This window comes from Poecilia mexicana, unplaced genomic scaffold (genome assembly GCF_051168715.1).
Source record: "Poecilia mexicana isolate PSO_F unplaced genomic scaffold, ASM5116871v1 scaffold_15, whole genome shotgun sequence".
Classification (NCBI taxonomy): domain Eukaryota; kingdom Metazoa; phylum Chordata; class Actinopteri; order Cyprinodontiformes; family Poeciliidae; genus Poecilia; species Poecilia mexicana.
This window is the reverse complement of record NW_028263384.1, coordinates 13991753-14135931: the sequence shown is the minus strand read 5'-3', so window position 1 is coordinate 14135931 and position 144179 is coordinate 13991753. Positions and strand designations below refer to the sequence as shown.

At 37.9% G+C, this 144179-nt stretch overlaps 2 protein-coding genes across 2 annotated transcripts; one reads left to right on the top strand and one right to left on the bottom strand.

Annotated features, from left to right (window-relative positions):
* The first annotated feature begins 50176 nt into the window (after window positions 1-50176).
* Window positions 50177-76405, top strand: sorcs3b (sortilin related VPS10 domain containing receptor 3b). The gene is made up of 21 exons (XM_088012891.1): window positions 50177-51080; window positions 54269-54358; window positions 54561-54740; window positions 55806-55952; window positions 56850-56952; window positions 58661-58737; window positions 58858-58949; window positions 59755-59862; window positions 61047-61164; window positions 61289-61422; window positions 61972-62085; window positions 62535-62706; window positions 66062-66248; window positions 66526-66659; window positions 67014-67137; window positions 67446-67558; window positions 67876-68010; window positions 69405-69504; window positions 70926-71031; window positions 71139-71299; window positions 76276-76405. Exons 2-21 carry the CDS (start codon window positions 54308-54310, stop codon window positions 76338-76340), a joined length of 2421 nt encoding a protein of 806 aa, XP_087869017.1. The 5' UTR covers window positions 50177-51080; window positions 54269-54307; the 3' UTR covers window positions 76341-76405.
* Window positions 76406-81849: 5444 nt separating this feature from the next.
* On the bottom strand, window positions 81850-143045 carry LOC106914131 (VPS10 domain-containing receptor SorCS1-like). The gene is made up of 27 exons (XM_014980731.2): window positions 142413-143045; window positions 120612-120679; window positions 119601-119700; window positions 119226-119384; window positions 116422-116495; window positions 113318-113382; window positions 112446-112564; window positions 112033-112122; window positions 111222-111401; window positions 109780-109926; window positions 107457-107559; window positions 107075-107151; window positions 105643-105734; window positions 105397-105504; window positions 105132-105249; window positions 103247-103380; window positions 102395-102508; window positions 101042-101213; window positions 98453-98639; window positions 96617-96750; window positions 96420-96543; window positions 94510-94622; window positions 93686-93820; window positions 89807-89906; window positions 87426-87534; window positions 86247-86401; window positions 81850-83838 (listed from the first exon to the last, which is right to left on the bottom strand). Exons 1-27 carry the CDS (start codon window positions 143043-143045, stop codon window positions 83780-83782), a joined length of 3669 nt encoding a protein of 1222 aa, XP_014836217.2. The 3' UTR covers window positions 81850-83779.
* Between the last annotated feature and the right edge of the window lie 1134 nt (window positions 143046-144179).

Below are 144179 nucleotides of genomic sequence, written 5' to 3'. Positions count from 1 at the left end.
TGCAGGACTCGCTGCCTGCTACATGTTTTCATGAACAAAATGGCCAAAATGAAGTCAAAAGACTGCTGATGCTGGCAAATGAGGAGATCAAGATAGACGGACAAAAGTATGGCATAGTCTCTTCATTTGTGGACCACCCTGGGATTTCCTTACTTTTCAATCTGCATGGAGATTTCCAATCACCCACTCATTGTCTCTCCCTCTTCTTACTCCTCCTCTCACCTGGAAGGTTCCTCCTTTGCCAGGCATCCATTCATCTACCAACCTCTCATGTCCCTTAAATTAATTCTGACTTGTGCTTATATACTCCTCAGAAAACCCGTCCTCCCTCTCCCCAGACTTCAAGAATGCTGTATCAGTTTCTCTAGAGAATTGGTCTTCTTCTTGTGGCTGTCTCCTGGAGAAATGAACAGGTAGACGACAATGCAAACTTGCCTCACTAGAAAAAGCACATGCATAAACATGCTATGCCACACGTCCAATAGGAGAGAGAGGAGTGAGAGGTCTCCCCCTTGATAAAGAAAACATGAAGCCAATTTAATTTCCGATCCTTCAAATTACACGTATATTTTCTCAATCACATTCGTTCCAGTCCTTTATATCTTTGCCACCAGACCAAGACGACTTTTGTGGCCTTCAGTATTTTTATTAACATGCATTCTGAAGGTAATTGAACCATGTCCCCTTTGACATTTTATGAAATGGAACAATATGGCTTGTGCTAATTTCAGGAGGGTTGTCATACCTAACACTAGTTTTGGTATGACAACCCAAAACTAGTTTTAGGTTGAAGGTAAAAGGAAAGATTATTTTGGGTTCCTGGAAAAGTTATTTTAAAATGCCAGGATTACAGCCCATGAAGAATATGTGGTTATAATGAGAATGAGTGGGATCAAAATGAGACAAAACGTAAAGAATGTACACAAAGTGGATATTTTCTTTAGGTACCTCACAACCAGAAGATGTGCCAGATATTAGTTGACCAATACACTCTGGAAGGTGTTGTTCTCCTGGCAACTGCAGAAACCGGACTGGTCCATCGGACTGCCAGACAGAGAGGTATGAATGATCACTCCAAAGAGCACATTTCTGTGACTGTAGAGTCCAGTGACAAAGTGCTTTACACCACTGGAGCCGATAATTTGTGTTGCACTTGGCAGGGGGAGGTTTACATGCAGTTTCTCTGCCATGGAAACCCATTTAATAAAGCTTTCTACACAATATTTCACTATCTGAATATCACATGAAGATTGGGGGTCTGCAGCTACTGATTCTCAGAAAGTCAGTAAACCAGCTTGTTCACAAAGCTGGAATACTAGACATGGGAATTCTTTTAACTGATTTTCATTGTGTGTGTATATCATATATCTCCAATCGCCATAGTATTTTTACACCTCAAGTACAACGTAGAACTGATAACACACATAGATGATGCACAAAATATTAATTTCACTGTTTCAGCTTATGCAAAATATATGATATTCCACTTTGGCCTGGTAGTAAAGAAGCTGGTGAACTTGAAAACTTTTTTTTTTGTCTTTGTTGTTCTTAATTAGAAAAGAGTCGCATCAACTGTTTTCTGAACTTAGCGACATCATTGTGCTCTTAAAGTAGACTTATCAAAGTTATCATTTTAATTTCACTTACATATAAAATGTTCATTCTTTATTCTTATAAATACTGTAAAACATTTTGAAAATAAAATAAAAAACACTTAAATATGTCAGATGAACCTTCTCCATGCCATTAACATGAGTGGCTCCTCTCAGCTACATTTCGTGGTGAAACATGAAAGAAAAGTAACTACACCATAGTGTTCCCTATGTTTCTCAGTGTCTGCTGACTCCACTCATAATGTTCTTTTCTACTTCATAGCTTGTTTGCTATTATACCTAATTGTTTCCACGTTGTTATAATACCACGAATAGATGACTGAAATTAAATATTCAGTAATAAATTCATGTCATGGCTAGGGCTTTGGGCAGATAGGACCACATGATGCTTGTATGCATCGTGCTCCTGAGAGTGACACATACTTTCACAAAAGTACACAGAACTGTGAACACAGTCAACATACAGCTTTGTGTCTTCAATAAACTTCAATTTGTAATGCAGAGAAGTTTGCTGAACTGTGTGCATTCTTTGTTTTGCTGTGGCTTTTTGTTATTTGAACAGCACCAAATGTGGCCCCTCGTCTTCTACTTCATAAACTTAATACTTTGCTTTGAACAACACAAGATGTATTCACTAATGTTTCTGCTGAACTCAAAGCTCTCCCTTAAACGTCTGAAAATTGTTTGGTAGCCGCTCACAGAGCAGGTTACATGACACAGACAGAGAGAGGAGAAGGAGGAGCAGCTAATGGAGTCTCTCTTTTTCAGTGTGAACAGTTGAAAGTGTTCACTATGAACACCTTTTACATTAGATTGTGACAAAATAATTTGTGTTGCCCACAGTTTTGAAAGCTGTAAACCCTGAACTAAGCTAAGAAATGGCCAAGAAAAACATACCTGGTTTGACTGATTTAAAATCTTAGACAGCACTCCAGCAACAGAGATCGGAAATTTAGTGTTGTTAGGAACCCATCGTTTAGGAAAATTTAAATGGGGAGATGCAAATGTGTAAAATTCAGATTTTTGAGCTTTATATCATGTTAAATTGTTATTCACTCATCCAAAACATACATGGAGTGCTGCTTTAGCAGCCATTCAGGGGTGCTTAAATGTTTGCTCCTACAGTGTGCCGCCTATTTGCACCAAGCTCCTCCCACACAGACTAGTGGCAGGAGCAATTAGAAAACACCAGATGGTAATGTGAGTCTGCTGAGTTTACCATACAAACTACTTCTCAGTCCAATGCTCCTAAGAATGGTTGTAAACGGCATAAGGGAAAGGAAAGGGACTGTTGTTATGACATGCAGATGACTGAGTTTAAGAACAAACTGGAGTTTCTTGAAAAGACAAGGATCAGTTTTAAGATGTCAAATTGTGCAGTCAAATTTCTCTCAAGTCATTTCTGATTTCCAACAACTGAAGATAACATAGTTACTTAATTATGCTACAAATATGATCACTTTGATCAAAGCCATAATAAGAACAACCCAGTCCCTCCCATAATAAGAGCAAAGTGACATACTCGAATTTTGTTTTGTTTAAGATTCAGGCGTTCTTTTGACTTGACACGACTTTCATTTTGGACATTAGGGGATTCTTGTCCTGACTTGCATTTTGGGTGTGAATAATATTTGACCACTGCATGAAATCATGTGTTTTGAGTTTGCAATATTAGCTGCCATGTCAAATGTCTCATACGAGGGGCTTTGGAGGATTAAAAACAAAATCCCTAGTTTCTTTATACGCTAGCTGCAAGCCTGCCAGACAACACACCCTGCAGTTAACTGTTTGGCTACTCCTTCACTCATCTGTGCTCATATGTATGCAATACCCCATTAATATTTCAGCCTTTAACCCAAAGCTAGACAATATCAGAGGAACATGAATGTCATCTGTTTCAGAAAGATTATTAAAAGAAATAAAAATTTGCCTGGCTCACCCAAAATGTCTCTCAGCAAACATTAAAAATGCCATTCTTTTGTTTTCTGGGCTTTTACTTGAGTTTTTTTTTATTATTACTTTATTTAAAATTTGTGACTGGGAGCAGAGTTTTATACACAGGCTGCTGTTCAGAAAGCATGTCTCCTCCTGGTCTCCTGTTGGTTATGCAAAGCAAAGCAAGGGTAAACAGGTGCCTGTTTTGAGATTATGCAGTGCAAATGCACAATTTAGGGCTGAGCTTCACACTCCTCTACCCTTCTGCCAAGTTCACTAAAGCTATGAACTATATGTAGTTTTTATCCCACACATCAGCTGTACCATGTGTTGTCTGTCTTGTCTTGATTCTCGTCTCTGATCCTAGATTTGTCCAGGGGCATTATCTGTGATAAAACTTTAAAACTCCCATGAAAGGATGGTTGGAGGCAATGCAAGATCAAAGGTTCTCCATCTAATATATGTTGTTAAGAAATGCAAGGATCCAGGTGAGTTACCGGTCTGTGTAATTATGCATGCCAAGTCTTAAGGGAAAAAAAAAAAAAAAGTGTTTTCTTTTTTTTTTTTTTTTTGCCTCCCCAAACCCAATCAAGGCAGCTTGAATGACAGCCTTGCAAAAACTGTGGAAAAACGGGAAAAAAATGAAAGTGACTGAACTGGAATAGAAGTGTCGTGGAGAGAAGATGGATTCCTGTGCTCTCAGTGGAAAGCTGTCATAACAGTCCTCAGCAGCTGTTCTGGGAGCAGCTAGGAGTTGCTGGAAATGTGTCACACACACCTCCGATCGGCTGTACAGGCCTAGGCAGGAGTCCCACCTAACTGTGTCACATTTCCATCTTATTGTGGTGAAAGCCGCCCAGCAGAGATGGAGAGTGCCTTCGAAGAGCCGTTGCGCAGGGGGAAGATCCTGTAATTTGGTCTCAGAAGAAAGCTTTAAGCCTTGATTCAAAGAGGAACGGGGAGCACAGCGGGAAGTGTTGCAGCTGTAGGTTACCCTCTCTCATTGCTCACTTCCATCACAGTGCTTCTATCAGATCTGCTGGCATGAGAAGTGATTGTGTAATGAGCATAAACCCACATTGCCAGTATCCTTGTCGTGTAGGCACTGCGTGGCGTGTGACCGGTACGGTTTCCTTTCAATATAAAGAAACCTGTCGCGTCAGAGTTAACAACAAGGAGCAGTCAGGGATCTGGAGAGTAAAAGTCATGTCACACCTGATGAGATTCAGCCTCTGGCCCCGACAGAAAGCAGTTTAAGCTTTGGAAATTATGAATGCCCACCACACTCATAAACTATGTTCACTTTCTCAGCCTCAGAGGTTTAGCAAAACCCTTTTTTTCTTTTCTTCAGTACTTTGCTATACCTGGTCAAATGAAAGCCTTCCCCGCTTTTTTTTTTATTGTTGTAGGTGTACATGCGGATCAAATCAGGAGGACTATTTGAGTATTTTAATTCTTTATTTACTATTTACTTCTCTCTGATCCTTCATCTCTTGGTAAAACCCCAACATGTAAATGTTAGGAAAGGCTGACCTTTAATGGAGATATACAAACCTGTACAATATCAAAAATAAGTTACATATTTTCAGACTTAAATGCAGCACTGCAAAGAAATAATGCTTGTGCAACTGACCTTCTCCCGAAACCCAGAATCCTCTTTTTTGTTTTCTGCAGTTTAAGATGAGGCGATCATTTCCTTATAGCGGCAGTAGTTCCCTGTTGCGTTGAAGCTTTTGTCCAATGATCAGTTTCTCATCTGACCATTATTGTAGATTAATGTTTACTGAGGGAAGATTAGCAGTACAAGCACAGTTCTTGCAATGCAATGCTGGTTATCAATTAAGAATCTTTACTTTACTTAAAACTTTGACTGTACATTTTTCTAATAGTTTTATTGTGACGGTACCTGCTTTGATGTTGTTCTACGAATTATGCAAATGAGATCCTGAGTTCATCTCACATTATTAACATTATTTTATTATACTGTCATATTATTCATTCTGGCAGTACAAAATACTGTCTTTGTCTTTTTTTTGTTGTATAAGCTACAAAGCTGCAGGACAAAGACAAAGTGTTCAGCTGCGTTCCAACTCCAGGGACTGCATCCAGTGAAACCTGCAGCCCGTGAAGCTGTGACCATCAGCAGACCCAAAAGCTGGCCTGAACCTCCAGAGCCTTCCCAAGCGTCTTAACAATGTCAGACAAAACAACTGGTACACTGAGGCTGCACTCTTCAAGTTGTAAAATTGTTAGACTTTGTGTCTTAGTTGGGGAATTCTGTCATTATGTTTAAATGGTAAACATATAATGAAGTTGTGAAATGGCAATGGTATAAATTATCCTGGACAAACAGGTCAGTACATGAAATCAGCAGAAACTTGGATCATTTCTCTTTTTTAAATTAAAAGAATAGAAAGTATAAACAATTCCTTGTCATATTTGGGTTTCTAGATTAATGGGGATGAAATGATTTTTTATTTATTTTTTTTTTTTAAAACACAACATATTTTTAAAATCCAGCCTTCCTTTGTGTAGGTTTTATCTCACAGCTATTTTTTTTTTCAATATTTTTTTATTGTTGTTTTTTTTTGTTGCAATACTTTGACACAGATTATTATTAGATAGTGGGCTAGTTGTGAGAAATAAAATCAGCAAAAAATATCACTCAAACATGGAGAAAAAAAAAGGTCTGCACTTTTACAGTTCTTTATCAAATCCAAAGGACCCCAAAGCGCTTCAAACTACATTCAGACATTCACGGTGAAAAGGTACATTGTAGCCACAGCTACCCTGGGGCGATCTGACAGAAGCATCAGCAGCCCTAGGCTCTCACAAGGTGGTTGAAATGTCTTACCCAAGAACATGATTAACACAGACAGTGTGGAGATTTGAACCTGCATTAAACAGTTTTTATTCAATGTAAATACTGCAAATATTTTCTACCCTTTTTGTCCCAAACACCTTGCTAAACATTTTGCATCAAATGATCAAATGATGGCTCATTAGAAAGCCTAAGAAGGACATTGACATGCCGAGGAGGTTGTTGCTGCCACCAGGGAGAGAACCAAAACATGCAGGATGCCGGCTCTCGAGGATCAACTTTGGACACCACTGGTATAGAGAAATTGTTTTTTTCTGAGGAAGCCTCATGTTTTGTTGTAATTCATTATAATTTTAATTGATAACTGAAGCATGCTGCTTTGACAAAGAGTCGTCACAGTGGTGACATTTCCAGGAAGCCTCAAAACTCTGTTTTTACCGGATAACATAGCCGTTAGCCAACTGCAGCTTAAAGGTGAGAAAAAAAAACACTGTTTTCTCTTTCATGTCAGTGTGTCTCCATGTCAACTTATTCCTTTGCCTCCCTACTAACTGCTCATTTTGAGGGTAACTGGGCTGGATTTCTTTCCTACTGCAGGTACGCTCACTACATGAACGTTTGTTTAACATGTGGCCCACATTAAGGAGCGCTGCTTTGGCATGAGGAGATGATTCCTGTAAAGTTACATCATTATTTACTGTTTCGACAGTAAATAATGCGAGAACAGTTATTTACATTTTGCATATGCTTTGGAATATTTTTGAAACAGCAAAACTAGCAAACAAAAAGAAAATTAAGTTTAGCTGGATGTTTATTAAAGATAAATCACAACCCTTTTCTACATCAAGCTGCTCTTCCAAAGCAGGTTTTGTCATTGTGCAACATACATTTTTATCCATGGTAGGGATGAGCATTTTCATCATCTTGCCCAAAATGCTCCTGATAAATGTAATATGCACATGCATTTGTCGAAACTCATCAAAATCTTAAATGTCTTTATATTTTTATGTTTGTGTTAATTTATACCTGTGTCTAAATAAAACTTGGGGAAAAAAAAAAAGTAAACTTTTTTTGCTTCACTTGTTCTGAAAGCGGTAGGCTCATTTTGCGTATTTACAATTTCATGTTTACAGATTCTATCATTTTATGCTCGACTTTTTGTGGATTCAAAGCCACCTACGTTTTTCTCTCTTTATGTCTGCTTTGACAACTAAAAATTGCAAAGTAATGTGAAGTAATTTTTTAATTGTGTCATAATAGCTTGCGGTATGGATATGTAGTCACATGACTCCAATAAATACTGTACATCAACAGCAGGTATAATTGACCTCAGATCTTAAAGATCCCCATTTCATAAGTCTGCTTGCACCACTGTTCGCCACTTGCCAGCATTTTCTGAGTTTCCATCTTGACTACTACTGCAGATGAAAACATTGTGTTGTATTTCAGTGAAAAGAAATGCTCAAAATTTAGTTTAGCGTAATGGCTCGCTGCTGCTAAATCATATACTTGTTATTTTTCCTAACGCCCTAATTTTTAAGTCAAGTAATAACCTTCAAACTCTTTGTGAAGGCTTATCATTAGATCTTCAACCTTGGCTGCAGTGCATTCTGCTTTTAATCAACCGCAGCGCGAGTGAAGTGGGGTTGTGGAGTTGGTTAATAAAATCTTAACCAGTCAGGAAGCCATTCACCCGAAAGGTGGTGGAAGAGGTTAAGATCAAGGCACAACATGAGCAAGTCTCCATAATGAATTGAAAGAAGGAAAAAAAAAAAGTGACTCACAAGCTGGTTGAAATAAAAAAGGATTGTCCTGAAGTGAAGCCATAATACATTGTTAAACAGGTTGGAGACTGTCTTTAATTGGAACAAAGAAGCCTTGAAAAGAAACCCATTTATAGATAACTACACTGACACAGTTGTGGCTGTAACACATATAATATGCACTTATGTTAAACGAATTCTAAAAATGTTGACACTCTTTGAAGTTACACATTTAAATAGGCAAATCTAACAATGTAAATACTGTGAATAATACATTTAAATGAAAATAAAAAATAATCTCCAATTAAAAACAAGGGGGAAGTTGATACAAACAGAATCCCGACATAATGCTTTAATGTATTTGTGTGAATCGAACATTTTTCAAAGCCCTCTTTGTAGTAACACATAAATAACCTTTCACTAAAGAGTCCCCATTGTTCAATCACTTTTGTTTTGTTTGTTTGTGCAGCAATGTCTGGAGCGCTCCCCAGCACAGAGCCGGGCTTCTTCGCTCAGCGTTTTTGAGTCACTTGTTCTGATGCAGCTGCCACAACAAATGACTGCTAAGAACAGTTCTCTCTGTTTCAGACCTAAAATTCAGCTATTATCTTTTAAAAAGGACAGAAGGATCAGTGTTCTTCAAGAAGTGAAAACTTCTGTCTCCTGTGTAAAAACATCCACCTATATGTAGTTCTGCACCGCCTTCCCCTAATTTCCTCAGGATAGAAATCATGTTGGGCAATTTAACTTCTGCGAAGAAAGATGTAGTTTCATTTGAACTTTTTTACTCTCCAAACAACGATGAATAGTGTTGAACGAAGACAAAAACAGTATGAAATGGAGAAGTCAATGCATCTATGGGTAAGAGATGAATTTACTTATAGTTTTAAAAACTCAGTTCATCAAGTTTGCTAAGTTTGAAACTTCTGCAAACTTAGACCTTGATGTCAATTAACTTTGAGGGATGTTAATGAACTGCTTTTATGGCAGAGTCTGTGCAGAGGCCTGTGTTTTCTAACATCCAAAATTTGTTAATGATGATTCTGTGCGTTTTTCGTTAAGTGAAATAAATGCATACTGATCACAGGTCAAATGTTGCAAGCTATGCATGTGCAGGAGAGTGTCACTTATCACCCTCCAGTGTGGATTAGCCGCTTATTAAACAATAATGTCTTTTCTATAGGGGTTGGAAGTGTTTGGAGGTGTTAAATGTACAATTACCAGTGCTGGTGTTTGAAGAAGTATATGTGATGATGCTAATACTTTTTCTCTATTATTCAAATAAGTATTGAATAATACTTATCTTTTAAAATAGATTGTTAAAAAAAACAGAATTAAAATCATAATCAAACACTAGAGTGATGCTTTGGAAAATATACAATACAACCACTTAAATTGGCGGTATCTATTTTTAAACTACATACGACCATTTTATGTACGCTTTTGATTGTACCAAGGCAAAATGTGAAAAAAAAGTAAGACATAAATACTTTTGCAAGCCACTGTGTGTACAGTGTTGTTCTTTTCTTTTTATTTTGTCTCCCTTTTTCATCATTAGGAAAGAGGACAGAAATGTTAGAACCTGTTTGTGTGCACTTGCCTTCTGTGAGATATAATGAAGAGTTGCTGCGACTTTTGGCAAAGAAAATATTACCTTTGCTCTGTTGTCCTCAGCTGCTGAGTGTGCTGCTGTTTTAACGCTCCTGAGGAGCGAGCCGTCTCTCACTTTTTATGCTTGTCATTTCTCTAAACTCCTAAGGAAACAGGCGTGCACAACTTCCTATAACCTGACAGAGGCAAGGATAAGACGCCAAATTCAGCAGGTGATTACATTGTAATGGAGGCGAAGATCGACGGATTCGCTTGTGAAAATGGTTTTAAAACAATGCAACTTATAAGAATTGCTACCTCTGTGGAGCAACTGTTTTAACATAAAAAAAATACTTGCTACTTTTGTTTCTCTGTCTGTGGTTGGTGACTTGACCACAAACTTTAAACATGAAACAGTTGCAAGGCACAACATGACTCAAAACCATCCAGTAAAATCCCTGGAGTCAGTCTCATCAGATTTTAACAGACAAAAATCGTCAAATAAAATAAAAATGTTTCCGATTTTAAGAGTTTAAAATCAGACACATTTTATATTATTCAAAACATTTCAGGAGGCAGAGCTGTCACCCACTGAATTTATGTGTCAAATTCAGTTGTTTGTGAATAACCGTGAAATTGACCGTCAGAAGCAGCACATGTGTCCAGTTTACAAAAGTATGTCTTTTTTTGCTAAAAATTTATCTCAACAAACTTGCATATATTCCGGATAAGTTTCATTTTTGATTAATGTGGCAGTAAACAAACATGTTAGTAGATAGAGATAAAGTAACAGATAATAAAGCTGTAATGCATTGAATATGAATAAATAGTAAGTAAATGCTGGCGACCTGTCCAGGGTGTACCTGGCTCTCTTGAGAAAAAAAAACAAAACAAAACATGAAAACGATCAATTTCTGAGAATAAAAAGCTATTACTGATATATTTTTCTCCAGCATAGAATCAAGTGTGGAGTAATTTAAATGTTGATATCCAGGTTGAAATTTGAGTATCATGACAATACCATACGAGAGATGCAATCATTACACGATAACTTAGTTTTCGCAGAGAGAGAATATATATTAATCCAAGCTGAGTGAATTATGATGGGGAAGGTTTGCTAAATTACATTTCACTGTCTTGCATATCTACATGGTTGTTTATTTTACGTTGTACACCACAGTTTTCTATTTCTGATGCCAAATGCATCTTCACATAGGTCAGTGCACGTAACAAATAGCAGCTTTGACAGATCGAAAGCAAAATCATTTCTCACATCACGCTATGCTGGGCAGTGTAGATTTTTGATTAACAGTTGTAATCAAACTTGAGCCTCTGTTTCTGAGCCATTTCCCCTTGGCTGTCCAAAAAAGAACCACATTGGATTTCAAGCTGTCTCCGACTTCAAAAGCGTTGAGATGGGGAAGAAAGCGAGTGAGGAAGTGCAAGTGGAGACACATAGACAGAGAAGAAAAAAGACCGGGGTGCGTTGGGAAGGAGGTGGTGGGAATGCGGTTGAAAGAGAGACAGAGACCAAGACAGACAGGGAGACAAAAAAGGAGTAATGTGTGTGCTCTCATTTGGTGGGAGAAAAAAGGGTTTCTAGTGGTAAGCAATTGTCCGTCAATAGATTCCCCAAAAAGTAAGGGAGCAGAGAAGGCGTCACCTTTAGCCGAGTTCTAAAGTGCTAATTTATAAATGTCGCAGAAATGTTGCAGAGGGTTTTTAGCAGTATTGACTTTTCCTTCAGTCTTTGTGGAAAGCCCAAAGAAAACCTGCTGAAAGTCCAAGTTTGTCCACAGAGCCCATGTGTAAATGTGGGACAAAATCTATAATAGCCAAGATGCTTTTTTTTTTTCTTTTTTTTTTTTCTCTCTCCTTTGGCTTCTATCTTGTCAGCATGAAATATAACAGGACAGTAAACTGATACAACCATTACTTGTTTACGACACTGGAGGCAGGAGAACGGGCAGGATGCCTTTTTTGTAATAAGCAATCCTCATTCCAAACACGTACTGATCCTTTTAATTTGCCATGTTATAGTGTTGTAAATCTGCCCCAACATCATACTAATGCTAAAAGGTGAGAGAGAAGATTTGGATTGAGCTCAAGATGGATCTTATCACCTTTTTAATCTAATCTACTCCTGTTTTTGTTTCACATCCTCTCACACTGAGACTAATTGCAACCAAAATCATTTTTTTTTACAGCTGTTAGTACTGTGTAGTTTGAGCATTTTAAGAATTGTTAGCCCCAGAACATATTTGCTCTACTGCACCACTTGTCCTTTTAATCCCAATATTTGGCAATTGGCAAATGATAGTCTGTCCACAATGACTCCGTCAAATTCTCATGTTTAAACATTCAGTAATGCTTCATTAGCTTCAGTGTCCATCATAAACTGGCAAAAATGTTCACTGCGTACAGTGCTGGCTATTTATTGGAATAACCTCAAGCTAAAACAATTTAGTAAAAAAAAGAAGAAGAAAAAAACAGAATAACTAGGTACAATTATTCAGTAGGCAAAAAAAATGATAGGAAGGAATTGTTTATTAAAATCATAAGTGGCAAAGTATTAGATCTTTAATTCCTTTACAAATAAATGCAACAAAAACATTTTTTTTTAAATAATTTTTTACTTTGCATTTTTACGTTTACATAGAAATTCTAAACTTTTAATAAGTAATCCATGTCTCTCTGTTTCTCTGGGGAATAAATGTAATGTAACACAGATTATTATTATTCCTTTTATCCTCAACACCCAGCTATATGAGGACCCATATTCATCTTGACTTTTTGTACGGTGACAAGGATGATAAGTTATGTAAAAAAATAAATAAATAAAAAAAGTCTGTAAAGCTTACTGTTCCAGAGCGACAGAAAAAGAGCGTCATCTTGTTGCCATGAAAAACATTATAATGGCAAAAAAAAAAAAAAAACCTTCAGTGTCTTACCATCACAAAAGTAAACTTGCTAATATCTGAAGAGCTTTTGGAGTTGTTTGCATTCATCAGATAAAACTAAAACTCCAGGTTCAGCAGCAAACTGTCGCAGTGGGTTTGACATGAAACCAAATATGAATACATGAATGAGAACCGTACACTCACTACTAAATATGATAGCAGATATGTGATGCTGCGGGCCTCTTTCTCTTCCAAAAGCCCTGGGATGCTTATTAAAGTACATGGAAACAGGATATGTTTAATAAAGAACTGGTGTCAATAAGCTGGAAATTAATCGTCTGTGAATCTTTCAACAGGATAGAAATATGACCAAATGAGCACATAAAATGCTTCATTAGGAACAACATTAACATTTTGGTGTGGCTATTTCAGTCCCCAGATTTAAATTGCATTGAAAAGAAGGCAGAGTTTTACTAAAGAGACAAGAAGATGAGAGAGGAGAGGGGTCAGGATGATCTAGAGAGATTTCGCCAGGGGGAATGGTCAAAAATATTTCTCCCTATGCGCCTAACCCTGGAGACATTTTACAGGAGAATACTGAGGAACTATCTTACTGGTGAAAAGAGGTTGTCAAAATACCAACAGCAGGAGTCATTTTGCAGCCAGTGATGTAAAAAATATATATTATTTGCTTAAGCTTTTCCGTTTGTGATGATGCTGCTCCAGCAAAGTGTTTTTACACATCTTTACCAGGGGCAGCCAGTAAACATGTCCGTCTACTCAAGCTGTTTTCATGCTTCTGTCTCTGTCTGACGATAACAACAGGTTCCTTTCAATAGGTGACATTTGATGTAAAATGTCTACGTGCATTTATATACTATCACATGCTGACTTTTGCCCACGAACTGTAAAAGGGATTCAGATTCTCAATCAAGCAGGGAGAATTTGTGTTCTGCATGAAATCGTTGGTATTTTCCCTTTCCAAGACGGATGAGGTATTTTTCGAAAGCGAATCAATCAGCTTCTGATGATAGCAGATGGTGTTTTGTTCACCAGTGGCCATAAACAAACATTTTGAATAAGAATGAACCGGCCAGATTTAGTGTTGTGTGATTACATGAGTTAGGGATAATTGCTGGGCTCTATGTGCTACATAATTGGTGACATATTCATACAGGAAAAAGAAATAAAATCGGACTATTTCGCAGAGGTTTTGGCGAATGCAGATGTAAAAAACAAATGCTTTATGTCAGTTCTAGGATTCTTAATAAAACTATATTTATCAGGGTCTGTCATGTTAGATCCTGATAAGAGCAGAGAACAACGGAGTACTTTACTAATGAAGAAAAGTAAAAGTTACAAGGGGAATTGCAGGAAGGGCAGGTCAGGGAACACAGCAGCAGTGAAGAAGGATTTTGGAGGCAGCTGAGGTAATTAGGTGACTGGGAACAGCTGTGGAAGAACGTAAACAGACTCAACCAAGACTCAAAGAAACTACAAACCAAAGAGAGAAAAAAATCAACATTGTTCAAGGAGAATTATGACCAAAGACACAAAGAAACAAATAAATAATAAAAAAAACACAAAGGAAGGAACTGATATGATACATCTATAGAACAATAATGACCACAGTGAACTCAATCTAATATGCCATGATCTGAATATAATTTTTTAAAAAGCACTGCAAGAAAATGTTTCCAAGTTAAATCTAAACATACAAGGATCATAGCTTGTTCTACAATTATCTAAATCAAACCTCAAGTGTATGAAACTACGTGCAACAGATTCCACTACGTTGTTATTATTTTTTAAAGAATGATAAAGACAATGTTAGGTCATCACAAAAAACAAAGCAAAAAAACCAAAAAAAAAACAGATATGATATATAAAAAAAAAAAAAATGTGTATCTCAAAAAGTTGAACCTTTCAGGAAATGTTGGGAAAAAAAGTACATACATACTGTAAACAATTATTGAGCCAAGTCTTACTATGAATTATTTGACATGCTACTTATACTCTTACTTATGGTGAAATTATGACGTAATCCTACTCTGCCTAAACCACTCGCAGCTCAATACCAAGCCTCTGTGTAAAAGCCTCTCTTTCTCTCGCGTCTGTACATTGAACATACTTCTACACACTTTCCTCCTCCTCCTCTGACCTCCCCTGAAACCTAAATATCATCCAGAGTTTCTCCCTCTTTTCCTTTACCATCTTTCTACTTAGGTGCAATTTGACTGATCACACATTAGCAAACTCTCACCTAAAGCATTTTTATTTCAATTTTTATTTCCATTCTCTGTCAAAACCTTAAAAAAAAAAAACAAACAAAAAAAAAACAATCTTGTTCCAGACAGACACAATGGCCAAACTATAACAGGTGCTGTCATCAAGTGATATCCTTACACTAGTGAATACTGATGAAGTAGCACAAACGGGCATTGTTCTGTGTGCATTTAAAACGTTTTATCCACAGAAACACCGCAGCTGTGAATAAACTATACGTTTTGGGGCTTAGGTAAATTGCGTTGATATGCTGGCGGTCTGTTCATCACAAACAAAGACATCAGTGTGGTAGTAACTCATAAAGGGAGAAAATTATGTTTTCAGTGACAGGGCCGGTTTATTGCAGTGGCAAACTGTCCTAAACTACTCCTCCCACTGTGATTTTAAAATGCCTTCCTTTCATCTGGATGATAAAGGAAGTACAAAATAAGTGTTTTGCCATCTGCAATAAAAGAAAATCTCTCTTTTTAATGGCTCGGTATAGGCGAGGGGCGAGTGCACCTTGCTGTTCATCTCCTGCGTATGAGTGCGAGCTGTCTGGTTGATGGCCATTATGGCTCCTGCTGCTGCATGTGCGTCCGCTCCACCGGGATCACTGAAGTGTTGGAGCTAACAAGCCAGGGATGCAGACAGAGAATGCACAAATGGGATTTTGTCCTGAAAGCTTTAAAGTTTGCTTCCTGTCTCCGGCTGGAAACGAAAAGCGCGGACGTTCGCCTTTTGCTGAGGCTGTCCTAGCTGTGTGCCCAAAGAAATGAGATGAGTGAATCTGATAATCTCGCTAATGATTAATATTGAGGAGAAGAGCACATAAAGCTGATTAAGCCCTGAGATTTTTGGGCTTGTTTTTCATCTCGCTTTTTTTTTTTCTCCCCCATGTTCCCTTTCTTACCGTGGCCGGTGTCTTATGCAGCTTCAGAGAGATGCTCCTCTCCAGAAGATATACAATATTCCTTTGCATTAGTTTAGGAGCATACAAGATGTAGGACACAGATTCATACATACAGGCACATTAAAGCTGCCTCTTCCTCAGACTTTCCCTCTGTGCTAGCCCCGTATACGCGCACATAAGTAAGAAGTAAACAATGAAGCCGCGCAGTGCAGCCGGCCCGAGGTTAGCACAGATTAAAAGATGTGTCACTGATGGAGGAGACTCCTCCTTCATCCCTGGACTGTCACACTGTGTTTGGGAGCAACCCACTTCATTTTCACAGCATAATGGGTAAACAGAGTGTGATCAGTCCAATTACCCCCTCATTGCAGAGGCGTTCTGGCGGGAATGAGAGCTAGCCGCCTGGCAATGCTGCGGATAGCAACAGTAGCACCTGCTGCCCAGAGCCCTCACTTGTATGAATCTCAATTTGTTTGCACAGCCGTGCCGAAATGCGGCGACCAAAAAGTGAGGCCTCTAAGGAGGATGGCACTGCTGCCTGCCCGCCTTCCTTGGCACTCTGATTGCTGTTTTCTCTGCGCTGTCTCTGAAACCATTCAACATCATAAGGTTTTTTTTTTGTTGTTTTTTTTTTTCTCTTCTCCAGCAATAAACTCATGTTGCTGCCAGTCCTGCTGGTGTATTGTTGTTCTTTCTTTTTTTTTTTGTTTCAAAGACTGTGAATTTTCTTTATCTACCCACTACGCTGAAATTGCTTCACGGATGATTATCGTGCTGAGAAATGACTCCACTCAACAGAATCAAAGCGCAGGTCTAAACATGAATTTTGAAAATATTTGTCAAGCATATACAGAAAGGATCAATGCCTTTACATCTCTTCCGAGCTAGCACTAATTACCATGCATATACATTTTAAGGAAATTAATGAGAATCTTTAAGTCCTCGATTGTTTTCCTTCTCCCCATGTTGGAACATGGTTCTATGCCCCTCTTCAGTGATGTTTCTGTTGTCCTTGAGGAAGGTGGAAATACTTCTTTTATGAGTTTTCCTTAGGGAGCTGTCTGGTAGCTGATGCAAACTTATCTTGCATACATTCCAGCTCCTCATTAACAGGCATTGTAATAACTTTTACAAGAAGACAGTTTTTTTGGTCCCTGGCTTACCAGTTTTGCAACAGCTGAAAGAGGGGATGGGGGGGGGGACAAGAGAGACAGAAAGAGAGAGAGAGAGAGAGAGAGAGAGAGAGAGAGAGAGAGAGAGAGAAAAGAAGGTTTTGTCAGCAGGAAGTACAGAAAATGCCTTGCAGGATTCATTTGGCTCTACTAATTGAAACTAATACCTTTCAAATAGCTTATTGATTTGAAAGGATGCTTAATTTTTCAAATGTGGACAGTAAAAGTGAATGAACAATAGAAAATGTGATGGTGCAGAGATTAACAGAGCATTGGAAGCCTGGTCCCTCACTGCTTAAAACTCACAATTTTAAAGTCAAGCATACACTGCATAGCATGTTGGCATAATTGTAAGGTTAAATCCACAAAACAAACAAATAATATGTTCTGAGATGAATATTTCTCTTATCTAACTTCAGAGGCTGTTTATTTTTAAGTAATCTGAAGTTTGGTATTAAAGAGCCAAAACATGTGGACAAGTCAAACTGAAACTAGATATTTTATACTACAATAAACTTAATGAAATCCATATACTTTTAAAAAGATTTTTTTGTTTGTTTTTTTAAATAACAAAAAAAAAATTTTTTTCTAGACATAATGAACAACCGTAAATTGAGACAAACGTAAAAAGTGAAAATATATTAAATCTAGACTAAATCTCTAACAGTCTTCATTAGGAAAAAAATATTTGTGAAATGTTGGTATCTTGAACTTTATTTCAGTAATATGTCATCTAATGTAATTTTTTAATCAGACATGGTGTATATTTTGGATTTAGCTGCTTTTGTATGTTTTCAACCACATGAGCTGCAGCCCAGTCCTTTGTCTGTTTAGCTCAGCAATGCACTGTTTGCACCTCTGGTTCCACGAAGAATGCAAGAGACCTGGTTAATAATGCATGTTCCTAAAACTGCTGTAGATGTTCTTGAAGCAATGACTCCATCTGCAGCTCGTGCCTTGTGAATCTACCCTAAATTTTTAAAGGAGCCAAGGATCTTTCTTCCACTAAACCTTTTATTAATAGTTTTGTGTACAGCACTCTGTGTACAGCAATTTTATGTAGCAATGACCTTATGTGGTTTTTGCTCCTTGTGTAGGGTGTAAATCCGTGACATCTGTCAAGTCAGCAGTCTCTCTCTCATGATTGTATGATAAGAATGACGAATGAGATCACTGACCCACAACACCACATCCCTGTTTTTTTTTTTTTTTACTGGTTTTATATACAGACTAGTATTTCTGACAATCTGAATTTTGGATTTTTATTAGCTGAAAGTGATTATCATTAATGTCAACAGAAGAAAAAACAAGTTTTTCCTACACTGTGTGTGAAGTATTATGCTTCTTCAATCGGATTACTGACAGTTTAACTTTTCATAACTGCTTTCTGTCTCGGTGAATCTGTCAGACCTCTATAACTTTTAATAATGTGTATGTCCTTGGAGAAGGCCTGTGGTATTTTTAAGGCCAAAAAAAAAAAAAAAGAGAGAGAAAAAAACGCAAACAAAAACCTCTTGTAGGGACAAGAGAACAGAAAATTCTGCACCTCAGCAGCATCGCGGCTTGGAACAATAATAGTAAATCTGGATCTTTATCAGCAGTCCAAGTGAATCTCTCGCAAATGAACTCTCCCACATATGCTCGGGCGTACACAGCTGACAGGTGAATCCGCTGCTGATTGATGCCAGCAAATTATGTTTTTTTTGTTGTTTTTTTTTTGTTCTCCACAGTCGTTTCACAGGCAAAATGTTGCCTAAGATTGAACGATGTTATGCAAATCACTTTTTTTTCCTTTTTTTTCTGGTAACGGTTTTAACTCTGTCAAGCGCTGCTCTGAGTAACTTCCACAGGTTTTCACAAACAGCCAGAGATGTTACTGAATGAAAGCCTAGGTCGTGGAATGGTTTCAAAATGATTTCAAGGCTTTAAAGTCTGCCTCCTCTTTTTCTTTTTTTTTTTTCTCAGACGTCCTCATGAGCTCTATACTACCCGTTCTTGCAGATACTCTGCTGGCGCGCTTGCCTGATGCGCAGCACCTCCCTAACTGGTCCCTCACTTTGACAAATTCTTGGACGTGAGTGGTTCTGCTGAATGGATTTTTTTTTAAATTTTTTATTTATTTATTTATTTTTTTACTTGCAGACATGATTCTCTGAATATTTGAGAAATCGAACAGCTTTGCCGCACTACTATCTTCTCCGCAAAGGAAGGCTGCCCGAATTGGAGAGCACAATGGCACTTTGGTGTTTTTGGAGTTGCTTTCTTTTGGCTTTCATTCAGCTTTTCCCCTTTCACCTCAAGTTGGCGACTCGGGCGGAGATAAGTTTTCCTAGACTGGCAAACAGATTTTATCCCATGGAGGTAACGTCGCCGATGGGACGTATGATCAGAGAATCAGCGGGGATCAAAGTCTCGCTGAAAGTCAGTGACCGCAATGAAGTTTTGCGCAGGTCTGAAACTGAGGGACCCGCGAGACCAAAAAATAAGCAGGAGGTGAAAAATGAAACCGTGGTTACAAATGGCACAACGGTAAACAATGTCAACAGTCTCAAAATACCAGACAAAAAGTGTGACAATATTTCGACGGCAGTGATTGAAACACCCAAAGCCACATTTTCAATCGGGGAGAGGAAGAAAAGAAGTGTCGGCGTGTCCTACAACGGAAATTTGGACAGGAGTATCACTGGGGAAGCGCGGAGGTCTGTGAGAACTGTCCACGATGCTTCGAACTTCGAAAGCGAGTACCAGAGCACAGAGGAGGAGAGCGAAGACTCAAACTCGACGCAGAGCGAGCCTCACCTGGACACCTCCACTTTTGCTCTGTCGGGAGACTCGACGCACAACCTGGCGATGGTGCACTGGTCCGGGCAGAATAGCAGCGTGAGTTTCAGTTTGAAAAACAACACCCAACTTAAGATCGTAAGGGTTTAAAATGCCCCTCACTTGCTTATATGCTGTTGCATCTTAAAACTGAAAGGTTTTAGCTGTTTTTAGAAAACCACATTTTTACGCACGGCTTTCTCAGCGCGCATATGTAAAATATTTAAGCCCGACAAACACGGACATAACAAACTATATATGTCAATATATATCAATTTCTACATTAATACTCATTTCTGTTATTTGTTGTAGATGCCCTCTGGGTGTTTTGAATGCATGCAATTCTCCTGTTTATCTCTCTCTGCTTTTTTTTTTTTTTTTTTTTTAGATTTACCCAAAGACGAATCATTTATTCAACTCTTTGTCATTTGAACTTTAAATTAATTTCCGTCCTTGCAAGTAAATTTGACGAGGCACAGAGCTGTGGGAGGGTGCAGGCATTTTGGCAGCAATCACAACACATTAATTATTTATGAAATAATCAAGTAATGTCTCCTAGAGAGGTGTAAGAGCTACAATTAGAATAACTGTGTCCAACCTGGGCCCCTAATGTGACGCTGATGAAACAGCGTCTGACCTTTTAGCAAATTAAACACAGTTTTATTATTGACAGTAAACTCTTGCTTAGTTGATAAATGTTGTTGCTCTGTATGCTTGCTGTCTTGATAAATCCCGGTTTAACACCACAAGGCAGCTGAAATGCATGCCAAGACATTGCTGTATCCCTCCACATTAACCCCCACACCCTCACGCGCACACACACACACACACACACGCACACCCCCCCCCACACACACACACACACACACACACACGCACCCCCCCCCCACACACACACACACCTACGCACGCGCGCACACACACGTGCATTTTCACTACATTCTGGAACACATATTGTGGGTACACACACTCCAGCAACACACAGAGACAAAGCCAAGGTGATTTTATCTCCTGCTTTAAATATGCAGCATGCAAAGATGTTTGCAAGCAGCAGGATTTATCAGGAGCAAAGATCTCCAAACTACAAAGAGCCTTGGACTAAAACTGTTGCTCTACATCTTTCTTTTCTTTTTTTTTTTTTTTTTACTTCAGGTAACTTAGATCACCTCAGTCTAGTAGGCAAAACACTCTGTGTCAGAAACAATCATTTCATTCCGCATTTAATCATTTCCACATCCCCAGTGAAAGAGCTAATATTCCTGTTTTTTTAAAACAGCCAGATCAATTTCTTTTTACAATTCAATCTTTAATTGCTTTTCTTATCTGTTCCATTTTCTGTTATATGGCGCATATTATTATGTTCTCAGACTTTTGCTACGTCAAAGCATTTTTGAAGTCATACAACCTCATATGCAATGAATAGTGAAATATGAGGTTAGTTTTCAGATCTCTTCACATTGATGACCCCCACCCCCACTTTTTTTTTCTTTTTTTCTTTTTCCTCCACAACAGTATTCACTGGATCTTTGATGAGCTTGTCACTGCAGCCAGTCAACATTTTAGATTTATACAATCTGGACTCCAGTCTGTGGTCCTGAAAGTACAAGTGAAACGGCGGAGCTTAAATTTATGGGGTTTTACGACTGGATGTTAGAGCTCAGGCTATATTAGATGTAAATGACTGATAATAAATTCAATCTTAAAGGGACATTTGAAGGAAAATTACTTCAGTCCTGCGGTCTAGGGTAGTTCTATCAAATTTTCACTTCAAGACATTGCCTGCGATTTGGCCAATATGTCAAATCCCACAGGAAGAAAAATGAGAGAGATGTTGAGGGTGATGGCGAAAAGTGCCAGCAGGGGATCTTCTGAGTTCAGATTTGATAAAGAATCTCATCGTATAAAAACCCTGAACCTGTCCATGAGTCAGACTTCCAACTATCATTTGATTTCTGGGATTGTCTAAGACATCAAAGCCTGAAGGCGTAGCCCGCTGGACTCTGACTTTAAGAGAGATAACATTGATTGGGCTCAACCAGGGGAATAAAACATATACCCCACAAATTCCCTTTTAAATTCATGCTCCTTAACTGCATGTAGTATTGATTGGTAGTGCATGTGTCTTGTTGCTTAAATCTGTCCTGCATGTGAATGGGGAAGGTGATGAAAAGGAATGTTATTTGTAATGATGTTTTAGGTTTGGGGGGGAAATTTTTAATTGCGCAAATTAGGAAAAACAACACTGCAGTCCTACAAGAACAAGCGTGCATAAACAACAGATAGATGGACAGCAACAGGGCCGGTGAAATTTCATATGAAGAAACTCCAGTGCCTCGCTTAAGTCATGTAACATCCACAAAATTAATTGTGCTATGTTTGTATTTTGTGTGAAAACAGAATATGGCACAATTGGGGAATAGAAGGGAGATGATAGATGGTTTTGCTTTTTGTTTTTCTTTTTTTAAATATTTAAAAATGTTAGTCTCTCTTTACTTTCCCACTCCTAAATGAAATCCAGTGCAAACCAATAGCCTTCAGAGATCCACTAATTATTAAATATATTCAATCTCCGTATCATTTAATCTCAGTGTAAAGAGAATAGTTCTGTGTTGGCCATGCAAGGAAGGCACTGAGAAGAAGGCCATGGCTCATGCTTTCTCTGGAGGAGCTGCATAGATCCGCTGCTCAGGTGAAAGAATTTCAAGGCACAACTATTAGCCGTGCACTTCCCATATCTGGCTTTTGTGTAAAAGTGGCCAGATTTCTGAATTATTCAAGGAAAGCTATAAGCCACATCACTGCAGTTTGCCACAAGTGTCGTTCGAGTCGTGGAGATGAACTTTTTATCCCACACAAGGATGCAAAAACAGCCTTGTGTGGTCAAAACCAAATGGGAATGATCATCAGCTAAATACAGGGCAATCCTGGAAGTGAACATGTTCAAAGTCGCAAAGGACTTGAGGCTGAGCCGGAGGGTAAAGCTTCCAGCAGGAAAACGAAGAGAGCCACCTCATAGCATTTGTGTTGAATCTCCCTAGTCAAATTCTAGACATAAAACCAACTGAACATTTCTATTCATTCATTCTCTGCATCCAATCCCACTGAGCTTGAGCTACTTGTCGCAGAAAAGTTGGCAAAATCTTTTGTCTCCACATATGCATAAATGGTGGTGGTACACACCATTTGCAATTGCAATTGTAGAGAGATATTAACAGGGATGTGGGGGTGGGATACAAATACACATCACACTTTTAGATTTTTAGTAACAAAAAAATCTTGGAAAAGAAGATTTTTTTTTTTTCTGCATCACAAATATGAATTTCTTAGTGTTGGCCTGTCTTATAAAACTCTCTCAAAACCTGTAAACGTTTTTGGTTGTAATGCATTACAAGCTTGCTTGTTTTTCCCCCCATGTAAGTGCTAAACAGCTGTTGCAGCACATATTAAACTGCTCCAGTGGATGCAAAGCCATCCTCCCCTTAAAGGCAGGCGTCTTAGTGTGAAAGCCAGTTGATGACGATCGGGGAGTTTATTGGCAGCCAAATGATTTTGGGCTCCTGATTGACCATTTTTGCAAGCTCCTCACAGACAGCTGATCCAACCAGGACGGAGTGTTCGAGCCGGGGACATTAATGAGCATCTTTATTGACTACACATCCCTGGAGCTTCTTCTGTGCGTCCCTGTAAATAATGTTCCTATACAGAAAAGGCTCTGATCATCTTTACCGCCCTGCTGTTGGGAACTTGCTTTAAGAAATTCCAAGCATTGATGAGGCTGGCTCCTCTCCTTCTCTCTTTCTTTCTGTTCTTCCTTTTGAGGTGGAATTAGTCAAACGGATCTGTCAGTTCTGTACTGTTGTCTCTTCTTCTTTTTTTTTTTTTCTGTTGTGACTTACAGAGAACTAGACAGGCCCCCTGGGTCGTGTTGTCAGAACGCTTAATCAAAACGAGGCCATTATTGTTCCTCATAATCTCATTGGTATAAATAGACAATAAAAAAGAGGAAATGACATGGCCCTGGGGGACACCTGTGTTTAAAACCGTTTCATTACATAGACAGCCATTCCATTTAATGCGCCAGATATTCATTGATCCATAAAATCAAATGGAATGGGTTCCCAAATCACAGAGGTGTTTGACCAGAATTTGGTTCTGTTACAGGATGATGAAAAGAGCTTTATAAACCTTTCACGACGGAGGCATAGCAAAAGGCAAAATAGAAGTTTCTTTTGTACTCAAAATGCATATCCTTCATACTGCAAATCAGTTGTAAAATATTAAATGCTTTTCTTGCCAAACATGGGGAAAACTCTTTAATCGTGTTCAGTCGAAGGGTTAATAGTTCCTTAAGGCTTTTATCCATGAACTTTTTATCATCCTCTGGCCCCCTGCTTTCTATCTAAGGGGGTTTTTGATCCTCACTATGCTTGATGAAAACCAAAAACAGTTCATGCTTTTATATTTGAGTATAAATTACTTTCTCTCTGTGGTGCACTTTATATTAGACGACTTTCCCGCACTCTGCTTCTCTAATTTTATATTTACTTTAATAACAAGTATTAGCTTGTGTTTTTTTTTTCTTCTTCTTCTTATTTTTGTAAAGTTGCAAGTGGCGACACAAAAACAAATCAAAAATCTTATTTTTTTTTTTTCCCTGCAAGGCATTCTTGTCCTCCACATGCTTGTCTCTGGAGGTGTCAACACCACACACTTGTTCATTAATCCCACTTGTCTTAAGCCTTTAGGGTGCACCGTCCACTGATGGAATCGTAAGATGCTGACGGAAACTGCAGCTGTGTGCTGTATAAAAACTTAGAGTACAGCCATTTATCCAGTCACTGTGAACACAGCAATCGTGTGAATTAACTTCAGAGAAGTTAATTCTGTTTTTGTTGGCCAGTTGTGATGGCTTCTAATGAGGAGAAGTGACATCTTTATCTGAGCGCCGGGTTTTACTAAATGTTATTTTCCACGATTACTTAATAAATGCGGTTGGCAAAAATGCCTTGCAAAAATATTCAGACCTATTAAACATTTTGTTGTGTTAGAACCATAAACTTCAGTTTGCTTAATATGAATGTTATGCCATAGACTAACACGAAGTAGGTCATAATAAAGCAATGGAAGCCAAATAATGCAAGATTTAATTGCTTTTTTCAGGAATAACAAGTTAGTTAAATATATATCCATTTGTACTGCACTGGCTCTTACTGAACTTGTGTTGACCCGCAATTAAAATCCATAGGAACCAGTTCCTTTCAAAAGTCACTGAATTTGTAAATAGAGGATGCTTGTGTGTAACTATTGTCCATAAAGATACAGTCATTATGCGAAGGCCCAATAGGTTTGCTAGAGAACATAAGCAAACAAACCGCATTGTGGAGACCAAGGAATACATCAGACATCGATAACATTGTGGAAAAGTTTAAATCGGGATTTGTATATAAATAATATCCCAAGCTTTAAACCTTTCAAGGATAATTGTTTAGTTTAAAATCAAAATACATTGTGATAGAGTAAAACCACTGAGTTATTAATTCAAACAAATATTTATTTAATTGATGGAAATGAGTTAATTTTATTTAAGTTATGTCAACTAATTTCTGTTATTAGGATGTACTGCTAGGTTTTACAGTCCAAGTAAAAAACAATAGAAGCTTTTGGTTCTTACATGGCAGAATGTGAAAAAGTCCACAGTAATCTTGCAGATTACTGTAATAAGGGCTATTGATGAGGGACAAAGTCAAAACCGCACCCAATTCAGTAAAAGTTTAATTTTGGTTGTTTTTTTGTTTTTTTTTCAACAGAAAATAGTTTCATAACACTGGGACCTCTCCGCCTTGATTTCAACCTTGCACATTCATTTTAATAGTTTAGAAAAAGAGTTCACGAGTTCAGGAAAAGCCTCCTCACAAAGCTCAACCAAATGAGCCAGTTGACACAATCGTTAGCATTACACACTGAAAACGTATTTTGTCGCTCATTAAAATGGCTAATCGTTATAAGAATAAACAGAAGCCAAAACTTATAACCGTTAATTAACGAAAGACAACAATATTCTAATCACTTTGCATTCTGAGGTCCAGGAAAAAATGATCCATTAATTAAGGAAACCTCTTGTTTCCTTAATTAATGGAAACAGTTTGTTTTTTATAATGACTGGGTGGACAAAAGAAACAGCAACACTCTCCTAAAAGAGCACAAGTAGTTTTATTTGAGGTGCCTACAACTTTTTTAAAACTACAAAAGTTTTGTTGGTTTTAGTTGCTAAAGAAGGTCGGCTTTTGAATTCTTCTTGAGTCCGTTTTTTTAAATTAAAAAAAGAAAATTAGATACCACACTGATTTTATTCTTTTGGTGCTCAAGATGTGTCTGCTCATAAGTAAACATGTTCATAGCAATTGTTGGTATCATGTGGTTTTCCAGTGATTGTAATTGAGTCCACTGTCACAGCAAATTGGAATCCCACCGCTTCAGTACCATTGTTTCTTTTTTGAAACTGCCTACCTTCACAGTAGGATTTGACTTTTTTAAAATTGTGGTAACAAATCATAGTTATTCCACTCAGCAAGGATCTCTTCTAACCTGAACTATGGCCTCATCCATAAAACGGTCAAGAACATTGCTGTGAGAAAATGTGTTTGCTCGTTATAATTTTTGAATGTTTTTGAATGTTAGTCACACTTATGATGATCACAGTTATTTATATCAAGCAAACATGATGCAAGTAAATAAATAAATAAATAAATAAATTTCCTACAGTAATTTGAAAATAGTTTACTGAACTTAGCCCTAAATCAAATTGTTATTCGTCTGCAAAAAAAAAACAAAAAACAAAACAAACAAGAAAAACTGATTACCTTCATGTCCTTAATCACATTTCTTGAATTTAACTAGTCATGCCTAGGCTTTATGTGCATCTGATACAGCCTAGTTAAATCATAAATTAAGAGCGATTGACCACATGAGTTCACTGACCTGATTATGATCACTTGCCTCAGGTCAGTATTAAATGAGGGGAGTGGAGGTATATAAAATCTACTTTCTTGAGCCTCCCATCATGTGATAATGTTATTCCCTCTTCAAAAATATATCTGGAGTGTTGCTTTGATTCTTTCTCTTTTATTTTTTTTTGAGGAATCCTTTTGTCTCCTATGGCAGCCATAGGAGATAAAAGGAGATATTTAAGCGCCTAAACGCTTGCTCATACAAAGCACCGCCTATTTTTACAAAGCTCCTCCTTCAGATCTGCAGTTTCCCAACCGAGCTTCTGCTTCAGAGAGAATCCCTTCTCCACGCAGCTCCTCCAGACTAGCAGCAAACACCTGGTGGAACTGTGAGTCTGCTGAGCTGCTTCTGGGAACTACTTCTCAGTCAAACCTAAGTTGTAAACAGGATAATGAGAAGCACTGTTGTGCTGATGTGCTGAAGGCAGAGTGTTTTAAAAGAGCAGGGGCTTCTTAAAGTGATGGATACCCAACTTTAAGGCATCAAATTACGATGTCAAATTTCTTTTTAAGTCGTTTTTGATATATGCAGCCTTTATATGACAACTGAAGGTAACATAGTTGCTTAATTGTCCTTTAAAATGGTACTTTGTGCCTGGAAACTGCATAATACTATCCCTTTAATGGCTTAGCAACAAAACACAGGGCAAAATGGGACCAATGTGTTCCGCGGTAAAACTGCTTTTGACCAAAAGAACGTAGCGCCCTGTCTCATATTCGTCATTAAACATCATGAAATATTAATTCAGAAAAAGAACATCTAGGAAAGTGGTGCTTTAGGACTTTGACGACTTGACATAATTGATGAAGCAATGGTTTCTTGATTTTTTTTTCTCTCATGGAGAATTTTCTTAGGGACGACGTCTGACCATTAGTTTGTAACCTTATGTTTGAGAGTACTTCAGCTAAATCAGTGCAGATTCTGATGCAAAGCAAACCAACAAGTCCAATAGTTCAAAAAGAAAGAAAAAAAAGAGAAGGTATTGCAACACTTGTTAGCAGTTGTTGCTTACAAGGGTGGCATAACAGACTTGTTTTTTCTCAGCCTATTTCTTATTTTTCTCTTCCATGTAAAAAGTTTAAGTCGAAGAAAAGAATGCAATCTAAAGAGATCATGAAGGAGAGAAACACTAGTTTATGTAACTCAAGCTTTAGTACCAAAATCTAATAAAGTTGAAGTCTCAACCACCAATCTGTAGCAACCTATAGTCACCAAAGTCAAGTTTATTAGCATAGCACATCACAACAACAAGGCAGTTAAAAGTGCCAAAGAAAGAAGTAAAAATTATTTTTACTTTAGTCTCTGGGGTAATTTTCAGGGTTAGGATGATTTTGATTTTGTTTTTGTTGACACATGCTTGACAAAAAAAAAAAAAAAAAAAAATCAGAGGATAGGGAATTGTGTGTGCGACCTTCAGCTTTATTAGTGACAAACAAGCACTTATTGGCGGGTAGGCAGCTTTGCTCTAAAACACCCAGTTTCATCTGATGGGCTTATGTGCCTCTGTTGGTCTCCGGCAGTAAGCAATTACTTCCCTCTTCTTTTACCTTGGACTTTCTTTAGCTCCCAGCTCACCGCACCACTGTCCTTACCACCACCCCCACCTCCCTCAAAAATAATTTACACAGAAGATTCTTGGTTAGGCTTACAACATTTTATGCATGACTTTAAATAAATAAATTACATAAGCTGTACTCTTTTCACCAACCCTCACCAGTGGACATGTTGGAGCAGAAACACATGGCTTCCTCGGGGACTGTAGATATGCAATTGTGATTTCCAGCAATGTGAAATAGTCATAAAGTTTGCAAGTAACTAAACTGGTATTTACATAAGGATCAGACTGATCTCATGAGTTCTCTCACATAGAAGACTCTTCACGTGGATTCTCTAAAAAAATGTGTATTTTTCTTGCTAAATGAATCTGAAACGTTCTTTTGCTGTAGAGATGTCTGCAGCAGTTGTTAATGGCTATTGCCAGCTTTTTATGTTTTTCTTGACATTATGAAGGTTTTTAATCTACCTTTATGTTAGAAATAATTATTAATGCTACAGTGAGAAACAGACTAGTTTTCACAGCTTTCTGAGTAGAAAACAGTACCTTGTCCAGCTCTTTAAATTTAGATCAAATTAATCCTTCCTCCAGTTAACATTTCATGGAAGGCTGCTCCTGTAATCACTGCTAGATTAGCGGTAGGTCACTGGCACTGGCAGTAGAAGAACACGGCCATGTGTTTTAGGACTTTATCAGAAGCTGCCAAAAAAAAAAAAAGTAAAATTAGAATATCATATTTTAATATGTTTCTTTTTTCATTTCAAGTTTTATTTTGTGTGACATTGACGAAAAAAAAAATCACCCCTTACAGTAGAAATAATTCAGTAAAATCCCAGTTTTTGCTCCTCAAAAGACATGCATGTGTGCTCTTTTTCATGAATCATTTGTGCTCAGGGACCATAATGCATCCCATCAACATATCCTCTCAGCACTTCCTCAGCACTTACAATTTAGCTGTGCCTCACAAAGTGCATTTTAAGCAGTAAATACAGAGTTCCCATCAGTTTCATATTCAAGCACACTGACATTGTGCTTGCCTCTCTGTCTCTCTCTATCTCTCTCTGTATGTGCACCACATACACACAAATACACACACACACAATTTTTTTATCCATCACATTTAATCAAAGAGACAAAGCGGGTGCAGAATCATATTTGACAGTTTTGCATGTGATTAATTAGTTTAATGGCTGTTGCAGCGAGGGAGACACATAGTATATTTGTGATTAGTTTATGAAAACAAATTTATGCATTTTCTGATTGGGAAAAAAAATCATAAAATTGAAATCCCAATTGGTTGACAGCTTTATTAGTCATCAGGGAGATTTCGTCTACACACACTGCCCCACTTCAGGGTGAAAAATGTTGCGCCTAAAGGTCACAGCTGATTGTGTCTTTCTATCCAGATATCAGGCAACCTAAGTGAACCTGGTTTAGCAAGATTATGTGCCAAGAATCACTACACCTTGAAGCAGCATATTGCCCGAAGCAACACAGCAGCTACTATCATGTTTAAAGATGACTGGAACTGTTCAGGTGGCAGTCAGCTTAAATAATGGCACGACTTGGCAGCTTACAGTGACAGGAATGTATTAGTTGCGGGGTGGAAAATGGCTTTTCCTATCTAGCGAGTAACAAAAGACCCAACCTAAAGTGCCACACGCACGGTGCAATCAATGGAAATGATGGAAAACTTCCAAACAGAAAATGGCACATTTAGAAAACAGAATACTCGCTCATTGGATATCCTGGAACCGATCCTTTAAAATAACCGGTCGGCTGTGCCATAATAGTAAAAAAAACAACAACAAAAAAAATAAAAAAACAGAGTTATTGTCTGGCAGGCTGCGTCAATAAGTGAATTAATTTTGATTACAATTTTGGCAGAACTCATGACAGAATAAATACAATCTTTGCAGAGGTCAGATTTGACAAACCTGCATATCATTTACATGACTTAGTGAATGAGCTGAAACATGATGGAAGTGTCATCAAAAGAAATTGATTATATAAATCACAAAACAGAATCTAATTATATTTTGGCTTTACTATGTTTGGCCTTTCACTCGTTCCCTGCAGGAGGAAACATTTAATTGCTAAATGTGTGCCAGAAGTTTCGGCTTTGTACAAAATGATCAACATGAGTTTGAGGCTCTTTTCCATCAATTTAAGAGGGAAATGCAAAGTGAAAGACAGGATTTTATACTCAGGGCGTTTGATCAAGAACATTGAAATTTTATGTGGTGTTTTCAAATACTTTCTCTTTTGTTTCTCATTTAGCACTATTTCTTTATGATCAAATGTGAAAGGAGAATGTGCTATTTTGCTTCTTTTGTACAGAGTACATGTGCCAATTATCCATCAGCAATACATTTTGTCATAGACATTTCACATCTTTTCATCTTTTGACTTAAAAAGTTAATGTTTCAAAATTGGAACTTGAATATCAAAATTGTCATTTTGATATTCATATTGTCTTATTCTTAGGAATCAAACATATGTCTGCATTTTTGTGTTTGTGTGCGAGTGCAGAGACTCGCCACAGACTCAGGGGTTATATGATGAGCTAAAAATTCATATACTCTACTTTGGGAACAAATAATGTCCCTGTGGCCGTGTTGGAGGGATTATTACTGCTACTGCTGTTTTTTCCCCAGCTGTCTGGGGGATATATTGTATTCATTTTTGAATATATTCTTATTTATTTCAGTCCTGTTTCCAGGATATGTCAGTCGATCAGAGTCATCTTGTTATGTTAGTCGTATAGACTCTCGTTTTCTGTGTTGCCTGTCTTCACTAAAGTAAGTCTATTTCTGACATTGTTAAATATTTATATACTTTTTTTACTTTGTGAAAGGCCAATAGCTGTTTATACAGATCATCCGCCCTGAGGTCCAAACAGCTCCAATTTATCTCCATTTTAATGAAATTTGATTCAGTCTTAATTGATTTATTTTATTCCAGTGTATTTCAGCTCATTACAGTCAGTTTGAGAATCATATCCACTTACAAACAGTTCATTCCTTTCTGTTATGGTACAATGCAGAGAAAGAAGTTGACACAGTATCCAGTGGAACAGTCATAGTGTAAGCCAATGTGATGGAGAAATACAGATGTCTTGTTTTTGTACCTTTTTCTTTTTTCTAGCAAGCCCCTAGAAATTGTATTTCAATGCAGCTGAGTTCATTTACCAATAGGGCCATTTCACAAGAAATATTATGATGACGTCAGCAGACCAGTAGTACCACCAGGAGTGGCTGCCAAAGGAGATCCAATATTTCTAAACAATGCAGGAAAAAAAATCTAACCAAAACTCCAGGTATGTTTTAGATGAGGGAATAAATACTATGACATCACTTATGTCAAAACTTATCTCAAATCTACAAGATTCTTTTACATAATACCCCAATTTAATTACTCAGATTAGTTTAAAAAACTTTTTGGGAATCCAGCAGATTGCATCAAGTCGTTGACTTGCAGCCATACACTTGCAGCCAATTCAAAGCTATTAATTAAATAAATATATATGAGTAATTTTAATATCAATATAGGCAAATCCACAAAAATATTGGGATATTAAAAATTAAAACCAAACATGAAATGTACTTATTCTGTTAACTTTCATAACGAGATAAAAACTAACTTTTTGTTTTGGTTCATGTAATGTCTGGAAATTGTAATTTATACACAGAAATTTAGTGCAAGAATGAAGCTCTTTGGCTATTTATAAATAAAACACACACAATAAAATCTCCCTAATCTTCACGAGCTGCAGCTAAAAATATGCAAATAAGTTATAGGAGAATCAATATCACATCCATGATAGATAGTTTACCTCATGATCTGAGTCGTGTAGCATTTGTGGTGGAAACACTCACTTTGAACTCTCTGCTCCATATTGGCTCCAAAAAAAGTCAGGCAGAAGATAAGATATTTGAAGCCAAAGCTGCAAGGGGACTGAAAGACTTCTAGGAAGTAGTAATATGGAATCAGTTCACCAAAAATGCAAAGTTATGATCACACCGTTCACACAAACAGTTAATTTTAAATTATATATACTTTATAATGTGATATTTCACCCAGTCATATATCAACTCTTTGCTTTGGTTTACTGGAAGACAGGATAAAATGATTCAAAATGATTGCTGTCATGCTTACAGTGAAAGAATACAAACGAACTGGCAGACTGAAAAGCCCTAATGCATCCCCATAACATACAGTGCATCAAATTAGCTTTAGACTGCTACAATTTTACTAAAAACTTTGTCGTATGTTTCCAACATTTAAATTAGATAAGTAAATGGTAATCAAATTTGTCCTTGAACACCAAGTCACTTGTGTTTCTACCTTTTAAAGTGCGAACTACAATTCACTGTCTGACAATGTCAGAACACAGGAGAAGGAAAAATAAGTGCTCTTGCTGGTCCATTAAACATATTTCTTTGACTTTTACTTCAAGCTTTCATTAAAAAATGAAGCAGGCCATTCACAATCTTTTTATCCCTCTGAGGGCAAAAAAGCAGTTTATTGTCTATTGTTGTTAAAGGAAGAAAAGCCCAACATGCCCACAAAATCTCGTCACAATAGAGCCGCGGTTGAAGTGAAACCCATTTCATTAATTTCCCCCCCATAATGGACTGAATTGATTGTTGAAACCTCTCAAGCTTGAAGCATTTGTGCTATATGACCAAAGCTCAGGAGTTGGGTGGATAAGCAAACATACAGATCACCGACTAATGCACAAGGTACATTTTGCCGGAGTTTACTTGATGAAAGCAGCTTTCCCCAGAGTATGTTTTCGCCTACAAAAATACAAACAATCAATTCTGTCTACAGATAAGACGAGGACAGAGTAAGGCCACTCTTCGACCACACCATTTCTCCTGAAAGACATTTGTCTCCCTGCTAAGTAATCTGCTTCAGAAACCTCCTAACAGAAGCACAATCAAGATGTGGTGGTTTTTCCACCGTCCACCCACTTGCACTGCTTCTTGATTTTGCTGTCTTTAAGAAGTTTATGCAAATGTGCAGGGGTTACTGTGTTTCTTTTTCTCTGCAGGTGTTTGCATCAGGTAATTTCTAATGAATGCATGAATATATTAATCTTAGATCTTACAAGCAAAAATAGACTGACATTTTATGACTACTTTGTTCTGACATATAAGAACTGTCCTCATTTTGATGCAGTTTGCTTTCCATATCAGTAGCACTGCAGACTTGTACTCTTATAGCTCTCAGATGGCTTAACCAATATTGCAAAAATAGTACTTACTGTGTGTTTTAATGGGATGGGTTTCACAAGACTGGTAAACAGTGTTTATAAAAGAATACAGAAGCATTTAACACCTCTGTCATCTTGAAGCAGACTTTGTATGCAAATATTTAATGAAAAACGTCACTTGGTAGCTGGACGTCAATGCAAGGACTAACAAGAACCATATTTTGGCCAAGTTATGACTTTGTAAATTATCTAGAAAGTGTATATCTATAATCCAAAATCAGATTACATAAAGATTAACAGAAATTTGTCAATACATATATGAGCAGTGGTGTAATTCGAAAAAAAAAAAAAAAAAACATAGCTTAGAAAGGATCAGAAGGCAAAGCTACAATAAATCCTAGAGAAACATAGAAATCAGAAAAATCAGCAATGACTGAACTAAAACCAAATTTCTTAAATTTTTAGAAACTTTTAGAAGGTGATGAAACATTGAGAAAAGACAGTCTAGGGCATAAGTGCATAACTGGCATCTCAAGAGGTGAAATACCGTCATCAGCCAGTTCATGAAGCATCCAGCAGTCAGTCAAAGTAGTGGGTGGCACTAAGGATTTCTCGTAGAAACATTAAAGCATATCTTGACAGAATTTTAAAGCGACTGCATTCTGAGTGAAAATGAAACCATGTGGTCGTGTTTCGCAGTAACTGAGCATGTGGGGTTTTCCAAACGTCAGAGTGGTCCAGATGGAGCATGATGTGCTTTGATGTGATAGTAAATCCAATTCTAGTAAGCATGTGTTCCTAGCTATGTTCAAATTTGACCATTCCCTTTGAGTGCATTATGGAAGATAATATTTACGTCACTTAATAAAAATACTTTGATTTTCAGAAAAAAAAAAAAAAATTGTCTCTTCCAGCACAATATGGCACAAATCAGAACGTGAGCCATTCACGCTGTGACATGGCGCCCCTCCAGTACAGTGTGTTGCTCTCTCTGTTTCTCCAAGCTAATGGCTAACGTTGTGTCAAGCCACATAAAAACAAATGCACACATGCCCCCGTCCACTTATTTCACCTGATTGCTTTGCAGTAAGCCTACCTACTTGTCTCAAGGATACAGGGTGAATGTCCTGATCTGTGCTGTGGCGTTGTAGCGTAGCAGTGCAGTACAGGTACTGTCCTAGAGTGGCGCTGTTTCTCTCACTGGATGAATCTTTATCACACATTTCATTAGTCACAGAAAGTGGAAGTTCAACCAGACCGGAATGCTGAATGGTCAATTTGAATGAATCGTTGATGAGCGACTCAACTCTAGGTCAGACTGGCTTGGTTATGGAGGAAGCAGCACTGATGTGCAGCTGTCTAAGAAAAGTACTCTGGTGAAAGAGAGAGTTGTAAATATTGAATGCAGCTTATTATGTAATATATTTTTTTTCTTTTTTACATTTGCACTTCTGTTTTTGGCAGATTTGTAAAAAGAAAAGCCTGCCCTTCAGATGTGTCCACGATGGATTTGTCCTTCATTTTGGGAGTCATGATCATTCACATAAATGTTAAAACATTTTTGTACAATATTTGTACAATAAAGTAGAAATTTTATATTCTTGTTCTTCTTAATAAATAAATATCTCCTCTGATGACCACTCGTAGCGTCTGTATTCATAGAAGGGAAAAGAGAAGTGGATAAGGTCCCTTATCTACGGCAATTTTTGACATTCCGCTGAGAGGTTCCATGTTAGAATCAAAAAATTAACAAGATTAACACTAACTCATTGAAATACTCAAGGGGGGCAAATAGGATCAGCTGACATTCAGTGAAATCTGTAAAAAAAAAAAAAAAATCTGTTGAACTCATGGAGTGTTTGCCAGTGTTTGCCACTGCTGTATGACTTTGCCCTCATTGATCAATAATAGAGATTTACAGCACAGTGGAGAAAAAGACATAAGAAATTAATGGAAAGCATTTGAAAGAGAACTGTGACACATTTGGCCAAAACTGAAAACAATAATCTTAAAAAGTTATGGTCACAAACAAACCAACCTAGTTGTTTTTGCTGACCCAGATATCCTCGTCCTAACATATTCGGGTCATGAGTTTTACCTTTCACAATGGGTTTGGAGTGAATTTAAAAATTAGCTAAGTGAAGTATAAGCACCTGAACAATAAAAAATTGGAGCAAATGCTTCTCCATTTTTCAAAGTGGTGAAACAAACATTTGCTACTGCATTTCCTGAATGATTAAAAACATAACCCTAACTAGGAGCTTCTTAAAGAGACAGAAACCCAATTTTAAGGGGTAAATTGCAAAGTCAAATTTATTTTAAGTCGTATTTGATATTTGACGGTCGTATTTTATTTAATATACCAGTATACAGCTTTTTTGTGACAACTGACCGTAACATGGTTACTCAGAGTCAAGACTTGAATCTGGATTTTCAAGGGCGTTTCTGGGCGGAGCTTGGTAAGGTACATTTTCCAGAGTGAACAAAGTCATTACCACAGCTCTGTGATGTTGGAAGTTATACCGCATAATCCTACCATTTCCTTTTTCATTCTTTGAAAAAGCTTCAGTAAAGTCTAATCAGATTACTGCGTAGCTCAAAATGGTTGTCTGGGAGGAATGATGAGCCTCTTCTTTCACCCACCAGACTGGGTCACAGTATGAGACCAACTGTAAAACTACCATGCTATAAACCAAGGCACAAATACAAAACATTCTGAGAGATGATCATCTATCTCAGAGCCGCAGTTTCAGAGGCATGTGTGTTCTGGAAACTTTGTAAAAATGCTGATCGTAGTTTTCTGAACATTATGAGATGTTCAGTGATAAAAAAGCTATTTTACATGCTGCCATTTTAAAGGTAACCTGTGATTAAGACAAGTTTTTCAATGTGACAAAAAGAAAAGACGTTAAACATCTGTCAAAGCTCTGCTTTGACAACTATTCTTGCAGTAAGGGTTGTGCAAAATATTAATATTTAGTGTCTGTTGTGAATTATCTGTGCTATTGCATCTTATATTTTGAATTTAAAAGATTGGTAGAAAAGGGTAGCATAAACAAACTGCACTGATACAGTAACCTAAAAAAACAAAAAATATTCACACTCTTAAATCTAATCTTTTTTTTTTTTTACATTGTAGCCCTTTCAAGCAACACTTTGCAGAACATTTTACTCCACTATGTTTAACACTAAGAATTTTGTGTTCCATGTGTTTCATTAAGCAAAAGTTTGTGAATGCTTAAATAAACTTGATTTCTTTGTTTCTGCTTTTAAAAAAATGACAAGAAACTTTTTTGTTCCACTTTGTCCTAATTTGTTATTTAGTGAATAGAATTTTGAGATTTTAAAATACAATTTTAACGCTTTAAAATAACAAAATGTGGAAAAAGTAAAGCACTGTGAATACTTTCCAGATGTACTGTAATAGTCAAGTAAAAAGTATGGAAGTTTTATTAAAAAAAATTGGGGCTATGAAAGTTTAGTAAGTTAAATTCTAGTAAAACAAATTCAAATTTTCATTCATCATTTTCTTAAACTGCCAGAAAATACAATTTTCTGAAGCTATCAGGGAAAGTTGTCAAAATCAGAGTAGAAATTACCTCCCACGATTAAACAGATATGATTAATTTCAGTTGCTTGTCAGACGCGTTGCTCTTGTAGCTGTAGTGATATGATATAAAGAGACAGGGATTACTCCCCGGAGAAGCATCTCCACACCCATGTCTTTACAGTATAATATATAAACTTACATATCTGTTTTATTGAGAATGTAAATATGGATCCCCTTTGCTGTGAACTTTTCAGAAACAGACAGTAAAACAGAGATACCGAATGTGTCACGCCTTCTCTTAGCATCACCCATTAGCTGTTGTATTACAAGGAGCCTTACACTGTTCGCTGCCATCAACTTTGGTGGTCCCTTGGAAATTAATTTAGCTGCCTCAGTTGTCCCCGCTGGTTATGTTCAAACAGAGTGCTGGAGCTACATGAAAGCAGCTGTATTCTTCACATTTCTGAGATCGCTTCCTCTTCCTGTGATTTGTTATTCCTAAGCAGAGAGAAACAGCAGTCTGGAGGTGTGATGTTTAGATTACGCGGCTGCTTTTTCTTTCCTCCGCTGCCCAATTAGAAAGAGACAATATTTGAGGGGTGCCTTTTTAATGATATTTTAGTGGAGGCTGAGTAAGCAACAGGTTCTGTTTGAAGCCCGGTGTTGGAGAGCCCCGGATTACTGTGCTGATGTGCGGCAACAGTCTATTTCATTTTATTAATAGCCATATTGCAGTACGGAGCAGAGATGATTCATGCCTAAATTGTGAGCTGTGCAGAGAAAACTTCTGCCCACCAGCTTATTGTCAAGATGCCTCTCACGTTCCATTGAAGCACATTTGTATTTCAAGATTTCTCTCTTCCTCTCTTTTGTCAAGAAATTGATTGATATGGAATTTGTGGAGACATGATTTGGTCCAGCAGTGTGAGTGCATACAGTGCATGCCTCGACACTTGTGTTGCTGGGGTGTGCGAGTCTGTGTGTAGATGAGATGGTTGCTTTTGAGCTGACGCAGTACATCACAATGATATTACAGCAGTAACACATTTATTGTCAAGTAGGGCGTCCAGTCAGCTATCTGAAGGATTCGTAGTCTTCGCATGCCCAAACAGCTTCCGTTCTGATGTGCCTTTTCATGTTGTAAGAAAATGTATATTAGAATCTGCTTTAAAGTGTGGGGAAAAAAAAAAAAAGCAAAGAAGGGGGATTGAAAGAATGGAGGCAAGATTGAGAAATGAAGTAAGTAAAATGAATAGAATGTAGGGATGAAAGGATGACTAAACCTAGCAACTTTGAGGTTGAAAACCAATCTGAAAAATGATTGGTTGAGTTTCCCGAGGCAAAGCTCTCTTTGCTCACATCAATAAAACATAAACATGAATAAATGCACTGCTTTTGGCCTTCCAGGGTTCGTACTTAATTTCATGTATGCAAGTGAACGATGATATGCACGGAGAATTGTATTTACCTTGAAGGCACCAAATGATTCTGGGAGCCATTTTGTGTTTGTTTGATACCAGTGCTTATAAAAAGGCAAGGCTGCAGCAGCGATTCATACGGCTTTGTGCTAAATGCAATTTTAATAGCCAAGCTCCACTAGCATTACCAAAACACACTGGTCTGTAGGTCTTGCTTCAACATTTGCATGTCTGCAGTAGTCTCTCCCCACTGACTTAATCACAGTTGCTCATCCTATCCATAACGTTGAACACATGGGAACACAAAGTGATGCACGCATCTGGGGAGAAATCATCCAAACAGTCATCTGCCTCAATGTTTTACTCCCAGAGGTGGATCTTCACTGACCCAGACCCAGTGGGTCAGCGTTTGTTAATGAGCCAGGTAGAAAAACATGTTGCTAACAGTGAAGACAGAATGTTTAGTGGTAATTACGGTGAGGGTGTCAAGAGGATTTTTGTCATCCAGTTTTGTCATGTAGGTGCAGTGAGGTGGGGAATAGAAAACAACCAAAACAAAACAAAAAAAGGTTTTATTAAACAACTTTTGTGAAATTTGTTCAGTTTCTTGTTGGTGATTGTCTGGATTAAGACATTAAAATGTAACTATTACCGCTGTGAAAGCAAAATCCAACTCCTGACAAATTAGGAAAAATTCCACCAAGGTGGACGGAGCCAAAAATGGGGACGAGAGGAGAGGATAATGTCAACTTATCCACTTTGTTGCGATATTTATCCACTTTTCTAAACCCTCTTGGGACTTATTCATTTGTTTCTTTTCTGTGTTGTTGGAGACTTGAGTCTCATCTTGACTGTGACATGAGCAGAGCAGAGAGGTACACCTTGCAACAGTGGTCCGTTCAACAGCAAACCGTCTCTAATAGTCAAAGCAGAGCAGGGCCATCCCACCCCATTTCCACATTGCAAATTAAACGAATCACACGTCTGCAAAGATGAATAACGCTATCAAGCAATGCCTGTGTCACACTCAGCTTGCTCTCTCAACTCCTGACTCGCCACCAGGTGAGGCTGTGTGTCTGAATGAGACGGTTTTATACCCGAACGTGGAGCTGACGAAGTTGTGACGAAGTCATGTTGCTGCAACCAGTAGAAACTTTCTACTGCTTAAGCAATGTTTGACCAAAGGTGGCCAGCATTGAGATGGTTCTCGGTAAAATATTATCAAATTAAACATACTCACACAAAAATGTCAACATTTGCATAGAAACATAAAGGTACCACCGTAAATAACCTATTTAGATGGTTTATTAGCAAAAAAAGTTGATTTGGGAATTACAACACTTCAAAAAACAGAAAAAGAAGATATAATATAAAAGAATTCAGAAATATATACACTGACATATGTATAAATGATAAAACAGAGACTCTCCTAGTTCTTAAAACACTCATAGGACTTCCTAAAACAGCAGCTGTGAACTTTCTGCCAAAGGTCGAACCAGATGTGATGTCATCAAGACTGCAGCCATCTCATCTGTAATTGATTTGCTTGCAATTAGTGTATGTGCACGTGTATATACGGTATATATGAATTCCTGAACTCCTGACTGATTCCTGGATGTTTCGACTGCACTGATGTTGCTGAAGTGTGGTAAAAACAAAACAAAAATCAAATGATCTACAGGAAAAAGCGGTTGCACTTTAAAGAACTGAGAAACGGATATAAATATAGCTCCTGGAAATGCCAATCAGCAGTGTTCAAACCCTTACCAAGAAGTGGAAAAATGAGGGATTCTGCTGAAACCAAGTCCAGTCACAAATGCCAGGAAAATTGTGAAAAATCCAATAATAACTTCAGATGACATGCAGTACTCTCATGAAAAAGCAGGCTAGCTGCTTCAAGGCACACAAGGAGGAACTTGAAGACAAATGGGCTACACAGGTAGTTGCCGGGAGAAAGACACTGCTGTGCCAAACATCACAAAGACCAACATTTGGAGTGATGAAACCAAAATGTAACTTTATGGACACAACCACAAATGCTACATTTGGAGAGGAGTCAGATTGTCTGTCAGAAAAGTATGTGATTCCTACTTTTAAATATGGAGGTGGATTGCTTATACTTTAGAGATGTGTGAGCAAAAAAGCTGCACGGAAGTTCGTCCTAATTGATAAGAGAAAGTTATCAAAATAGTGAAAGTGAAAGCTGTAGTTTGACACTAATAAAATCAATTCCAGATTCAATTTGCCTTCTAGTATCGTCATGTCCCATGACACTGAATCAGTGTTTGTATATAAAAAAAAAAGAACAGAGGAGACAAACGATCAACAGTTTGGCAGAGTTTTTCTCTTGTATCTATTTTTCAAAGCAGGCAATTAGGCCCAGCATCACAGCCATTTAACTAAGTCTGTTCTCCAAATTGATTCGGACTACAGCGCTGGACCTTGCAGACACGGTGCATTTAGTTATGCAAATGCTTATCTCTCCGTGTGATTGGTTAATTAACCTGCAATGCAGATAGTCCCAGCAATGCATAGTGGCTGTTTGATGGCTAAATTGTGGGTCAATTGGGTTTTTAACATTTCCAAAGCAGACTTGGTGACGTGTCTTTTGTTCCTCTGAGTCTGTGCAGCTTTTCACAGTTTAATAACTCCTTCCATGGGTCCCCATGAGGTTAATGTGTTTAAACTCACTGTAATTGAGCTTTTGACCTGTCTTTCACGGTTTCTGTTAAAAAAGGAAATCATCATATTATATCATGTTTTATACCCCTTGATTGTTATTATCCACCATCCCTTCTCATCGCTCTGCCCCAAACTGTCTATCCTGTCCATCCTTCTTGCCTGAGTTATAAGCATTCACGCGGGAAGTCCTTTATAATGTTATTGGAGTGACAATGATGCATTTGCAGGCCATTTTCCTCTCTCTCTTTGCCTTAGCGGGCAATATTTTTGTTTCCCTCCCAACCAACCGAAGATAGTATGCAAAAAGTGTGACAGCAGACTTGAGCCACCTAACCTGAGATTCAATATTCAATTACAAATTTGCCAATTTCGACAACATATTAGCAGAAACAAAGGCAGAGAAAAGAGAGGGAGGAGCCATTCAGCTATTAGCTCCATGTCTGCTTCCTCTTCACTGAGCAATTCAGTTTTGTTATTTAATGGGTATCATTCTGCATGATGTACAGACACAACAACACATGGAGCTTTTTTTTCTTTCACAATCCCACAACCAGTAGACTGATGCATCATGACAAAATGACACGCTCTTGTCGTCGAGATAACCACTGCATGAGGCTGATATATATTGGTGAAGAAATGTGCCAAACATGTCCTATCCAGTTGACTTCACTGGGTGTAGAGAGATAATGTGTGCTACAGAGGAAGTATAATTTCAACAATTTGAGTATAAATACCCCTTGAACCTTTTCATATTTTGGAGGGATATATTGACCCATTACATTCGGTATTTCTCATGCTAATTTGTTTCAATAGTCTTTGAATGATCCAAAATAAGTCACCTTTGGGTAATTGTGAGGATTGTCAGAGAACATACAGCACACACACAAAAGCTAACACACACATAATCCCCTACTATGGCTCATGGGATGATTTTGTTTGTTAAGCTATATCTTCTCTTGAGATATAGCTGAAGAGAAGATGAATGGAGCAAAAATACAGGTCAATCCCAGAAGAAAATCTGCTAGAGCCTCCAAATTACTTGAGATGTTGGCAGAGGATCACTCCTTAGCAGAAGAACTAAACATGCAGTCAGAGATACAACTGACTGGTTTATTCATTCTTGTCATAGGAAGTCATAGACTTAAAGCTAATTATAATTAGCTTTAAATCTAAATCTCACAAGGACACACCTTCTAATCTGACTGAGGTTGAACTATCTTGCAAAGAAATATTTGTAAAAAATTTCAAATCTCTAACGTGCAAATCCAACACAGCACAAGGCAGCTCCACAAAGTGTTGACAGAAAGAGGGCTAAAGGGCAAATGCTTATGTTTTAAAAAAAATTGAAAAGCTTTTAGAATTTTCCTTTATCTTCGTAGTTATGCTCAATTTTGAGTTGGCATATATATATATATATATATATATATATATATATATATATAAATAAAAAAAATGTTTGCAATGTAACAAAATGTAAAAAATCCATCTATTTCTGCTGCTGTTGCAGGTGATCCTGATTTTGACTAAGCTCTATGACGTAACCATGGGGACCGTAACCGAGAGCTCGCTCTGGAGGTAGGTTTTCTTAAATTTAATCAGAGCTGTTTTTATTTTTCAGTATAAACATATACAGGTTAGGGCACCGGGCTTAAAAAAAGAAACAAACAAACAAAAAAAAAACAATAAGAATAATATATTCATGGAGAGCATAGCATACTGTAAGTATGATTTATAGTGCTCTCCCTCTCTAGGATATGAACAATCAAGTTGCAGTGGAAGCCACGGTGAAGTATGTTTTAATAAAGCGTTCTGAAGTGGTTAAGATTGAACCATCCTCCTCTCTGCTTCCTGCAGCCCCATAAATAAGTCGAGTGAGACTGCAGGAGGCTTTTAGAGAAGACGCTACCTTCTGTCCATCATCAGCACAAAAACTTTTTTTGAAAGGCTGTTTCTGAAAGATAAACCGGATGACTGATCTGAGAGCTTCTTTGTTTGGATCTGTGGTGCTTTTCCTCTGACCTAGAAACTTTCTGATTGACTTTTTGATTGATAGTCATCTGTAACCTTTTGTTTCAGCAGCAATTGACATGCAATCGCTGCTATATAGTCATAGCAATTTCATTCCGAATGTATTAAAGGGTGAGTTACAGTGCCCTGTCAGGTCGTAAATAAGAACAGAATTCATTAAGGATTATACCACAAAGCCCGATACTGTCTCAGATATGCCTTCTCTCACCTCTCTACAAGCCTGCAGAGAATTCATTTCTTTCTGAAATACGCATGAAAAAAAAAAAAAAAGACCATCAGTCCGGCAAGCAAGAGCCTTAAATTAATATCTGTTTCTCCAGAGGCATCTGCACCCACTCTACTTACTCCCTTTGAAATTCCATATTGTATGTAGGAGGTATTCCATCATCAAGGTGGTTCCTGTAACAATGGCCTACAAGCAAATTAGAGTACCTGAGGGGGTCCATGGACATCTCTTAGTAGGGGCATTAGAAAAGCAGTGATCTCCATGTTACGAAAAGAAAAGAGTAAATGATTTCCCTGACAACACCATAAATGATTTATGTCTACAGCTTCTGGGCCTCTTCTTGTGGCAAAACGCAGCATGCAGATCAATGGGCGATATGCATGAGCTGGCGAAACACGCCTCGATTCCCATTACGTTTCCAGATGAAGCCGCACATTGTAATCACATCGTTTAAGAGTTCCTCAGTCAGAAACAGACACGGAGCACTTAACGCTCAAATACAAATGTTTTTACTGGTCGCGGTTTGTGCAAACAAATCCCAACAGGAACAGTTCAAGTTAATGCACAGACAATGATAGCAGACGGTGGGTTCCCATCCAATTATGCGGCGAAATTACATTCGGAGCCACCCAGGTAGAACTGAGAACGTGGCTTGGCCGTTTGTGGAGAGAAGAAATAGGAAGCCATGAGTGACAAAGCACATTTACCCTTGTCACTGGAGTCACCTTAGTAAACTGCAGGCATCTTTAAACACTGCTGTGGATATTTTTATTTCATTCAAACACAGGCATTTTAATCAAGCCCAACAACTGGCTCATTTCTGCATTCACATATTTCACACAGCGACCCATTCGATAATTTTTTTAGATTTTTGAAAACTTAATTTATGTTGCTACATAAATTCACTAAGTGAAACACATAATATAGATTAATTATATAGAGTGATGTTTTGAAGCCTCTGGTTATGTTATTTATGATTTTCCTTTTGCAGCTCATGAAAATGTAACATTTAAGAGTAAAATATTACATCTGTCCAATAAAAACATTTTTTAATGTGGCCTTGATTACAAAAAAGCTTAATATCTGCTTAAGTGTTTATTTTTCAACTGGTATTTTTAATTTGACAAGCAATCCTCATCGCACATTTTCATTTAGTGAATATAACTCTGTTAAGAGATTTGATAAATTTAGACTTAAAAATGTAGAAAAATGTACTACTACAAAGATGACCTTAACACATTGCTAAAATTCAGCTTTATTCATGGCTTCATTTTCAATGCAGAAAACTGAGCCATTGAAATCTTTTGGCATTCATAGTTTTTTGCACTGTCAGAGGATAAAGAAGATGTGACCTCCAATTAGTCCCGGTGGCGTTACGTACTATCGCACAGTGTTAAAGCACATCCGAAATTTTTACAAATGCTAAAGAAGTTAAATGTTTTTACATAATAAGAAGATCCAGCATTCTTGAAGCCTAGCTGTGGTTGTTTGAAACCAATTTTATGGTTAGATTTTAATTTCTTAATCTTTTTCGCTAGCTGTACATTCAGTACAGTACATTCCTTATTTCTTTTCAGTTCGCCCCAAAGGTCTTCGAAAGGATTTATTTTGGAGGGCTGTTATGGATATAGAGGATGGTTAATCTTGTGTCTGGGGAACAATTTACGTGTTGATTTGTTAGAAATCATTATCCTACTCTAAGACCCAGTTGACAACCCATTTTCAGTTTCCTGTCAGAAGACACCAGGTGTTTATGCAAAATTTGCTGGTGTTGCAAAGAGTTGATGAGGCTATTTACTCTAAGAAAGACTTCCAACAAAGGTCTTTGGAAAAGCAACCGGCAGACACCATCACAAATCAACACTGGGTTTTTAAAAACTGAGATTCTGTTGCTAAGATAAAAATAAGAAAGGGTTTTCACGTGTCTTTACATGTGGAGAGCGTGGGATATTCTTGCCCTTGCATATTCACGTCACGTCAAAATGGCCTAATTGCTCGAAAACAGTCATCCTAATCTGGTTTACTGTTGTACCATTTTTCCAGGCACTTGGAGATCATTTTAAGTAGTGCCCTAATTGGGTGCTGATATGACGGAAACTTAAATCATATCCGGATGAAAACAACTTTGATCTGAAATGCATTAGTGAAAGGAAAGTTGAACCTTTGCTTTTACTACATGACAAAAACCAAGAGTCTCTATCTGGAAGCATTACGTCAAAGTTCTGGGAAAGCAACCATAAGGGGCATAATAAATAATTTGACAATTGTTTTCCTTACTTGATCCATAAGTATAAGACAATTCACAGACCAAACAAGAGAAATCATGACAATCCCCAACAACAGCAACAAAAGTGAATACATGTTAAACTACAGTAGTCTCTGTCAGATCTGTTTTATACCTCAAAGCAACATGTTGCTTGAATGTCAGAAAATCAATCTCTAATTGCATGGAAAGCTCTGGAGAGACGCTCTTGTTAAGAAGAAAATGATTTACAGTTAACTGGCTAAACATGGCAAACCTGGACAGTGGTTCTCTAATAGATTTCAAAAAGCCCAACTCGGGACAAGTGCTGAGAATTAGCTGTTGCTATTGCACCATGATGCAAACATGGGACTGCTGTTTTATTCAGTTTGTCTATGTCGATGTGTGTCTGTCCCCATCAAATAAACTTTATCATAATGTTGTTGTTTTTTTTAAATTATTGTTATACAATGTTGTTTCTGTTCAGATCCACTGACTACGGCAGCACCTACACCAAACTCAATGATAAAGTGATCTCCAGGACAGTTTTAAGCTACCTGTATGTCTGTCCCACCAACAAGCAAAAGGTCAGCATTTCCCTCTGACTTTTACTTCTGTCAGATGTTCCACAAGTCATTTTCAATAAATTAGAATATCATTAAATAGTTCAATTATTTTGGCATCTTGATTCAAAAAGTGATGTTCATTTATGTAACTTTAAATTCCTGCCACAAAGGGTGATACATTCTAAGCATTTGTTTCTGATCATTTTGTTACAACGCACAATATTCAGTTTCTCAGAAAATGCTGCAGAAATACTGCTGATTTAACTGTTGTCCAGCGAACAGTTATTAATGCTCTCCATAAGAAGGGTAAGCCACAAAAGGTCAGTGCTAAAGAAGCTGGCTGATCACAGAGTGCTATATCCAAGTATATTTATAGAAAGTTAAGTTGAGGGAAAATAGTGTTAGAAAACTGTGCACAAATTACAGGCATTATTGCAGCCTTGAGATGATTGTCAAGCAGAGCTCAGTGAAAAGTTTTGGGAACATTACCAAGCTGCAGTGAGTGCAGGTGAGTCAGTTTTCACTTTGACATTAAAAGTTTTTTTGTGAAGAAAAAAAAAAAATCAACAACATTGTGTTGATCATGATTGATTTGCAAAGAGGGTAAAACATCCAAGGGGGTGAGACATTTTTATAGGCACTGTCATTTTCTGAGAAATTTCATTTTTGGTTTTCAATAACACTAATTATCAAAATGAACAAAAATAAACACTTGTCATATACTACTTTGTAATTAAAAATATGAGTGACTTGCACAATTACTTTTTTAATTACAGAAAAAAAAGATATGTATGGTGATATCCTAACTTACTGAGATGCTCCTGTATCTTTTTTCCAAGTTTTGCCCAACCAGTATGTCCGAAGCTCTTTTACCCTTTTCTAATGCTTTGCCCCTCGCTCGGCTTCCCGTACCATAGATATTGATGCTTAGTGACCCAGAGGTAGAGAGCGCTGTTTTCATCAGCTCAGACGAAGGGGCCAGCTTCGAGAAGTTTCCCATTAACTTCAACGTCCTCAGCCTCCTCTTCCACCCTGCACAGGAGAACTGGATTCTGGCTTACAGTCATGACTACAAGGTAGATCTGGAGAAAATAAAATAAAATAAAAAAATCACAACGAAATGTTTTTATTCTCACGTGTTGCTCATTATCATCAGCCTACTTTTAATGTGTGAAGCAGTGGATCAAAAATGTTGTTTTGCAGCTCTACAGCTCAATGGACTTTGGGAAGAAATGGCAGCTTGTCCATGAAAACGTGATGCCAGGCAGATTCTACTGGTATGACTTCCTGTTTTGTCCTGTAATTGATCACTGACACGATTACGAAGTCGATTGTAAACAGATGAATCCAGTGATCTATGTAAAAAAAAAAAAAAAAAAAAAAGCCCTTACCATCACAGGAGTCAAGCCCAAAACTGATTACATCCCCGTCACGTAAGGCTGATATAATATTGTGCCGACTTCTCTGGAGCACAAACACAACATGCTGTTTTTGTTGTTGCTGCCGTTTAGACGTCTTTACTGCGCAGGCACAAGGCGGTTAATATTGATGAGTCCGTTTAGCGGGTTGGTCATGGTATGAGTCCAGCCAACTGTGTTCTTGTTTTTGTTCACAAAAGAACGGAGGTTGGTTGGAGGACGCCCTCTCCACATGCGTGAACAGTCAGATGTTTCATAAATTAGTGGAGCACGGTGGGTACGGCACAGCCCGAAACAATGCATTATTTGTGCTCCTGAATGCCATTCCTTGACGCACATTATGTCAAAAAGTTATTTTTCAAATCTGCTGCAGCTGCCTGCAATTTCATAACAACACCCATTTGCCGTGGTTGGTATTTATGGGAGCAGTGGATGTTTTGTCACCTCCCTTCTCTTGTTGTTGCCCCTGTTGACGCTTCAGTAAATTGAGATTAGTTGCCACCGCTGGAGCTAATTTTACCCTGAGTAATTTACAGGATATAAAATTATATTATTATTGGTTTCTGAGAACAACAATGTCTGTCTACTGCTGCTATGATCAACAAAGCTTTCTGTTCTTTTCTTCTAATTCTCATTTATCCTTCTCGTATCCACCAAACCCTATTTCTGTTCCCTTCCATTTCCTTCTGCTCTTCACGTTCTCTCAAGGGCGGTAATGGGGCTGGACAGAGAATCAGATGTGGTCCACATCGAGACGCGCATCGCAAAAGGCCGTGAGTGCTGCACTTCAGTTCGCTGCTGTAGCAGGACCCGCAGGACCCCTTTGACTCTCATTTAGAGAGAGGTCACGGGCAAGATGAGACCTGTTCTGCTGCTCAGATTGGTCCCTGAAGTCTCGTAGAGCTGAATAGGTGTCTCCTGGAAAAAAAAAAAAAAAAAAGCTCAGAGATTTAGCAGGTTGATAGATGTTTCCTCTCCTTAATCTATCCCCCGTGTTTCATTGGCTAAAGCTGAGCTCCCCTGTTTCTAAACATTGTTGCATATTTTGTCAAACCAATTAGAGGGAGTTTCCTGCCTCAGAGAAATATGCATAGTCTTTCTGAGGGGAACAAATGGGGAGTCAAATTAGCATACAAACTCCTCTTGTCGTACACAATAACATCCCAAACAGTTTGTGATATTTGTGATATATATTTGTGAGTTTGTGATATATATATATATATATTTTTTTTTATGAAGATATTCTTTAAAAAATGTAGTTGGACCAGTGACATGTTGAGATTTGTGGTAATGCAGCAGCAGACAAACACCATGTTTTTTGACATACAATGTGAAAATGTGACACAAATAATGTGTAAATTGGTGAAAATTAATTGCACAGAATCTGTCTCCCCTAATACCACCCATCAAACAATGTCTTATATCAGAATACTATCTTTGAGGGGAAAAAAAATGCAGAGACTGGGATGGATTAGACGTGTAGCAAAGAGATGAATGATCTGCAAAACTCCATATTAATGTGCAAGATCTATTCCTCCTAATTGATTGTATGTACATATTCATCCTCCCAATATCAGTTATTAAAAACCACAAAACAATCTTTGGCCTTTGAGATAATTCACCTCTGCGATCGCTTTATTTGAAAATGAAGCTCATATGTCTGTTCTCCACCACCAAAAAAACATTGATGGACATTGTCTTAGTCCTTAATATATTGAGTGTTTCCTTTTCTGTTCATGAAAACAGCAGGGAAAAGGAAATCTGTTTTTGCTCTGTTTTCTTACCTTTATATATGTGCTGATGTGTCTGAGAGCAGAAAAAAGACCTTTCCATTGATGATGTCTGTGGTGTCACAGAACAGCAAGCAGGGGAAACAAAATGGCTTGTTCAATAAGCCATATCCACACAGACAACAAAAAAACAACACATTTTTATCTTTATGATCAGTTTGGTCAGGTGTTATTCTCCCATTAAGAACTCCCCTGCTTCACAATGCATAAGCAAAGTAAGAGCATGAGTCAGCATAAAGGTTAATGCATCGAAATAATCTTAAGTGAGGTCAAAATATTTTTTAGATGATCAATAAGTCTGGTCGATATGGCTCAAAAATGCATCCCAAAATAAGCATCTCATTGATAATTATTGATTAGCTTTTTAGATATCCAAAGTACTGCCAAGCTAGTGACATGACTTTCCTCTTTTATCCTCTAGAGCTGTTGTACTCAATTTCTCCGTCCACTCCACCCTTTTTTTAAAAAAAAGAAAAATATATATTTTCAATCAGCTACTTACGACCTCACCCGTACTGTGTGTATTCCGTGAAATTTGAACTGTCTGCGGACAGTTCAAATTTCACAGTCAAGCGTACCGATTGTCAGTAATGACAGATTCTTTCACTTACCACAATGGATACCTTCAAGTTCAGTTAGCTGAATGGTCCATCATCAGGTCGGCCACCGCACAAATGTCAATGCTGCAGAGAGCGACAGTCGTGCTACGCCTCCTTGTGACTGGTTGCTTTCAAAATGATCAAATCGGCGTAGTCAGTGCATCACTGAGTAGATGTACACAGTCGTAAAAACAGACATTTTTTCGGACCTGTCCAGCCTTCGCTTCGAGTCCTGCTTGAGTCCAGTTTGAGCATGTACGGACCTCTGAGGAGTGAAGTGTGTGGGGGCAACATGAAACTATTACTACGTATGTTAAGCAACACGTAGTCGCTAGCTTAGCACAGAGGAAGTGAGTTTGTTGATGTCACCAACCTTGCTTATCGGGCCGTGAGAGGGTGAGCGACTAAAGCCTTTCCTCTGCTTACATCCCCAGTATTTTCTAATGATATCAATCATGTATCTTTCATGATCGTCCAGTTAATGACTTATGGATGCACAAACAACTTTTACTACATTTTCTAATCATTGTTTATAGCTTAACTTTCTATCTCACATATTGTATTTTATTTTTTTATTTTTTCACATAATCTATAAAGAGCTCATTTCTAAACATTAATGAGAATATGTTTAATATTTGGCACATGTCAGCCAGCTACTGCCTGGGATAGCATAAGTAGTAACACACCAAATTGAAAAAAAAAAAAAAAAGTAGGACTGAACTCAAATTGGATGAATTTATGAGCTAGTAAATTTAGAGTGGATTAAAATCATAGGTACTGCCTAGCACCTCCGGTGCATACAAAGTAGAGTCTAAATGTGAATGGTATTAATTTACTTCTTATTGATTTCCTTTTGCCCCCTTCAGGAGCTCAGTATGTGAAGTGCAGAGCCCAGAGATGCACAGAGGGCGACAGACAGTACCTCTTTCCTGGACACGTAGACACCAACTCCCTCGTTGTGCAGGACGAATATGTTTTCACCCAGGTTTGCATTGCAAAAGATTACTTGTCCTCGATCTCAATTGCTGCCTTCATCTTTTTACTTAAAGGTTACTGCCTTGGTGAACTTTGATTTCTTTTTACCTACTTCTTTGTTTTTATTTTTGCTCCCTTGTGCAGCCAATTTACGCTTTTCCATCAAACCCCACATAATGGCTTTTCCCAACACACCTGTTCCCCGCCGGCCCGATATATGTTTTGATTACGTTTTTTTTTTTCTTTTTTTTTCTCGTTCGTGTCAGGGCACGCTTAGGCGTTTCGGTTTCTGCACAGACATAATCCAATCTATACCTGGAAAAATATCTTTGTTCTCCATGAGCACATAGTGAAGGAATAATGAAAAGACAGGTCGCCGTCCTTATTATCATTCACTCTGACTTTGACTCCAATTAGACAACCACAGTCAGGGTCATTATTAGAAATTTAATTTTCCAATGTCCTCCACTGTCATTGATTTCCTTCCACTGGTGAGTAATTTTCTATCATGGTGGTCAGACTTAATGCATTTGGTCATCCTTGTTTGACTCTGGGTAAGTTTCAGTGAAAGCTGTTCGTATTGTCTGCGCGTTTTCATCGCACACGAAAAATTCCTTAATGGTTGGTATTTATTCCTATGCAGTCGAAGATTTTATCATTTGATGTGTTGCTACGGACCTGACTGAAACTGAGAAGCGGTGAAAGAAATCACGGCATAAACTGTGATTCAATAAAATTCTGAAATTGCATTTAGCTGAGGTGAGATTGACCACTGAGACGGAGGCAGACGCGGGGAAGATGCTGGTGAATATAACTGGACAATCAGGGAGAGAGTGTCTGCACGGAGCTGCGGTGGCACAGATGACTTTCTTGTGACTTTCATTGCTTGGGGCAGTTGGATTTAACTTGACAAAGAGTAATGAGGTTATCGATTGGGGTACAACAAAATAAGCCGTCTTCAACACCTCCAAACTCTCTTGGGAGGGGAGGAACAGCCAAGTGCAACATCCTCAAAAATGTGGCCTGGGAAAATGCAGCTCATTGATTTTCGATAGATTATTCCATTAGAGCCCTAATGTAGTGTGTTCGGGGACAAACACCATCTTTCTAGTTGATTAGAAAATAAGCAATCAAGTACTGTTGGCCTGCGTGTGGATGGGGACAGCGGTAGCGCGTTAAGATATTCAAGATGCGCTGTAGATAAAGCCAACTCAATTTTGGACGGCTCGTCATTTTAGACTAATTGAGGTGGTAATATTAATTTCTGTTTTGCTTGTAATTTTTTTTTTTTCTTTCCCAGCTTTCAACGCTGCGGCGAGCCGCATAGACGTGCAATTGTTTTATCAAATCAGTCATGCATTCTGAATTAATTTGCTTCCTTCAGGAGATGTTTCATTTCACCACAGTTACCTCCCAGATAAACAATTCTCTGTAATTGTCTGGAAATTCAGGTGCATTAAGATTTCCAGATAATAATCAATTATCTCATGTAATCAGGAAGCATTCTTAACTTCTTAACTTCTGAATTTAACTATGCAGCATAAAGACAACTATGAACATGCAACAATTGTCATAAAAACTACCTTCACAACTCTGAAGATAACTTGTGGTATTGTCTTTTGGAAATACAAAAGGAGACAAGTAAACTGAACAAGCCAACAAGAAAAAAATAAAACAGTCGGGCAATAAACCAGTTACAATTCCATGAGAACAAAACAAACAAACAAAATGACTATTGCTTGGCGGTATTTATGCAGAGGACACACGTGTCATGAAGTAGTTACTCACAGAAAAGTGAACATTAACCCTGCTGTGACCATGGTAACATAACATATTGATTGCAGGAGCTAAAACACCTTTCCAGGTGAAAAATAGAAAACTTACAAAAACAGGAACAGGGCAAACCGGATAAGAAGCTGGTACCAAGAGACAGGCAGGTAACGGACATAAATATGGGAGGAAAATGGCTGAGGAAAAGTGGAGAAGAACCGAGACTCAATAGGAACTATATATAAATGGAGAAAAAAATTTACTTGTCCCACACAACAAACTTCCAACTCCCAGGGAACAGAAGATGGTAACGAGAAAACTAAATACAAAGGGAAATGGATATATAGGAAGACCTTTAAAGCAATAACAATGAAAGTAAAAATATGGCAAGACCTGATTGGCAGTAATTAAGAACCCAAACATAAAGATCAAAGTAAGTGCTCAAAGCACAAATGAAATCTAAAACTCAACACCCAAGGGCCAAAACAATTTTAAGTTAATAAGAGTGTCAATAGCGCTCTTTTGATTTAGATTTTTTTTTTTTTTACATTGTCTTTCCAAGCAGCTGAGTTTGTATTGTAAGCATAACAGATGTTTTTCAACCAGGTCACTGGTGGCACACAGCAACAGGTGGGGGAGGGGAGATGTTGAGCTGCTTTGTGAGCACTATAATAGCATATGCATTACCGAATGGAGTTGTAAACTAAATGCTGTCTAAATAAATATTTGTAATTGGTACGTTAGTTGTAGTTTCAGACTGATATAGAAAAACTCTCCTGATTTTCTTTTTGTTTGTTTCCTGGAATAAAGGGGAAGATTCTGAGTTTTTTTTTTTGTCATTGTTGAAAAAACTACTTTGTTTGTTTTTTTCTTTCCATCTTCTGCTTAAGTTCACTTGCTCATGGCATATTGTCCTGAATTTCAGTCCTTTCGCTCTCTACACACCCCACATCACGTCATTTAGCAGCATTACCTTGCTTTGAAAAAACTATTTCTACCATTTGAACACTCTCTCATTTAGCTTGCTAACACTGTTAAATGCCAATCATCTTTCCATCAACTGTGATCCAATTCTCTGTCACTGCAGAAGAGCAACATTCCCACAACATGACACTGCCAACAGTATGTTTTATTGAGTTGATGGTGTGGTTGAGGTGCTAAACACCAAAAAGTAACTTGGAAAGCATGCGACAAAATAAGAAAAAAAAAGGTAGTATTTGAAAAGGTTCAAGCAGTATAAATACGTTTTTTAACCCACTGCGTATTTTTTAAAATGCACTCATGCTATTAATATCTCAATATTGCCTGAAAATGTTCATCTTCCTTTTTTTCTATCACACGTTTAATCCATTTATCCTCCCATTTAAAGATGCCTTTCTCTTATAAGCATTGTTACGTAATGTTTATGACAGTTTCTTTCCTACAAAGGTAACCAAGTCAGGACGAGCCAGTTACTTTGTCTCCTACATGAGGGGATCCTTCAGGCAGATGAAATTACCAAAGTACTGTTTGCCGAAGGTAAGCAACAGACTTCCTGTTTTCCTTTTTAGTCACAATTTTAACCTTCACTCACAGAGGACAAAACCATGCGACGCATTTATGAAGAAATGTCACACTTGAAACAAGCTGATGACTTCTTTCTGGAGTAGGTTTTATGTTTCTCCGTTTGTGCCTGTTATTCTCTGTCTGTCTGTCTGTGCCCGCCTTTCCACTGCTACAGGACATGCATATTATCAGCACAGATGAGAAGCAGGTATTTGCTGCTGTCCAGGAGTGGAACCAGAACAACACTTACAGCCTGTATATCTCAGACTCCCCCGGCGTCTACTTTATCCTCTCATTAGAGAATCTGAGGACCAGCAGAGGGCCTGCTGGTAACCTACTGGTCGACTTTTACAAGGTTTGTTGTCAGCTTTGTTCAAGGACTGCTACTGTTCCTCGTCATTCAGTCATCACACAGTTATTACTGTCCACCCATCCATTATCTTACGCGCGAAGCCCCAGTGGGGTCGCGAGGGTTGCCGGTGCCTATCTCCAGCGGTCAACGGGCAAGAGGCAAATTATAAGTAACAAATTAATTATCATTTACTTCTTTGTTTATTTATTTATTAAGTTATTTATATCCTAGCCTTTTTTCCAACACAGATTGGAATATTTATTTTTGGAATATTTTTACACAAGTTGTATTTTATGCATTATCCATAACAGTCAAGGGGCAAAATACAATAGATTTTATTCCTTTCTTACTCCGTAGAAGTATTGTTTTCCCTTAAATTTTCCTTATTATAATGTCATGATTTTCAATAAAAATTTCTGTGCCTCTCCCAAACTGAATTAAGTCACTAGCCACGTGAGAACTGACACCTACAGTAGCCTGGGAGGCAGTTTTCATGAGGTTAGAGCCGACCGCGGGAACAAACCAGGTGTTGTGGCAAAAACTGACAGCCTGATAAATACTGACTGGGTGATATCGGGTGTGAAGTAGTGCACCACAGGAGTGCTTCCGGCCTGCTTGAGTGTCTCGTCGAGTTGTTTCTAACGTCTTTAGATTTTTTAGGTAAATTATGTTAACCCCAATAAAACACATTTAGCTGTATGCCCAATGTGACAGCAAAGGTTCGGCTTGTTTACCCTTTTCTTAACCCTAAAATTTAGGGAAGAGTGTCATTCACGGGTTTGGTCAACTCGTTTGTCAGAAACATCTGCCCCCAAAAAATTTCTAATGTGCATACAGCAATCAGAGTGTTGCTTTCATGATGCTTGTACATGAAATCAGTTGAAAAACATGATCCTTATCAAAGCCAAAAAAGCAAAACAAAACCCCTGAAAAAGTAATGCAGAAGATTTATTTATTTATTTTTTTTAACAGAGGATATTTTGAATTCAATGTTCAAAATGCATTTTGCAACTGCAACCGTTTTTTTTTTTTTTTTTTTTTTACATTACCTTTTGCTGATCTTTGCAGGTTGAGGGCATAAACGGAATGTATCTTGCCAACAAAATAGTGGATAATCATATTAAGACTTTCATCACATACAACAAGGGACAGACATGGGCTCTGCTGCCAGCGCCAACAAAAGATGTGTCAGGAAAAAAGCTTCACTGCATTTTGGTAAGTTTGAGCCTTTCAGACCAGAGTGTCACGGATGCTTCCGTTCATGTAAGATCATGACACGTATAGTTCATCAAATGTTTTGACCTAATCAGTTATGTTTAGGATCAATTTTTTTTTTCATTGTTTTTTAATTGCATGACCAGGCGCCAACTTTAGCATTAGCATGACTTTTCGGCTACTAAATGGATGAGGGAAATATTCCTATTATCGGTGTAAGGCACAGAGTGTCATCGCGTTTAGTTTCTGAGGTCCTGACTTTCCATTAACCTCTGTGATTTCAATTTACTACCTGTAGTCACGTCGGACTAATGAATGTTAGATTACACTGAATTACATTAAGGGCCTGTGTTGTTATTCAGCCAGTATTACGGGGTCTAATCCAGCCAGTCTGTCCTGTAGAGAGAGAAAATGTATATTATTCAGTTAATAGCAGGTTGCAGTCGTTCTGTGTGCTGCACAAATGACCACTCTGCTCCTGTCTGCTTCCCGACCCACCCGCCGCCCCCCCACACAGCAGCTTCAGCTCTTTGAAAGGCTGTATTGATGTGTTTTTCAGTTTGCTTCAGTCAGGAAGATGAGTGAAATGATTTGAATCAATTTTGCCAGTTTTATCAGTGCATCTTGGGGAATTTTAATTACATGCCTTGTTTGCTTTGGAATGAAACAATTCGAATGCCCTCTGTGTCCTCTCAGCTATTTCCTGTTTTTATTCTGGGAGAGGAGATGTGGGGGGGATCAAAGTGTCTTTGTTTTATAAATGGTCTCTGAAAATGTTAGCACTTTTCTCTCAGTGGGAAGAATCAGAAGAAAGGAGAGCTAATTACAGCCGCCTCGGTTAAGATCTTGATACATGGTGTCTCAGCTCACCCGTGTGCTGTGTTTTGTTGTTGACAGCCATTTTGCTCGTTGCATCTCCATCTGGAGATGTCAGAGAATCCCTACACATCTGGGCCCATCACCAGCAAAAAGTCTGTCCCAGGAATTATTGTGGCCACAGGTACAGTTTGAAGAAAAAAAAAAAAAAAACTAGATGTGCATTTGAAAGCAGTGAGACTTCACACATTCTTTTTTTCCCCCCCGTCAGATGAATACATTGCTGCTGTGCAACAGCAGAAATGTTCAAAATAAATTGCACATTGCCCCCTTTCTGTCACTGGAATCAGATACAGAAACTTCGGCTCCCGAATCTTATTTTTGTTGAAAGGTGAAATGATTTGGTTGCACTAAGACATAAGTTTGTCCTCCCAAACTGAGACTGGGAAATGAGGACACACAAACATCTTTGGAAAGTAATGATTTTATCAGCTGATTGTGTGCGTAGAGAAAATATGACAGTGGGTCTCCGTTGTGTTAATGCAGTACCTTGGAAAAGCATCAGTCCTCCTTTCATTGTTTTGTATTTTAGCATACAATAACAAGCATATCTGATATATTTTGGTGTTTTTTCTTAATAGAAAACAATAGAAATCAGTGCATAATTGTAGCGTTGAAAAAAACTTATATAAATAATAAATATGTATTTAGTTCCCCTCAGATTTTGTCCAACAACCCTTTGCTGCATTTGCACTAGGGGTGCACCGATTTATCGGTGCCGATTTCCCTAATTTTGGGAAATCGGTGATCGGCTGATTTTTACATGTGAAGCCGACCTTAACCATTGATTTTATGTGCCTCGACAAAGGTATTTAAATCAACGGTTATCTTCGTCTAGTAGACCGGCCCACCAGATTAGGTCTATATGTTAGCAGTTAACAATAGTCATCTCACTGTTGGCAAGTCATCAACTTTCTTGCTACATTTATCAACATTTTAGACTAAAAAAAAATGGTATCGGCCAAAATCGGAATTGGCAGGTCAGGATTTTTAATATATCGGTAGTGAGTGATAGGCCAGAAAATTGCAATCAGTGCACCCTACTTGGACATCTAGAGACTAGAATATTTAGTAATTATTAATTGTAAAATAGCTTAATTTCGGTCAGACTGGATGAAGAGTATCCATGAATGTCAGGTTTGAAGCATTGTCAAGGATTCTGAATTAGATCTAGGTCCAAGTCATTCTAATATACCAGCATGTTTGGATCTAAACCTCTGAATCATAATTCTGGGTGTACTTTAGTATTGTTATCCTGCAGGAAGACCTGAGACTCGGGCAGTCTCGGGTCTTTTTTGGCTGACAGGTTTTCTTCCAGGATTGCCGAGTGTTTAACTTAATCTAATCTTCCCATCATCTCTAACAAAATCCCCTGTTATGCTGAAGAAAAGCATTTCCACAGCATGCTGCCACCGCCATGATTTATGGTGGGGATGGTATGTTTAGAGTATTAGTTTTTTCTACATATATAATTTTAGTCTTATTCTCTTATTCTCATCTGCTCAGAGCACTTTCTACTCATGTTTAAAATTGAATTACACACAAATTTACTCCATTTACTAATTAAGTGATTTTTGAAGGGAATTAGCGGCACTGGGGTTTTGTGGGGTAACAGAGTAGAAGGCAGCGTTTACATACGAATGCCACAATTTTCAGATTCCTACATGGATAAATCCAAAAACAATGCATGTTTTTTTTTTTTCCACTTCTTGACTCATGCACTACTTTGTAGTGTCTGTCCTTCACAGAAACCACACCAACCCCCCAATAAAACATTTTAAAGTTTGTGGCTGCAAAGCATAGTGTACACTTTGTATATTGTCTGTACTCAGGAAACATTGGAAATGAGCTGTCCTCTGCCAACCTTGGGATGTTTATAACATCAGACGCAGGGAATAGCTGGAGACAGGTAAGCGGCATTTATAGATTTTGTGCTAAACGGATGACGTTTTTACATCAAATGAAAAAGGAGAGCATGCAATGTCCGTTTTTTTCTTTGTTTTTTTTTTGTTTTTTTTACTGAATTCAGATTTTTGACGAAGAGTACAACATTTGGTTTCTTGACAACGGAGGAGCTTTGCTTGCGGTTCTTCGTGCGGCAGTGCGTATTAGACATCTATGGTGGGTATCGCATGCATGTTGTTACAAGCAGCCCAGGAAGTGTAGGTTTGAGGGCGTAGTGGAAAATTACCTGAATATAATTTTGAACTGGGTGTGTGGGGGGGGTGCGGGGGTTCTGGGGTTGGGGGTGGTGGTACAGCATATGATTACACTTAATGTTTTGAAATGCTGATGGGCCAACTTTATGTGATTATTGTATCGCCACTGTGGCTTCAGAGCTGTCATTTCCAGCAGAAGAGAGTGTGTTACAGCTTTGTACTCTTGGTTGGATATGAAGGTTTGAGTGCTTTTATGTAAATGAGAAGTGGAGCAGGATGGAAATATGAGACTCAGAATGCCCTCATAAGTCCCTCATTGTGGGAGCTTTGTAACACTATCTACTTTGATGTCCCTGCACACTACAATGCTGTCAAAAGTGATTAAGCTCAAAGAAAGGTGATTTGAAACCCCCCTAAATCTATTTCTGATGTTGGAATCTGAGTCATACCTTTCTTTCTGATGTTTTGTCACCTTCAAACATTTACCTGGGCTGAGGGACATTTGTTCCTTTGTTCAGCTGGCTGTCAAGTTAATTTTTCAAAGTGAAGAGAAGCTATTGGGCTCCATCTTTCAAACATGGCAAAAGCTAAATGACCTAAAATCTTTTATCATATTTCACTTTCACCTGTTTCCCATTGTATAGCTGGCGTACGCACCCTGTTTTATAACGTCTGCATGGGATAAATAACACATTTTCCATCTTTAGAGAGATAAACAGGAGTACAGGGGTTTTAATGCACTGACAGATATTGTCTTTGTTATGCAGGATCAGTCTTGATGAAGGGAAGAAATGGGATCGCCACAGTTTCTCCTGGGTGCCTCTGCATGTGGATGGAGTTTTAATGGAGCCTGAGTCTGACAATCACATTATCACGTAAGCAAAGACTAACAGGTACAGCCCAGGAGGATGTCAGGGTTTAAGATTGAGCTCTTCTGCGGGTTTAAGCAGAGATTTTTCCACAGGTGTTCCACATTAAAATGTTTCCAGCGTCTTTCTGCACCTCACAGTAAAAGCACTTGTCTACCGTTTGTATCGGATGTTTCCTGCCCTGCCATGTTAAACTTGTGCTCTGTGTTGTTGGGTGGGTATGTATTATGAGTCTGGGGTCTCCGGGGTTTGGAGCTTATTCGGTGATTAAGACTCTCATGGCTCAATGCTGTCGGATTGTCTGAGTTTGCCACTACGACTACTGCAGACTATTGCACTGCAACAAAATCCACTTTAGTTACACTTTTTATTGCTGTGACAAAATATCACAGCGATAAAACTTTCACAACCCTCTACTCTGCCAACCCTAAAGAAAATCCATACGACCGACTACATCCAAAACTCACCTTACAAATAGATGGAGGCAGTCACTGTGTAATTAAATCTTGTTATAAATGTTTTGTTGTTTACAAACAGCATCATGAGGACCATATAATTCATTTGGTTTCTTCTCTGCTCCGATGAGACTAAATTTGGACTTTTTGCCCTCGTAGAATATGTTTGGTGAAAAACTAACCTTGAGCACACCATCCTCACTCTCTTGCAAGGTGGTGGCAGCATCATGCTTTGGGTATGCTTTTCAACTGAAAACTGTTCATCTGTCATCATTGCCAATCTAGAGCAAGAGGGAGGGTGACGGTGCCAAGACCCTCCTCTGGGCTTTGATTGGTTGTTTCTAAGCGCATATAATTACCAGTGTATTGTTGCAGATGGCTGTAGTTCCACAGGAGATTGATTTTTTTTTTTTCACAGATTACCTGTCTTAAATTAAACTGTATAAACATAGATACAATTTTTTTAAAAATATGTAAAAGATATGAGTTTTTTTAAGCTAGCTTCTGCAGCTTTGAGCCCACATTTCATTTTACTAATTCATTTCAATTGATCTGATGTGATTTCATATACTTATCTTAAATGTGTGTGTTTTCATCAACTTTAAGTATGGAAGGGGTCTTTTTTCACTACAGAATTTAGATCTACACATTAAGACACAGATTTCGAAAAGTGTATTTCTACATCTCGGCATGGTTTCAGTTGGAAGTCAGAAATTTCCTGTAATCTTCTTGCAGCTTTTTCGGACACTTCAACCACTATTCAGAGTGGCAGCTGATCAAGATTGACTACAAGGGTCTTTTTAGCAGGAGATGCATGGATGGCGACTATCAGACATGGTCCCTGCACAACAAGGTAACAGAAATATTCTTGCATAATACGTTGCACATGTTCACGCATGTTCCTTGAAAATTTGTCTGCTGTTGTATTCACGCTTTACAACAACCCAAACACAATTTTCCTTATGTAAAAAAAAAAGGAAGAGCAGTGTGTGATGGGTGAGAAGCAGAAGTATATGAAGCGGCGGCCTGGCAACCGTTGCATGTTGTCTCAAGATTATTCCAGGATCTACTCCTCCGAGCCGTGTCCCTGCAACGCCTATGATTTCGAATGGTGATGACCGTTTTATTTGTATTTCTCTTATTTTGTCCAGAGAGGACTGCAGAGTGTAATTTTTTTTTATGTGTTTGCCAATCAACTCATCACCAAGCATATTTTATTGTATGTAATTAGGCCGCCTGTTGAAATTTGTAAGAGAAAAGCATCAGCTTGAAAAACTTGCTATTTTCATACCACGACATAGTACATTGCACATTTACTGCAGTGTGACTCTAATTGCGGCTTCAAACATTTAGAGTTTAGAACTTTCATCATGCTTTTATAATTTGCATAATGTCAAATAACTTATTAGAATTCAATTAATAATGAATCGTTAAATGAATTTTAAATATTTTTTATCCGTCCATCGGAAATTCTCTTTGATCTTGCTTGTCTGACAATCATGTCTCTAGTTAAGGTCTTAAAATATTCCATGAAGCTCTAACCGCAAAAAAATTTGCCTCAGTACAAAAGCTTGTAGATTATTTTGAGTAGCAGTGTTTATCATTTCATGAAGTGATGCGTTTTCTTTTTTTTTTTTTTTGTTTGTTTTTATTTTGGCAGTGACTATGGGTGGGAGCGCCAGGCGGACGGGAAGTGCTCTCCTGCTTTTTGGTTTAATCCAAATGGTGTGGCTAAAAGCTGCAGCTCCAGCCAAAGCTTCCTTAACAGCACAGGGTAAGTGGGCCCCAATGTTAAGTCCTTCAACAAACATTATTATTCAATCTCATCTTGTTATACAAGCTGTATGAAATGAAAACAGAAAATCATAGTTTACCACCAGGGATGGGTGAAAAGAAAAACTCAAGAGAGCTAAAAATAAAGTATTGAATCTTGTGTATCATTTTCTTTAAAATAAACAAAGCAATCAACTGCACGCTTTGTAAGCGACAATTTTATGTGTACTTGGAACAATTCAAGCTAAATCTCTGTGTTGTTGAAAGATTGCCATTGTTTTACTACCTAGGTGAAAAATGAAACCAACAGTGTGTGGCTGTGGCATCTCCAGTATGTGTGAAAAGTGCAGCGTGCACATCAGTGTCAGATGATGCATCTCTTCATTTTAGAACATAAGTACTGGCTGTTATTATATGAGGCTTGCTTCTTTTCCACTTTATGCTTGAAAGGTATCGTAAGGTTTTGTCCAATAACTGTAAGGAGGAAGGAAGAAATGTCTACTCGCCGAAGAGAATGGCATGTCGGCCCAAACCACCGCAGGGCCTGCATCTGTCCACCAGCCATGGAGAGCTCAGTGCTGCCATTGGAAGCAATGTTACTTTCATGATCCACCTTGATAATGTGAGTCATAATTTTACATAATTTGTGTTTAAATAAACGTGTAGTGTCAATCGTTGTGTAGTAGATCAGGGATACTATAAACCTTGTCTCAAGTGTAACAGAATGCCATGTATTTATGTTGAGAGGAACACAATGGCTATGCAGGAAGTTTATCCCTGGTACCAAATGAATTGACTGAAAGGAAAAGTTATGGTATGTGAATAACTTCCACTCCTTGAATGAGAGATTTGTATTTCAGAGTGTTCTTTAAGTCTTACTTCAATAGAAAAGGAATGAAGACAAAATGAGATAAAGGTGCAGAAACAAAACAAAGAAACAGACAAAAACATTACAACTCATTACAAGGCATCTTCACCCTGTGCTTCAAAGTTGCTACAGCAGCAAACCCCTAATGTTTCACTTTTGGTCTCAAGCATGTAGCATCCTGATGTGAGTCAGGGATTTGGATAGCATAGTGTAAGGCTATCATTTCATCATTTCATCTCTGTGACATTTTAGGTGCAGGTGTGTAATCTGTGGTGCTCATGTGGCAGACTTGTTCTACTGAAGAAGCTGTGACTCCTGACTCAGCTGTCTTTCTATGCTATTCAAAATTATCTCCACACATACACCAAAACCATGTTGTTGTCTTTTCTTTTTAATTGAATGTGTTCATAAAAATGTCTTTTGTCACCACCAATAGAATGTGAAGATGCAGCAGATTTCTCTATTTTGAAAACATTTCCATATTAGTGTTTCAGTTTACTAATGTCCAAGTGTTGCATGTACTAGAGGCCTGTGTAACTTCCAAATCTCGCAATGAGATTTTCCTTTTTAATCATAGCCGTATATATTTAAAATAAAACATCTCACCATCCATGGCAATAGGCAGTAGCTCTAGATTCTTAATATTTGTACACCTATATTGTAAGGTCACATGTGCTGCTCTTCACATCACACCTTCTGCACTTCAGATCATACCTGACACATACCATACACATGCCACGATCCACACTAATTTATTTTCCTTTTATCCAAGTTATACAAAATATTTGTGCAAGTTATTGCCCATTAACCTACTGACTTGAGCAGCAGTCCTTGCACTCACACTGCACTGTTTTAGTCTAAACATTTGAGACAATGTGTGATTTCAGTGTTTTGCTCAAGGACAATTTGACATGTGGAGGTTGACCACAGCTACTTAGAAATGAGTGTCTCTCTCTCTCTCTCTCTCAATTATAATGGCTGAAGAAAAGTCAGGGCATCACCAACCGCGTCATTGCCCTGGATTATCCTTAGATCTCAGCTTTTAGCAGATTTAATTGGAACTACCTCTTCTTTCAAGGGTAGCCTGAAAACAGTTGACACAGAGTTAGTGTTTTGTTTTGTTTTTTTTATCTGGTGAGCTCCACAAATGAACTTTCTGAGGCTGATTTACCAATGTTGTGGGAAAAAAAAGATTGTATTTTAAACTTTTCTAGGGTTAGAGTGAACAATACCTAAGTTAACATTCAAAATTGCTTTAAAAAAAAAATAAAATTAAGCAATTTATAAATGGCAAATAATTTCATCTGAATTACGATGGTGGTAGGAATTCGTCCTGCTAATTCTCTCTTGAAGCATTAGCATTTCTGTCAGTAAAATCTGCAGATGTATTCAAAGTAAATCCAGTGCTTTTTGAAAAAAGTGATCAAAGCTCAAAATCTATATACTTAAGGTTTTTGTTTACATGATAGGTATTTTAGCCCAGAATGATTAAACTCTGTTCTCTGTTCTTGCTTTTACTCTAAAACAGAATGTTTCATCACAAGCTACTGTCTTCAAATTGATGTGACCTCTCCGTCTCTTGCATCCTTTCAGTCTAAGTCTTGAGAGGCTGCTCAGTTACTGGTTTGTTTTACATTGGTCTCTTCTTAAAAATCAAACATTTCAAAAAGATTTTCTACTTTGGCTTAAGACAAGATGACTTTTTCAAGTATTTTGATGGATTCAAATTGATAAATAGTTCAGAAATGGAAATGACCAGGTGAGACCATTGTGGCTTCAATCCAGTCTTTGAGGTTAATTCAGAAATTAAGGCTTGCTTTTATCAGTCCTGAAGTCATTGTGCCATTATCTTTTGGCCAGTCATTAAGTTTTTCAGCAAATTATAACTTCTTCAGCTCAAAAATAGATTGATATGTTTGCAAGAAGTCCCCTCTTTAGACCAAATGGAATGACAAAGGGTATTCCTACTGGGATTCTGACAAAAAGCTTCTCATTGACATTTTCTTATTATTACAGTTCTCACAACTAACATTAGATTTATTTCCCTCTTGAGCAAATATTGACTTGTTCTTTATTATTTGCTTTTCTGTTATCCGTTCCAAATGGTTGTTTTCTGGATTCTTAGACATTTTTCTAATGTTGGTTTCTATTTTTAAATAATTTGTCTTTGTGTTCCCCTCTTCAATAAACCTTTTTGTTTATACTCTGTTCTTCCGAACAGTCTGGAAGAACCTGTTTAACTCAGAGTTTCAGAAAGGAATAGTTTATAACCAACACATGAAACATTCATTGACTTTGTCCCTAAATAAATGTCAGCTATTTAGCATTTGTTTTTAATAACAACACTAATAATAATGATAATACATTTTATTCAAACTACTTTTCAAAACACTAAGTCACTATATGAACAAGATAAAAACAACAAGATGAAAGAGTACACAGATTAATCTCCACAGTGCTATTATTTTGAGGACACCTGTTTTAATTGATGATACAGTTACACAGAACCAGATGCATGCATGCCATTACCGTTGGTTTCCTATTACCATAATACACCTGATGGTAAATTATTTGATTTGTGGGTAAATAATTTCTATCAAAACATAATTAATCTAGCTAGAGATGCTGAACACAACTATGCATCAGTTGTTGGCTCCAAAAAAGAAACTTTAGATCCGTCCAACTGACCTAATGTGTTATTGGCAAGAAGAGTTTGATTGAACCATATCTGAAATATTATAGATCACCAAATATTGCATTCAAGCATTCCTCTGCTTTTGCTGGTTTTCCCTAAATTAAATTGTGTCAGTGACTCCAAAGCAATATATTGTAGGATTTTATAAAATGGCTGCAGATCACAAACTTTTCTGTACTTTTTTGGACACTGGGTGACCTTTCCGACTTTTGCTTTCCGTCTTGTTTTCTCAGTTGGATTTGTGTCACCTTTTATCCACAGACGCCTACGTGATTTCAGTGGCACCGCTTAATGGACATCCAGGCCTCAGCACTTAAGCAACGGGCCGGGCTATCTCCAGTTGTACTTGGCCTAACAGAAGTGTCCTGACCTAAGCTGCGATGACAGATGCCATGTCGTCCTGTGTATCCGCAGGGAGAGTCTCCGAGCACCAGCATCCAGCTAGACTTCGGGGACGGAATCAAGATCACATACTCTAACCTGAGCCGGACCGACGACGGCATCAAGCACATCTACAGAAAGACTGGGATTTACCGCGTGATAGCTACTGCAGAAAACCACCTGGGATCTGACAGCAGCGCGCTCTTTTTGCACATCACCAGTACGTGGATAAGTAACGTCATTACTCATTCCTGCAGCGGTGCATGCAGCGTGAACCCTCCTCGCTTTTCTGGATAGTCACATTTTGACACTGGCAAATATCATGTCAGTCATACTCCCAATACTTTTTATGCATATCAGGCTTGGGGAACGTGCAAAAGCACACACTTTGAGCTGCAGTGTACATCACGTGTGATGAATTCAGTACCTCAGTGTTTACTTCTTAAATTAATCTAATGCATGTATGGATATGTGCATGTGTTTTGCTGCTGCCTCAGGTCCAGTGGATCGTGTGTATCTCTCCGCTCCTATTGTGGCCATCAGGGAGAAAGCAGCTAATCTCACGGCAGTAGTTTGGCCGAGCCACACAAGAACTTTGACCTTCTTTTGGTGGTTTGAAAACAGCTCCGAGGTGAGGGAGCATCAACCTCCTCCTACTACTGTTTTCAGCATTCGTCTTTGTCCAGCTTACTGTCATTGTTTCCACTCTCCCACTCCTCTCCTGCCATCCTTGCACCGCCGTATTAATTTAAAACCGCAAACCTACGGAACTTTTCCACAAATAATGTAAATCATGGCTTGTGGCCCCCCTTTTTCTTGGAAGTTCGAGCTCAAATGGATCGGACTTATTTATCCGGTTGATTATATTCACTGAAACAACTATTCATTATACGGCGAGTCAAGGGCTGCATACATGTAGTATTTATTCAGCCTTTTCTTGAGAAATTCTGTGTGTTTTTTTTTTTTTTTTCCTTTTGAAATTCAGCCCATTATAACTCTGGAAGGAAGCATCTCGCACATGTTTCTCAGAGAGGGAGAAAACAAGGTCACGGTCCAGGTTGCTTGTGGAAGCAGCGTATTGGAAGACTCAAAAGTTATAACTGTTAAAGGTGAGTGGAAAAGACAGACTTCAAAGCATTTTATAGGTACATGAATATGCAATATGTTACTGTCGGTGGGGAGGGGAAGCGATGCCTCACGGTCAGCACCGCGAGCGGTGCCTGGTGCATGTCAGTGTAGACCCATCTAATGAATAAAATGTCACGCTATGCGAACATAAAATCTGGAGGAGCAATTAACTTCAAGGCGTATGTTCCCAAATGAAAATAGACAAATCTGCACATCATATTAATCAAAAACTAAACTAGAAGCAGCGCTCATGTTCTAATACATACTACTTCACCCCTTTTTTTTCCAGAGTCCTTCAGGTCACTGCTGTTGTCGTTTTCACCAGCTCTTGACGAACACAATCCTGACATTCCCGAGTGGAGGGAGGACATAGGCCGTGTGGTGCGGACAGCTCTGTCACAGGTACATCAAGTCCCAACAGATCCTTCCTGAAACCAACATTGGAACCCCATTACTTTCAGGGTCATTACTATTTTAAACCCCTGTGCAATAATAACCACACAGCCATGAAGTTCTGTCTTCCACCATCCTTTTTTTTTTTTTTTTCTTTTTTTTGAGGTGATCTGTGATGACAGGTCACTAGTGTGAATAACTAGTGTGAATTAGAGGCGATGTCAGCCATTCTTGCTGTGGAGAAGCACGGGATGTTGCTATATTTTGGTCTCGAACTTAAATTAAGCTCCTTAATGGAGTTAAACCTGTCATTCGTGTCCCAGCAGGTGTCCGGGGTTTCCGAGAGTCAGCTGATGGTGTCTCTGTACCCTGGACTTCCAACCACAGCTGAGCTCTTTATTCTGTCTGATGAGCAAATGTCAAGTGAGCACAAGAAAAGAAGCGAGGAGGCTTTGGATACAGTAAGAGACGCGACTTGTGGGAATGTTTTTCATTTGAACTTTTCTGGTAATAAAAAAAAAAAAAAATGCAAACCATCAACATTAATTGCAAACATAGCAGCTCCAGTGTAATTTGTTCCTATATACCGGCATGTTGTCTTAAACTTTAGGGCAGCAGCTTTACTTCAAGCTCCCCCTTTATGATTGACTTCCTGACCAGATCTCTTAGGGTGAGCCTAGTCACCCTAGAGAGGAAGCTCATTTTAGCTGCTTGTGTCTGTGATTTCATTTTGTTGGTCACAGTCTAGAAAAAAGTGTGCATATTATTCACTTAAACATGGGAATAAAGGTCTTATTTTGAGCTGAAAAGATTCCAGTATGGCGCAGTAGGAACAGCATGGCAACAAAATGATCTGAGCCAAAGAAACTCCTGGTGTTTAAAAACTGGGACAAGTAATTGTTGGTTGAGGACAGGTGTTCTGATTCAGATGGGAGACAGAAGTGGACTGCTGAAAAAAAAAGAAGAAAACTGAGGACACTTACTGGTTGGGAAAATGGCACAGGATGATCAAAGTTCTTCAAAAAAGAGACAAGAAAACAAAAAAGTTCTTGAAGCAGGAAATTTGATACAAGATAGGTAGAGCAGGAGAAAAGGAGAAAATAGACTAAAGGGAAAATCCTGAAACTAACACAAACAGTGCTGTAAACAAACATCTAAATCTAAATGGGCAATAAATAATGGACCACGAAATACAAACACAAAGATGAACAAAGGCAAAATCAAATTAAATAAACGACAAGGAAATGATCAAAATGAAAACCTAAGTTCTAACACCATAAAATCATAACAGACTCTTAATTAGCTTTGTAAATCAGTCTGGCAAGTTCTCTTTTTCTCATGGTGACACTTTTGGAGCAGTCTGTGCTCAAAAAAATTTTTTTATTTTTTTTTGTTGTTCTTTTTTTCACCCATTTGAAAAAGAAACTCCTCCCTGGACATTTCTGTTCTGGATTGTGCCTGGAAACTGAAAGGAGGATAGCCATTAACATGTCCCATTTTCATGCATTGCCAGACTCTCCTTTATGCCACATTTAGCCAGTCAGCAGAGACATTTGGTAGTTGTCTGGTGGTTTGAACCATCCTTGTCATTTTTGGTAAGGATAGATCTGTGCACTGAAAATGTTTTGTCTGATGTAGCATGTTAGCTTACTTTGGGCTGCACAAGAGAACCATCCAAAAGTTAAGAAAATCAAGTCTGTTAAAGAATATCCTCTCCAGGTTGTTATTTAAGCATTGAATTTCTATGTTTTTTTGTTCTTTTAGTGTAATTATTGTTATTTTAAGAGTCAAATGATTGCAATGACAAATCTGGATTGTGTCTGACAACATCCTTTGTGTTATCTTTCCAAAACAGATATCAGATATTTTTATCACTGCCCTGAACCAAGGCCTGGTCCATTTTGAGCTAAAAGCAAATGTTCACATTGTTGTGTCCATGACTCAGCAAACTTTGGGTAAGTCCAGAAGCAACATTAGGTCACTGTTTCTACAAACCACTGTAGTTTTACATTTCTATTATATATATATATATATATATATATATATATATATATATATATATATATATATATATATATATATATATATATATATACCGGTATATGTTCTTCAAACAGGACTGAAATTTATGGTTTTCAAACTTTTCAACATAATTTTGCCATTTTCAAAGACTCTTTAAACTGTTTGACCCAAGATTTTATCTAGAGTTAAAGCCTCTAGATAATGTACAGTTTATCACAGGGCTTAAACATTGTTCAGAGTGTCCAATTTTTTTTAAACCTGAAGCTGTGGTACAGTAGCTGTTTGAAATCAGTCAATCGATGAGGTGATTGACAAGGAGGGCATTAGGTATGCGCCAAGGAAATCTGCAGGGTCATCGGGTCATTAACATATTGCACAAATGTGTCGATCAACCCAGCGTGGCTTTACCCTTTTCATCCACTGATGGATCTGTCTTCATTTGTGTCTGCACACAAAGGTCTGGGTTGCCTTTAAAATGATCCTGAAAGGTCAAACACTTCATCGTCTTCTATCAGTGGGAGAGAAAGATGGGTGGTGAGGAGAAATGCTTTGAATATTGCACCTCAGCATGCATAAGCTGCTGCACCATGACGGTCCCCAGGGAGAGACCGTGGTTGTCCTGAAGGTTTCTTTTAACACCCTCAGAGGATAACATGCAATGTCCAATTCTTTAAACTGCAGCTCTGGTGGTCACATGGGATTGGGTAATAAAAGTAATCCCTCTGGAAGACAAACAACCATAAGTGAAAGGGAAAATGTTTAAACATTATATATTACTTGTACTCTTTGACTCTGGCTTTTGGCTCACAATATTCATGTTCATGATCAAAATTGCACAAATTTGGCTAAGAACAGTGGCTTGGTAGGCTATCAAAGCATTTTAAAAGTGCTCTGTGGCAAGTCCAGGTTCAGTCTGCTTGTAATTATCTACCATGGTAAATCACCTTTTAGGACAAAAACTGAAAGATGTCATTTTTAACTTTGTTCAGAAAACATTTTGTACTAACAATGGTCATAAAAAGTCAATAAAAATAAAAATAAATTTAAAAAAACCCTGTAAAAATGACATTTTATATTCGTACATTTGGGATAATTGAGTTCAGCTGCAGGGTCAAGTTGCATACTTTTTGTCATACTTTTATCAGAGCCTACAGATGCAGATGAACCTTCAACCTCTGAATACGGCATTCACTTCATGCCTTTAGCAAAGCTGTGGATCTGTGGCTACAAAGACTTTTTTTTTCCATCAAAAATGTCTTTTAAAATTAATTATATGCAGCATAGGTTTTATGGTTCCTGACTGTGTCGATATTTACAATTTCATGTGACGAATTCGAACGTGCTTGTGTTTCAGCACCACTGGTGGATTCAAACTCAATTCACAGTGGGCCCGCAATGCTAATGCTGATCAGCGTCGTCTTTATCGGTATAGCTGCATTTTTTATCTACAAATTCAAAAGGTTTGTCCGCCTGCATACAAAACTACGAATCTATTCTAGACCCTAATCCTTTAAATGAATTAAAAAATAAAAATAAAAAATTTTTGCTGGTGTATTTTCTCTTTCAGGAAAATCCCTTGGATCCATGTAGAGACTGAAGACCGCCATGAGAAGGATCCAGAGGTGATAAGCACAGTAGGTCAAAACGATGCCATGTCCAAGGTCAAGCTAAACGAGTTTCCGTCTCAGAAAGAACTCATGGAGAAAGAGCTGGAAGGCAGAAGCAGAGGTAATCGGTTTCAAATCTTCATTATTTGCAGTTTTGTGCAGCACACTGTACTTAAGCACTAGTGGAAGAAATTTCGAGATCAGCTTTTGCTTCAGTTTAAAGTATATTCAAATGATGAATGTCATAAAATAAACGCATAATATAATATAACATAATATATAGTTGGGGAAGTAGTGTCAATCCAATTCAGCTGTACTTATAAAGCAATGGCAGAAGGACTGAAGTTCTGTATGGAATATATTAAAAAAAATTACAAAATGCCAATATTTTGGGGATGTAGTAAATCATCTTATAAGAGCTATAGCTGCTAATGAGTCATTTCCAAAGTAGTATTCTGAAAAGACACACTACAGTGCAAATAACAAACCTCATTTTGATCTGTCCTAAATGAGTTTCAAAGGCTACATTTTAGAATCTAGGGTGTGACGCTTGTTACGCCGTCGTTTCCGTTCAGGCAAAATTAAATGCAGACTAATAATATCTGTGAACTACTGTGATCCATTAATCCATTAAAACAGGATTTAAGGGATGACTGTCACTGTAAGAGACTGATACCGATTAGCATTTTATTGCCCCCAAAATACACCGCTTTGCATTTGAATGCATGTTAACAGCATTTGGTGAAGCCTGAAGCAGCTCCATTGTATCAGTCTCACTTAAATGGCTCCTGTTAGAGTGATTCCAGCGCGCCCCGTATTGAAGTGCAGCACACGTCCGAGGAGCTGGAACATCTTTATCACCGCGGTGTGTCATATTTTTGCAAATTGCCCCCCAAGAGCACAGCCACAGCATCTGCAAAGAAACCCAGATATCACTGTGACAAGTTAACTTTTTGATTGCTTCGCGTGACATCTTCTGTGAAGCCTTCGAGATGGAAACTACTCAGTCCCTGCACACTGAGTGCGGACTGCTTGACAAAAGTAGCATTGCAGTGCTTCTGACACAGACATGTGGGCTGCAGGGCCCTTTGTTTTGTGATCACTCAGCACTTTTGGCTGTTCTTCATTTCTCAGCTGTTTCCACCTTTTCAAGTCCTTGCTGATCTAAGACAAATTAACTCATTTTAGGGTCACTAACTGAAGTGTTTATTTGCCAAAGAGCAGTAGAGCATTGGAGCCTCAGGTTTTGGAATTGGCAGATCAAATTCATTTGGGCCCCCCTGTTTAGAGGTGCCATTTGTTTTCATCAGTTTGGATTTGGTTGTCTTCATTCTGAATTTGTTTCCACAAATCATACTGTATTATATAAATATATAGTAAAATATATTTTTGTCATGCAGTCGTTGATGTAAAGCATTTTGTAATCTTGTGCATAAATTACGAAGTTTGACATTTTGAAGTCTCCGGAGGGGGAAAAAAAAAAGTGGTTTCATATTTAAGTCAAATCAAGTTAGATTTATTTGAATATCACATTTTTGTAAGAAAACAATTTGGGATTCAGTGTGTTTATAGCATTTTTTAGGCCTGGTATTAACATGCGTCCTGATAAAAGTAGAGCTTACTCATTCACACATGACATTCAAATTTCTCCAGATACTTTACATGGAGATATTCCAGTAGCCATCTCACAGAGAGCACTGGCAGCAAAATATTCTACTTTTAAATACTTTAGACGTTAACTGTAGAGATATTTGCCAAAATCACATTTTTGTTTGTCATCTCAGTTTCAAAACTCTTAATCGGCTTAAATATGTAAAAGACAGGATATGAGAGAGATATTGGAGTAGTTACAACCAAATTAAAATAAATAAAGAATAGAAAAATATAATAAATTCACCACTACCCTTAAAATCTCCGCCGGAGTGAAATCATCTGATGGTTTGTTGGCAGCTGGAAGCTGCATGATACATCTTAATCACACTCATATCTATAATAAAAGGAGTAAGCAACCTCAGATAGCAATTTCATCATTTTAAATGACCAACCGCAGTGTGGCTTTTAAGAACACAGCTTATATAATTTATATGTTATATATTTTCAAGTGGAAAGATGACCAAATACTCTGTTGCTTCAGGGTAGTAACGTCACATCAGTGGGTGGTTCTTTAATGATTGTCTTCAAATTGCTAAACTATTTCAGAATTTCAGCGTCACATAGTGTCCTCTAAAAGTGGTCTAAGGGAAAACCCTCAATTTTAATGTTCAAGTGCAACTCGGATAGGACCAGATTGTTCAGAGCAAACACTGGTGTGAAGAGAGATTACTTTTCAACCTATAATAGGAATGTCTTGATGGTTGTCAGTGCAGTTTGAACAAAAAGCAGCACATTTTTTAGTTTTTTGTTTGTTTGTTTGTTTGTTTTTCAAATGTGAATAGGAATTATTTGATTTGTGCTGAGGCAAAACGACCAAAACGGCACCTCATAAACCTTGGCATTAAACTTGGTCCTTAAAAGAAAAAGCCCAATACATTTTCTCTACCTTGTGGTGGATTTTGATCTATGTGAAAAGGCTTTCTGCCAAGGGCGGCATGGTCTGCAGGGTAGCGAGGACCAAAAAAGTTAAATGATGAGGCAAAAAGAAAAAGAAAAAAAATTTCAGATGCACCTCAATAAGTTTTTGTTTTGCCTATTTGCCTATCAAGTTGCGCAACAATATCAATGCACATCATAGCTAGGTAATGATGGAGAAGTTAGTATGTATTACATTAAGTTGGATATTTTAATGGTTTGCAAGGAGTTTGGAATGTATTAATCATTTCTTGTTTGGTGTGCCAGCGGAAAGAGAGGTAAAAAAATTTCAATGTCCTCTCACACCCAACGGAGAGGAGGCAAAACCAAACCCATGGAAGAACTAAACTCGTTTAGGAGGAATCTACAGTTATTTAGGCCAACATACATACTAAACCTGCATTTACTTGTTTTATTTTAAAAGTGTTAAATGTCTTCTCTGAGTATAAGGAAGGAAGTAAACAATTTTCAAATTAGAATTAGTTCCTGTTCAAATTTACTGTTTTTATAAGTTTTCTAAAATATATTCTTCAAAACTTGACTGTAGTTCATATACTTGAGTTCTTCTTCTTCTTGTTAAAAAGTTAAAAACACATAGGTAAAAAAAAAAAAAAAAGTTAAACAATGTAGTAACTAAAGAGCATTTCCAACCCAGAAGCTGTTAGAGACTGAAACCAAAGACAAAACAGAGTAAACATTCATCATGCTTGTGGGAACATAACTCTAAATGAATTATGGCATTGCTCTGTAACTGCGAGCTGCAACAAAAATGAGTTACTGCCGCTTCAGCAGCAATTAACTTGTGTAATCAACAACAGCCTAATACATTTATAATTACATAAATTGGTCAGAAATGATTTGAAATGACTAAGATGAAGCATAAAAAAGCATCAGAGAAATTATTGCACCGACTCTATAAATGACATCATGAGTAAAATTTACATGTCTCATTAGATTTGAACTCACTTACGTGGCCACTATAACATTGACTATGTGTGGCCATAAACAAATGATGTACAGCTTTTGTTCTGCTGCTTATAAGAGTAATAGCAAAGGTGAAGGATTTTGTGGTCTTCTCCCTCATTGACACAAAGCTATTCATAATTTGTTAGACTACATGTAGTTATTAGTGTTATAAGGCATTTATTTTTTACATTTAAATTGTATTTTTTTATTTATGCTTTTAGAGAGGCCATTTGTGCGATGGCCCCCATAATTTATTCTTCTAAAAGACATTTGAAAACCAACAAAATGCTCATATTCTCTAAATTAAAAGGCACACATTGCTTCACAACGCAATGTGTGATCATATATATGCTGCATATATATGATATATGCAGCATTTTTATAACAATTGAAGGTAACTTACTTACTTGATTGTGCTATAAAAGGTACTATGCGCCTGGAAAATGCATAATGCTCCCCCTTTAATTGACTTGTAACAGAAAATGTGTTTGTTGATGCAATGTTAGGCAGAGTTTTTTATGTAGCGCATGTAAACATCTGGTTTAATCTCTGAGCCATGTAAAAACACACATTTGCTTACCTGACAAACTCCACACATCCATCTGAATGGCCCAGCTGTTGATCTCTCTCTCTCTCTCTCTCTCTCTCTCTCTCTCTCTCTCTCAAAAGAGACTTCTGTTGTGGCAGCGTACTGTGGGGCATGCTTCATCTCTCAGTCTTTGCTGCTCTTCCCCTTTAAGTCAGGACTCTGCATAAGACTTGTTTCATACTCTTAGGGCAGAAAGTGTTTTCAACAGATAACACTGTTTGTTGGTGGCTGAGGAGGGGGACGCCACTTTTCTATTTAGCAAATCTCACCCACTGTCGTTGCACCACTGGGTCCTTCAAGAAAGTATGGATGCCCAACCCCTTTGCCTCTTTTAACGTCTACATATTAATTGGGCACGGTTTCAATAAAAGGGGCTTCTTTTGTGTTCCAAGTCAGACACCGGCCATAATCCTTTAGTGAGTCATCCATCTGTCCATCCACCCATCTGTCCATCCATCATCTTCCACTTATCTGAGGTCAGGAAGTCCCGAAGCATTCAAAGGCCAGCCAGATAACCTAGTTCCTCCAGTGTGTTCTGGATATTCTTGTGGGTCTCCTCCTGGTGGGACGTGCCCAAAACGCCTCACCAGGGAGACGTCTAGGGAGCATCCTAACCAGATGCCACCTCACCTGGCTCCTCTCAGTGTGGACGAGCAGCAGCTCTACTCTGAGACCCTTCCTGATGACTGAATTGTTCACCTCCTCTATAAGGGAGACCCAAGACATTCTATGGAGAAAACTCATTTTAAAACAAACGACAACAGTGCTGCAAATATGTTTTTCTTACTTAAGTTGTAATTAGGCATGAATTGTCAGAAACATGTTTACCTTATGTTAAAATGAAATCATTATTAACCATTAAATGGTATCTGAGGGTCATGTAGATAAAGCCAGAGGACAATCTGTAAAACAATTGTGATGTCAAAGCAATCTATTGGTTCTGAACTTTCCACGTGTGTCTTTTATGTTCACAGGAGGATTTGGGAGAAATATGGAGAGAATTGTGACAAGGGAATTTCCAAATTGTACCAATGTCTAATACATGAGTAAGTACTGTGTGTTGTGTTTTGATTGTGCTTAGTTTGCTTTGTTAAAATATATATATATATACAGGTGCTGGTCATAAAATTAGAATATTGTGATAAAGTTCATTATTTTCCATAATGTCATGATAAAAATTAAATTGTCATATATTTTAGATTCATTGCACACCAACTGAAATATTTCAGGTCTTTTATTGTTTTAATTTTGATGATTTTGGCAAACAGCTCATGAAAACCCAAAATCCCTGTCTCAAAAAATTAGAATATTATGAAAAGGTTCTCTGAACGAGCAATAAAAATAATCATCTGAATCAACAAAGTAACTCTAAACACCTGAAAAAGATTCCTGAGGCCTTTAAAAACTCCCAGCCTGGTTCATTACTCAAAACCGCAGTCATGGGTCAGACTGCTGACCTGACTGCTGTCCAGAAGGCCATCACTGACATCCTCAAGCAAGAGGGTGAGAAACGGAAAGAAATTTCTGAACGAATCGGCTGTTTGCAGAGTGTTATATCAAGGCACCTCAGTGGGAAGTCAGTAGGAAGGAAAAAGTGTGGCAGAAAACGCTGCACAACGAGAAGAGGTGACCGGACCCTGAGGAAGATTGTGGAGAAGGGCCGATTCCAGACCAAATTAAATTTTCATCTCCATAAAACTTTTCAGCAGATGGAAGCATGAAGTGCTCCAAAATCTTCTGATAGCTGCTGCATTGATCCTGCCCTTGATAAAACCCAGTGGACCAACACCAGCAGCTGACATGGCACCCAGACCATCACTGACTGTGGGTACTTGACACTGGACTTCTGGCATTTTGGCATTTCCTTCTCCCCAGTCTTCCTCCAGAGTCTGGCACTTTGATTTCCGAATGACATGCAAAGTTTGCTTTCATCCGAAAAAAGTACTTTGGACCACTGAACAACAGTGGTCCAAAGTGCTGCTTCTCTGTAGCCCAGGTCAGGCGCTTCTGCCGCTGTTTCTGGTTCAAAAGTGGCTTGACCTTTGACCTGGGGAATGCGGCACCTGTAGCCCATTTCCTGCACACGCCTGTGCACAGTGGCTCTGGATGTTTCTATTCCAGACTCAGTCCACTGCTTCCCCCAAGGTCTGGAATCGGCCCTTCTCCACAATCTTCCTCAGGGTCCGGTCACCTCTTCTTGTTGTGCAGCGTTTTCTGCCACACTTTTTCCTTCCTACTGACTTCCCACTGAGGTGCCTTGATATAACACTCTGCAAACAGCCGATTCGTTCAGAAATTTCTTTCTGTTTCTCACCCTCTTGCTTGAGGATGTCAGTGATGGCCTTCTGGACAGCAGTCAGGTCAGCAGTCTGACCCATGATTGCGGTTTTGAGTAATGAACCAGGCTGGGAGTTTTTAAAGGCCTCAGGAATCTTTTTCAGGTGTTTAGAGTTACTTTGTTGATTCAGATGATTATTTTTATTGCTCGTTCAGAGAACCTTTTCATAATATTCTAATTTTTTGAGACAGGGATTTTGGGTTTTCATGAGCTGTTTGCCAAAATCATCAAAATTAAAACAATAAAAGACCTGAAATATTTCAGTTGGTGTGCAATGAATCTAAAATATATGACAATTTAATTTTTATCATGACATTATGGAAAATAATGAACTTTATCACAATATTCTAATTTTATGACCAGCACCTGTATACATATTTTCTTTTTTCATTTATGTCATGCTGATAGCTGCAATTGTTCAAAGTCATTTTTTACTTCTGTGGATATGGTATGTAGTTTGCAGTATCTCAATTGTATCAATTATTTGCTCTGAAGGTGTCCATCTACTGACATCAGTCCAGATGGTCCTAAAACTGCCATAGTGGTTACTATAAGCGTTTTATAAATGGCCTGAAAATATAGTCCAGATTTTAAAATATTGCTCTGAGTTTGTTATATCTAAATTATTATATTGACAATTGCTCAAACAAGACATGAAAATATTAAAAATATGTTTTAGAAAACATTGGGATCCATTCACTGGCCACTTTATTAAGTAGCAAGTTTTCTCTACCACATCTAGATGTAATTGGCTGAGCCACTGTTTCCGCTAACAACCCGTCCAACAGATCCACCTAATAAAGTGGTCAGAGAATCCTATGTGGATTTCTACATGGAAAAAATAAAAAAAATGTGTATAAAGTTCTGGAAGTTACCTGGCTTCATTTGGACCTCCCTAAAGGAATATTAAGACATTGGACTCAAAATGAAATAATCTTTTTCTTTTTAATACAAGAGTTGGTAATTCCTTTTTTGGTTAGTATGTTCCCCTACTGCACACAACTGAACCAGGATGTAAAGTGTTAACTGTATCTTGCCTCAAAACTACCATTACTACACCAGGTGAAATTTTGGAGCATAAATGTGTTTCTACCTTTCTAGTAACAGAGGTTTTTCTGTTGTAAATATCATCAAGATGTGTACAAATGTCCAAATCTGATTATTGTGAATGCTCAAAGGACAGAAACAAGTTGTGGTTTTGCTCTGTGAGATAATAACGGTGCTTTGAAAGACTGTTTCTCAGATGTTGGAAGTCTGGCCTTATTAAATTTGGGATTGTTGATACCTTGTACATAGTGGGGGGGGCGGGGGGGAGTGATACAGTAGCGTAAAGTCACTAAACAGTCTTGTGTTCCCATCTGCTTCAGCTCTACAAGCTCTATGATCACTTTGTTTACTTTATTATCTACAACAGCATGCCCCAATTAGCTGTGAACAAAGACTATGTTGGGGTGTGTTTGCGTGTACTGTATATATGTTTATGGTGATTTTAAACCTTCCTTGACACATTAAACAAATTATTAAACATGTTGTCTAAAGGTCCAGTTGTGCAGTTGCTCAAAGGTTATGCATGACATATCTAGTATTGTATCTTTTTGTCAATTAAAAGGACATTGTCATGTTTTAAGTTACATTTCTTACTGTGAATTAACATTACAAAACTGTTGAAAATAAATGTATTTTTATATGTTTTTTTTATTATTAATATTTTTCTATCTCGCATGTTCCTGCAGTATGTGTTCGGTAGGCGTATGTGTGCAAATACATTGCTCAGGCTACGTCTGTGTTGTCGTGACATAATCCTGACAAAAATAGTTCAAGAAGCTGTGTTCTTGCAAACCTTGCCTTAGTCTTATCTGGATCACTGGTGCCTTGTAACAGGCAGTGTATCAGCCTCAACATACTGCTCTTAATGATCTCACAGAGGCTCTGAAGTCAGCCTTAATGGGGAGAGGTGTGATAACAGCCACATGAAGATTCCCATCTGACATTTAGACTGGGCTCCATTTTACCTCTTTCGCTCAGTTAGTCTGGTACAGATGGTTTCTGTTTTAATGGGAACAATTACAAGGCTGCGGACGACGATGAGAAACGGATGACTTGGTAAAGAAGAGCTACGAGCATTGCTACTGCGTCCCCTCTTTCTTCTGGTACAGGGGAGATCTGCTGCACATTAAAATGTCGCGCGAGCTGCCAGAACGGAGGACGGAAACTTCACACAGGCCCATCTTCTGCTTTGCATTTTGCTTGCCACTTCAACAACCGCGTCTCTCACACACATACACCAATCTCCATCACTCAAACAGCCATCAACGCCCCAAGAGTCTTATTCTCGCCTGTGCTCTCAGTCTGAATTAACACCAAGGCTTCTCTCTAACCGCCCTGGGATGTTCTGCGGTGCACAATCAAATTGAACGGTGACAATCACTAATGGATGATTCGCTGCAGCCAGACACTGTAATGTAGCACTCAATGAAAGGAAACATGCTCATCAATTTCACACTGTGGCTAACACAATATTGCTGTGGGTTATTGTTGTGGGACATTTTTCATTCAAGGTGCCATCCGGAGTAGGAAAATCTTCTTTGTTGACCGGGTACGCGTTGATCTCCGGGAGAGGGGATAATTAATTTGTAGCACAGTGGGAGAGCAAAGGAACCAGCCAATTAGAATCACTCCAGGATACTCTGCACTGTTCATTGTCCTCTCACTCTGCCCCTCTGTAACAAGAAAATGGCTGCAGCGAAACTTTAGGCATGCTAAGCACTTATTGAAAGAAAAGGCAGTAAACGTCCAATCCAACAGAGGGAAAGTGTGGAGTCAAAGCCGCATGTTTCATTCACAGAGGCAACAGAGATCCTGGCAAAAAGGTTCACACCTGTTGAACTTTTCCTCATTTTACAGCCACAAACATCGACGCATTTCATGAGGATTTTATATGTTAGACCAACACAAACTGAGTAGAATTTAGAAGCAGAGGGAAGACGATGAGCATAGTTTTCTGTTTTTTTTTAACAAATAAAAGTCTGAAAAATGTACCAGCACTTATATTCAGTTTTCTTTAATTAAGTTTTGTAGAAAGACTTTAATGAGAGCTACAGAATTTTGGGAGTATGTCTAAGACCAGCACTGGATATCTACACTTGTTGTAGATATGCAGTGTTGTTACAGTGCAAACTCATCAAACTGCATTGAGTGTTTGTGAACATAATTTTTTTTAAGTCTTGCCACAGTTTCCTGTTTGATTTAGGTCTGGCTTTTAACCCAGCCATTGAACAGCATCTGAACATGCTTTGATCCAAATCGTTTTATTGTGGCTTTGGCTGTATGTGCAGATCTGCCATCCAACCGGAAGATGAAGCTCCACATATTCTCTCTATGTACATCTGCTGGATTTCCTTGCAGGATTTCGCTGTGTTAATCGTCTAATTCATGTTCCCATTAACTCAGACTGGATTCTCGCTGCCAAGGAAAAAGCATTCACACATCATGATGCTGCTACCACCATGTTCCACGGTGAAAATTGTGAAACAAGCAGGGTTCGAATTTCACCACAAATGGAGTTTAGTCAGACAGCTTGCATGCAAATGTTTAAATAGATCTTTGTTGGCCGTTATGGTTCAATCCGGGGTCATGTTGTTCATGCCGCAGAGTACGGTGCAGCAGGATGTTAAAGCTGACTGGCTGCTTAATCCTCTCGTCACCTGGTCTTTTAGTTTAGGTGGACAGTCATGTTTTTGGTCAGATTGCAGTTGTGCCATGCTTCATCAGTTCTTGGATTATCGATCGGTCCTCCATGAGGTGTTCAGAAGTCAGGATATTGTTTTCTAACATGCTTTAAACATCTACATTGAATAGCTGTGCCATTTACACAGAGATGGAATCTACTGTCTGTATTTGGTGACTTCTAAAAACACAAAGTTGTACTGGATTTTCTTTAGGAAATGAGGCTAAATAAAATGCATGCCATGCCTTTCAGTTTTTCCTATTTGTAAGAAATGTAGTTTTTCTTCTTCTTCAAAGTTATGGACTACTTTGTGTTGGCCTATTTCATCAAATTCCAATTACACACATTGAAATTTGTTGTTGTAACATGACAAAATAAAAAAAAAAATATAAGCAGTGACTAACATCAGTGGACATTTATAACTTTAAACACTAACATAAACTGTGTTTCTGGAGATTAATTCAGCAACCAGCCACACTGCAGTGCTGTTGTGTCTCTTCTTTATTCTGCAACCATGGTTACCTCTGCAAGATCAAACAAAAAACACTAACAACCCACTGAATAATCACTTCACTTGTAATGTATGAGTTGTCTAGCCTCTGGAAAAAAAAAAAAAAAAAAAAAGAAAAACAACAAAATACTGAAATACATTTTCTCCAAGGTAAGACATATTTTAAGCAGATCAAAAGGAAACAAAAACATCATGCAAATCTGTTCACGATTGTATTCACAGCTTAATAACCGGGACTGAAAGATGATTAATTTCACTTAATAATTTTCCAAAAAAAAAAGAAAGATCTTTGAACAGCTGTGCGAAGAGTTCTTCTGGGCTTGAGTTTATTTATGCTTCTGGCTCAATCAGGGGATTGCTAGGAAGAAGTATGGAGAAGCCTCCAGTCAATTTGTCTTACTGACATATGATGCTGACAACACTTAAAAAGAAAGTTTGATGAAGAAGGACCTCGGTACATATCCCAAAGAGACAGCGGCTGACCGAAGCCGTGTGCGTGGGCTGAGCCGCGTTGACAGGAGATACGTCTTCTCTATCTCAGTGTCCCTTGCAGCGCAGGAGACGAACAAATCTGCAGCCTTTTGTCCGCCGAGTCCTTGGGGGCAAACCTAGAACACATTGCGGGCCCCTTTGCATTTCTGGAATCTTGGGAGATGGTGGAGAATCAGTCCAGAATAAATAAGAAGGGCTTTAAGCAACACAAAAATAAACATAAGAAAAGAAGAAGAAAAAAAATGTAGTGCAAATGTTGAAAAGACACCACCAACCTTCACAGTAATCTCAGTTCAAAGAAAAAGATTTTGTGAGTGTGCCAAGGAATCTTTTAAAGCAAATAAACCTTGATCTTATTACTAATTAAACACAAACAGGGGAACTTTTTTTATTATTATTATTTTCTCGCTGCTTCTTCTTAGTTCATGTAATTATTCCACCCTTGGAATGATTCAATACATTTACATTTTGCTCTCAGTACAAACCAGAAAGTACAAGAAACACAAACCAACAAAGAGGAAATTTACACTAGGTGTGACCATGTGAGAATTGAATGAAGCATTTCTTTTGGGGGTAAAAATCATTTGAATATTTTAGTTCAGTTTGTTTCAGATCCATGATGTTTCATGGTTTCTAAAATGACTTATTTGTGTCTCCTAAACAACAGGGATTTCGGAGAATCTCATCTTCTGTACACACCTATCTGCTATAATCTTCTGTTGTGTGTGTGTGTGTGTGTGTGTGTGTGTTTTTTTCTCCGCTATGACATATATAACATTGTGAGCTGTGGAGAGACAGGCTTGATGGAATACACAGATCCGGGCCTGGGAGCCCTCCATCATCTCCTGGATATTGCGAGTTTTCATTGGATGAGAATCTGGTGATAAGATTTACTGATTACAGAGAGCTTAATGAATCTGGTTCCCTCACTGTCTTACTCTGATAAGTCTGTGTAAAAAAAAAAAAAATCAAAAAGTAAACTTCACAAACACAAGTCCAATAATCAGGAAAAAAAATGACAAATTGTCTAAATATATATATATATATATATTTTACACTCTGCTGTCGTACCACTGTTTGATGTTTTCATATTTGAGCAGTTGCAGCTATAACCAGCTGAGACAAATAACTTTCGCTTCTTCCATTATGGATGTACAGTATTTACATAAAAAGATCAACGTCCTTGCAAAAATACAAGTATTTCAGTCAAAAACTGTTCCTTTTCAAGAGGCAAGTATAAATCTGTACAGTCTCCTCAGAGGGATTTAGGCAGCACAGTGTGAACTGGTCCATCCATGCATGGGTAGCAAAAGACTCGAGACCATTCATTGTGACCGCAGCTTCCTAGCTTGCTGGAAGTAACTGCCAAAGAAGATGTATTGCTTTCGAGTCGGTCATAGACTTCCAACATTAAAACACACGGGGCGCTTCATCAGAGAGCTTGATGTCTGTGTGAGATGGCAGGTAGCCTGGCGAGGCAGAAGAAAGGGAAGAGACAGCGGAGAGATTTTATGTCGGTATTTGCATAGGAGTGTGTTTTTTTTTTTTTGCAGGCAAACACATTCATCTTGGATAGGCCGATTGTTTACTGTAGGTGCGGGAAGGGAAGGGGTAAATCAGCTGGAACCTCATAGATATCGCTTGATGAAAATGCTTTCACCACGCCGCTGCATTCCTGATGCACTAATTATTTTATTGGATCAAATAATTCACCTGGACGTGCCCATCACTTTAGCTGGCGCTTGATTGTGCTTCACTTACCTGTGTATACTAATACCTCCGTGTGACAAACTAAGGATGGCAAAAGCATAAATATACAGCACATAATAAAAGCAGCATCTTGCCAACTCGCATGACAATCTGGGGGGGCGTAAAGCAAAGCATCAGCACTTAAATTAAGTGAATCCCTCATTGCCGACAGCGAGCTGCAGCTTGTGGCCTCATTCCTCTACTGTTATAAAGGGTTATAAAAAAATAAGACACTGCAATATTGTGTATCAGATTTTGGCTTGTTGTGCTAAGGTTTTGAGAATCAGCCAATAAAGCTTGGCTTCATTCAGAGACATCTAGTGAGCAAGAGACGCTCAAAGATTTAAAAAAAAAAAAAAAAAAACTTTATCTAGTCCAGTCTGACCAAAGAGTTCATTTCAAGCAGCCTTATTGTATTTACTGTTTGTTTAGTCAATTATCACTTATAACTAATAAAACCCCAAATTCTGTTGGTTGGAAAATTTGAGTGTGGCATAAGACCAGTCATAGAGAAAATGATTTATAAACTGAAATGATGATCTGTTGAGTGTCTGTATTTATATAAAAAAAATTAATCAGGGCACCTTTAGCAGGAATCACTACAATATTTCAGGGTGTCGTGTAAATAACATCCCCTCTGGCTCTGCTGAGGTGTTCAGGAAGCCCAGGTTGCTTTAATAGTGGCCTTCAAGTTGTCTGCGTTGCTGGCTCTGATGTTTCTCAACATCCTCTTGACAATACTCCATTTTTTTTTTTTTTTTTACTAGGTTTAGGTGAGAAGAGTTTGCTGGCCAATCAAGCACTGCATGGTCATTAACCAGGTATTGGTACTTTTTCAGTGTGGTCATGTGCCAAGTCGTGCTGGAAAATGAAAGCGGCATCTCCACAAAGCTTGGCAGCAGGAGGGGAGTATAGCTTTGGACTTTATAGAACACAGCAGACCTGCACCAGCAGATGGCATTGCTCCTTAAATCATCATTGACTGTGGAAATACAATAATGGACCTCGAGCAACTTGGATCCTGTGCCTTTCCAATCTTGGCCCAGAGTCCGGGAGATTGGTTTCCAAATGAAATGTAAAATTTAATTTCCTCTTTCTGCTCTACTTTATATGAAAGAGAACTTTAGATGGTCGAGCAGCCCAGTCCATTTTCTCCTTCGCTCAGGTTCAACACCTGTGTTGTTTCAAATTCAAGAGTGCCTTAGCACAACGAATGCGACAGTTTTCTGGCTGACTGTCCTTCAACAGATCCACATAAGCTAACATATGACATTTCAGTATTAGGAAACAAATATACTTTATCACGGATGAAATGTTACTAAAATAAAACAGTGCAACAATCTGGTTACAAAACTGAGGATACACATACCTAATATGGTTTAGAAGTACATTTTACGTCAATTTAAATGTCTGGTCATGTTGAGTTCAAACCTTTAGCTGTTTCAGTAGGATTTTTTTTATTATTGTCATTTGCTTCTTTCAGAAAAAAGCCTTTGTTTGTTGACAAAAAGACTTAACGTAACCTCAGTGTGCAAAAGTATCAGACAGGTAAGGCTACAAACAAAGATCAATAATTCTGTAAATTAAGATTTCAGGAACTCTTAAAAGAGTTTTTAAGTCCTTTTTTAAACCATTATGAATGAAATGTATGATTTGATTAATTAATTACATACATTACATCAATTAACTACGTTAAAATTTTAACTGGGTTCTATAAATGGATTTATAATAATAAGCAACTCAAAGCCACCTTCATCCAATTAGTCAGAAAATGTAATATTTGAACTGAAAATATCTGAATATTTAAAATTAATATATGAATCAGTTTGCGCGATAAAATTAATCACACCACTAAATGTGTCAAGCTATCAGTTTAGACTGGCATCAAAAAAAAGATGCATGTGAAAAGTACAGAGAAAAAAAAAGTTAATGCCTGCAGAGAAAAAGACAATTTCCTCAAAGGAATATCCATTTACCCTCGTCATCACAAACAGACATTCATGCAATTTTAATTCCAAACACACCCACATTACAGTCTCACTGGAATTGGTGAAGGATGCGCCACTACAACATGAGTGAAAAAAACAACAACAAAACTTCCAAAAATAGGACGTAGAAGCATAGATACCTCTGCTTTTTGAGTCCAGTTGTATATCCACATGGTCCAGTGAGGTCAGCTCATCCCCCTCAGGGTTTGGGACAGCTATGGAGGTCACCGCAGGGATGACCTCTTGTTCTTTGTCGGGCTTCTCTGTGGCGTACGTGTTCACGCCTGGGATCTTTCTGCAGGCGGTGCAGAGCGGGAGAGGTTTAGAGTAAAGTAGAGGTGCATTAATGGAAATCTGCCATCAGTTTTACTTCCACTAATGCTTTCACTGGGCATAATGTGTCACACTCTATTTTTAACAGTTAAAGATGGCGGAGGATTGTTTGAAAGCTGGAAACTGGGGCGTTTTGCATTCCACTGGGCAACGCTCGCTCTCTTTCATATTGTTCACCTCAGTTTTCAATCAATTTTTCATCCCCTCTGATGCATCCCCAGTTCTGCCTAAAACTAACTTCTTGCATTTCTAATTTCAGATTTCTCCCTCATGAGCTTGTGCTGCAGCTGGTGCTGTGACATTTGGGGGGGAGCTCAAGAAATTCAAAGTTGATTTCCTAATGTAGCAATTACAATCCAGGAAGTTGAAGTCAAATAATGTTTCGCTTTATAATGAGCAATATTTTAGAGGAAGCAGACCGATCCCCCGTGAATGACATGGGATTTCTTGCAGCAGGGGATACTATTTACTGTATGTCCCACACTGTATAATATATGTTGTCTCAGGACTTATCTCCTCAACCTTTCCTGCCATTCTGCGGAGTATGCCTCACCTTGAATGGCTGTGTTTAGCATTTCCGAAAGGTCAACGCTCACATTGTCAGATAGATGAATATTGATAACTGCAGGACTCTGACACCCATTCAGCACTCTGGGAGAATTGATTAGACTGTCATTCCCTGTAATATTCGGCAGATTGAGACAGAGGGGAATTGTCTTATTCCTCTAGCTATTATTGTGGCCATGGATGTCCATAACTCGGAGATATATGGAGTCTGAATACATGTGGAAAGTTTCAGGGAGTTCAGGGGTTGAGGAGCGCCTTTACAGTCAATGGACAATCTGAACAATGCTGCGCAAACAGAAACGAGGCGAAATATTTGATCGTAGAATCAGCTTTTTTCCCCTATTGTTCTGAAACCCAGTGGAATGAATTTTGCATTCAAAGAACTCCACAGTGTATGCGCTGCACCTGCTATACTGTACCTTTTAAATTTATATATCACAAAGATAGCCAAGCCCATCAGCACCACTGACACCAGCATGATGACTGCAGTGCCACTGTGCCCACTGTCACTGCCGTCCACAAGAGGAGCTTTAAAAGAGAACGAGCGAGAAGATTAGTGATATGAACTTTAATTATAGAACATTGATAAGAACTCTGAAGCCAATTCTTAGGTCCTAAACTGGCACATTGTTAAAACCCTTTATCATCCGTTAATCCATACATAGGTGTCATTCTTGTTAAGATGTTGATGTGCCCCTGGGCAAGGCACCTATCCTGCTGTGGGTGTGTACGTTTGATGGTGCGAACAGGTCAACCGGTCACTAGTGTAAAGCACTTTGAGTGTTTGACTGGAAAAGCACCATATAAATTCAGTTCACTTACCATCTATCTTTTAAACTACTCATCTAAGTCCTCTCATGCTGACTTGACTGTTTGCTTCAGCTGAAAAAAAACTCAACAACATCATTCCAATAAAAATGCAAAGCCTTACAGTTACTATTAACTACTTTGTGCAGCTGTGTTTCACACAAAAGCTTGTTCGGTTTGCTGTTAGGTTGAGACATCAGTGCACTTTGATCCATCTGCCTGCTTGAGCTGCTAGCTAGCTGCAGCTATATTAATTCATATGAGAGTTCAGGTGGGATTTGTATTTGAAAAAGTGAGATGAAGAAACTTGTTTCTTATATTAAGAAACAAGTTGAGTGGCTGAACAAACTGCATAGTTAATCATTTGTGGTTCGTTGTACATTACATCGATGACTTTTGCTATTTTTGCTAATGCGTCAAGCCTCTTGGATACAAGGGTAGGGTTGCCAGAACTGGTAGACAGTTTTCAGCACAAACCCAACGTAAAACCCTCCCATCTAAAAAAAAAAAATAATAAATAACACCCCAAATCTCAATCTCTGTCAAAACTCGTGTTAAAAGTAGCCAGATACTGTAAAATTATTTTTTAATGATAATGTCACACATTCTAGACATTTCAAAATAGGTTAACTAATCAAATGAGGGGAAGAACAAAGCATTGTGCAAGTTGTTTTTCAAACTTTTCTGACACATTTTTACAACTATTTTGTTAGAATTTACTATTAATACTTTCTAATAACCAAATGCTGTGAAAAGCAGCCAAAATTTTAACAACCTGCCCAAAGCATATTTTTTTAACAGCCCAACATGTTCAGTCGGGTGGAAACCCATCAATTCTGGCAACACGGTAGTCATCTGAACACTGTTAACCAATGACAGTCCACATTACAACTGGAATATTCAAATGCAACCAAACCAAAGTGACCTGCTGATTGAAGCAAACAAAAACAGAAATCCTGGAGATGTTTTGAGAAAGCAACGAGATATTTCCCTCTAACACAAAATCAAATTGATGTTTTTGGATCTAATGAAACTAAAATCCATGCAACACTTTAAACATCAGAGGACTGATGTAGAGGAAATACACAGTCCAAAAGTGAAAGATTATGTTTTTATTAAAAATCATAAGATCAAACTCAATTATGCAGCTGTATCATCCAGAGCAGACCCGGGTCAGCAGAATCACAGTGTGGTACTGAGGCAGTACCACATAAGGCAGCAAGCAAAGATTGCTTCTGACATCAGAGAGAACCGCACAAGTAATTTTTTTGGTTGCTAACACACTTCATTGGATTGAGATTTATCTGAGTAGAATGAGAGAGTGAGAAACAGAAAAAAAAACTTCAGTCTCACTCTGGAAGAGAGCTTTAGCTAGCTAGTTGCTCCAGAAACAGAGAAAGAGCATAATAGCTTGTCTAGGTTGCTTGTAGTTTGCTGTTAATTTAGAAAGAAAAAATCCACTTTGAAGTGGATCCTTTTTCAGTAAAGATACATTTTTTTTTTCAATTATTTAATTGAATCCATAAAAATACAAAACATTAAACACATTAATAATCGTTTCACAACCATCAGTGTGATTACCAGAGCTATTTTTAAAAGAACTACTCTCAAAAAGTGTGGTACACAGTGGCGAATCTACCGAAAGCATTATCTTAACTAGATTTCTTTCCCGTTTCTCAAAGACATGACTTTCAAATTCAATTCACCTGCAGAAAATAGCTTTTTGTTTAAAGCTTGACAGCTCTTTTGACTTCCACTTGTCCATCTCATTTAATCAAATGCGGTCCGCACAATATGCTGTCACGGTCAGGTGAATGGACTGGACTTGAAATGAGTGAAACGGCGGTCCAAACGCACACTTTGAAGGACCTTGAGGAAGCCACAATAACTATTGGCTAAGACCTCTCTAATCTCGTGGCTCTTTGGAGAAAAAAAAGAAATGATGAAAGACGGGAACAGGTGGGTCAGGCGGGGAATACAGGGACACGCTTACCTGGAGACAGCCGTGTGGCATACACATTCACCTGCAGCCCGGGTTTGATTGTAAACTCGATGAGATCCTGGTTTAGAGCACTCAGCAGAACCTGAGAAAGCTGCAAGGAGGAGCGAAATAGGAGCAGCAGAGAGGACTGCGTTAGCTGCAGCCGTCCACCAATAATCCACATTCATCAATATTTCACCCACAGTCATTTCCACCGACAGCATGAATTATGGGTTAGGGGTTTCTGTTTCCTTCTAAAGAGGGGCAAATCTTTAAGTGACGCATGCAAAACCGGACCTGCCACACCGAAACCCAACAGGCTTTAAGGACTTCCAGGCAAAAGGGCGTCCTGCTCGGAGCGCAGCTGTGACATTTAAAGAAATATTAATCTTTCTGCTACGTCTCCCACGCTGGGAATACTTCCTCTATACCTTCATCAGCGTAAGTATTCTAAAGAGGATAAGAATTACCCATTTAAAAGTTCAACGAGGCGGTGTTATAGGAAATCAAACTATGTACTAATATCATAAAATAGCTGTTTTAATTTAGTCTCCCTTAAGTGCCGAAAGTTCCTCAGCTTTTCACACCTTGATGAAACAGTCATTTAGCAGGGGAGCAAAATGCCTTCCCAATGCATATTTGAGTCCTTAGCCATGCCTCACTAATTCCATCTCACTCTTTCTCAAATCTTTCCACTGGTTAAAATTAGACTGCTCTACACAGCATGAATAATTACTTTTTGTTCTAGTGGCATATCAGGGTCAGTAAATCTAATACACATTTTAATAAGCCCGCGCCACGCATACACTTTGCCACGCACATGTGTGCGTGTGTGGGCACTGCTCACTTAATGTCTCCACGCTGAAAGTCGTTCGCTGGAGATGAGAGAACAGTGAACTGAAGATTTATTACCCTATTGTCTGTGAGGTTCTGCCAGGTAATCAGACAGGCTTTAGATAAATACATCTCTTTAATTCCCAATCCCCAGCAGCCTGCCCCAGTTTGTCTCCCTTCTCGATGGTGCCAATTATATGATGCATCAATGTAATTAAATACCTATTAACTTAGTTCAAGACTGACTGTGAGCCAGCAAAATCATGTTTACTCCCAATGAATAAATGAGCTTCCCTGCACTGCACTTAAAAATATATATATATACTCCTTTATTATTTTTGTTACATGTTTGATACCTTTGAATAAACAATTAATGTAATAATCAATTTCAAATTGTCTTATTTTTTTGCCATTGGAACATGGTAACAAAAACATCAAGTGTGATAGCTCTGAATAATCTTTTTCTCATAATATCATTTGAAGACTCCTGCAAACTTAAAGCTGAAAAACACATCAGGGTGTCTAATGACACGTTCTGCTTTGTGGGTGTCAACTGAGAGGCAGGTGTTCATATAAAGGATGGCATTGCCCTCTAGTGTTAACTTCAAGTATTTAGCTTTTAGGCAGGAATGGAAAACATGTAAGACTGATTAAACGGTGAATTATTTGTCACGTTGGAGCAAAATACGCACAAGCAAAATATATTTTTACGACAGCTGTCAGAAAAAAAAACCAAACAAACCCGAATTAATTAATTTTGTGCAGCATGACTGATTATAAACCCAGAAACATTAGGAATATAAGAATCGAGCTCAGTGGCTTTCTGAGATCAGATGGATGTTCCTGCTTGCAGAGAACAATGAGCCCGTCGAAAACACATTCTTCTTGCTCTCTGTGTGAACACTTAATGGACCGCACCAGAGACTGTTTGCATGTTTTAGCCCAATTACTGCAAAAAAAAATGTCCAGTCCTCATTACAGCTGTTCTTTTCTGAGGCATGATATGCCTTGGCATCTATTTATTTCACTCTGGTATAAAAAAAAAATAATAATACAATTGTGGGGACCTTAAGCTGCTTGGCTGCTTCAGGTGATCAATCACAATGAGCATCACGCCTGCATTTGTATTTGTCAAAGTTAACCTTACGAATGTGAGGCTAAAGGTAGCAGATCTTACAGCTCAAGATACGCTAAAGATGGTGATTATGTAATGGGGAAAATGTGTGCATTCATCATTGATGTATGGCAGCTCCAACAATACATTAATGTTTTAAAAGGCAGGCTGAACTGCACTCAATTTAGGGTTACATTAGGATTCTTATTACTATTTTCTGTATTCTTCATATTCTTCTTATTAGATTATTAAATATTATCAATATTATTATTACTATTCTTCTTATTATTTCTTGTTTAAGTTTAGAACTGGAGTTTCACAGTTATATCTGTGAAAGCAAATTTTTGCTCTCGACATCAGGTTAGAGAGAAGTGCTACTTACATACCTGCCATTAGCCACAGCAATAAAACTACCTAAATGTAAATAAAATGAACATGCTCTGGCAAACATTTGTGGTTGGCTTTGTGCTAATATTATTATGACACATATGACCTGCTGTAGTTAAAGGAAAAAGCTATTGTGGCAGGAATCCCTGACAAAATCTTCTTCCACCGCAGGACAGAGCAGGGCACCACACTGAAAAGCCTGCTCCAGGAATGTCACAAAGAATATAACAATGCGCCAAGGGTGCTGGCCTGCTTTTCAGCTCACATCTGATCAAGTGCCGTCTATATGCCGCAGAACAAATCCGATCCAGAAGTCCTGTTTCACAGAACCAGGAGAATGTCAGAGGATAAGTGTGGAGGTGGAGGACGTTGACAGTTCTTGGTAGTTGAATGTTTTGGTGAAAACTGAATGCCAGCAAAACGTAATGCAAGCGTAAAAACAAACTAATGTAGTTTTGATGACTTGCTGGAGTTAATTTTGTAGCATAGAGGCTTCCGAATTCTAATTCATTCACAACAATAATAATAATGATAATAATAATAATAATAATAATAATAATAATAATAATAATAATAATAATAATAATAATAATAATAATAATAATAATAGTTCAAAAATATGTTTTGTATTCTTTGTGATAATGTATCGTCTGATACTAAAAATGTAGCACATGCATTATAACAGGTATGTTTCCATATGTGAATATCTAAATAGGGATAACTGGAATTTTATCCAGATAAATATAACCCAAGCAAATGCAAAAATCAGTTTCCAAATGCTGTTTTCATTTGAAAGGAAAAAGTTATTCAAATCAACCTGGCCTGACATGCAAAAAAGTAGCAGCCAGCCTCATGAAACCATGTGGCATGATGGCTGAAGCCATAAAAGCACTTACATAGAACTTGAAAGACAACATAAGGCAGGTGAAAAGATCTTATAAATAATACGTCACGTTCTAAAGAAATTCAAGAACGTGACGTAAGCGAAACAGATATGAATTAGTCCAGAAAAGATTACGGACATTTCTAAGGCATTGGGACTCCGTCAAACTACAATGAGAGCCATTCTCCACAATTCGAGTGGTGAACTTTCCGAGGAGAGGCCAGTCTACCAAAATTACCCAAACTCACCCAGAAGGTCACAAAATGACCCAGAACAACATCTAAACTTCAGGCCTCAATTGCGTCTCTTAAGGCATGTTATCATGACGCAACAATACAAGAGAAGCTGTGTAAAACTAGCATGTATGAGAGAGTTCTGAGGGGGAAAAGACAGCTGAAGAAAAATTCCCAAAAGACTTCTGAATGATTCCCATGACTTTTTGGAAAATATTATATGGTCTAATGAAACAAAAAACAAACTTTTTGGAAAGTGTCTTGTTGCATCTAATGTAAAACAAGAAAAAGAACTAATAATAATATTCTACCATCAGTTTGTGACATTGAGCTCAAGCCTACTTGAGATATTCAGCAGGGTAATGGGATGCTATCTGTCTGTTTTTGAGTATCACACTGATCTTTACCAGAAGCTTCTGAATAATTTGTTGAGACAGTACCTGATCCAGGTGTGCCCACTTTTCATTCATCCCTCCATCTCTTGACCTCCTTTCCGGTACAATGAAGACCTCGGCTGTAGTCGGTAAACCTGGAAACAGCTTGACCAGGAGTTGGTCCTCATTAATCCCTGTGACCTTTGAAAATATCAACAAAACATTGCCAGTAAGCTCTAGCGTCCAAATGAAGTGGAAGTCTTTGCTTTGGACACAAAGATATTACCGGAGTTATGAGAGTCCTCTGTATTACAGAGAAAAGGCTTCCTGCGTTCTGCTTTATATATCATTTGCCGTAATACTGTCAGGATCTAATCCCTGGATCAAGTGGAACATGGAAGCTCATTCTGACAGATTTTGGTAAAGGCTGGGGCTTTTAGTGCATTTATGCCATAACCAGAGGTCTACTGTCAGTTTTCTGGTGTAGAGCGTGGTAAAAATCTGACAGGACAGAAGGTCAAAGTGAATGTTTCATACTGAGGGCTACTGTTGGATATATATAGAACAGAGTATCCAGGTCTTTTACATAACCTGCTATGCAATGTCTTGAAGAGAAAACCAGTCACAACTTCACTGCACTTAGGTTCATTTTACTTGGGGTTTTTATTTCTACTGCAGCAAACGAGTTCTATTTGCAGTAAACTGATAATTAAAAACTTTTACAGTTGTACACGTAACAGTTGCACTGCTAGTACTGAGATTTGAGATATAAAATATTTCTGGCATGTTACTAGACAGATACTAACGTTCTTTCCATGCAAGAATAAGAATGGACCCTCTCCTGAGGCAGAAACATCTAAGAGCAATACAGTATTGTCTTTGTGACCTACCTGAACTATGCAGGTCTTCACAACTCTGCCAATGTCTTCTCTCCACTCAGATACCCCTGGGTTCATCTCATCCAGATTAGAGGAAAAAACCAAAGGATGTGACCTGAAATAATCTAAAATATAAGGAAAAAAAATACTTCAACTCTGTGAGTTAGCAATAAAAAGAAAAAAGGACATTTTTTCTTCCCAAAGATTATTTTGGTTCAGTGACCTGCCTCTATTTTGAAAATCTGCTGTTGAGCCTTGTACGTGCAACAATATCAATATGTAAACTCTATTTTATTAGGTATGGGTAGAGCATACAACGAGGCGTTACAATGATTAAGGATGCTGAAGTCACACTATTGACTGGAAGGAAATTAACGGTTGCTCTGTAGAGACTTGCTATACTGAAAAGAAAATAAGCTTCAACAAAGAATTTCATTAAATGAGAGTTTTTGTTTTGGCAAACAGTTCAAAACTAATTAAACTTGGAGGAATATATATTCTTTGAATCTGTAATGATTATGACTCAAAGTAAATATACCATAAAATACCAAAAAATATAGTTTTCTTGTCACTAGCAGAAAAATTCAACCAGAAAATTGTATTTAAACACTTGGCATGGTTTAAATGAAATTAGTGAAGGGATTAGATTTGCTAAAATGAGATAAAATAAACTAAGCCTTTGGACAAAAAATGTTGTGAGGTTCTGGTTCCTAAATATTTTTTATTTTGAAATAAAAAAAAAAAAATCAAAAAATGGATTCAGAGTTAGATTTAACTTTTCAAAAAATCTATAATTTTTTTTCTAGATTTTGTAGTTTTATCCTAACTAAACTGTCACAAAATATTATTTACAGGGAACAGCTACGTCAGAATTTGGATCCACCGCCAGGGGGCGACAGTAACACACAGGCAACCAGGCTGTGAACTTTTCATCATGCGTCTAATCATTTCATTCGTAATTTTAATCATTACTCCAGGCTTCAGTTAGAGGTTCTTTCTAAAAAAGTTTATTTAACGAACATAATTCAATAACTGGGAAGTTTTGTTTCTTAATATTTGTTAAAACTAATCTAAAACTATATTTCTTCTGTTTGCTAACTGCATGTTGACTTGGTTGAATAACTGGCTTTTGCTGAAGAACCTCGGGATTACCTGTTAAAAAAACTAAAAGGAGTCTTCACCACATGTACGTAGCCTTTGAATTTATTTTTACTGTATTTTCATTAATTGTGAAGATGCATATTGATCAAATTGACCAAACATTATGCATGATTTAATTAATCTGCACAGACATATTAAATAAATGAGAATTTGCACTCCAGTCATGCTTATTTGTCAGATTAGAAGTTTTTTTTTTCCAAAACATTTCAAAAGCCTTAAACTTACTTTTTATTTACCCCACTTTTATGTCTATTTTTTTCTTAATCTTTTTTAAACATTAGCTGCCAGCAGAAATTCACAATTAACAATTAGCATTAGATCAGTATGTGTATGATTAATTGATACTTCTTTCTTTTTTCACTTTCCAAAAATATTCGGATTTATCGAACATGCGGTATTATTCTCTGAAAACTCAGTAATACTATTTCTATTGATTGTGTGATTCCTGACTGAACCTGTTGACTCTTGTAAAAACATGACAGATTTTGGCCCCACATCAAACCAAAACAACTCCTAAGTGACCTCTTGCTTGTAGATATTATTTACTGGAGTCATCCAGCCACATTCCCTTACTGCAGACAAATACTGCAGTTAAATTTCCGCACGTAGATGATATGTTGCAAGCGGAGGCAGTTTGAGAAAAACTTTGGGTTGAAAACCTAACCTGGTATGGATTCAAATCCATGACATGGTTAGCAGAATACAGAGTTTTATTCAATTCACTGTAAGCTTAAACAAATATACATAATAAATGCTTTTACCATAAACTGCCACTCTGATTTGGTCCTGGTGGACAGTATTACCAGCCAAAGCCTGAACAGTAACAATGTGACTTCCCTCTCTGGAGAAAGTGAAGGTGATTGCGCCATCAAGGGTCACAACTGGCTGCAAGACAACGGGACATAATATATAATTCTCTGTCATGCTTTCAAGGCCGAACTGCCTGCCGATGGCTTACCTCTGTCTTGTTATCAAACCACCAGAAATATGTGACTGTTCCCACACTACTTGGGCGAAGTGTTGTTGTGAAATTCACTGCTTTGTCTTTAATGACCAGCAAAGGAGCTGAAAGTTGCACCTGCTCGAGGTGACCTTTAGAGAGAAAACACACAGAGTGTGAAGTTACACCTTTTATTAAAACAGGGCTAAATTTAATGCCTCCCCGGTGCGTCTAAGCTTCAACAAATGAAATGTTTGTAATATCTGGCACAGCAGAGACCAAGTGGAACACACTAAACCCACTGGTGGACAGCGTTAAAGCTGTTTGCACTCCAGAAGTCGTTTGATTTCTGCACATGGGGAATTTTTTATGTTTCTCCAGCCATAAAATTGTCAATACTAAAAACCACAACAGTAAGTTTGTTTTAAATTGATCAGTGGGGCTCTGTGGTCGTAAGGAAATGCACACAGCAGTCCATTTTTCTGCTACACAGGACGCTGGATTAAAGTAATGAAAAAAGACTACAGTTATGTCCTTGATAAACTATACTAAAGGGCATGGGCTAGTACAAAGTGCAAAATCCTTACAGCTTTCTTAATTTAACTTTTCTTTGTTGCACTTTGATGTTTCAGCTCTTCAGAAGTATTTTAAAAATCCAATGAAGATAACCTCAGGAAATACAAAATGCAGCTTTTAAATGATGATTGCATTCATTAAGAGAGAAAAAAAACTATCCAAACCAATCTGGCTGTGTCTGAAAAAGCAGTTGTTCACTAAATCAGTATGGTTACTTTTGCAGAAATAACTATCATCAAGTATTTGTAAAAACTGACATTAAATGTTTTTCGTCACTGTGGAGGAATTTTGACCCACTGTTCTTTATAGAATTGTTTTCATTCAGTCACACTAGATGGTTTTGCATGTCATACCACAGAATCTTAAACAGATTTTGTTGAGACTTTGACTAGGTCACTCCAACACTTTAATGTTTTTAAACCTATTCGCATGACCAGAGCATAATCGAAGTGCACATGAGCATTAGGATGTCTAAGTAAAATCCAAGTTTCCTTGTTAAATCATCAGCAAGTCTTCTAGATCTAGCGATCACAGACCGTCACACCACCATGCTTGAATGCCTTTTTTGAAATGCTGAGTTAGTTTCATTCCAGATGTAAACAGACACATACTTTTCAATTAGTTGCAATTTTTGTCTCATCAGTCCACAGAATATTTTCCCAAAAGTCTTAGGAATCATCAACATGTTTTTTTTTCTCTCTGAGAGATACAGATTTGCCCAGTTCATCTCATTTTGTTGCATCATAAATAAAAAAAAGATCTGCTGTTCTGGATTCGTTCATCTTCTCTCAGATGAGTTACTCATGTGCTCTTGGAGTGCTTTTGGTAAACTGGTCTCTCATTGGAGGCCAGGTTCATCACCCTTCCCAAACTGATAAATGTCAGTAACTTCATTTGTAATGTGTCATTTGAAATGGTGCTTGATGTGTTGCTGTTAAAGTATTTTAACCTACTTCATGTTGTCAGACCGGTTCTGTTTAAGTGATTTCCTGGTTTTACAGGCCTGCCAGTAAAGGTATAATTTTAAAACTGCTTTTTGTATTTACTCAGGTTATCTTTGTCTAATATCACAATTTGCTTGATAATAAGATAAAACATAGAAAGACATCAGAAGAACTCTGTCGGGGGTGGGGGAAATACTTTTTGCAGTGCGCTATAAATGAGTTATTTCTTAATACAAAACAACTGTGATATATATATATATATATATATATATATATATATATATATATATATATATATATATATATATATATATATATATATAGTTTGACTTACAGTTCACGTGGAGGTAGAGGAAGACCCTGTCAAAGCCAAGATGGTTACTTGCTGTGGCTGAAACTTGATAGATTCCAACTTTATTGTAGATGTGCTTGACCCCATCATCGATGGAGCTGATATTAACGTAAGATATGGCAGTTCCATCACCAAAGTCCACTGTTATGCTTGTCATCGAGCTGAGACCCTTCAAAAAAAAAAAAAAAAAAAAAAGAAGAAAAAGATGAGATGCTGTCATTCATCCTTGTCTTTTCCCCCGTGCAGTCACTGGTTCATAACAGGAGCACTTTCAATAAAACCTACGAGAACAAGGTCTTGTTGTAAATCACGTCGATGCATATTTATTGGATGCGCCAGGGCTATAGCCTTTGTGACAGCATCTTTGATTCACAGCACATTAAATAAAAACATGCAGCATGTGAGTAATACCCCGTTAGGTGTATTTTGACGTGTGGTAAAAGCAAATCGCAAAAGCAGTCTTGTAAAACACTCCCCTGAAATGCGATGGTAAACAGTGACTGTTGAGTTTAGGTAATTGCAACCAGAAATGTTTACCTTCACATCCTAAGGAGAAAAGCTTTGTAGCTGGAAGGCTTATTGTTATGTAGTCTGTTATAATCCCTTGCAAACATATTCATGGTCCTTCAACGTTTTCACATTTTACCCTGTTAAGGTAATACATTTTGATGGCTTTTATGAAACAGATCAGCAGAAAAGGATCCCATTTTCAAAGGAAACACAAGATCCATGATCAGATCAGTCCATCAGTGATCAGTGTTACTTTCCTGCTACACATTTGACTCAGTTGACTACAAAACGTTCTTCGTGTGTCTTCGATACAGCTTGAACAAACAGCAAAACATGACTTTCCTCCAGAATTACAAAGGGGCATTTTGGTTTGTTTTTTATTACAGTGCTCTCTGCCTTCATAATAGTCGCCTGGGAAGGTTTATATCATCCCCTATCCCTTTTTAAAGATGGATTGAAGAGTGCTCAAAGATCGAGAAATAGTTTGATGATCTCGCTATGATAATTGTCCTTCAACTTAGGTGCTGATTGTTCACTAATGCCCAGAAGAGCTGTGTACACTGAGATTAAACTGTTCAAAAATGGGATTTGTTTATTAATCAAATGATTTTCTAAAAGCAGCTAATTGCATCGGACTTTTATGGAGATAGTAAATATTGCTGAATGCAAACACATGCTGGATTTTTCAGATGCTGATTTAAATAAAAAAACAAAAGAAAATCCATCCACTTCAAATGAATCTACTGCTTTGTGTTAGAACACTGTCACACTATAAAATGTCAATTATGTACATTGTGCTTATAGAAAAATGTAAGACAGTCACTAAGTCTAGCCCTGGCTCCCTTTTTCTTTCAACCAAAAATTCTGTGGCTGAAAATAGAGTTGCAAGGGAATACAAAAAATGTATTATTACAAACTTCATTTACTCCATTGTAGTTGGTAATGTTACATTGCTTAACTCTAATTTTCTCTTTTAAATTAATAACATGTCTTCTCTATCAATGTATGAACATTATCCCCCAGGCGTTTAGCGAGTGGAGCAGTTCTCTCCTCTCCATCACGTACTCCCTGCTCCCTGCAGCGCCTCTTCTTTCCAGCATCTCTCACGCTCACATCAAGTGTAAAATTTAAGACCGTCTTTTTTTTTTTTTTTTTTTTTCTTTTCTTTTGTGAAAATTGGCACACAGTCAGCAGTGAATTGCTTACCGCAGGTCTTAAAACAAAAATCACAGTGTGTGAATCATTTAAATACACTCCCCCTGTGATCTGAAATGGGAGCACAGTGGGAAATTATACCCGCCTCTGGCCAAAAATAATGCAACAAGACCAGACTCCAAAATCCCCTTTCATTCATTAATTCATCACTAAAATTCTCCAGTTACTTGCGAACCAAGTTTCTTAACTCCAAAGAGAGAAAAAAATATTTTTTTTTTTCTTGGTTTGCATCACTGCCTCTGTTATTAGCTGCTTTAAATATTTGATCTTACGCAGGATTTTAACTCTCGTCACATGAATGAAATTCTCAGGATTGAGATATTAATCAACAACGATACGCTCCTACAAGGTTGTGGGTTTGTGAGACACTTGCAACTATTGTTGTTTTTTTTTCCCACATACCAACTTGAGAATGCACAGCGAAGCCTAAAGTATGTTAAAATCTGGTCGTGATTAACCTATAATTGCATTTTTCAAGATTGAATTGCATTGTGTTGTATCTGATGAACCACCTTAAACATGTGATGAAAGGTGAGTTAATGTGTAGTGGAAACAGGTGGCTTTGTTTTAGATCTATGTACCGTTGAAACCGGAGGTTTGCATGCACTGAATAAAAAGACACACGATCCGTTATTTAAATGACACCAAACGTCTCTCGTTTTAGGTCAGGTTGAATTATATTGAGCGAAAACATCGAAATCAGAAAATGTGCATACATTTTCCCAATTATTTGGTATGAGCTGCCTTCTATGTTTGCTGATATTAGACAGATGTTTTGTCAAGTGTGTAGTGCTGCTTTTTGTCTTTTGTTGTGTTTTGTTTTTGTTTTTGTGATGAAATCATCACCTCTTCCAGAAAGACCAAGAAGGTAACATTCCTTCCCAGCGTTGCTACAAATGTTCCCTCGCTGGTGAAGAGCTGGAGGCCCCTGGGAGCCTGGCTGGGACACTTTTGTTGCCTGGGGCTGTACTTCAACAGACTTCCCTCGGTGCAGTTGTTCGACAAAGCCTTGCGATATCTGGAATGAAATTAACAACAAAAACTACAGTTTTTCTGGGATGATCAATTGAAAGCATGGGTGTGGTCTCAATGTTTCTAACATAGCTTTTTTATGAACCTCTCTAACATCTTTGAGACTAGAGGTTTAGAAACACAATTTACATAGGGCGCCTGTTATCTCCTGTGGAAAGTTCATCTGTATCCGTACAAACTAAAGAGTCTGAGAGAGTCACTCACTGCTGATAAGAGGCCAACTGCTAATAACATCTCAACAGAAGTATTTCTGAAGAATACCTTGTCCTCTGGTTGCTTAAATTATCCCTTCAAGCAACAAGACACCTGGGTGCTCGTGTTAGAGCATATTCAAATGACAAATGAAAGCAGGGAGAATATTTAGAGCAGGAGTAAGGACACAATCTCAAACTTGACACCTGAGCTCTTCAGTCCCTCAGGCGAACTGTCACTCATCAAGAGCTGATATACCCACATGGGCAGGAAATTACTTCAGAAAATCTTTCCCAAAAGACTTAAACATTAAATTACACTCACATTTCCCACTTAAACCTCATTGTACAAGAAGGGAATCTTGTCAACCACATCCAGTAGAAGTACCTCTAAACTCATAGGTATCTGGGACCATATGTCATGTAGTATTGAACATGGTCAGAAGACATGAGCAGAATTTTGAATTTGTTATTATACTTGAGCAGAAATAATTTAGCTTACAAAAAGTACTAAAATGCACCATCATACTCGACATGTGTAACCATTGAAAAAAAATGTAGATGTGCAAATAGGTAACTAGCCCAAAGACATTTTTAATTAAAGAAAAAATATATATATTTTTTAACTTAATCATCTTATGAGCTTAAGAAGCAAATCATTTTCAACCTGCAAAATACAAGTACAGCTGTTCCATGCGTTCCAAAAATCTTTTTTGTTAATAGCAGCAGCAGGACATGAAAATCTACCTCCCAGGTTGTAAACCTTATTTATTTTAATGTTTTCTTTTATTCCTTCACTATTGTATCTCTGGTAATTTTTTTCCCTTGCTTCGGCTTTTAAAGATTTTATCCAAAGTACATAGTGTGCGACCAACCATTTGAACAATTTTCTACTTTTCTTTCCACTCTTTTTCAAAGCTGCATTTTCACAGCTTGTGCCTTCTGGTTCATGTCAGCACATCTGAACTAAACGTACCCTGTTGTGTTGAAGAAGCTGTCCCCCGTAATGCAGTCTTGAGTTGATGCTGAAGGAATGAACCAAAAAGCCGAAGTGCAGCTCCCATCGACTTGCCTCTCAAACCCATAGTCACTGTTTTAAGTCAAGAGAAAAAGGCACACTGGGGCATTATCGGGGCTACTTAATATTTCTTTTAAAGTTCAAGCAGAAATATGTAGTGAAGACGGAATCAATAATTTTCAAAACCAGGGAAAAAAAAGTATTGGTGTGTAAAAAGTTCCCACACAACAACAGTTGGCTGGGGTTTGATGTTTTATGAATCACGCTTCAGACGCAGAGAAATCATTGTTTGTGTTTACAAAAATTATAATTACACCCTATAATGTCTTACAGATCTTTCATGTTTCTTTCATCGGGATGAGGGAATCACAACCAGAGCAGCAGAGAAGCTTTCAGTCATAAATTGTTGTTAAGCTTGAAATGCTGCATATTACTTACAGACATAAAGATAAAAGAAAGTGTGGAGCTGACTGAAGTAGTGTGCAGGAAATGCAACAGCACTTGTTAGACATTGAGAGAAAAGTAGGTCATCTTCGATCTGGGTAACTCTCCAGGAAATTACAGCTTCCAAATTATTCCTTAAAAATAATGTCAGATTCAAGAGTCACCTGTCTGTCTGCCTGTCTATCCATCATCCATCCTTATTTGTGTTTTACTTTAGAAAACTTTCTGAATTGTAACACATCCTTCTAAACTCTCTTCTTCTTGTGTCTGTTTTTTCTTCACACATTCTGCCTCTGGAGACTTATGAAGTGTTGAGAATTTGACTTAATGAAGTGAAAAGAGTGTAGCTGCAAAGGGGTAACTCACCACTCAAAATCTGCCTCTGTGCACACGCAGGAGTCTGACATCTGAGAAATATACTGATCTCTGGCCTTGACACATCGAACGTTTGCTCTCAGTTTTTGGAAGATTCTCTTCATTCCCATGATGCACACTTCCCCCTGTGATAAATAATGCATCATAAAAGTATCTTCGTCTCCCCTTTGTTTTATAAGATCTTATTCTCATTGTGCAGATAAATCAGAGTGATTCTTTAAGATTAATCACTGGCTGATCTTTTTGAAGCTTGCATTTTGTAGTAGTCTGGCATAGGCAGTAGAAAGTCTAATGGTTTGCATCATACATGGAGAATAGTCTGATTTTCTCGGTGATATTATAAACTTAGCAAAGATAGACAAAAAATAGCTGGGTTATATACAGTATTTCACTCAAATGTTGGGTTTATCTTGTTGAGACGGATGTTGGGTAGTTTTAACTCAGTCATGAACTAGGAAGGATTTCTTGTGGACTTTGAAAGATCTGTGCAGAATCGAACATCCTGAAGGCATGTGACTTGCAGCATCAGTCTGGCCATGAGGGACCGTTTAATGCTTAGTAGCATATTTTCTGGGGTTGCAAAAAATATGGTGGGTCAAAACCCATTACACAACCCCTTACGACCCATGTTCGCTCAAGAAGAAAATGCAGAAAAACTTTCTTGCTGCAAGCCAACAGATGTGCAATCCTGCTCCTCCCCAAACAACCCGACCTGTTACGTCGGGTTGTTAGGGCTCCATCTGTCTACATTTAACAAGAACCACATCAGCAAAAAGACCCAAGTTGAGGTGGTTTTAAACCAGCAGATTTGAGTGTATTTTCCTAAGCTAATCGCAGGTACTTGTGCAGAAATAAACCTGACAAACACCAAACGTTTTATGTTGACCACGTGTCACTTCCTATCCACCATATGTCATTAAATCTCATATGTTTTTAAAGCTGAAAGAAATAGCAAGGAATACAACCACAAATAATAGAAATAGGGTGCAAAATGTATTCTTTACAATATAAAATACCAATAAAAATACAAATGGGAGATTTAAAGCATTTTGTAAAGAATATTTATCACTTCAGTTCATTAATCTGATGGTTTCGGTACATGGGAGGTAATTTGAAGCAAAATTGGGGTATGAAAGGGAGAACTGATTCAGCGTAGTTTGTGATCTTCGCAGAGTGTTTTGTGATTACTCTTTTGAGAACATGTAAGTAAAAATAGAAACTTTATCAATCTGAATATTCTCCTTTTGACCTGAGGAATGCTCATCCTCATTTGTCTGCCTTATTTGGTTTTATTACTAATTTTAACCGTGAATACCGTGCAACCAATATGGCTTATCTCCAGCACCTTAATAATTGAACATTTCAACAGCAAACATGCTCAACTAAAATCTAAATTTGGAATTTTTAATAAACAAACAGGAGGTGAGAAAAAGTTGTTCCCCATTAGCACATATTCTCAGCTGCCAGCAAACCCTCCACCTCCTCGTCTTCCTCCCCCTCCTCGCATAAACTTCCAGAGATGTGTGAGCAAAATTTCAGATGTGCTTTTTTTTTTTCAATGTTAAATAATAAAGAACCTTCGAGCAATTTTAGGGAAAAAAAAAATCATTAGAAAATCTCATCAAATTATTTATTTAAATAGATTCTTCTACAGATATTTTGCTCTGTGAGAAAGTCTGAGCAACAGAGTCAGTCTTACAAACGACTATACAACTCATCTCTAGCAACTTCTGCCAGTATATATGACATATGTATGATCCTTAAACTTAGTAGTGCACACAAATCTTCATCAAAGGTTTATAGTCTCTTGCCTTCTATCAAATTTATTTGTACATAGCAGAGCAAAGTGAAGATATCTATTAAAAACCCTTCCTACCTCATTATGTAGCTGCCATGTCATGTAGTCCTCAGATGTGCACCGTTTTTCAAATATAGGCCGGAAGTCAATCTTGAGGAGTTGCCATTCAGATCGATGGCTGAAATGACCAAATATCCTGGAAAAGCAAGTCAGAAAAACAAGGTCATAGCATCCAGTATATGGGACAGAGTTTTCCAAGACATCAGGGCAATAAATAATTAGCCTCTGCATTAATTAGCATATTGAAAACACATAATCTTCTCATAATCCTTCCACATCTTACGTCATTATGAGGATGTCCTCTCCAGGCTCCCCCAGCACCCCATCAACATAGAGTGGAGAGGAGGTGAAGCTATATTTGTCCCAGTTTCTGCCCTCATCAAAACTCAGCCTGAGGGGGAGAGAGACCCACCACAAATGGAGTATAATTCAGTCAGAAAAGGCTTTGCAAGAAAAGCAATCTCACTCCTTGTTTCAAAGATTGAGTACGCGCTCTAAAAAGACGTGGAACGTCCTTGGAAAGTCATACCAAATGTGTCTAATTGGCAGAGGTGTATGTCGGATGGCCACTAGAGATCCTCCTTGATTCAGGAAAAACACGCTGTACTCTTCCTGAAAAACCTGCACACGCACGCAGACACACACACACAAATACACACAGCCACCTTTGCTTTAACACATCAGAGAAAATTGTTCAAGACTCTGAAAAGGTATACAGCAGTTCAAACAAAAGAATGGATGCGCGCTCTCACCTACACGGCAAACAAGTACAACACAAAGCTGCTGTTTTCACAAGAGTCTCTGTAGTGTGAAAAACGTCATACAAATACTGGCATCTTTGCTGATTTCTGGGGTCTAACGCCAGTGGTAAAAATATGTATGCGCCCTTTGTTTTATTTGTTTCAAGAGATCAAGATTGCACAAGGCTGGCTGTCAAACCTCGCCTCTCTATTTCTATGCAGATGTGACTGCAGCACCAAAAGCTGAAAAAGGGAGAAAAAACAAAAAACGAAAGCTGGCATATTAATGTCTGAGCGAGGTTGTCTTTGTATGTTCTTTATTCAGATTCATCTAGAGATAGGTTACTTTTTAATTTAAAAAATGTTCAAAAAATATAGTGAGCCCAACTCGTTATGACTACAGCAGCACTCGGTGGGGGTAAAAGGGTAAAAAGATTCAAGGAGGAAAAACACAACCAGTAACCGTCCCTGAAATTAAAAATCCAAAAAGTACGTCTGATATTTGCATTTAGGGTCCTGAATTGCTGCCATTAAAGTGGAATATAGTGATACAGTTTTTACCGTATATTAAACATTTAACTAAAAAAATTAATAAATAAATAAAAGCTCAATCTCAGTCAAATTAGATGGAGAGTATCTAAGAAGAGTTATTCCCAGATTTTATATTAGTTTTAGATCAAGACTTTGACAGGACAAATAAGCTTGACTTTTAATAATTTGGTTTTCACTGTATTTTGAGTGTTAGTGTGTGAGGCGATAAGTTTTCCAAGCCCTGCCAAAGATAAGCTGGGCTGGAAAACACATGTTCAAAAAGTTCAAGAGGAATTTAGTCACTTTCAGAAGATTAAATAAGTTTGTGATCAGTACAGTGTGCTTTATTCTGCAATCAACTAAAATAGCCTAACACAGAAAAGGGACTGAAGTCACTCCATCAATAATATGGTGGTAGTTACAAATCTATAACCACTACAAGGGCCGTCCAGATAAACTTTCTTATTCTATTTGCGATATCTGTAGCTCAGCAGAATCTGGAAGATGCACATCAATTAATAAGATGCACAATTTATTAAAAACCATTGTTATGGTTTTTAATAAGCCTCCATCATATAGGATCATATAGAACATTAAGGGAGGTAAATAGTTGCTTGCTATATTGACATTTGAGGCATAAAAGAATTTTAGAAATGTGTCACACCCAAAACTCCCAAAACTGTATTGTACCTCTCTCCAGGTATTTCCAGCATCAGATGTGATGAAGATACTGACATTCACACTGCTTAATTCTGGACCAACCACACCTAAATAAAGAAAAGCATGAAAAATATCACTTATTTATACTCCAAATTATTTCAAAGATATCACCCAAACAATTTTCGTGTTGCAGTCAGATTGCTGTCATTCTTCTTGTTGAGATAAGAACACAACAGATGTATGGGAACGACAGCTATCACCTAAAGTGCTGTCATGGGAGGAAAGTGCACAAGAACGGAGCTAAAATACAGATCTGACTGCAAGTGCCGGAGAATATGATCAAAGACCAGCATTATGACAGAGAGTAAACACAAATATGCATTTGTAGATTCCTGTGCGAATCAGATCTCACCTGATGCTATTATAACCCCTGGAGCCGTGTCTTTGCTGACAATGTTTCCTGAGGCGTAAGGGTTCTCCGAGACATGAAGGTGAAGATGCAAAGAGCAGTATGGCTGTCGAACAGAGGAGATTAATTTGTTGGAGTTAAGAATGTGCAAAAAAAAAAACCTGATTCCGTAACAAATATTTTAACATTTGTTCAATTCTAAAAAGTTAAAAGAAGATTTTGTTGGAAATATTGTGGTGTCAAATGTTTTACAAAAAAAAAAAAAAACAAGTCTTTGATGTCAATTAATCATCTATGCCATGTATACAAAGTATTTGCCTCTGTATAGATTTCTTATGGTTTCTGAGAACAGATGAGAATGAAAGTCATTTAGAGTCTAGAAATGACTATCAGTTTAGAAAGGCCTACAAAAGTCCTGCTTAAGGCTTTAGGACTCCAGTAGACCTCAGTTATCTTCCAAAATGAACCTAAGAGTTTATCACTTACTAATCCAGTAGTCCAGAAACCAGAACAACATCCACAGCACTGCAGACTTCATTTGCTCTTGTAAATAAGTGTGTTCATAATTAAAGAAGAATGAAGAACTGGGCACATGCAAAAAGTCCTTGCAGATCAAAAATGACACACTTTCATCAAAAACATCTTGAAGTTACCCCAGCTTTTTGCAGAACATATTCTGTGCATTGAAGAGACAAAATTCGTAGGTGTGTGTGTGTGTGTGTCCCCTCACATCTTCTATAAAACTAACCAATATTTCTGAAAAGAACACACTTACTGTCAAATATAGCCTAAGGCGACTTTTGCAACTTCAGAACCTAATAGTCATAAAAATGTTTCATCTACCTTAAGATCCTATGGGAGAAAGTTCACTTATCAGTTCATGGCCTTGAGCTCAAGTTCACTTAGCAGAACAATGGTTTTGAAGCAAAGTCAAAGTCCGGACTTAAATCCAATTGAGAGGCCGTGTGACAACCCAAGACACACTCCTGCTGCTTGTGCAGAAACTCTCCAATGTACCTCTATTAAAACAATTCTGCAAAGAACTCTGGGACAAAATTACTCCACATCGATGTAAAATATGTCACAATGGCAGGTGTTGCAATGTTCCTTCCAGTTGCGGCAGACATATTTACACAGCTTTCAGTAGTAATTCAGATTTGCTTGATAATGATTTTTATGTGACCTGAAACACTGAAATGTGGCAAGAAGCAGAAAACAGAATAAATCTGTGGATAGCAAATCATTTTTCATGCCACAACAGGTACACACAGTAGTTCTTATGACCTGTGAAGAATATTCTTGAAAACCCCACAGGGGATGTTTGGGTTACAAAAACAGGCAGCTCAAACACGCTTCACAAAGGAAAACTCGTGCAGAAAAGTAAACCCATAAATACATGTCCACAGCATCTAAAAACATACTTGTCATGCGTTTCCCTTTGAGAAATTGAGCACAGACAAGTTTGTTAGCAAACCCATCAGGTGATGGGACAAACGATCTGAGGTATCCATTCGACTTGGCCTGGTTAGGAAAAGTAAAACTCCTCCCTGATGGCAGGAGGCAAAACTTTGAGAGGGGCAGATGATTAATGGCTGCCAGCTTAGCCTTCGCCTTATTTTGCTGTTTCGTTCCACATCAAGTTCACGACAAAGTTCTAAGAATAATTTATATGTATATTTATATTGATTTAAATAATTGTTTGTTTGAATGATTAATTACTGATAGTGTTGGCTATGTTTACTCCATATGAGGGTTTTCCTTCTCTAAAATAATCAAAATGTACACGAATATGGAAATGAACTGAAAGTAAATTGTTAATAATCTGAAATAAACTAAACACAAGAAGGTTATTAAGCAAATTAATAGTTTTAATTGAAATTATTTAGAGGTTTATCATATGCTCAGTCAATTTTTTAATAATCAAGATTTTAAAAAGTATATTTATTAATTTATTAAGTAAGTTTTTATATTTATTCACTGATATTTTGGAGGGTTTTTTTTTTATTTATTGATGAGCTCCAGTTCTTTGAATTTGGAAGGCCTATTTACCATCGCCCTAATTTTTAGCTTAATTGAAAGACTCGGATTCAAGTTGAGATGTTGGGTGGCTCACTCACACACGTCAATAAGATGTCCAGTCAGAAGAAGCTGTTGTTAAAATTAACATATTACTTTTAAGCCTAAATATCTCGGTGGTGTTAACAATCTTGGTATATTCACTGTCATTAGCATCGTCAGAATACAGCACGATACAGTGTGATGCTTCTGAGAGCAGATAATGGAAATCCAAATAAGTATATCTACCTCCTGTCACTGGCCCACTTACTTGCTCACAATAGACCTTGTTTCCCTGGAGATCGGTTGTTGGAGCCTGAAGAAGATGCCAGTCTCTGCCCTTGTTGTACGTGATATAAGTTTTCACTTGGTTCTCAACAACTTTATTTGACAGGAACACTCCTTTAATCCCGGCAACCTGCGTGTATGAGAGGCATGAAGCGGAATGGAGAAAAATAACACAAAAGAAGGAAAAAAAAAAAAAAAAAAGCTTAAAAAAAGCTTTAAAATATTCAAACTTAAGTAAAGCTGAGGGCTTCATTTTGCAAGAGAGAGAGAGAGAGAGATGTCTGAGAGTGATAGCTTTTCTGACATGGAGCACTATTTTGGACCATCTGTATGGCTGTGTAAAATCAAAACAACATATGGCAGAGCCGTGGGATATGTCTTCTTCTTTGTGCTTGCGTGCAAAGATGCAGACTTAACATACAGCAGACATCAACTGTGTCCACATTTCTTCTTAGTTTTTTGCCAAATCTTTGTAAGAGAGAATAAAAACACTGTTTCATAACCAAACATGTGTGGCAAGGTCGTCTCAGGAACTACTGAGGGACATCTGAGGTGTGCGTTTGTAGCAACATGATACTTTCACTGTTGGATGACGATGAGGATAATGTGCATTGATGCATTCATGTGGAATCCCTGCAAGTTCATAGTAGATCTGTCAACACAGATTTATGTTCCTGGCACAAGTTAAAGCTTGTGTTAAAGCTGAGGTAGGTAACTTTTATTTTTAAAAAAATATATATATATATTTTATATATTTGTTGAAACTGTCACCACATCCTGAGAGTATAATATGAGACAAATAATCTGTGGAGAAATGAATTCATCTGCCTCCTCTTAGTGGAAGGTTTTAGCTGTGTCAATCACACTGGTGTACGCGCTGCTCACACCCACCCTCTTTCTCTCTGTAAGCATGGCTCCCAATGACAATGGATGAACAATTTTCCTGTGATGTTAGGTGGTTTCTCCATGGTGAGCACAGCTGCAGCAAACCTGTAATCTTTAGCTTTCACACACAGTGCGGGGGAGGGTGCGAGCAGCACATACACAAGCATGATTGACAGTGCTAAGGCACTCTCTTACTCTTAAAACAGAACAACATATTTTAACAAACCATTTGAAACATATGCATGTGTTTGTTTTTTATAAGTAGGTCAAATATATTTATAACAATACGAAATTCCCATCTGCAAGAACATAAGCCAAACAGTTTTCAAGAATATGTAGCTTTTATAGGCTAAATTAGAAACACTGCTGTAGCAGAAAATAGTAGTCTTTTAGCTAGTAGCCTAAATGCGGCCTGACAATGAATATAATACAACATGATGATAAAAGTTGCAGCAAACATAAACTTACTTCAGCTCATGTCAGGATCAAAACCCAGCAGTGGGATAACAGCGGCAGCCTCACAGCACAGTAACTGCTTACCTCGTAGAGGTCTATCATAACATTGTCCTCTGGACCACCGGTGCTAACAACATCCTCCAGCATCAGAGTGAAGAACAGTCCTCTGTAGTCAGACATGTAGAGGTTGTACGACTCATTCTGATGCCAGTCCTGAATCGCTGCCACCACCTGGTTTTCGTCTGTACTGATTATCTGCAGGTCCTAAATATGAGGGAATAACAAGGGAAGGTTTTATTTTTTTATTTCTTTATTTTTTAATAGATAGCACTAATTTTATACAACTGAAAAGATAACTGTCTGGGAATCTACAATAGCAGTGAGCAAACAGTGGTCACACAGGGGAAGCAGTAATTTGTTAATTCTTAAATCGCTCCCCAGCAATTAGACCGGGGGCGGTTAACGCTGTGCACCAGAAATGAAGATTGAATTCATTTAGTTTTACTGAAATTTTAATATAGAGTGAAACATGTAAGGCGATATGTGCCCTTCTCAAGGAGGTTTTCACAATTTACAAGGCGGGAGTGGACACTTTGACACTTTACTGCGACGACTCTGAAAGCATTGACGTTGCCCGATTATTCTGACCCTGACTGCCAAACCACTAATCCACCCAGCTGTGTTTGTGCCTCGTTGAACAAAAGGTAGATTGGCGTAAAAGAAAAAAAAAAAAATGTTTCTTTAGCATTCTGAAAGATGCTCACTTGATTTATGTTTCAAGTCAGCATCTGTTGTACGGATTTTAAGATTACATATCATGATTATGGGTAGTTAAAGGCATGTCTGGAAAATAACAATGTGAAGAATCTTAAGAAAATATTAGATGCAGTTTTACCTTAGGGAGGGTGTATTTGGGAAGCTTCATTGGGTAAAAGGCTTGTCTTTTATATGACACATAATGGACAGCCTGGCCACTGACTGACACCTTCAAGAGAAATATGCCCAAAATATTTTAGATAATCACAATAAACATTAAAATACATTGATTACTGAAAGCTTCTGTTTAAATTTAAAAAAAAAAAAAGAATCCCATCATAAAAATCTTGTGTTAGTCTCTAATTGTGATGCTGAGGTGTACTTGCAGTAATAAAAAGGCAGTGATTTTATTTTCATCCCTTCCCTTGCCAGCATAATGCCGCCTTTTAGTTAATGAAAAACATGACTGTACATTAAGATGCGGCTGAACGCACTGATTTTACAGCTTTTAATCGTCTTTTAATGAAGCCAGACCTTGCAGTAAAAACCCACCTGGATGAAAACGTATTCATCCTGCACCACCAGGGAGTTTGGGATTATAAATCCAGGGAAAGGTTTGCCCTTGTTTCCATCTGAGCAGTTCTGAAGTTTGCAAGTTATGTACTGCGACCCTGTTGGTAGTGGAGAAAATGTCGCTAAGAATGCAAGAAATCCACAAACAACCCTCTGTGGTCTAGAATCAATGTTTCTCATCATTTATACCCATGATACTAAGTAATACATAGAGGATAAACAACAGATATATATATTTTTTTTGTTCAACTTGAAGGTCTCATATTCCCGTATATAAGGTAAAAATGTTCCATCCCTGTGAACAATAATATACATCAGTCACCAAACAACATTTCTTTCATCCCTTGTTCTTCTGTGTGGACATTTTTTTTTGTTTTTCTGATTGTCAATACTTATTGTTGTAACCCCTTCTTCAAAGTCATTTAGCTGCATTTAAAAAAAGTATTAGTAATTTATTAAAAGCTTATATTAAGATGTAGTTTTTAGAATTGCCCGAAACAATTCCAAATAAAGCCTTTTGAAAGCAAATGTCTATCAATAAAACTATCCGAATCTGTGAAATTCAAAGTTGCTTTTAACAAATAGTAGTAAACCTACATCACTCCTAATGTTGATTCCATTTACTATTTGTAACAAAAGCTGTCCTTGTTCCTCAGGTACCAACTCAAACCTAACCCACAAATGTTTTATCTTTTTTCCCAGTCAATGAGACCCCTATGGATGCAGCTCCACCTTTCCGAAGCATCTATTCCTTCATCCTCTTTCGTCTTTCATTAAATCAGTGGATTGATGTAGTTTAGGTTTTGTTCCTCAAATTACATGAGGTGAAATATCTTCTGCTTTTGACTCACGTCCATCTGAGACGGTGATCTCGAGGTGGATCATCCCCTGGTCTTTGTCCAAACCCAGTCTAGACCTGAAACATTGTGAAAGACATGCCGAGAATCGTTGGATTTGTGGTTACAAATCAACATCTTTGTGAGTTACAGGGAGTTTTAAAAGTATTCGCACTCATTCAACTTTCTTCACACATTCTAATCACAAATGTATGTGATTTTCTGAGGAAAATTGTACGTGGTTTATAAATTGTCTAAAAAAATTAAATCAGAAAAGTGTGCTGTAAATTTATATTAGTCTCTCTCAGTGAATATTTTGTAGAATATTTGGTATCTACTAGTTTTTCACATCTAAAGACTAACATTTTTACTTAGACTGGTTGAAGTCCATTCGCGAACTTCAATTCTGGCACAAATTTTCAAAAGGATATCTACTTCTAGGCAAAGACTGGACCGTTTTAACACCATAATTAATCAAACTAAATTAATTCACATTCATGCCACACTCTTCAGATTGTATTCATTCAAAGTCGAATGAAATAAATTGAATTTGACAGGCATGGATAGCTTCCCAAGGACCTGCATTATTATTTAAAATATCACGTGTTATCTTCATCATCTTCAGCTCGATACATGATACAAAGCAGTGTTATTAATATCAATAACCTGCTTAAATAAAATGTCTGTGCTGTGTAGAGAGTATCTTGTGTCCTGGACAAACAGTGCGCCTCACAAAACAAGACAATGGCCCATCTACATTTTTCAGTGGAACGAGGTTGTTTTTAAATTAGCCGCAAGTTAAATAACTTAGGAGAAAACTATGAATTACTCCCTCATATCAGCTGTGCAAGCACCACGACTTTATGTCAAGCAGGAGCTGCCATCTGCAGTGGATCACAGAACAGCATGTACTGCCTTGTCAGAAACATCTGCAGGGTGGGCCGGAATACTAATGTGTGCATCTATTTGTAATTTCATAAAGTTGGCCAGCTGAAGCAGTTCACATTGAAACAAAAACACTTTTAGTTCTCAAAAGGACAAAGCCATTATTATTATTTACACATAATCAAATCTGCAGTCTCCTCTGAGAGTGAGTGTTGCTGAGCTACAGAAAACGGGATTCTGTCGACGTATCTTTGAGACGCAGAATAAAACCTAGAGAAGCTAAAGGAGCAAAGCAAAAAAAAAAAAAAAAAGTGCAATAAAAAATTTTTTGCTTATATTTAAGTAACTAATTTATCTGGAGAAGGTTCTCAGCTTGTGAATTATTTATTCTATACTCTAAAATTAAATAAATTTTGATTTTAAAGCTGTCAATAGGACAAAACACTTCATCATCGTTGCTGCTGTGAGAAACCCATAAGCAAAGTGAAGCGGTGTAAATTATGTACCAAACAAAGATCCTTTTCATCGTGGCGTCTTACAGGAGATACAGCAGAGCACTTTATTGTTCCCTTAGGAGTCATAATACGACAACCTGATCTTTAGACACCGACTTGAAGGACGTTTGACCTGCTTTGCTCTTTTTCTTTTTTGTAAGATGTACTTAGCCATTTCATTCCCCTTGAACTACAGATTCTTCATCGTAGCCGTTAAGCACCAAGAAGCGGAAGTGACCACTTGTTGTATTAATAGCAGCTGTTGTGACAGAAGATGGGTTTCTTTCATTTTCCATACTGTGTCTGAACTATAATATAAAAAGCTCCCATCCTGCTTCCCTCAGCACTCTGTAATTGCCTCACAGCTCCATCTCTTTTAATGGACTTTCTGTCAAATACTTCATCCAATTCTATCAGTGAACAGCAGCCTGCACTCTTAAATAAAGCCTCACAATGTTACAGTGTTCTCCAATAACTAACACACGCCGCTACAATGTCTAGTAATGAGTGTGTGTTGGCTATGCAGCATGTTTCGGAAACAGGGTGCTTGTTAGTGGGATTTTGTAAATCATGTTTGATTTTTGGATGAGTCGATAAAACAACCTTTTTTTTTTTTACTTTTTCTGCATGCTCTACAGTTGAAATTAAAATTAATTGTCTACAGTTCTCATATATAAATATATAATGTCTTGCCAAAGAAAAAGTGCCACCTTTAACACATTTAAATAAGCATGTGCATGGAGAGCTGTCTCCCAGATGACACATTATTTAGCCCCAGCCGATGCAATGGGCGGCTTTTCATTTCTTAAACAACCAAAGTGTTTGTCTGCTTAGGAAGGGCCACATAATTTGCATCAAGCACAGAAAACATCTAAGGAAATATTTTTTTTATCTTTTCCTTTTCTTAAGGTGCAATGTTTTTGTGGACCAGGCAGAGTGAATTTCTCAGCTATTTTATTCTATTTTAGTTGATTGTTTGTGTGTCATGCTAAAATTTGGTTAATCCATATAAAAGCTGTCCGATTTAGGTTGAAGGTTTCCTTCGATCTCAGGTCACGGCTTGCTTCACAGTGTTTACTCCATGTTGTCTCTCTAACAATGACGATGCAACAGTAACTATTAAAACACATGCAGCAGAGAAGCCTAAAAATCATTGCAGCTAATAACTATAAAACGAATAATAAGTCGTCCAATTATCCAAGGTCAAATATCTCGATGAGCAAAACACTAAAATTGTCAGACAAGAAATTTAAAAATCTGCAGCAATTCACATGTCTTAATACACAATTAGAAGAAAAGACAATATAATATTTTGATATGACTAAATTGAACATGCTGTTCGTGTATTGCAAAGCTGTTGAAAATATTCTATGAAAAGTCTGCATGAGCTCTTGAAATTTTTATCTTTATAAATAACATCGATGTATTCACTATGTAATGAAATATATATACATTCAAACATAATACATATGATTCATCTGTGAAGCACGAATCATCTTAAATAGTAATTTTATCATTTTCTAATAGGAGAAAATGTGCAAATATTGTGAAAAATATTTTACCTTGATTAAATTCAACTAATTTATGGCATTTTTTTGCCACAAAAATTATGCTAACTGATTTTTTTTCCGCAACACTAACAGTGTACAAAAGCACCAGAGATGCTCACAATGTCAATGAAGTTTTCCAAAAAACAACACTGCACTATTCCACAGTTAAGTGACCGACAAATGATCTCACCAGTAGAATCTGTTGGGAACGACGTTGTCGTGCACAAGCTGCCATCTCTTCCCAAACTCAACGGAGACATAGAGCTGAAAAAATGAGAATGCCTTTGACAAATAAATATGACATGAAATACAGCATCAGCACATCCGAATATCTAACAGAATTATTTCTGGATTTATTTACAATTGCATTATTGAGCAGCTGCCAACTCTGTGAAGTTTTTGCAATCAAAATGCTGTTATTTTGAATAACATTCAGCAGCAGGAGGAAAATCAATTTGTTTTAGGTAAAGTGAAGTCACGCTTCAGTGCCAAGTTTTCAGAAAAAAATGTAAGATAATACATACTATTTGTTCTCACGGCAAGACATGAGACTCGTTCACAATGCATCTGAGCAGGGTTGTAATCTAAAAACTCTGTGAAACCTCTCTTTTAACTGTCATTGCAGTTTGTCTTCATATAGCAACCTTATTGGTGCTCAAGAACATTAAAGATGCGTCATCTCGCTTCACTGATTGAGTGCCACGCATTCCTGAGCTCTGAGCTTTGGAGGGATCAGCAGCATCGTTCTTACCCGTCTCAGAACTCGCAACTTTTAGACAACATGACAGACGATCAATAAATGTAAAATGAAGCCAAGCTGACGTTCATTTAGTTCCTTTTGGCAGGAATAAAAGAAAGAAAACAATTGAGATACAGCTTTACAGAGACATACAGAATAGCCCGAAGGCCAACTTCTCCTAAGCGTCTTTATTTTGACCCACTGATCACTCTTTGCGAGGCTTTTCATCTTCCCTACTCCACCATTTATCTCACTTCTCAGACCTTGTCTGTTCCTCTCTCTGAAAATCAAGCCTTCTGGTAGCAAGCTGAGAAGGACTGGGTTTGATGTCCCTGCTGCTGAGTGGAGCAGACAGCAGGGTTCTTGCACATGGTAATGGATGCTGTGTATTTGCGTTCACAGATGTGTGTATGGGTGTTGAGCTTAGGGATTTTTGGAGGGGGGCGTGTCTTCCTTGTCAAATTTTCTCTTGTTCTGCCCCGAACCATTCAAACATCTGCAGCCAGACCTTATGTTTAAGGATGGAGCTGGTCTGATGTTTCAGCAGCTGCAGCCTTGTCTTAAAGGGGCAGTATTATGTGTTTTCTAGGCACACAGTACCATTTGATAGCACAATTAAGTAACTGTGTGACCTTCAATATAAAAATGCTATATATATCAAATATGATGCAAAAGATAGAAATCTGACTTTGTAATTTAACGCCTTGAAATTGGGCCTCTGTCTCTTTAAAAAAACTCCTGCTCTTTCAAAGACCTTCAGAAAGTCATAAGTCACACCTCTATTAACCCTTAACAATGTTTTTACCAGAATTGCAATTAAGACCTCAGCAGATGTGCAGTTTACCCCAGGTGTTTCCTAATTGCTGCTGGCTAGTCTGAAGGAGCTGATTGGGGAAGAAGCTCAGAAACTTGGAGCTTCTTCCCTAATCAGAAGAAGCTCCAAGGAGGAGCTTGAATAGTTGCCAGAGATTCAAGGATTTCTCAAACATGCATGAAAGAATCAAAGCAAACACTCCAGGTGTAAGGAGGGAATGACATTGTAACGTGATGGAATGCTCAAAAATTATATTTGACACAGTGCCTTCCAAATATATTTATATTACTTTTCAGATTTCATTATAATAATGAATTTCAATATATTTGGTGGGATTTACATGAAAGACCAACAAAGTATTGCATAATTGTGAAGTAGGAGGATTTCTTTCTTTTTTTTTTTTACTTTTTTTTCCAAATTTAAATCTGAAAACTGTGCTTTACAATAGTATTCACTCAAATTTGCTTTGAAACCTCCAAATAAAATCCAGAGAACCCAATTTATTTCATAATTTAAGTAATTTGTAACTAATTTGTGATTCCAAGACTTCATTTAACCCTTAGTAATTTGGCCATTGTCATCACGGCCTTAGATGCCTAGATTGGGCCAAATATTACACTTGTATGCAAAGTGTGGGTTCATAACACCTGCAAAGCATTTTAATAATTGTATTCTGTTGTGTTATGAATATTGCAGACTCTGAGAATCTAACAAAAGCATTTATGCAATATATTGTGGAGTTCCAGTAAATGGGAATATGAATGGATACAATGCAGTCTTGGAAAAAAAAAATCTGTTGAAGCCTACAAAAGATTTGAGTCAGGGGAAGGTTCACTGAACAATGGTCATAAATATAAAGCTAGAGCTACAATGAACTTGTCTAAATAAAAACAGATTTATATGTTGAATTGGTAAAAATCCAGTAGTGAGACTTTAAAATCTGCCTTTTGACACTTTCAGATTTTTACGTGCAAAAAATTATTGCGAACTACCCAGAATTTTTCTTCACCTACATAAATATTTGCTACTATGTCTAGCTGTATCATATAATATCCCAATAAACTGCAGATATAAATTAAACTTTGTGTTTATTTAAAAAATATCACAGAGTGCAAGTAATTTTGCAACGTACTGTATCAGTACAAAAGTCTCAGCAGAACAATTCCTTTTGTTGGATCAAAGCTCCCCAAGCTCCCAAATGAAGCTAAACAGCAACATGTATTTTGTTTTATTTAATAAAGATGTAGTTTTTTTTTTTTTTTTGTAAACTTAGAGACTACAATAAAATGAAGCTCTCAAACAAAGCTGCAAAAGGAGTGTGAAAGGTAAGCAACCCAAACACTTTCGGCTGACATGTTCTCACAAGGGCGCTTTTCTTTCACATTTTCAGTTTTCGTTCTGGTTTGTTCACGCTAAACACGAGTAGACACCTACACATTACCTTTTGGTCATGGCTGTAAGCCAGGATCCAGTCTTCTTGCTCCGGGTGGAAAAGCAAGCTGAGAATATCAAAGCCTAAGCTGTGTTTCTGATAGGACGCCCCCTCGTCAAGGCTAATGAGCAGGCTGCTCTCCACCTCTGGGTCAGTTAGTAACATGATCTGAGGCAAGAAAGGAGATGGTGAAATCAGCAGCCTACTTTGACAACATTTTTTTTTTACCCCCACAGGGAATAAATGTGCTTGTTTGCTCCACAGCTTGCATAGATGAACGCAGCCCGCTTGTGCATTATCGCAATGTTGTGCAAAAGACACTCTGCCTGTAAATTTATTCAGCGCAGGCAGGATTTTGACATGGCACACAGACAGAAAACTCACCTTCCTTTTGTTGTTTGGACTCACATACAGGTAGCTCAGTATGCTCTTGGTCCCCACTTTCTCGTTAAGTTTTTCATACGTGGTCCCATAATCAGTTGACCTGTAATTGAATTACAGGTCAAAGTAAATAGGTTTGAGTGGTGGCTAAAGGACAACAGGGGCTTTAATAGTTATGATGCTGATGGGATCGTTAGGCACATCAAGCAAGCAGAAAATTACAGCAACAAACATCCTGAGGCAATTTGCTAAACGAAACGAGACTTTTTAGAGCTAAAAATGAACAAATATAACCCATGTGTCATAAATGGGGAAAAAAATATATGATATCAAAAGACCTCCTACTCCAATATTTGTTGCATAAAATGTGTAGAATCCAAGGATGAATTTACTTGAAAGCTGAAATTGCTAAAATGTTGAACTCAAACCTATTGAGTTTAGAAAAAAAAAAAAAAACAGTAAACAAGAAAATATTTAATTGTCGTATTTTTTTTTAAATATGCATGTTATTTTTGCATGGTTGTGTTTTTTTCATAGAATTATTTATTTATTTATTTTTTGTCATTGTCTTATAATTTAAATTGCCATGCTTTCTTCCTTCCTTTCTTTCTTTACTTAAAATGCAGGTGACTTCTACAAACAATACACTAAAATGTAGTTGCAAACGTGAAAAAGTTCAAGCGATATTGAAACTTTACCAAAATACTTACAGCATACTTTATGTTGATTATTATTATTATTATTATTATTATTATTATTATTATTATTATTATTATTGTTATTATTGTTATTATTATTATTATTAAGAGTGAAGGTGTCAAAAAGAGAAAAGAAAAAACATTACCACAATTCAGATATCTAACCACAACTGAACACTTAGCAGAGTGCAACCATTTTATGTCAGAAAATATGTTTAATGTCAAATCTATACTAATAAGCTACAAATGCTATAATTGCACCATTAATTTCTTCTGATATATAAGCATTATTAATGTTGAAAATAGAGGAGCTTACCTCCACAAAGAACTCTCTGTTACTCTGCCAGAGTTGAAGTCGTAGTATTTCGTCAACATGAGTATCACCTGCAAAACAGATCAAACAGGTCACTGTGAAGGAGTGTGTGATGACTACAGACCAGCAGCAGTGAAGTGCCACAGAGGCCCTTTTCCAGACATGACATTACTTTAAAGGCTCCAGTTGATCTGTTAAAGTGCCAACATTCAGTCCCTCAGACATTTGTCATATTGGCATTAATCTCCATCATGCTTCACTAGGACACACCTCTGAAATTAAAGGGGAGACGCACAGAAGGGATGGAGGGTAAATCTTGTTAATTGTCCCAGCCTCATGATAGAAACATGGCTGTCTGTGATAATTTAAAAAAACAACAACATATTCCTAATTATTTTAAGTTACATAAAACCACTTATTTATTTTATCTTCCCAATTCTCCTTGTTGCAGTGGGGGGGAAACGCCCCACAGCTCCAATCTCAAACACAGAAATGGTTTGTCTGCTGATGCAACTTCTGACTTTGAGAGCATTAAGACACTCCAGCTAAGTATAAAATGTTCTGTGCTCAGCAGGCAGGAAAACACATAGCTTCAATCTGTTCTTCTGCTCTGATTCAGGCAGCCTCCATCAGTTATGATAAAGAAACTGAACCACATCCATCACCTGAGGGACACACCTAAAGCCGCAGGCATAGACTAATGCTGCGTTACAGTTGTGCTCAAAACTGGAAAATTCTTACTTCCCAGTTGGAAAAATAAAACTGGAATGCCATTCTAAGTCAGATTTTCCACTGGGAAACTGGGAACAACTCTGACTACCCCCAATTACAACTTGTAAGGCCGACTGTTGTGTTTCAAAATATCCACTCCTGTCACAAACAGTAGTAAGCCGTAGTGGAAACATGTTTTTTTACAAGCCATGTATGCAAGCGTGCATCTAAAATCAATAGCGTCTGCAACTCAAAACTAAGCAAATTAAAAGGGGTGTTTGCTTAAGGAGAGTAAATCTTAAAATGATACTAGTAAGAGGCACAGCAGACAATGTCTATGAGTGTCAGCATGTTGAAATTCCAACTATTTAAATAGAACAGTTACCGCATGGCTGACGTCAAAAACAAAAAGTGAGGGAAAGGTGGCAGAAAGAAAGGGAGGAAGATGACAAAAGAAGGTGATATAGAATTCAAAAGAAAGTGAGAGAGATGAGAGGAAGGAGAAACAGAAGAGAGGAGAAACTAACAAGATTAAGATTTGTACATACCGCATTTAACAGCTCATTATTCAGAATACAGCAACATATTACAGGAAACTGTCAATATTTCGGAGGAAATTTGTAAAAAGGAAATGCAATTTTATTGTGTAGGATATATGAGATACAAAACAAATTAATGTTGGAGAAATTCAGGAGAAATTAAAGAATCTATTAATTTAATAAATGTACTGCAAGGAAATTCAAATAGTAAAAGCATTGACTTTTTAATTGTTTTTTGGGGGGGGGGTTTGGTTCTGGACTGTGATTCTTTGGGGGGGCACAAAGTTAATTAAAATACGATAACATAAAAAAAAAGAGAGAGAGAAATAAATAAAATTGACATGTTGAGCCACACTCCATACAAGTAGGTGGCGGTAATGCACACAGAAAAATAAGTCTGATGTCAATCACAAATCTGAGTTCCGACTCTATTTCCACTTTTATCTACAGACAGCTAGTCTGGCCATTGTCTTCCTATGCAGCTCAAAAAGGGGGCTGGTTTTAACTAGACCAACAGCTGGCCTCCCTTATCTGTTTCCTCGGCTCTAATGTTGCTAGAAATCTTAGACGTACCTGAAATCTCAAATGTAACATTTGGAGGCTGGTAAACATTAATACCTGCATTGTGTATTTGTATATCGATGTTGCTACCTCCTTTGGAAGATGCAAAGTTGCAAAGCAGTTCTTCTTGAGGAAGATTCTGTCCATGGTATTTAGATGTCAAAAATAATAATATCACACAAGCAGTAAACTGAAATAAGTAAGTAAGTACAGAAAGCCAAATGTGCCACAATTCAATAAATTAAAATGACCCAAAATTTTTATTTATATGAAACTGTTAACAAAATTTTAGATGCATGTATCAAATAAATTAATCTATCTGTGTCTTTAGCAAAAAAAAAAAACATATTAATTGAAATGATTTGTAATTTTATAAATATATTTCATGGTCATGTGCTGAAGATATTAATTTATTTTATTTCTCCACTTAACAAATCAAAACCTCTCACAGGTGCTATGGAAAAGTACTGTTAATCCAATCTAACTGTTGCTGTGCAGGTTAGCCAATCTAATACTAGGATTTATTTAGTAAGATGCTAGCCTGGCCATTCCCTCCCTGTGAAACTGCTTGACAAAACAATCTTGCTTACAGTAATGTTGGGGCTTTCTCCCTTTCACTCGGATTTTCTCCGGTAGATTTTCTACCGAACCAATCAGAGGACAGAAGGAGAAGTTTTGAATCAATTTTCTGCACGAATTAAAAATGATTACAGAGTAATATATTGAAACCGTAAAAGTATATTTAAAAGTTATTTATTTATATTTTTGATTTACCGGTTCTAAGGTGTCAAATGAAAAAAATCACAAAGCATGGATCTGAAATGATGAGGAAGAAGGGAAGATTAAAAATATATGTACCTTTTTTAAAACATGATTGCAAAATAAATCAAATTTCAAAGTAGTTACATAGTAATGGACATCTTCCTTGAAGTCCCACCTCCAAATAATTTGTTCTGAGCCAGAGCAGGCTGTCAGTTGGTCTACATGTGATAAGTTTACTTGTTTTAAACTCATTAAATGTTTTTAACTCCACTCTTACTCCCACAAAACTAATTCAGAAATCAGAAGTTACACCAACATCTCAAACTGTGTGCAAGTCCTTTTACAATTTTCTCACAACATGATGCTGCTCTGCCACAAAAACCTAACAAACAGGCTGCATTGGATTACTGTAAAACTATAATGAAGCTGGATGGGAGTACTTGGAATTTAAGATTTTGCTTTAATCAGAAGCCACGTGGATGATTCAGTGCACTTCAATCGCTGTTTTAAACTGAGTTAGTGGTTTGTTTGCTTTTTACAGAAGCAGAAAAAAAAAAAGACTGGATGCTGAAGCTAATTATAAATTGTGGTGTTTGATGCTCTGGAGAGTGATGTTATTTTCTTTTTTTTTTTTTATTCAACTGTGCAATTTGTTTGATTCCTCTGACAAGCTGATCGTATCGTATGCCAAATTAACCCAATGCAGCTGTGCAGCTGTTAATGTGACTGCAAGAGGTCAGACTTGACAGATTTCTGTTACAATACAGTTGGCAACTGTGAAGCACCAGCAATATAATTAGCATATGGTTTTGACGCATTCGGTTGTTTCTGACCTATTAGAAAGCAGCGTGCGTTTAAAATTGGCTGTACGAACACAGAAGTCATCTAAATCTGTATATTTAGTCTCACATAAAGGCGGCTTCATTTCATTTAGAATATTAATTACATATTCCCCCCATGTTGTCCCCTGTAAGTTTTTTGTTGATGCATGTCAGCATGATTTAGATCCGCATAAAATATCTGAATTATAAAAAAGAACCTGAGTTGTGTATAAAGAATCAACAGTGATTATAAAACAATTTCTACACCAACTGTTAACTAACTATTGTGCATAAGGACAAGTAAAACCAAGAGACAAATTTGAAGTAAAAGCATTACAGGGATGAAGAAGACATGTGAGTCAACTAAGCATAATATTAGTTCTGATCAAATAAAATAACTTGAGCTTTACTCAGAGTCTACAATTTGAGGTCAAATTTTTCGGTACATATTCTGAGCAGTCTCAGGGAAGCTAACCAGGAGAAGCAGGAAAAATCCCAGTGGGCCCACTGGGATTATGGGCCATAAGGGCCGGTGTTAATTTAAGTCAATGACTGGAATGAAACAAAGAAGACAGACCAGACTCGGTATAGTTTCCAGCATTATGGTACATTGGTGTAAAAGTGACGTATTCCTTCTGTTTTTACTTTTTTTGTCCAATTTATGTTTAGTGTTATCTAAAATTAAAGGTAACATTATCATGACCCGAACAAAGACAAACAATTTCATTCATCAGAGAAAAACAAGTATCCGAATAACCTAGGCTGTTGGTGGTGAGCCTTTAGAGTCAGAACAAGCAGCAACACAGGAATAAAGTTTGAACTTTTGAAGGTAAAAGGGAACTGGCCGACAAGAGAGGCCAAGAAATTTGCATAGCTGCAATGCAACAACTGCTGAGGATATGCATAAACTCTTTTGCTTGTTAAGAAAACAAAATTTGAAACTGCAAAGAAACATTGTTCACCCTTGAATGGGTATGAGGATATTTTAAAAGAGAAAAGAAATGAGTAAATTTAAGTAAATGAGTCAATAAATAAGTTATTGACCCTCAGGCAATATTTCCTAGTATGTTTTTCTTTTCTTTTTTTTTCTTTTTTTTTTTTAAGTTACTGCAAACTTAAGTGGGCCACTCCGAGGCAAGAAGCTCCGGGAAAATGAATCCCCCTCCGACCCTGATACTGAGAATAAACTCACGTCAGAGGAACTTACAGGCAGAACATGCTGCTATAAGTGTTTAACAGCTTTCATAATAGGCAATAGAGTTCAAGATTTCTTTTTTGTAAATTATTACTTTACAACAATGTTGAGGGTAATTTCTTAAGAAAACATAAAAATTTTAATCAAAGCAAGCATTTTTTTTTCATGCAACTACTGCTCTTTAAAGCCTTGTTTACTGCTTTAAAGATTCATTTTTCTTCATCAACAGGAATCAAATCAAAGAAGCACAAGAGGAAGCTTAACTTTTGTGTTTATCTCTATAAGTGCTTCCTTGAAAAAAGCCATTTTTAAAAGTAGAAACCCACAACAGTCAGTGGGGGAGGAAAAATAAACTTGTGCTGTTATACAAATTAATTGCCAGAATGACATCCTGCCCGTGTTTGCAACCATAAAGCTTGGGCATCATACTGCTCTTTAGGGGAAGCCCTTCTGTGTATCTTGCAGATCTACTTCCTAATTATCAACTGTTATGAGTCGATGGGGTGACACTGATGTAAAAAGAAAGTGGTCCATCATGGAAACAAGGTCCCTCCCTCCCCCCTCTGTCCTGCAGCTGAAACAAAGTCTTATTATACCTCTGTCTGGCCCTGCATAAACGAATACTACGTGACTATACATATATTTAAAAACACTTAAGTGAAAGTCAAAAATCTTAAAATTGAATCTCAATTACCTCATTTTGATTCTGGAGAGAAATATATGCAAATGATGCACAATATTCTTTATTCTTAAAACATTTTTTTTTCCTGTTTCTCGCTTGGTAAACAATCTAAAATAGATAGATGCTTGTATTTGGTTTCTTGAGTCAAAAACCACACCTTCCCAAAGATTTTCTACTTAAATACTAATGTTTAATTCATTTTTGTTCCTCTTTTCTGTAATCTTCTTGCAAACACACAGTCATTAAAAATATTGACATTCATTTATTATTTATCCCCTCCAGTCTTCAATTTTTTCTTATTATTCATGGATCCCTGCACAGCTTGCGATTCCCATCATGACATGTCTTACCTTATTCATGCATAGTAAATATTAAATCGGATGCCCAAATATGATATTATTAACATTTACAACTGAAAGTTAGTCCAAGTTTGTTCTCACCTTTTTATAAAAGTATGATACTGTTTTAAGGAGTTCCCTTTTTTTTTTTTTTTTTTTTTTGGCAATTATCTGCACATCTTGGTACAACTTTGGTCCCGATGTCCAGACTGGGCTGCAGAGATTTATGATCTACCATTAAACTAGTTGTACACCATCCAAAGGTCATACAATCACTGACAGAGTCATCTACAACAAAACAACTTGGATGAGTTGGAAAAGTAGAACAAAATCCGTACCTTTCCCTTCTTCTGTACTGGAATTAATCACAGGCGTTTACTTAGGAATAATCAAACAGCTGCAGTGGGATACATAAAGCCTTGCTACTGACTGGAGAAGCCTTCTTTCTTAGGAGCGGCGTTTCATGGCTGTAGTTAATACATCAATACAACAATACAATATTCACTTTGTAGTTGTCAGGAGTCAGCTGCTTGAAGCTCAGCATGACCTGCAAACCATTATACTGTTATTTGAAATCACCAGATGAAGGATCTTCTTTTAATGATTAGAAAAAAAAGACCTGGTAGCAGAGAGGCACACTCTGTTTCCTACATATTTTCGCCTACCTCTCCCTTTGAATTCCAACAAAGGTGTCATGTACTGCCGCACTCATTAGACTACAACAGCACAAACATGTCCCCAAACTGGATTACCAGACATCCAAGAGAAAGCGAATTGATTTCTCAGCTCTAATCCTTTGTAAATCTCGACCCTTGGAGCTAAATGTATGGAGATGAATTTGATCATTACGTCTAAACAAATGGAGGCCTAATGGGTGACTTTCAGGGGATTACTGGTGTGAAATGAAGCTGTTAAATGGGATATAGCTGCCCAGACAATGCAAAACAAACTCTTTTTGCTGAAGAAAGAAACAATTGACACGAGAGCACTCTCTGAAATTCATTCCCACTCTCAGCGGCCCGCTGATCCAGCCTCATCAGCTGTTGGAATTAAGTTGCCTCATCAATAAGACTGTCATCACATTTAGCAACAGCAATTAAACAGATGGATGATTCCATAATAGCAATTGTTACAGGAGTAAGTGATTGGAATATCAATAATAATGGTAATAAAAAAAATTGACGCAGCTTTGATGAATCCAAGCTCGCAAATGCAACAGTGCGGTGGAAAAAAAAAAAAAAGATTGGTATTAAAATAATTTTAGGAAGCTGTATCTGTCAACATCAACTGAATGTGTTGAGCTAATGAACCGCTTCATGCTCTCTAGATTACAAATACAAATCTGAGCGTATTTTGAAAGGATGTCATATGGCATACCAACATGAATAACGGCATAATTGTGAAGTGAAGGAAAGATTTATGGTTTTCAATTAAAAAAAAAAGAAAAATATGACCTTATTTCAATTCTACAGACTAAAATATTTACCCATTTCATCTTTGCAAAATAGACAGCATCCAGCTCAGTCAGCATGGGTCGAGAGTATACCTTCACTTTTACCCCATGGTATGTTGGTATGTTCTCAAGTGAATGTAGGTCTGTATTTTCACAGAATTATTCTTAAGCATGAATTCACTTAGATCCAATCCCTTTAATTGTGCTTGTGCTCTGTAGTCTTGAGTATTTTGTAGTCTGGTACATTTTTTTTTTTTTTTTCACAATTGGCCTGCATTTAGCTGTAATCATCTTCCCATCAACTCAGACAAGCTTCCCTGTCCCAGCTGAAGCATGATGCTGCCAACACCATGTTTTAATGCATAGCGCACTCATATCTGTAGCAAGAGGTAAAAAGGTGCATTTTGGCATCATTGACCAGGGCATTGTCTTTCATGGGTCTTGTTATGCCCCTTTACTGACATTAAGAAACTTGAAATGCCTGCAGGATCCTTACTATAATCAAGCAGGACCTGTATCGATGCAACAGATGTACTGACATCTTATGCATGTTAACAATGAAAATGAGAGAGAAAAAGGGAAAAACCCAAGTGGTCAAAAAATACTACAGACCCAATGTGAATAAAGGGAACATGTTTAAAATGCATTTATAATATACAGCAATTCCAATAGGAACAATGTTCACCAAAAGTGCCAAATTGAATTTCCATGTAACTTAAATGTATTTTAAATATGTTCTACTTTCTCTATAAGGTGCCTCTGAGTGTTATTTTGGCCACTTTTATAGCTATTTTCTTTTTTTTTTGTTCTACAGGAGAATTTTTCATAAACCAAAAAGCCTCATCTGTAAGAGATCTTCTTAAGGCTTTTTTTTTTTTTCCCCAACAATGGCCTTCATCCTGCCACTTTTCTGTACAAGCTACATTTGAAGAGTGCACAGCTCTCTTGTTGACAGCCACTCCCACCTGAGCTGGAGATTTCTAAAATGTTTCAACAGTTATCATGAGCCTCTCTTGGCTGCTTCTCCTTGCTTGTCAGAGGACGCCCATGTCTTGGTAGGTTCGAATGGTATTTCCTTCTTTGAGTGATGGACTGAAGAGTGCTTGCTTATTACTGCGTATTACCCTAACCCTGCCTTTAAACGACTCCACAACTTTATCCTCTGGGTTCCGTGATGTTGTTTCGTCACTGATGTTTGCTAACAAACCACTGAAGCCTTCGTGGATATTCTCACAGTCAATATTACAATTACGACTAAAGGAATACCAAAATAATAAGGTGAAACAGACGATAGCAGTGGAACAGAAGATCCACCCTCTACAAATTAAAACAACAACAAAAAAAATACAATCCAGTGAGTTGAAATCCCTGATGCAAGTGGAATAGCCCCGGATGAAATTACCACAATAAACAGAATCACTTAACACCTTTCACAACAGCAGAACTCTCTACTTCAGTTCCACTCTGTGTTGCCCTGTGAAATCTCCCAGCAGCCACCGGAGCCAGTGGCACAGCAGCGCGCTGCCGCCGCACTTCAATACCACCTGAGCAGGACCTAAAATGTGCAGAGGCTTTTGTCTGTCACATCAATTTATATCAGTTCATTAACAAAGGCAACATTTCCTCGTAGGCCAGCTGTTGTGCTAAAGTTGGCTTGTTTGAAGTCGGAGCGGTTGGCTCTACTGCGTGCGTCAGGTCACGGCAAACATGAATCATAAAAGAAGCATCACAATATCGCTTTGCACAATGTAAACTGCCTACGCCCTCATAAAGCTTGAATATTCACAGATGAGGGAGTTAATCACGGCAGAGAAAGGAAGCAGTTTTAGTAATAAAGTTCAACTGGAGTGTGACTTGTGGTGTAATTCTACCGATGTGTGAACAACTTAGCTGTACTTTCAGAGGGCTCACTTCAGACACTTTGTGTTACAGCTGTGGCTTTCAAGCTGAACAGCAAGTGTCTGCATTTATTAGGCACCTCCTGCTGAGACATGAGCACCGTGTCCAAGTAGAAGCTTGGTTGATAGACCCTCTGAAACGACTTCCATCTTCTTTAGGCTTATGCCCTCGCGTCGTTGGCTCTTTCACCATAATTGAAAGCCCGAGCCAGTTCGGCCTCTTGGACACAGCGGCCCGCTGAGCTTGAAAAGCCCCCAAGTGAACAGGGAGGGGCTCTGATCAATCCACGCAATTATTAGACAGCTATTGGTCTGGCACTTTTAACCCAAGCAGAAAGCTGTACCCGCTGGGCCACGAGCTCTGTGTTGTTTTTTTTGTTGTTTTTTTTCTCCAAAATCCTTTTAAATCTTCAGCACTCGATCTGTAATGTGGAAGTGCTGAGGGAGATGGTGAAAGATTGGTGGTATGTTGACAAACCAAAAGCTTCTTGGACTACTTAATAAAGTGCAATTCTTCTGACGAAGTGAAACAGCAGATGGGATAAATATGCCACGGATGGATTTTTTTTTTTTCGCCCATATGTCCTATTAGGCTCACCAACTGTGTTTGAGGTTTGCCAATAATGCATCACTATATATCCAAAATAGAGAGCATGAATGACTGAAGCAAACTCATAGTTTTAAATGTGAGGGTTTCCTACATAGGCCAGATGGTGTAGCTCATTTCTATGAGAATTGCAGGTGGCGACTATTATGTGAAAATGTTCTGAAGCCCGAAACGAGATGTAAACTAAGCAATGGCCAAAAATATATATATAAAAAAGAATGCTAACAAATAAAACTAACTGGGAGAGAGTTTCATAGGTAGAACACAGAGAAAACAACACTTCAGCTGAAGACAGGAAAAGAAAAAAAAAAAAAAAAACATTTCAACAAAACAAATCTCCTGACATATTATTTTAAGAGAGCGTCTCCAACAGCTAATTTCTTCCTTACCAGCTGCTGCTGCAACCATTCTGAGGCTTTCTGTTTTATTCTGAAGCCGCTCACGAAACTACAGTGAGTCACAAAAGCAAACAGGCTGAGCACACAGCATAAGTCTGATTTAAGCTGCCACACACAAAAAAAAGTGAAGCACAAAAGATGTGTCTATGACACACAAAGGAGGAAAAAGAAGAAGAGGTGAGATCTCATTATGCTCCCCGCAAGTTAGCGTTATGCTTCTCTGGAAAAACAATCTTCACCTGATTTGGATTCTGAATTTCTGCTCCATTGGGCCGCATTTGGCAAAGAAGAAAGGAAACTTGGGAGGCAAGCACAGCTTGGTTATATATATATAAAAAAAACACACTCAGCAGGATCTGAAGGCGTCAGAGAAGCTCGCCATGGGAAGGCTTGGTGACTTGACAGAGCTGAACTCAGACAGCCAGTGGTTTCTGTGCAGAGTTGAGTGTTAAGAGTCGGTGTTTGTCCGTGCCGGAAAGGAGCACCACGGACCCAAAACTTGTCAAAAAAAAAAAAAAGAAAAAACTTTTCTTAGTGCGACTTTCTCGCGATTCCCATCATTATGTTTTTCATGAATATATTTATGTGTGAGATGTTCACTCCCTGTAACAGTGAAACATCAAGCACACCCCCTCCCCTTCCACCCCGACTGCCTCCCAAAACTGTCCATCCCGGCCTCCTGGGAGAGAGAAGAACCCGTGAAGGTTCATGCTGAAAGCGTTCGTCAGGCGGTTGTCTGAGCATGTCAGCGCGCTTTATGAAGGAAGCTACATGTGTCCGGGAGGACCAAGAAAGCGAATGGCAATGAGATGGTGAGGAATTAGAATGAAGGATAGTTTAGACTGTTTTTCCAACCCTAATACAGAATATATGTATATCAGGGTGAAATGCACACCAGCAGAAAACGGCTGCAGAAATCCGCCTTTATTGTTAAATTTAAACCTGTCCAACCACCTACATGGCTGTAAGAAACCGAGAAACAGAGATAGGAAATCTTCCTGATAGTCCTACTTACTAGACATGATTCTACTAATACCTCTAGAAAGCAGCAGGGAACCAGAGGTTCAGAAAATACAAAAAATGCCATCTTACTCTGATCAGTGAGTGCAAAATATAGGTGACAGCAAAATGCTTCATTGTGGTTCCTGTGACTGAGAGAAGAACACTGAATTTTTACTTGCTTTCCGTTTCAGTGGGATGTTAAAAATGACATCAGAGGAAGTTCGGAAATATGGAGGCTATGTAAAAAGGGATATTTATGTCATGTTTGAAGCTAAGAGAGAGAGAGAAACAGAGCAAAACTCTAATAGGAAGATCGAATGGAGTGCAAAGACACACAGATGTTTTTTTTTTGTTATGCTAACCACATAAATTGTTAATACAACATGTTAAATATACTCTTGTATATTTTACAGTAACTGCAATCTGACACATGGTGGGATGTGATCTCTGCTCCTGATTGACTGCTCACAACAGGCCTTTATCAGTACTGTTCGTATGTCTTCCTATGTTATAGTTCTTGGAAACTGGAATGTGCTAAAATATGGAAAAACATATTTTTAAGCAGCAGTGGAAACTATGTCTGTAAAGTTACAACATTTCTAAGAAGGTATTGGCAGATTGAAAGTCTCATCACATATTCTTAAAAGGCTGCTATTAAATAAGAAGCTCATTGTTTAGTAGCATGAGTCATGCAAGACTCATGCAGGAAGAACAAACAAATCAGTTTTTTTAGCAGACATTAACAGTTAAAGGTAAAGGTATTTTAATTCAGATTCTCTTCCCTATCTTTTCCTGCTTCCTGTAAAAAGTTGATTTGATCATTTCAGTTTGAAATCTTTCTGCCCTTGTTTGATCAAAACTTATACGTTGACGTATTGAAGGCTATCAGCTGTGAGGCAGGAGAAGCTTCAACTGTGTGTTAACACAATGTCAGACAGGTAAGACATCAGTAGGAATCCTATTGTTACTGCCCATCAATCTGGTTAGTTTGTGAGATCGATTTTAATTAGCAAGAAAAATTGAAATCGAACATAAACAATGAATGAAAGGCTAAACATCATAAGGGTTTATATCAGAGAGAATCTGAAAGTGTCAGATAATATGTAAAAGTGAAAACAACAATCTCAACAAGTACGGCTTCTTTTGAGGGTCACCAAGAGAAAACGTCTGGTCACGAAAAACAGCACGGCAGCACAGCCATGACATATAAAGCTACATCTGAGGAAAGTTACCATTTGGACTGACCACACACAAAAAAACAATCACCCACACACACACACAAAAAAAAAAAAAAAAAATCACCACAAATCAGCACAAACACCGCACAACAACCTTCACGCACAGTGGTCGGGGGCTGATAATTTGTGTTTGCTTTGCAGCCACACAACCTGGACGCCATGCAGTCATTAAGCAAGCCGAACTCTTCTGTACACCGAGGTACTGCAGGGTCTTATGTGAGTCTCCCTGTTTGACAGCTGAAAATCAGGCCAAACTGGGTCATTCGCCATGAGAATCCTATGAGGGGCCGTTTAGGACAAAATTTACGTTTTGTCTCTCACACACTACCAAAAAGTCTCGCATACTCCAAAAAAGTTGCCTCGCATACTCAAAAAAATTACGGTTTGTCTCTCACACACTACCACAAAAGTCTCGCATACTCAAAAAAAGTTGCCTCGCATACTCAAAAAAATTACGTTTCGTCTCTCACACACTACCAGAAACTCTCGCATACTCCAAAAAAGTTGCCTCGCATACTCAAAAAAATTACGTTTCGTCTCTCACACACTACCAGAAACTCTCGCACACTCCAAAAAAGTTGCCTCGCATACTCCAAAAAATTACGTTTCGTCTCTCACACACTACCAGAAACTCTCGCACACTCCAAAAATTACGTTTTGTCTCTCACACACTACCAGAAACTCTCGCACACTCAAAAAAAGTAGCCTCGCATACTCAAAAAAATTACGTTTTGTCTCTCACACACTACCAGAAACTCTCGCACACTCCAAAAAAATAGCCACGCACACTAAAAAAAATACTAAAATGTCACACACACACAAACGTTAACTTTCTCGCACACACACTACTAACAGCTCGCACATTCACAAACGTTAACTGTCTCGCACACATACACTAACAGCTCGCACATTCACAAACGTTAACTGTCTCGCACACATACACTACTAACAGCTCGCACATTCACAAACGTTAACTGTCTCGCACACACACACACACAGACGTTTATCTCTCACATACACAAGACTAAAGTTGAACACACAGTACTAAGACTCGTTTTTTGAATGTGTGAGAGCGAAACTCTTTTTGAATGTGTGAGAGCGAGACTTTTTTTGAATGTGTGAGAGTTGTCACGGAAGAGGCGGGGCATAATTTTTGGATCAAACTGCGCATGCGTAGATCCTAAACCTTAAGTTTCGATTGTTGACTCACTGTATGTTCTATTACTTAGTATATTTGTGCTATTTATATTTTAAATATATATAGAACGTTTAATTTTCTTGTAGATTAAATGTGCTATAGAAATAAATGAATTTGATTGATTGATTAAAAATAGCAAAATTGCTGTAGTACAATCTGTCCACTGGGTGCCAGCATTACAGGAATTATTAAGAGGTCTTGTGAGAAATTCTGTTCCCCCGTGAAAATCTGTTCCCCCTGTGACGGGAGCGCGCATTGCAGCCAGAGACGTGGATCCGGTGAATCTGACCATTTTCACGGCGCTTCTGATCGATTTCTCGGTAAAAACTACTCATATGATCACATCAATGTGTAACTTTCAGTTTAATCGGCAGCTATCAAAATAAAAATACATACATAAATAAACGAGGTCCGGTGTGGAGGTCTTTTTTCGCTGTTTTGTGTTATTTTGAAAGCGAAGAAAATAGATCTTTTTTCAGCTTTTGTCTCGTAAGCCTGACAAATAAAAGTCAGTCAACAAACACAGGTTCCCAACACATAGTGTGCATTTATAATTTTTCATTTCTGATGAAGGAGGAAGGAGATTAATATACCTGCAAGATCTTTTACTTTGTTTTCAAAATATTTGCACTATGTTTGACATTTGTCCTTAACATAGTTTAATATAAGGTAGCTATTGAAAGATAGTTTCAATATATTTATATATATTTAAAAACACAAATATACTAAGTAATACAACATACAGTGAGTCAAAAATGGAAAATTATAGTTTAGGATCTACGCATGCGCAGTTTGATCCAAAAATTATGCCCCGCCTCTTCCGTGACAACTCTCACACATTCAAAAAAAGTCTCGCTCTCACACATTCAAAAAGAGTTTCGCTCTCACACATTCAAAAAAAGTCTCGCTCTCACACATTCAAAAAACGAGTCTTAGTACTGTGTGTTCAACTTTAGTCTTGTGTATGTGAGAGATAAACGTCTGTGTGTGTGTGTGTGCGAGCTGGTAGCAGTGTATGTGAGCGAGACAGTTAACGTTTGTGAATGTGCGAGCTGGTAGCAGTGTATGTGAGCGAGACAGTTAACGTTTGTGAATGTGCGAGCTGGTAGCAGTGTATGTGTGCGAGACAGTTAACGTTTGTGAATGTGCGAGCTGTTAGTGTATGTGTGCGAGACAGTTAACGTTTGTGAATGTGCGAGCTGGTAGTGTATGTGTGCGAGAAAGTTAACGTTTGTGTGTGTGTGACATTTTAGTATTTTTTTTAGTGTGCGTGGCTATTTTTTTGGAGTGTGCGAGAGTTTCTGGTAGTGTGTGAGAGACGAAACGTAATTTTTTGGAGTATGCGAGGCAACTTTTTTGGAGTGTGCGAGAGTTTCTGGTAGTGTGTGAGAGACAAAACGTAATTTTTTTGAGTATGCGAGGCTACTTTTTTTGAGTGTGCGAGAGTTTCTGGTAGTGTGTGAGAGACAAAACATAATTTTTGGAGTGTGCGAGAGTTTCTGGTAGTGTGTGAGAGACGAAACGTAATTTTTTTGAGTATGCGAGGCAACTTTTTTGGAGTATGCGAGAGTTTCTGGTAGTGTGTGAGAGACGAAACGTAATTTTTTTGAGTATGCGAGGCAACTTTTTTGGAGTATGCGAGAGTTTCTGGTAGTGTGTGAGAGACGAAACGTAATTTTTTTGAGTATGCGAGGCAACTTTTTTTGAGTATGCGAGACTTTTTGGTAGTGTGTGAGAGACAAAACGTAATTTTTGTCCTAAACGGCCCCTCATAGAATCCCCCCCAAACACAGCAGTAACTCAGCAACAGGATGCCTGAAGAATAATCAGGGGGTTTGCAAAGGCCATGTCAAAATCCAGAATCAAACTTAAGTATACAAGAGGATGATAAAGACTCAAATTCTTTCAAACTCCCGGCAGATTTAGAGGTGAACGTTTTATTCATCCCACCGGTTTGATTCAAAATGTACTTGAGACTGGACTCCATCAAAAATAAGGAAAATGAAGTAAAACAAGCAACAATTTAGAAAACAAAATCCAACACACTCAATAAGATAAACAACTTACTGCAAGCAGAAATTTTATTTAAGGCTATTAATGTGCACTAAAATATTTCAAGAGATAGGAATCCATTGAGTTCAAAAACTGGTTGAGTCCTAACCTAGAAAAAAAAATACACTATTGATTTTTAAAGAGTATTGTCTGTCATGTGTTGACATGCATCTAAATAAACAGCTTCTCATCCTAAAAGCCCATTTTCTGATATACAATCTGTAGAATAGAAGATGACACCAGGAGCAGAGGAGGGAATTATGCAAACAATTGGATTTTCAGTATCTATAACTGATATGCAGGGACAACGCAGTAGTAGTCTCATTTGTCAAAAAAGTTAAATTATAGCTTTTAGAGCTGAAGGTTATTCTGCAACCTATTGAAAAATAGGGATGTACTTAGTTTCTAACCTGCTGCTTCTTTCCTCCGTCCTTTGTAAAATGAATAACGGCACTGTTATTGTGTTGTTGTTTCTCTGCTGTTGTTTTTAATGTAGTTATTATTTAAACATTAAAGATCTGACATATTTGTAAGAATCTTGAGGTATAAACAAATCTGTCCTTACCTTAATACCTGCCGGTATTGTTCTTATTTAATTTGGACAGTAATATTGTTGCAATAATTGAAACTGAACACTTCAGCGTTTCTCAGACAGAGTCATTCTGGACTTTACAACCTACATGTACTAGGTGTGTGTGTGCATGTGTGTGTGTTTATATATTGTATATTGAGTCATATATTTAAAGTAATTTATTTTCAGTTTTATCTGATTAATTTTCATGATGGTTTGATGACCTGTTTTGATTTTGGCATACGACTTATAAAAACCCCAAAATCAGTTTCTGAGGAAATTAGAGAAGACATCCCCAGATTTAACAATTCAGAGGAGCTACGGTTATTATGGCAACCAGTAATTCTTTAACACCGGAGCAGAGCCAAAGACTGACCTCCTCCATGCACAACACTCCACAGCTGCAGCATTTGATCCAAAAGGAGACTCAATCAAATATTTAGTGCATGTACTGTACGGTAGATGAACACATTTTTAGTACTCATGGTTTCTGTGCTATCATAATTTTTTATTAGTCTTGTGTAATATTCAAACTTTCTGAGAAACCGAATTCTGGGTTTTTATCAGCTGTAATCATCAAGGCTGACATAAATAAAGGTTTGGGATACATCACCCTGTGTGTAATGAATCCAAGAAATATCCAGTGATGTTATAATTCATCAAGATGCACCTGTATTACAATATCCAACTCCTGCTTTGTGTCACTCATTCTTGATTAGAAAAAAGGCAGACAGTTGCAAACAGGCATTTTATTTCACATTAAAATAAGCCCCAGATTATATAATCAACAAGTTGAAAATGTTCGCCTCGGAATCTAGTTATAAGATTTCAGCTCTTCTTTCTGTCACTCAACTTTCTCCTTACAAATTTAGGTGACATTTAGATGAAATGTTGATCTTTTCTAGAGTTTTCTTAGATGTTAGATAATGAATCACAAAGCAATAGCCTTGCAGAGTCTTATAAACTAAGGCTGTCTTTGTGTGTATGTTTAACCTCTTTGAATAGGTAATAATTTGTAACTAACACGAAACTGTGTCTTGTCAAACATTTGAAAAGTAGCTTGTGTGTAAATAGTTTGAAACTCATTGCTCTGATAATTTACTTTCCTCCCTTTTCTAGATATTAATATTTGTCAGGGAATTATTGGTCAGGCCTTGCTGGCTTATTTTTTTAGTATTTATTGCTTATTCTGTCATAGTGAAATTCTCATTTATGAAATGATCATAACAATTTGAAAGCCCTTCAGTTTTGCAATCCAATAGTAAAACCTTGCAAAACATAGAAGAGCTGCCATGTCCGGTACAAGCTACAGCTCTGATTCATGTTCCTGTACATCAGATTTCAATACCAAGGTATCAGCCATTGTACTTCAACATTTCACGTTGAAGCAATTCATCAACAGGCTTTAATGATTTGATTAAAAAAACACAGAGTGCAACAGAATTAGATGATTAGCGGATGTTTATTCTAAACAAAACGTCTTGAGTTGCATTCATGCTGCCGCAGCCTTGAGCGGCTGTCCTGTGGGCCGTGTGTGTATGGCAGATGCATAATTTCAATCAACTTGTGTTCATCAAAGATTCTCTGAACCTTTATGATCATCCGAGGGTAAGACATTCTATGAAGGCGCCCATGTGAGGGGTTTTGAATCCAAAGGTCTTTAGAGTGCAGCAGAGCTTGTTCGGTTTCGTCCTCATTGTCCAACGTTTGTCACTTTTGAAGTTAAGGTCTGAAGTTTACTTTGAAATATCAAAATCTGCTAATTTCAAATGGTTCAACTTAAGTTATTGGCTAAATGTCATAGACGTGCAACTCTATTTTGGAAGTAGATTAAGCTAATTTAATTATTCCACAGCTGAATTTCCTCACATAATATAAAAGGTGCAGTTTCTTTAGTTCTTTTTTTCTTTTTTTTTTCAGCTGTTGTAGTTTTTCATTTGGTTGAGAGACTAACAAGGGGAATCAAAAGGTCTAAGTTGAATGTCGATGTGAATGTGTTTGTCATTATATTTGCCTGCTGAGTCAATCAAACTGTCCTTGATCTTGCCCAGTGTGAGCTGGAGGGGAGGCATCAGCCAACCAAGACCTTCAACACATCGGTCCCATTTTTACTTCAACCCTCCTTGAGAAAAATATGAGAATTACATAGATAAAAAATATCTATCAGTGAAAACAATGTGCTCCTGTGCTTCCTGTATTCTTGAGTTGGAAGATTTTAAAGGTTTTAAAAGGGCTTCATTTTCGTAGTGTGAGCAAAATGTGTCATTAAACTATTGGATGATTTTTTTTTTTTTTTTGTGAGTTTAAGTGCTGCTGTTTTGTTGTTGTTTTTTTGCTGTTTCAAATCAATAAAGACTGATCTAATAAGGCGGAAATCAAATTTGGTGCTAATAGATAGTTTGACCTGACCACTTTCATAACTTTCCAAAAGATTAGCAGCATTAGCAGCCCCTCTAAGTCAGAGGCCATGGTTCTGAACCAAACCAGGTAGACTGCTCCCTCCAGGACTGGGATCAGTCTCTGCCTCAAGCAAAGGACTTCAAGTATCTTGACAACTTGCTCACAAGTTACAGAAGGAAAGGGAAAGCATAACTCTCGATTTATTGCTTTGTGTATGATTCGACCCTTTATGTCTAAGGGTTGCGTTACATGGATTATGACTGAAAAAGCTGAAAATCCTGGATAAATGGTTGGATGATCTCCCTCTGAAGTGGACCCCAGAGATAAAATGAGGGGAAGCTCAGAGTGGAGTCACTGCTCCTCTGCGTCATAGTTGAGATAGTTTTGATATCTAGAAAGCCTCTTTTTGTGCTTCCCTCCAGAGGTTTACTATGGAAATCCCTTTAGGACAAGAGTCTGGAGCAGACGTAGAACTCACTACAGGGACTATTGGTACATCTTATTAAATTAGAGCGTCATCATTTTTTTTATTTTAATAATTTAATTCAAAAAATGAGACTGATACATTAGATATTCTAATTAGACAGCAAAGGGAAGCACCCTCACACTTTCTGGTAGACTTGCTGATTTCCAGGCTTGGTAAAACACAGAGGACAAAAATCAGCAGAACACTTGGCACTTAAATAAATCCCTGCTCAGGGAGGCTTTGCACTGGACCCCAAAAAGCTCTGATTCTGTGCCTCCCCTCTCTTTTTCAACACTGTGGGACCTTGACTATCAAATGAAATGCAAAATTTGCTTTCTTCTGAAGACACTGGGCCACTGGGTAACAGTACTGTCCTTTTTCTCTTTAGTCCAGGTAGGATGCTTTGGAAAGTGTGTCTAAAACAATTAGCACATTTCCTGGACTTGTCTGTGAGTATAGTGGCTCTTGAACCTTTGATTCCAGCTGCAGTTCACAACTTGTGCATCTCAACTACACTGTTGATATGACTTTGCTGCACATTCTCCTTAAGCATGTGACTGTCCCTCATTTGTGCGCCCTTTTCTACCACACACTTTAATTCCTCTCAATTCTTCATTATAAAGTTTTTTACTGATTAACTAAAATAAACGTTCACTTTGATGATGATTAAATTATTGAGATCTAACTCTACATGCTGATGGCACGTAGGGTAATACAATGTAACCATAGAAAATTATTTCAAAAGCTGAAAATAAGGACATAGATCTGAGATAAACAGCTATGCTGATGATATACATGTGTGCATGTCTTACTACTCCTGCATTCACTGCCTTAGATGATTTTATCTCTTCAAAACATCTTATGTCTTCTGCCTCTGACCTAATCTTAATATCTGTTTCCAGACAGCAATTTTGGATTTTAACATTACTTAACATAAATGACTTTCAACTGATCTCAGATATGAAACCATCCAACTTAGCTCATTCTTTCATCCTTAGCCGATCAGACAACTGAGTTTGGTGTCATAGCAAACTCAGTTCAGTTGAGGGTTTACAAATAATTCAGATCATACCTCTTGACTAAAAAGCGTCCATGTAGCAAGCTGTGGTTTTAGTTAAATATGACGGAGCTCCAAATAGATGTTGACATTCCTTGCTCGCACATGAGGCTCTAAATGGAGACAGAGCTTGTTACAAGGAATATTCCCTGTTGTTTTAAGTGCTTCCGCACTGGCTCATCTTCTCCTCGCAGGGTTTGTGGAGCTTTAAGACCACAGAAGTCACCAAGTGGAAATTGCAAGCTGTGGTAGATACCAAAGGCAGGCGAACTCTGTAAGCATTTGGAGCACTATACATATATATATATATATATATATATATATATATATATATATATATATATATATATATATATATATATATATATATATATATAAAATTCCCCTCTCACCCTCCGCGGGTGGTCTCTTTCATCCTCTGAGCTCGGTCCTCTACCAGAGGCCTGGGAGCTTGAGGGTTCTGCGCAGTATCTTGGCTGTCTTGGCATATGTATATATATTTTTTTTTTTTGTGTGTCCAACTTATAGTTTCAATTGAAATGTTTAGCACATGTAATCATTTTTGATTATTCTATTTGACAAGACAAGAATAGCACCCCAAGCCACATAGCACTGTCCAGTGAGACAACTTCTTTGGACAAAACAAAATTGTACCCAAATAAGTTTTCCATTTCTTCTTGGTAGACATAAATTAATAGGGAGTTCAAAAAACTTGGCCATAATTCGGGAGGGTGGCTAATGAAATAGGAATATGAATCTTAGCTTTCAGTGATGCATCAGTAGATAATGTAATAATAGCCCAGGGCTAATAAGAATAGAACAATATTTTATAATTATCTTTATCTTAATAAATAGGTCATAATATAACAAGTTTCTTTCTTTTTTTGAGTGGTTTTGTGTGGGACTCTGAGGTGTGGTGACAGCTGTGTGGGGAGCAGAAGGAAGGGTTTAAAACAGGAGATCATTCAAGAAAAAGCCACCGTTGTCCATTTTTATTCAAACTGTGAACTACTGAAAGTAGATCACAGTTTGAATTCTTTATTATTATCATTATTATTATTAGTATTATATTTTTGTTAGAGCTGCACAACATATTAGGTCACAGTAGTGACTGAAATTGTGATGTCTCCAATATCTCAGTTACTTGTTTGCATGCTTTATCGCTTGGAGGCATTATTTCATATGCAGTTCGGTTAGGAGCTATGCACTCCAACTCTACATGCTAACGATGTCCAACTGTGAATGCTCATGGTCTTTTATGCTCTCACCTAATTTAGATTCAAGTTTTATGCAGGCCTTTTTTTTTTTGTACAAGGTAGATGAAAGTTTCAATTTAGGCCAAAAAAAAAAAAAGAGAGATACCTTTATAACTACTTTTACACATGAATGTATTAAGTATTTTAAATAATCATAGAACCAAAACAAAGGGAAACAGAATAAGCTTTATCGAGAGGACCAGATGGAATCACTATGACGCATTCCTCCTCTTTTGGAAATATATTTTTTTGGAAATATATTTTTTGAACTTATAAGCAAGATCATTTGGGTAATCTTACAGATAAAACATGTCTCTATATATTCCAACAACTATGCAGCAATAAGTTGTGTTCGTAAGTGATCTGTTCGAGACAGAGGAGATGGAAGGCGGCCACAGGCACACATGGATATCAGCCACCAAACTCTGCGATCTGTCAGCATTCTTAATTTTTCACCTCTTTCCCGTGACTACGGGGCAGGACAAAAGCTTCAAATTTAGCCACGCACACCACAGATGCGTGAGTGAGCGCTGACCACACTGCGTCAAAAGACAGCCGTGCGTAAAAATGTGGAGCGCCACAAAGTATGGTGTACTTACGCTGCTGTTTTGTCCGGACCAGTGCACCATCGCCTGGTTGTGAGCCGTGTCCCCGGCGAGGGCAAACGTTGAACTTGTGAGCTCGAACTCCTCCTGGTCCGAAACCGAAGCATCCTCCACACCCTCGCCCCGGAATCCGGACCAGGTCTCTGCGCTCCTTCGCACTCTCCAAGCGACCGCATCTGCGTTCCCGGTCGAGTTGAAGCTGTTACCTCTCTCTTCACTCGCGTTATTAGGAGAGGGGCCGGAGGCGCCCGGAGGACGGTGGGAAAGTTTCTGATGGTCCCCGTCTCCCTGCGGACCACTTGTCTCATTCTCCCCCGGCCGCGGCTGTAGTTTGAATGAACTTTCTTCACTCGCGACTAATTCCGCAGCGCCGTCTTCCCCGTCTCCGCTGGCGCTGAACGACTCCTCAACAAATCCGACGAATTCTTCACCGGGAGCTGCGTCGGAACCCGCCTGGTCCGGGGCCGCTCTTTCCCGGGGTACCGCCACGACAAGCGGCTGCTGGCACTGGCGAATGCACCTTACCTCCGCCTTTGTTCCGCCCAGGATGGAAGTTAACGACAACAGACAAATCCACTCGGAGAAAAAAAGGAGGAAAAAGCAGCAACCGAGACGCGTCTCCATCATGCATTGATTCCGACTTTAGAGTTTTGAGAATAATTTTGTTTTAATCAGGAGCGATTCTTTTTTTCCCCCCACTCTCTCTTTCTCTCTCCCTCCTGTCATCACCTGGTAAAGAGGAGTCTGCGAACGCACTGTGGGGAGGTGCAGCAACGCGCGGACAAGGGTTCCCAAGTACTGATGCAAACGATGCATCAGAGGAGGAGCTGGAGGCTGAATCCTGCATGAGAGAGGCGCGGGGGCACACTCCCGCAATCCTCATCTTTGCCTGCTTTAAGAAATAAACTTGTTATCTTAATTAAGCTATATGTCACCCCTGGGCCTGAGCTGTTTTTGATATGCACTGTGCTGCATGTTACTACACTATATAGGTTATTTGATGGCGTAAAATTAAAATTCCTTGAGAGGTTCTAAGATGATGATGATGATGATGGGGGGGGGAGTCTAGAATCATTAGTGGATCTCCATCTGCTCCCTCCTGTGCTGAAAAGTAAAGGAGGGGGGGGGGGCACAGAGAGGCTGCTGATACAATGAGACTTTGCATTTTCCATTACCAAAAGGTCTGGGTAATCAATTAATAAGATTGCCTGAGTTCACTGTCAATTATGCCATGCAAGTAATGACTCTGTTTTGGCCCTGCTTGCAAAAAATAAAAAAAAATAAAATGCTTGGGTAATTGTTTCACTTACAGACTCCCTTGTATCATCCATTCAACAACAGCTGAATGGAGAAAATGCCGTTTTTTTCCCCCCAAGATTTTAGCTTCTGCTTTCCGTGGCCTTTACAGGTTAATAGAGACTGGTATGACAGAAAATAATGAGGAGGATTCAAAGCAGGGGTGAGCAAGTAATCTTTTCTCTCTTTTTTTTTGCTGCAAAGCTCTTCTGATCTCTGCAAATATGCCAGTGCTGTGGCAATAATTGAGAGCCCCCTTTTTTTTTCTTTTTCTTTTTTTTGCCATGCAATACAGCCCCTCGGAATGTATTGTTATATTTCCTTTTACACTTTGGGCTTTGTTCCAGATGGCTAATGGTAAACCATTAGGAGAACTAGAGCCTGTCCAAACCCTGTGATTAGATTCTATTTCTGGGCAACATTTAGTCAATAACATGAGGATGCTGTTGACTGGTGACTGATGCC

What these genes read in the sequence shown, in the direction of transcription:
- sorcs3b (XM_088012891.1), top strand. Translation starts at nt 54,308, where the DNA reads ATGAGGGGATCCTTCAGGCAGATGAAATTACCAAAGTACTGTTTGCCG. An exon ending in GTGCGTATTAGACATCTATG is followed by an intron (nt 58,950 to 59,754) that starts GTGGGTATCGCA and finishes TTTGTTATGCAG; the next exon opens with GATCAGTCTTGATGAAGGGA. An exon ending in AAAAGTTATAACTGTTAAAG is followed by an intron (nt 67,138 to 67,445) that starts GTGAGTGGAAAA and finishes TTTTTTTTCCAG; the next exon opens with AGTCCTTCAGGTCACTGCTG.
- LOC106914131 (XM_014980731.2), bottom strand. Translation starts at nt 143,045, where the DNA reads ATGATGGAGACGCGTCTCGGTTGCTGCTTTTTCCTCCTTTTTTTCTCC. An exon ending in GTCCAAACAACAAAAGGAAG is followed by an intron (nt 119,385 to 119,600) that starts GTGAGTTTTCTG and finishes TTCTTGCCTCAG; the next exon opens with ATCATGTTACTAACTGACCC. An exon ending in GTGATATATAAATTTAAAAG is followed by an intron (nt 86,402 to 87,425) that starts GTACAGTATAGC and finishes CACCGCCTGCAG; the next exon opens with AAAGATCCCAGGCGTGAACA.